This window comes from Ustilaginoidea virens, chromosome 7, assembly GCF_000687475.1.
Source record: "Ustilaginoidea virens chromosome 7, complete sequence".
NCBI classification, from domain to species: Eukaryota; Fungi; Ascomycota; class Sordariomycetes; order Hypocreales; family Clavicipitaceae; genus Ustilaginoidea; species Ustilaginoidea virens.
The window spans coordinates 221,888-343,783 of record NC_057322.1 but is presented as its reverse complement, the minus strand read 5'-3'; the positions used below and the strand labels follow the sequence as shown (position 1 = coordinate 343,783).

The window sequence follows — 121,896 nt, the reverse complement described above, 5'->3', positions numbered from 1 at the left end:
CAAACCAGTTGACCAGACCTGGAGCCCACCAGGGAGCCCACCTGACAAGCCCCAGCCAGGCCAAGACCTCCCGGCGGGCCCCTCTAGCTCCAGGCTGGGGCCAGTGCCAGCCAGGCGCCAGCCAGGTGCTAGCCAAGCGCCAGCCAAGCGCCAGGCCAGGCGACAACAGCTCCAGGCCAACTCCAGGCCAACCCCGCGCCAGCCCTCCAAGCTCCAAAGATGGATCGTCTGTCGACCATGTCCCCTCTCTTCACCGTCTCGCCTACGCCTACGCCTACGCCTAGCCTCGCCTCTCATCCTCCAACCGGTTTTGGCTTCCCTCCGCCTCCTCTTCTCTCTCCAGGCCAGAGGCGACCACCGTACACGAGACATTCAATTCCCTCGGCCGCAATGCCTGAGCATCGTCACGTCCGAAGCGGCAGCCTCAACATTCCCAGCAATGCTGCATCCAACAACTCCGCCAGCATGATGCCACGGAGCCCTCCAAGTAAGTTTGTTTGATTCCCCTTCCTCAAGTGACATGCCGGAATGCTGCGTGCGCCTGCTTTTTCCTTTTTTTTCCAATTTTTTTTTTTTTGGCCCATCTTCCCCTCGTTGTGCTGCGCTGCGACGACGAGTCCCGCCCCCACCAACCATCATCATCACCATCCGACAACCGGCACAACCAACAAATGCTACAATATACATCATCATGGCCCCTTTTGCCCGGCTTCGGTCGCCGAGATTTCCGAGCCGCCAAGCTCCCCGGATCCAACGACGGATTGGCTAACCCTGCTTCTTTCGGTGTCCGTTTTGAAATATAGATACCTCTCACGTCCCGTGCAAGTTCTTCCGTCAAGGCGCCTGTCAAGCAGGCAATGCCTGCCCGTTCAGCCATGACCTCGGAGCCGCTTCTGAAACCATTTGCAAGTATTTTGCCAAGGTGCGTTTGCACGAGTCGCGACCATGCCTCTTTGCTTTGATTTATCTGCCGACTCCAGAGCAGACGTTGCCTAGCGGTTTGCGATGAACGCGATCCTGCAATGACAAATCACACACACACACACACACACACACACACACACACACACAAGACTCTGGCCTGACACGTATTTTTCTACCTAGGGCAATTGCAAGTTCGGACCCAAATGCGCCAATATCCACATTCTGCCCGACGGTCGCCGAATAAACTACGGCAAAAACGGCGTCACGATAGGCACGACTTCCATCAATCTCTCCGGTCGGCCCTCTCCCAGTCCTGCCTCGCCGCCTTTACCAGCCCTCAGCATCTACCAGCAGTCATCTGCCAGCGCTCTCACAAAATCATTCTACGGCGTGGATCAGCCCGGCTACTCCGCTGCCTTCTCAGGCGACGATCGCCAACTTCCAAGTCCCTCCCACCACCTCGGCCACCAGCCAAGCCTCGATAACGGTCTCATCACCATCGAATCACCTTATACACACTCCAATTACGGCTCGCCACGAGACAATAATGACGCCAACCGCCTCGGGTTTGGCCTTTCACCCGTAAACGGCAAGGGCCTGTCTATTCTCGATGCTCCCTTACCCGCGTCTTTCGACTCCAACGGCATCTCCAACGCTGCTCGCTTTCCCGCTGCGCCATGGCCGTCGTCGGTGCCCTCAAAATTCGGCCTCGAGTCTCCCACCCCGTCCCTGAACAACGCCAAGGATTCTAGGACGTCGGAGACGCTCAAGCTGCTGCACACCTCCGCATTCGGCCCCTCGGAGCACCTGGCTACACCGACGGCCAGTAGCCCTCCCAATTCTCAGCCTGCGATTTGGGACGAATATTTCGGGAAGCGAACTATGCATTCGTCCCGGGGCTACGCAAAACCCCGCATGCTGAGCTCGAGCATGCCCAAGACCTCGTCGGTGGACAGAGACTGGGAGGCCGAGTTTGCCTTTGACGACGACAACCTGCCCGAGAACTACGTCCCCCAAAACCTGCAGGAACTGCTGACCCCGGCAGAAAAGGCTAGACGAGGTTCCATGCGAGCAGAAGACCCTGTTGTGGACGGCTTCCCGAAATATGGCAGCCCCATCGGGACCAGTCCAAGCCGCTGGGGATCGCTTTTCCAACGCCAAAAGGAAGAAGAGGACGCGGCCAAGGCGGCTCGCAATGCTGGATCGGCCTTTGGGCACGTAGGGAGTCCCCTGCGCAAGTCCACGCTCGCCCAGGAAATGGGCGATGACTGCAAGAGCTCGGGCTCCAGCAGCCGCCCTTCGGCAGGGCGCTCGACCAGCGATTCCATGTCGGTTCTTTCGCAACAGCTGCAGCGCAGCAGACTCGACGAGGGTTTCAGTGGATCTGGGTCCGGCGCCGGCTCCAGCCCCCATCTTCATCCCACGCCAGCGCGACTCCCTTCAAGCAGCCTCGCCCCGATTGGCAGAGACCGAGGGATGGACCGGCACGTTTCCGGTGGCAGCATCAGCTCGTCTCTCACGGGTCGGTTCACCACTCCCATTGACGAGGAGGACCCGGCCTTTGTGTTCAGCATGGAAGAGGAAGACGATGCGCCGAGCGCAAGGATGCGCAAAAGAATTTCGGCCGGCCTCAACATTGGGGGCTTGAGCAACTACGCCAATGCCGTCGGCAACAAAGGCGCCCCAAACAGCGCGGTCAAAGAGTCGAGGGACTCGGTGCCCGTCAACCGACGATGAACGAGGATGAGAATGATGTGCTCCACAGCAGCACGCTGCTAGGCTCCTCTCGTTGACGCTACATGCTACCATTGCCAAGAAACAAAAAAAAGAAAAAGAAGGAAAGAACAAAAAAAAGAATAAAAAAAAGAATAATAGAGGTAGATAAGACATGTGTGTGGGTGTGGGTGTGGGTGTGTGTGGGTGGAAGAAGAGGCTCGAGAGACCCGGCATATCATGGCATAGATTGCTTCGCTTTACTTTCTGATTTATTTGCGCTCGTTTTCCTTTGTCTCTTGCTTCTCATTTCTGACTCGATATCGACATGGCACAAGCTGGGCGGCAAGGGGCTTTTATCTCGAACAAAAACAAAACATGTTGCACGGACGGGCGCGTTGCTGGACCGCCAGAGGAAAAGCAGGGACGGACACAAAAAATCACGGCAAGGCTTATACCACGGTGCTCAAAACTATATCCGATTATTTTTTCTAGTTTTGGAAACGGGGCGTGGCAGGCTGCTTCAGCACTTTTATCTTGGTTCTTTTTGTTTTCTAGTTTTATTCTTCTTCTTTCCATCTTTTTTCCCTTTCTATTTGCGCTCTTTTCTTTTTTCTCTTTTCTCTTGTCTCTTTTCATCTCTCTTCTTTTTCTCTTTTCTCTTTTCTCTTTTCTCTTTTCATCTCTCTTCTTTTCTTTCTTTTCCTTGTCTTTTTCCCTCTTCGGTCCTTGTTTTGCGTCCTTTTGCCAGCTCTTCGGCGCCGCCTTGCGCAAGTTGCGTGCTTGGATCTTGATGGAGCATTTCTGTGTATAATCGGGACATGGGGAGACGGGGCTGGGTTTCAAACGGTTCAGATGGGTGCAGCCAGCGACGGTTGCGTGGGCCGATGGGCCGACGGGCCGGCCGGAGCCGCGGTAATTGAACGTGAACGTCTGGTCTTTCTTTTTTTTTTTGCTTGCGTTGCGGCCCGGATGGGGTGGTGCGACGGCCTCGTGAGCTGCTGTAGACTGTGGAGTTTCTGTCCTGCACGGCTTTACTATTCCACGTGTGATGGCCCAGAGGTGATGTGACGCGATGAATCTGAGCTGCTAGATGGCGAGTTTCTGCCCTGCATGGCTTGGGCTTTTTCCATTCATGATGCCCAAGAGGGTGATGTAATGAACCAGAGCTGCAGATACCGAGTTCCTGTCTAGCACGACTTTACTTTCCATGTGTGACGGCCACGAGGCGACGCCGCGGCCCCGCCACCGGAATCACGTCTCGTCTCGCGCAAGCCACGTATTCGCAATCTCTTCTTCTCCGCCCCGTCCTGCACACACCCGAACTCTCCAGCAACCCATCTTGCCCCAGCCAGCCTTGAATCGTACACGTGTGCCGTCCCCGCGCCGTCCCGTCAATGAGCATCCGGCTGGGAAAGGATATACTCGACCGCCTTGTCCACTACGCAGCGTCAGCAACAAGACCCCTCGCCGGCCTGCAGCAGCCGCAGCAGCCGCAGCAGCAGCTAGGGGAGAAATCAACCCACCAGAGTGGATAGCGTCGGCGTCCTTGTCGGGGATCTCGATGCTAAACTCCTCCTCAATCGCCATGACGACCTCGACCGTGTCGAGGGAATCCAGGCCGAGGTCGTTGGCGAAATGCGCAGCCGGCTTGATCTGCCCAAACCCCCCGCGCGTCAGCCCCAGCACCAGCACCAGCAGCCCGGGGGGGAGAAAAATCATCCGTCCGGGGGAGAGAAAAAAAAAAGGGGGGGATGGGGGAGAACCTACGTTGGCGGTGTCGTTGACCTGCGGCCCGGCGAGGTTAGCCACGCCGCCTTGTTTCTCGGGCGGCGGCACTAGGCAGCAGCAGCAGCAGGGGACTCACCTTGTCGAAGCCCTGGAGCAGGCTCATGATGCGGCCTTGCACCTCGTCCTTGCTGAGGGCGGCGGCGGCGCTGTACATTCTCGCAGGGGGGAGGAGCGGGTGCATCTTGGACGGGGGGGCGAGGGCGATGGCGAGGCGCGCAGCCGACGGGCGGAGGAGGGTAGGCCGCGAGGCAGCGCGGGCGGAGCGGAGGAGCGCCGTGCGGAACATGTTTGCGGGGGGAGAGCGCGTCGGGATGCAGGGTTCGGCTGGTGTGAAGGAAGGTTCTCGCGTCGTTTGGGGGGGTTTTTTTTTTTTTTTTTGCATCGTCTGCTGCTTGGCCATGGGAGGAGGGAGGTTGGGGGTTGGATCGGAGAACGGGGTCACGTGATGCGGCGGGTGGGTTGGCGGGTTCCGCGTTGCGGAGGTGTGATTGGTGGGGGGGATCTGGTCGGCGAGATTACGGTTTGGATGGAGGTCAACATGGACTGACGGGTGAGGTGGCATTGTTTAGCTGCTGCTGCTGCTGCTCACGCCTCTGCTGAAACGACGGGCGCAAAGGCTTGGGGTTGGCAAACTCGGGTCGCCGGCACGGCTTTGGCGCAGAGTGCAGGGCGACACGGCAACCGGGTCAGATGGCAACAAAAAACAGCCTGGTCTTTTAGCCACGCCATGTACAGCGAAGAGCCTCTCATTTTCCCCCGATGTTTCCCACCCATGTTCCCACCGCACGCACTATACATTGAATACAAAGGGCCCATCGGCAAGAGCCGTGCGAGCCACGGGACGCCAGCATGGGGATACGGTGCCTATCGGTACGGAGCATCGGCGCGAATGGCAGCCGCCAGCTCCGGCTCCCACTTGTCTCCGTTGGCCAGCAGCTTCTCTGCAGCCCGGCACGCTCATTAGCCTCTGGAAAGAAGGGGGGGAAGCCAAAAACGGAAGGAAGAATAAGAAAAGGAGAGTTTCGAAAGAAAGGGCAGTTCGCGACCCACCCTTGTTGTACAGCAGCTCCTCTCGCGTCTCGGTGGCATACTCGGCGTTGGGGCTCTCCACAATCGCGTCGACAGGGCAGGATTCCTGGCAGAATCCGCAGTAGATGCACTTGGTCATGTCGATGTCGTAGCGGGTCGTCCGCCGGGAGCCGTCGGCACGCTCCTCGGCTTCGATAGTAATAGCCTGGGCCGGGCAGATCTGCAAGCAGAGCCACCAAGGTCAGAAACTTGCCTCACAACGACGCGCGCAAATGGCATCTCGACGGGGGGGGGCTTCCGCACGTACCGCTTCGCACAGCTTGCAGGCAATACATCGCTCTTCGCCCGAGGGATACCGTCTCAGGGCGTGCTCCCCGCGGAACCGGGGCGAGATGGGACCCTGCAGCGATTTTTCCCCCGTCAGCTACCGCCGCAGCCCCAGCAAGCAGCTACTTCACCCCCCACCCTTCCCCGCGGGAGGCAATGTGTGCAGACGTTACCTTTTCAAACGGATAGTAGATGGTATATCTGCCTTTGCGGTCAGCTCTCGGCCTTCTGCCCTCCCCCGTTCCCCGCTTCGCACGCGCGAGCGGCAGCAACCAGATGTGGGATGATGATGAACGTACGGCGGCCTGAAGAACTGCTCCATCAGGACGTACATCCCGCGCGCCATCTCCGTCAGGAGAAAGTACCTGCCCAGCCGGTCCGACGTGCGCTCCTTGTCCCAGGGCCACTCGACGCGCCTGCTCGTTCGGAAGTTCGCGGGCGGCGGTCCGTTGGGCGTGGCGTAGCCTCGCGTCCGGGCGACCAGGCTGCTGGCCACGGGGGCGGCTCTCGGAGCCGAGGACAGCTGTCGTCGTGCGAGCCCGCCCGCAAAAGTCGGCAGAGCTGGCGACCGCATATTTTTATACCTGGCTCTGTGTGGATTTTTTTTTTTTTTTTTGGCTCGTTTTTCGACGTCCTAGACTGGCGGCGGGTACGACAAGTTCGAGGGGGTGGCCTTGCGGGCTTTGGAAGGGGGGAGCCGGCGGCAGTTGGGGGGGGGCTGCTGAGATGAGGTTATGAGATTTAATCCTCGAGACTTCTTTGGCTGGGGGCGAGCTCGCGGGATATTACATTGTCTGGGACGTGATTGGGCCAGCTGGGTGCACGTGCAGCGGCACGTGTCGGGCTCGGACTCGGCGTGGAATCTTTGCCTTTGGTATCCGATAGTATGAAGCCAGTACAAAGACTAATGATCTTTTTTTTCTATTGGCTTACTATTAACATAGAAAACTGGCTTTTATTAATCTCCTGCCTCAGGTCTTGATGCAGTTTTCAAAGTCTTGTTGGCCGACGCGGCCACCCGTCTGCGTTGCATCGCCATGTTGTATCGAGTTCCCATACGACTTGAACCGCCGGCCGGCCCAACATGGCAAAAGGCGCAAATACAGGGTGGTAGTGGATTGCTCGGATACGGAAGAAGCACTGATAGCATCTGAAATTCAGTAATACGGCTCGTGATATTAGTCTGCCGTGTATTATGTAGGCACTCCGCTCTTTATATCCGCTACGTTCACAATTTACGACCAAGATTCATGCAGCCTTGGAAGTAAAACGTAATTCATGCTTGCTAAGCTTTGATTTAAAAAGAAAAAAAAGATCCTTCTTCTAGATGAAACATTAAACCATGACCACCACGCGCGCGGCGTCTTCTCGGATATTATTCCGATTTAATAGGAGAATCGCCATCTCCTGGATTCGGGTCAGGCGCCTCCGCCGAATCGCCTTCATCAATAGTCACCTCCGCATACTCCTTTACCAGTTTATCCATGCACTTTCTACCTCTAAAAGACATGATATGCGTCGTTTCAATAGGATACTGGCTCTGTATGTAAAGAGCCCTCATTTGGCGTGACAGGTCATCTTCCTGCTTCACTCCCGCAGATGTGCGCACAAGGCTTGCATCCTCCGGCTGCAAACGGCTTATAAGAATATAAGACATTGTCTGGGCAAGATAATAGCTTCGACCCTGGTCACTAAGACCCTTTCCAGCCAGGGCGATTGCGGACCTAAGCGAATTGAGATCCCGAGCTGGTGGCATCGCTGAAGACGTGTCGTTAGAGTGAGAATCATCTGCCGCGTTCGCGTTCCGAATTGCGTCTAGATGATGGACTGCAGTCATTGCGAATATAGTCAGAAACTGCGCCAACATGATGTCTGGAATTGCGAAGCTGTGCCGTAAAAAGTAAAGCCGTAGAAGGGTTTCATAGCATGCTTCTGCATATGTCAGTCCTATTGGCTTAGGACGCCGGCCCTGGGGAGGAGTGTGGTCCGCTTCCGCTTCGGCGGACAGAACTAGGTACAGTTCTGAGAGAATATTGAAATAATGTAGACTAAATTTGCCCAAGTAAGCTTGCCAGAGAACGCACTTCCACCTTTGAATAGGTTCTGTAAAACTTAACAGCAAACTCACTGGACTCTAAATTGCGATGGAAATACAATGTTTTGCGGACCAAGAGCTTCTGGGAGCGCAGAGTGCCATGATTCAAAGCCAGTAATCAGATCCAGCACCACGGCCCGGCGGTTGTAGGGTGGAGTGTTGCCTTCTGAATCATCTGGGAAGAGTTTGAGGCATGCCCGGTTGATTAGGATGCCGAGTTGCAATCGAGCCTTTTGCGTTTGTGGGTTTTGCAGCGGCACGAGAAGTGGGCTTAGCGGATACCTGACCAGTATCTCGCCGTACCAAGCTGGTTTTTCAAACGGATCTGGCAGAAGCGATTTTGGAGGGTTTCTGAAAAGTGGGAACTGTCTGTACGCGTAACACACCACACTAGATGGAAAATGTCGTCAGATCTTGTGTCAGATCCTTCTAGCATGCTGTTTCTCACCTCTGCCACCAAAAGAAACACCATGCTGTAAAATCGCGAGCGTGCTGTAGTTTGAGATCCGGCACACAATCAGGAGACTCAAATAGTTCAAGATGAAAGGCAATTGTAACAGCCTGGAGAAGGTACTCGCTGCCAATTTTGTCGAGGCCGGAAGAGATATGCAGCGCATGAATCAACACAGATGCTTGCAACTTTGTCAGTAGGGTTTCTTCTGAGACATCTTGTTCCCACAGCCTCTTGGCTTCCTTGGTAAACCTGGAGGTAAGGTTCCGTGGGTTCCAGCTTTCCGACCGGTCCGGAATCGACTCAAGACAGTGCTGCAGAAAGAGGTAAAAAAAAAAAAAGTCTCGTCAGTGCACGATACCACGCCCAAAAAAAAAAAAAAATCAAATAAATAGATGGATAGATAAAAGAAAAAAAAAAAGGCAGTACTTGTGGGATAAGAAGCAGGGAGGGCCAAGATGGTTATGGTGATCGGCATGGCCTACATGCAGCACAAAATTGTTGAACGGTTCGAGGTTAGAGAAAGAAGGGGGGGGGGGGGGGGGGGGTGGGTTGTGGTAGGGAACAACGTACGCAACCTGATGCGAGAACGGCGTTCACCAGCAAAGGAGAGCAGCTCGGTCCCTGTCCGGACAACATGTCGTCCAGAAAGACGTCCTTGTGGAAAATAGAAAAGTATGGATATTCAAACAGGAAGTAAGCTCTAAGGATGTCTCTCAAGAGGGAATCGTCCTTGGACACGGTAGTCCATTGTGAAAGATGAAGCTGGTCGATGGTGGGCTCAATCAAGGTCGCCGCTCTGTATGGTATTAGATACTGAACCTGGCTGCTGTTGCGGTCGTCCGAGCTGCTTTGTGATGATGTTGCCACGGTGCCTGGGGCAGAGTCGGTCCACGTCCATTCGAAAAGCTGTGACTTGAGGTATGGGTTGTCAAAACTCTGCAGATGGTCGGGCAGCTGGGTGAGATGGGGAAATTCGTAGCGCAACCGAGTCTCGGGGACAACATGGAGCTGTAGGAGCAAGTCCCCGGCACGTAGCTGGCGAAGAATGGTATCAGGGTCTACGCCTTCGCGGATCCGCCTGAATATCTCCATGGCATCCCCGTCATTCCGCGACTGCATGGCGCGAACAATGTCCAGGGCGGCAGAGGATCTCTGCAGCTCGGTCAGCATCTTCTTGAGTTGCACCTTGGGCGCCTCGCGATAGACGCAGGCGAGTCTTCGCTTCTGGCAGAAATAGCAACTGGGCAGCCCTCCATCGCACTGCGAGCGTTAGCGTGGAACCCAGGCGAAATGTCTGGCTTTTGGGGGAAGAAGCCGTTTGAGCGAATGATGGCCGGTCAGCAGGGCTCGAGCATATGGTATGTCACCGCACCTTGGCCTTGCGTTTACGACACGCTTCGCAAGCGATGGATACCTGGCCAGCGACGCTGGACGACGAGCTCTCAGGGGGGCTAGCAGCATCTCGCCTCTTGGGCGCCGGTGCCAGTTGGCGCAGTCGTGACTGGATCTGCCCTTCAGAATCACGAGTGCCGGGCGGCGGCGACGCAGATGTCATGGTGAGGGAAATCTACGTTTTGTCAAGCGGAGGGGATTGCGGCGCTACATGAGAAGCGAGGGGGACAGGAGGGGGAAGGTGTCGCGAGGAGTGGCGAACGTTTAGCCATGTGTTTTGCTGTACGTCGATGGGCAGCGCGATGCAAATTGCGCACGATGGGGCATTCTGCGAGAGAGGTCATTACATGTTTTATTAGTCTCGAGGGGGTCTCCAGAATCGGAAGGAACCCGTACAGACTAATCGGAAGGAACCGTGGAAAGTCGAGACCTCCATCATGTCTGGCATCGACTCCATAACAAAACGAGCCAATGGCCAAGGGCCACACTTGGCACTCGGAGGACCAGGCATTTAATAAGAGGCTGGACCAAGGCAGAGAGAGCACCACGCGGGGCACCACGCGGGGCACCACGCGGGACACCACGCTGGGCACCACGCAGAGCCTGGCATCACGCAGAGGACAGGCGCTTCCGACGCGGCTGGCACCAGACTTCCCCAAGCGCCCCAGGCCGCTTATAAGCCCACTATAGAGGTCTTCTGTGCTTTCCCACGATTCATGATTCATGATTCACCTGGAGCTCGGCACTGTCAACCACGTACTTTACTCTCCCCGTCAATGCCCAAAAATTCACTACATGTACCAAGCGGTCCTAGACAGCACCCAGGATAAGGCATCTTGCTTGGCGTGGCTATATTATAGAGAGGCAGGCTTTCCCACGCGCTTGAGTTGACGTCTGCCCACGTCATTATGGCTACCCAACCTAAAATATCAAGGTAAGGTAAATGACCCCCCCCCCCCCCCCCCCCCCGCCTCTCCCCCATTGGAGGGAAAATAGTAAAATAGTGCAACTTGCGACTGAAGAAAAAGCCAAATGGTGAACAAAAAACACCCGAGTATAAACTAGCCCAGTTGTATTTCCTTTTTCAGGATGGGCTGTGGCCAGGTTTCATCGTCTCATGCAAGGCCTGCCTGCCTACCTAAATATTTATCCGAGCTTTCTCGGCGTCACGTCCGGTACTTGCTGGAATCAGCCGACGATTCAACATTCACGCCCGGGTGGGATCCACGGAGTATCCGGAAGAGGAAAGGATCAGCTAGGTACCAGGCGGCATCCTACCTCAACGAGACTAATGCATGTCGGATGGTCGGGTTATTATTTTTTCTTGCTACGGGCAAGCGCAATCCATCCACTCTCACCTAATGCACTTTTTGTTTTTTCGCATGTCCTCTCCCCGCAAAGCGAAAGTCGCGTTGCACGGGACCTGACCAGGCTGGCCCCACCCTCACCAATAACCAGGAGACGGGAGTCTCATGTTTCATTGGTGTTTTCCTCGACTGGCTTTATATTCAACGCATCATTCTATATCGGGTCGAATTCCATCATCGGATTCCATCATCGAATTCCATCATCGAGTTCCCATCATCGAATTCCCATCATCGAATTCCATCGCCGGTTTCGTTCCCCCCAGCCGTCTGCAAATGGTGGCGTCCCATTTCTCGCTGCTCTTCTCCGAGTCCAGACCGACAGTTGAGTGCAGCGCCCCATTACGGATGCAGTCAAAAGCACGCCCCTGTGCTTGACGGGCCCCAAGAGCCAACGATTCTCGCGCGCAACAAGGTTTCTGTCGGGAATAAGGCCAACCTCTGGAGCGCCTGACTCGAGAATGAAACACGGATGGCTTGACACTGGCTTTTTTGCAAGCTGTTGGTAAACGTCGGCCTGCCTCGGAATGGATAGGATCGGGACGAGTCTCGTGGGCCAAACACGATGCACCTTTACTGTGAACTCTTTGGCAGCAATGAGTTTTGAATCCTGGGTGAGCCACAGAGCAGAGTAGTACCCTGTCCCATGACTTGCGACTGGCACTCGGGGGCTGGACACAATTCTCGACATTTGAGGGGGGGAAAAAGGACCCGTTCGGCCATCTCGAGACGCTGCAAACCTGCTACCCACGCGGCCTCTCAAGGGTTATTTGTCTCAAATAACCTGACGTCGCTGTGGAGCCCTCGTCAGTTGAAACCAGAGATGGAATACAAGGCTACCTAGAGTTTGCAGGCATAACCCACGACCATGCAGAGTCTTGTGCTCGTTATCGAACCGTTCATTCCAAGTATCGAAGACGCTGAAGGCTGACAGCGCCCCTAGTGCCCCCACCCCCCCTGCCTCCCCTGGTACAGATGGTCAAAGTTGTGCGAGATGTAAGCAACCAAGGGAGGGATAAAAGGAGTGAATTTGCATCATTTTGGCTTCGTTGGTGATTTTCATTGTGCAGAATCTGCGATTTTATTTTCTCATCATCTTCGGGGAGAGGGAGCGCTGGTAAAGTTTTTTGTAGTGTTATCAGTCGATACATAGCTTTCAAAGTCGAGCGTGTCATGCTCACGCACTGCGGCGTCGACTTTTCTCAGACAAAGAGCCAGGGTCGAACGTGTCTCAAACGGCAGACCCGTCGTCAAGCAGGTCGATCAAGATTTCAAACTCTCAAGCTGGAAGCTGCCAAGGGCACATTGTAATCGCGACGCAAGCCGTATTAGGTCGTAAGTCCCCGCGACGTCTTGGTCACAATGGCTTAGCTCCTATCCTATTCTGTATACTAGAGAAGGGGGACCCTTGTTGGATTCATAATTCCCCAGTTTACATGGCAACCCAACTCCCCAATGCCGTCAACGGCCCTACCGTTCGACGGAGGTAGCCGAGTGATGCTTCATCACACTATTCACACTGTGGCACGCATGACGACACCATGGCGATCTTGCTGGAACTGCTCTACAAAGTGCCAGGCAAATCTCCTCCAATAAAGATTACGGGAAACACACCAAGATTGTTCGAGAGCCCGATCCAGCACGAGATGCTCCGGACCCGGGCAATAAGAATTTGTCATGTCCTTGTGGGATTCGTCGCATCCAGCGCCACAGCGCTTGGACTACCTGAATTGAATAAAAGCGAGCCCAAAGCAAGTCCTCCATGTCGTCGTTTGCCGCAACCATGCATATTCGTCTCAGTCACTTCAAAAGGACTGGTAGGTTGGCGGTTGTCGTTGACGAAGCTACGCTCTGCAGGCCGACCGGGTCAAGCGAAGGAGTTGGAGTGATGGAACGTCATTGGGATGTCAGGCCGGTCTACGTTGCCGGAGGACTGTCTTGAGTAGATGGTAGATGGTACTGTGTTTTCTGTCTCGTCATCGTAGCCGTCACGCGTAGCTCATGGTGAGCTCATCGTGGGGGTGGTGCTGGGGCTGGCTGCAACAAGTCGGATGGTGCCCTTTGAAATTGTCAACGTCGGCTTCGGTTTTGCGCAAGTCGTTGTCGGAGCAGGGCGGTTTGCGGAACGGCACGCTGTTTGGAAAGGCCCTTGCTTCGGAAGCTCGATCTGACGATGGCGTGATGATCAGCAGGTGCGTGGAGGCGGTCCGTCGTGCTCGATTCGTACGTAGGCTACGCACGTCCGTACGCCATGAAGGATTCTGGTGTCGTCATGACTCTGGTGCCAGGACGGACCTCGCTGGTAGACTTGGGCAATGTGAATACTGTGGTGGCATCGTACCTGCAACGGCTGGTCAGGGCTATGCCGTCTGGATTTTTCATCCAGCGGTTCTTGCCCTTGATGCCCCAGAGAGAAGAGCGAGCCGGCAATCGTTGCCGAGACTACGTATCCAGCTTCCAGGGCTCGATCACGGACATGCTGTGCCGCGGCTTTCCACGATCCAAGGTACGAAGGCGCCAATGGCAAGCCAAACCAAGCAAGGGGGGTCTTGACCCTGGCCACATGTAGGCCCTTGACTGAACAAGCAGCCGTAACCGTAATTGTAATCGAGGAGAAAGTGCTCCGCGAGCGGAGTATTCCGTAGATGCTTATAGCTTCCCCCAGACAAGGTAGGCCTAGTGAAACGAGAAAAAAAAAGAAGAAAAAAAAAGAAGAAAAAAAAAGGCCCGCGACTCTCAAGTGCCCAGGGGCTTGCTTACATGTGCGGCGTAGTTTCCTCAACGCAGGCCGCAGGTTGTCTCGCCAGGACCAAGGGAGGAAGGAGGAGGCCCGACATCGAAAAAGGAAAAAAAGAAACAGAAAAAGTGGCTTGTCGGCTGCGCCTTCCCCCTGGCTTGTGCTTGTGGGTGGTGGTGATGGCCGACGACGACTACGCTACGAGACGACTGGTCCGTGTCCAAGCAAACGATGACTCGCCCTCCCGTGCCACGGCGCTAGGATAGGACGTCTGGAGGACGTCTGGGCTTGCAGCAGCGCGTGCCCCCTTGCAGCCCGGCTGGCTCAGCAGATCTGGCTCAGCAGATCTGGCTCAGCAGATGGGCTCTGACGGGGATGGCGCTCGCTACCCCCGAGAGTCCTGCGGCCTAAAGTCCTGGCGCGGTGAGCAGAAACCTACTAATGTTCAATGTTAATGCCCACATGGGGCCGGGCATCATGTGGCTTTGCACTGGAGCGTCCGGGCAGGAAGTGTGTTGTTACATGTAGGCAGGCGCCGCCGCTGTGCGTCCGTGATTCCGCCAAGCGCGCCACCTACACCTTGCAACTGAGGGCAAAGACGCGCGGACCCGAGGCCCTTGTCGATGCCGATGTCCGTTTCTGCGCTGCCTGTCGCCATCGCGAACATTTCCAGTCGCCCCCCTTCCCCTTTCCCCCCCCTTTCCCCCCCTTTCCCCCCAGCACGGAAATCAAAAACCGGATGCTCGGCCGCACGACAAGCATCCTGCCAGCGATTCGAATACGAAGCGACGCTGTCCCGCAGCTCTGCACCCTCCAGACTCGCCTGGTCTGATTCCCTGTCGGGCAGTGCCTGCTTGGGCAGAATCTTCCGGCAAGGCAGCAAGCACGGGTTTCGGGTTTCCGCATCCAACGACCGAAATACAGGCCAGTCAGTGGGGAGCATCGAGCGCGTCTCGGGCGAGTGTCACCCTTGGAACGGCTGAGCTGCAAGATGGAAGATCCGTAGAGGTGTTGGGCTGATCGGTATGCACTGGACGCGACGCCGGTTGGGGTTCTCCATGGATAAGAGCGCGGGATGTGAACACGTGCGCTTTTTTGTCTTTGTATTTGTCTCTTTTCCCCTTTCCTTCTCCTATCCCCGTCCAACCCCCCCCTCCTCCCCCCTTTCTTTTTTCTTATATATTTTTTTTTTAATTTTTTTAAGCCAAGACACACGTATTGATACGTGAATCATAGTTAGGAACCTCTTTATTCGGTGCTTAACTCGTCTTCATGTTGCTGCTCATTGCCAAATTCAACGTCTCAAGTTACTACGAACTCTCCGCTCTCCTCAGTTTTCCTTGATCAACTCAAAAGCCTCGCTGTTCCCCAAATTGCACTCTTTGCCACAAGCCGGCAGTCAAGCCTGGACGACATCCCCGTTCAAAGTACATAGTAAAAACTCTTCTTCTTAGGCAGCGTGATCAACGACCCAAACATCTTTCATTTGCTAGTTTTCTACCCGCATCGCTCGCTCGCTGTAACCCCGCCGTGGACCAAAATACTATACGTCGGTCGTATCTGTTCCATTGCCAAGACGACTCATCTAAGCCAATGTCCCTTGTCCTTACCGCCATGCCACCAACGTACCAGAAAAGGAAAAATAAGAGAGAAAAGACAGCCGCAGGCCATGTTCGCTCTAAAACGTCTTCTCCCATGCCCCCCACCACATGCCGATATTCGCCGCCACCACCAGGTCCAGCATCTGCAAACCGTCGTCGTAAATAATCAGCTTGGCCAGCTTGGCTCTTTTGCCGCGATTGCCGCCGCCGGCCTTCTCACTCCCTAAATTCATCTTGAAAGGCGAGACGCCGCCATTGTCCTCGTCCTCGTCCCTGTCGTCGCAGTCGCCGTAGTGCACGCTGTTGAACAGCTTGCCAAAGTTGCCCTTCCACTGCTCCTTGGAATTCTTTGCGTGCTCCGAGAACAAGTCCGCGCCCGGCAGGTTGAACCGCAGCTCGCTGACGAGCTGGGAATCCCCCCTTAAACCGGGCAACCCCCCCTGGTCCGATGCCAAGGGATTCTGGGCGCTGCTGCCTGCTTCGTGCCGGACGCGCCTGCAAATCACGCTTCGACCAGCCATGCCCGTTCGAAACTCGCACTTGTCGTTCCATGGGCTCTCAAACGTGTATCCGCGGGCTTTCATGCCTTCGGGGGGCGGGCCGCTCGTCACGATGCTCTCGGCCGTCTCGGGCACGTCACTCGTGTTCGATAGCGTGGACCCAACGCTGTCGCTGCGATAGCGATCGATCCGCGTGCGGCTCGCATGTCCGATGCGGTGCATGGTCTCTCGCACATTCGTAGCGAAGCTTTTGGAATATTCCATGGCCACTTGTCGTGAGAAGACGCCAACAGCTTGCTTCGCACCATCACGCGCCAAAGACTGGAGAGCTTTTTCCACGCTGCCTTCGGTTCGGGAGCTCTTGTTGACCGTTGTGAATCGGAATTTGGCATAGCCCGAATTCTCCAGCTCAATGTCTATCGGAGGGTGGCGGCGTGGGAAAGGCATCGCCGTCGGCGGGGATGTCGAATCCGTTTGAGCTGCTTGGTCGGATCCGTCCTCAGCTGGGTCGACTTGCCGTGAAGAAACCCTGCCGACGTTCCACTGCAGTCCGGAGCTGGGGTCTCGCCGGATGAGGACCAGGGTAAATGGCGTGCCAGTTCCATTGATGGAAACTATGCTGTGTTTCCGGGGAGACGGAGATCGGCTAAGCGTTTGGTATACAGGCTTTCGTCGGATTGGAATACTTTGCGTACGGCTGCCTTCAAGTCTTGTTGGCGAAGCGAGTGGCATTTGTTTGATCTGATCGTTTGACCCGACGGCCTCTCCTATTGGCATGCCAAGATTGCCTGGGAAGGAGACCTGGTCGACATCTGTCGGCGAGCCAGCACCGGGTACATGCGCAGCGGCAGACGCCGCCATCGCTCGGGGGCCGAGGGGCTTCCTGGCGGGCATTTTTGTTTGCAACCCAGCAGAAATTCGTTCAGGGGCTTCGTTTGCGTCCAAGGGGCTGTCTAGCACGACAGGGCTTGTTCGCAGCGCAAGAGCTTCAGGTGTTTGAGGGCGAGGACGATTTCCTACGGGAGCCCCATCGTGGCCAACGGGCAAGTTGCTCCGAGATGGAGTGGGGTCCGAAGGGGCGGCTGGAGTTTGATGTTGAATCTGGGGACACGGACTCGGTAAGCTTTCGGGCGTCGAGGGACGGGCAGCGTCGGGGACAGGTTTTCGTGGTATTGACAGGGGTAAAGTGGCGCTTTCTGGGCTCGAGAGCCATGTGTTTTCATCCCCTGGGGCGGCCAAGTCTTCTGGCAGCATCAGGTGAGCATAGTACAAGGACGAGTTGACGTCTTGGCCCGTGACGTTTTTCTCCTGAGGCCTGAAGGGCGAAAGAATAACATCTGGCGTGCGATTAGAGGGCGGCGGCTTGCGAAGCTTCGGGGTCCAACGAGACTGCCTACCTCTCGTTCCGGGCACTCTGGAAAAATAAAGCGTGAGGGGGTCCTTTCTGTCATTCAGTGGCTTCTCCGGATACTGTGGCGGGTTCGCCGCGAGTCTGTTGAGGGCACTCAATGACCTCGCCTCCATCGTCGCCGGCTGACGACGACTGCATCGATGCGAAGAGGGGCGAGCTGAAAAGAGCGCAAGAACAAGGCGACAGGGTGGTGGTTGACGATGCGCAGCGGGTAGGAGTGTGAAAAGCGTGAGACGCCGGCCGCGAAAGCGAGGGAAACAAGCCACTATTATGATTATGGCTGGGGGGATGAAGATGTCAAGTCCTGGACAGACGGAGTTGGCCACGACACGTCGGCAGTGTTCAGTCAGCGCGGTCAATGAATGTTCAGAGGAAATGTCGGTTTGCTGTGTTGGGCCGGGCCGGGCTGGGCTGGGCTGGGCTGCTCAGTCAGGGTCCAAAGTGCCTGGCTCAGATTACGTCACTAGAGGGGCGCTGTTCTGCCAGCCGCCGTGGCCCGTGTCTCACTGGAGGCCACAGGCCGCAGGCTCACGAGGGCCTGGCCCAATGGCGCTGCGCTCTCCCAGTGCGGCTTTCAGCTGGTGCAACACTTGGAAGCTTCGCGCCCCAGAGCGGCGTCAGGCTGGGCATTAGTGGGCTCCTTGCACGTGGTGTCTTGGATTCATTTTGGGCGACCCAATTGTCCTGCTTCTGTCTCAAACATGGCATGTCATCTTCCGCGTTGCAGACCGCGCGACTCACGACTTCACCAGACTGCATCACCAACGGACAAGCAGACCGGGCGCTGCGGATAGAAAGGCGCCTCGCGATCGGGCCATTAACGTTTGTCAACCGGCACAGCCCCGACCGCGCGGGTTGCATCTCGGACATTCGCCCAATCATGGGCATTTCAGGCCCCGACACCGACGCGTAAATAGATGAACAAGCTCAGGAGTCTAGGGTACCCGTCAGGTGCACATGCCGCCGGCCCCTCAAGACTTTTCGCGCTTGGAGCCTGCTCAAGCATCCTGGCAAGTTCAGATGCAATCCAAATCGTGGGCAGACGCGGCGGATTGAATACCGCAAGCTTTGGTTGGCGATTGTCCGAGGGCCTGCTGGCGCAAGTCATGGGCATGAATGTGGTGTGGTGACTTTGGCGGCTTGCAACACGGCACGCGGAGCAGGAAAGCCACATGCAACAAACAATCTGACCTCTTCTGAACTGTCGTCACGCCGTAGGTGCTTTGATTGGACAAGCGCAAGTCTACTCCCGTACACGAGCCGTCGTTTCCTCCTCCTCAAACAGCCGAGAAGAGAAAGTCAGGCCTGCCGTCTCGCCTTGTGCTCTGCCACGACCCTGGCAACCACCTCGTCCAGATTCTCATCCTCCAACCCCAGCAGCTCCATTGCAAACCCTTCCTTCCGGGTCCAGTCGGCGTCGACAGTCCCCAGAACAAACACAACCTCTTCGACGGCCCTGCGATCGCCCGAGGCCACCTTTCTGCTCTCGCGCTCCAGGTAGGCGTTGGAGTCCAATTGCTCGGTGTGCCACTTCGTCGCCGTGGCGCGCTCCAGCGACGCCAGCACCTCTAGCTGCGTCGCGCAAAAGCTCTGCACGTAGACGGCCCGGTTGGCCGTCACCCGCGGGCGCTGCAGAACGCGAACCACGGCCTCTGCCACGCGGCCCAGCGTGCTCGCCGACGCCCTGATGCCGCCGCCGTCCAGCATCTGCGCCCTCTGCTTGTCGAGGTCGAAATGCAGCAGGCCGCTGCGCAGGCCAAAGTCGAAAAAGTGGCCGCAGACGATGGACGTCCATGTGAAGGGCTTGCCGGCCGGGCCGGCCGCGTCGGCAAGCGCCTCGCACCTGGCCCGCACGGCTGTCTTGTCCCGGTAGAGCTGCAGGTGGTGCTGGGGCTGGGGGGCGGCGGCGTCGCAGGAGCCAAAGTCGGCGGGAATGTAGCGGGCAACGTCGGCCGCGTAGGCGGCCTCCGCGAGTCGCATGTGCTGGGAGACGTCGTGAAGAGGGAACGACGCTATGACCGCATCCTGGCCGGCGAGAGCTTGGGTGAGCTCGTCGAGGTTCAGGGCGGGGGACACGGCCACCTCGCTGACGCCGGCGGGGACTGGGGATGAGGAGTTGGCCCGGCGGAGGACAGAGACGCGGAAGGTGCCGGCGTCGACGAGGGCCTTGACGATGACGGAGCCGACGGTGCCGTTTGCGCCGACGAGACACACGTTCTTGATGGGGGTCATGGTTGGCCCACGATGTTTGGCGGAAGAAAAGGAAAACGCGTGGATGCAAGGCCGATCGGTGGCGCGGCTTTTCTTGGCGCAGCTTTTCTCGGCGCAGCACAAGTTTTCATTGGGTGTCTGGTGGGCGGGCCGCAGCTTCGGAAGGGCAGCAGCTCCGAACTCGGCCTAGGATGAAACGAAAATCAAATTCCAAAGCCCGTCGTGCCCAGATACGCATTTCCAACCACCTAGAATACTTCAATGAGCCGTTCTCCGTCTTTGCTCGATCGAATCATTGCCAGGCCAGTCGGGGACCAACAGCAACAGCGTCGTCTTCCTCAGAGCAGCCGGGCGCCTTACCCGGGCCAGCACGATGAGCAAAATCAAATCAGCACCAAGCAACCAGCCAGCCCTCGCAACCTGACCTGCAGATTTTATACACCGCAAATTCCCGAGCTGCCGTCCAGGAATCTCGCCCGAGGGGATCCTCGGAACCGCGTCCGCAAAAACCACCCCTTCCCTCAACTGCTTGCATGAGTCGACCTGCTTCCCGACATGGTCCATCATATCACGCCCGAATACCTCGCCCCTGGCAGGTGGCGCCAGCACCACATATGCCCTGGGCAACTCGTGTCCATTCCGAGATGGCCCCATCACTGCCATGTCCATGGCTGCAGGGTGGGCAATCAAGAAGCCTTCCAGTTTGGCGGGCGCAACCTGCGTTCCTTTGTACTTGACGAGTTCATAGCCGTACAACCCTCCCGTTTCTGACCATGACGACACGGACGGAGGGGGGCACCTTTTCCCGATCGACGATGAATAGCTAGTCGTCCCTTTACGTGTGACTTCAGGGTTGTTGTGGTGTCCCTTGGTGATGACGGGACCTGGCCTTTGACCCATGCGTCGCCTGGTTGGCCTGGCTGGACGTCGTTTCCGTCATCGGCTACTAGGCTTTTGTATCTTTTCCTTCAGCATCAGTCACCGCATCCGTTGAGAATAATGGCATAAAAAAAAGAACCGAGCCTCATGGTCACATTCAGCATGTTTTCCAGCTCTCTGCAGTGCTTGAGGAAGTCGTCAAAGTCGAACCTGGGCTTCCAGTAGACGCAGGCGCCATCGCCCATGGCGTTGACGAAGTTGCCCTGGGCGCCGGCGGTGTGGGCCGTGGGGGAATGGCCCAGGGTTCGGCGCTGGAAGGGCCGGCCGGGCGCGGGGCCATTTTTCATACACGAGGCCGGTTTCCCATCGCCGGCAGAGCCGCTTCTGCCACCATGTTCATCTGGGAGACTCAAACGCCTGCGAGGCAGTTCCGTTTGCTGAAAATCAACCAAGTTGGCGGGGTGCGGTTGCGCTGAGGAGGAGTAGTCGTTACCCTTGGGACGGCTGGTGGTTCCAGACGAATGGAGCATGCAGACGGAGCGATTCCCCAGCTCGTGGCCATCCGTTATGCGCGGCCACTCGGGCGCGTGCCAAAAGTCGCATCGCGGCGAGCCGTCTGCGCTGCACAGCTCGACGTGGGGGGCACGTACTCAGCAGCACAACCTGTCGCGCGGACAAGCAGGCCGGGGCCATTCCCGTTCCGCCGCGCCATATCCGCAGGCGTGCTGGGCTCCGAAGCAGCAAAGTATAAGCCCTCGTCGGCAACGGCGCCCCAGAAGAGACTCGGCAAGGCGCACTAGCCGGTTACGAGGCGGACGACCGCGTCGAGGCCGGGCCCGGAGCTGCCGACGCCGACGCCGACGCCGTAGCTGCCGCGGAGGAAGTAGGCGAACTGCTTGGCGAGGGCGCGCGCCCGGCCCTTTGCGACGATGCGGGTTGGCTCATGGGCTTCTGCGTGGACGGGGATTTTCATCGTCGCCTTACGAGTCGGTGCTGTCTTGGGGGCGGGTTTGATGGGGGTTCCTGATTTTCGATCTTGCACAAGCTCGATGAGAAGCCTGTCTCTGGTGGAACTTTCGAGCTGCCGTGGGAGTCGTGGAGTATGGTGGCTGCTTCTGTGTATTGATTGATACCTCGGGCAATGTGAGGTACTACGGCACTATGGTGGTTCAGGACAAGGTACAAGATCACATGAACAGAGACAGGCATGGGCGCCGTCTGGGTAAATGGTGCGGCGTGCACCAATGGGACGACCAGGATGGACAAGGAGCAGGGCTTCCAGAGACTACACTTTTGCGCTACTTGATCCCCGGTTACCAGAGGCGAGTAGTACCGTGCCATGGAGTCATGGACCAGCATTGGAACCGGCGTGGGAGCGACCAAAGTCTAATAGCAGAACAACCCCGGCGATTCCGCCCAACGGACCAAGTCACAGCTCAAGCCGCCGCCTCGGCTCCCAGTCGCCCTCGAGAGGATACTCCCCAGGGTCAAAGTGGAATCGGGCCCTCGCAAGCCCTGGTTGACAACGGGGCCAACTCCGGACACGTTTTGTCCCGGTTCAGCAACACTTGGCGCGCGCCGCCATCCAGCAGCCATCGTCCCCATGAGCAAGGAGCCATGTTTTTCCCAGCGTGCCGGCCAGCGCAAGGCCGGTAGTTGCAGAGGAATTGGCCGTCGTCTCGGAGCGAAACAGCCGCAGCGGTGGCAAACGGCGCCCCCGTTGCGGTTGGCGGCGTCGAAACGAGCCATCTGAACGCGCCGGGATTTGAAATTCAAACACCGACATCTGTTGCTGCCGCTTGGGCGTGTGGGCGACAAGCACCGCCCCAGGTGCATGTACACTGGGCCACGCACGCATGGGAACCGGAGCCGACACGATGCAAGAACGCTTCCGCTGCGGGCTGTCGCTCGACATGGCCGCGGCCACGACTCGACGCTTGCTTCGCTTGCTTGCCTGCTGTCTCTGCGGCGGGCATTGGGATAGCCTGCCATGGGGCCGTGGCGACCTGTCGCGGTCCGTGGTGCAACCGTCGTCTGGCCTTCGGAACCTCCGACGAGGGGGAGGGTGTCGTCAACGTCGCCGTCTCCGTGATGCCGAGATTATTTATACCTACCGGATGGTGCGTCAGTCGCACAATGTCGGTGACCGAGGCGGTATCAGCTGGTCGTGTGGGCAAAAAAAAAAAAAAAGAAAAAAATGCGAGCTGCATGCCAACAATGTCGACCAAGGTATGTCGCTGTCCGGCATTTAACATGTGGTTGAGCGTTGGGAGGGAACGAGGGCGCAGTGTTGGCCTTGCAGTCGGCAGCCACCGGACGGCTAACGTGAAAAGATTATCGCAGCATGTCTTCTGGGCGCAGCATGGGCCGTGCCTTGTGCCCCCTCCGCGGCTCCCTCCAGCTCACTCGGCAGCACTGCCCCTGCCCTCTCGGCTAGGAAAGCAGCCAACAGCGGCCACTTGACGCCGCTCAGGGCGGCAAAACGCACCTCTGCCGTCGCGGCAAAGGGGACGCGACGGCACCAGCGAGGAGGCCGCGTCCAAAACCCCCGTCTGGCGTCACACGACGCAGCCAACGTCCGGGACGGCGTCGGCAGCGGCGTCGACTCCTACACCACGTACCTGGGGACGGGATCCGTCTCGGAGGGCTGGCCCGACCGGTCCCGCTGGGTCTCGTTTGAAAACATGTTCGACAACTACAAGAGCCAGATGCTCCAGTCGTGCGGCTGGCAGAACCCCCCCCAGCCCAACAACAGCGGCGCCGAGCTCGTCGACATCTGGGACGGGATCCAGAGGGCCGCGGCGGCGACAGGCGTCGACCATCGCTTCATCCTCGCGGTCGTGATGCAGGAGTCGCACGGGTGCGTCCGCGCGCCGACGACAAACAACGGCGTCCGGAATCCCGGGCTGATGCAGTGCCACAACGGCCGCGGCACCTGCAACGACAACGGGCACACGCTGAATCCGTGTCCGTCGGGGACGATCCAAGAGATGATTAGCGAGGGGACGGCGGGGACCGACGCGGGCGACGGCTTGGCCGGCTGCATCAACCGTTCCGGCAGGGATGACGTTTCCGCCTTTTACCGGGCCTCCAGGATCTACAACTCGGGGTCTATTGCGAGCTCTGGGCTCTTGCAGGACGGGATTGCGACGCACTGCTACGCCAGCGACATTGCCAAGTGAGTCTGCCCCCCCCCCCCCCCCCCCTCGATCCGGCTGTTTTGGGTTCCAAGGGGACTAAATCGTCCTTAGTCGTCTTACCGGGTGGGTTAACGCGCCGTCGAGGTGCACTTGCGACAGTAGCCCAGGGAGCTGTGGCAGAGTCACTTGATGAGGGCTGGGGACTACGATCATGCCGCCTCCTTTCCGGCTTGGTGATGATTGGTGAAATTGTACATGTTGGACTGCCCTTTGATAACGGGCGTTTAATACATTTTTTTCTGCTTTTCCCAGATGCGTTTCCGATCCCGTGTCCGCCCAACTGTCCACCTTGGCAAATAAGATGTAAGAAGAGAAGAAAAAAAAAAAGAGCAAATAGTCCAGCACAAGACACCCCCCCGACGCCTGCAGCTTCTGCTGACAAGCATCAAGCAGGCCCTCGCCTCTCCCGGCGGACTACCTCATCAACCGTGTTCTCGCTTTGCCCGTGTATCCCTGCATCGTGCGTATCAAATGGCCCTTGGGCGCTCTGGTCGACGAGCTTTTTCTGCTCGTGGGCCTGGCCGGTGAGACGCCGCTTGGCAGATCCATCTGGTCGGCCAGCGTCTCCCGAAGACGCTTCTTGTCGTCGTCGATCTGGGTCCGAGCCGCGGTTTTCCCCCGGGAGGGTGTAGGAACCCAGCGCAGTCATGCAGTCATGGCGGCGGCTTGGGCGAGTTTGGTTTGCATTGGCGACGCAAAGCCGGGAGCAGGCAGATGGACATGTGGACATTTGTGTACAGGGCCGACCCCAAAGGTAAGCTTTTCTGCGCTATGATGAAATGGGGCTCGCTATGACGGGAAGGGAAATCTGACGACAACCGGGGCAGGCACGGCTTCCCAGAAGCAGCGGTTTGCGAAAACCAACCACCGTCTGAAGCCGGATCGGTGTGACTTGCCACCGGGGGAAGAGCAGACATAGGGTTCTGGCTACACTCTCATGGCTGCGAGCACGCTCGACGTTCGACGCGAACACACGACGTCTAATTCCTCCCTCCAGGGGTTGCCGGCGACGCACAAGGCCCGGCCGGGCCCCTACGTCCCCCCCCCCCCCCTTTTTTTTTTTTTTTATTTCACTCGCGGAAGAGAAAGCTTGCCGGCCCGGGTGCCACACGGCAGCCAGCCGTCGATTTAAAAATACACTGAATAAGAGCAGAAAACCGGAAAAAAAGAAAAAAACCAAAGAACGCACGCGGTAAAGCAGCAGCAGCAAAACCTTCACGGCTTTTTGGGCGCCATCGACGACAAGGCGCAGCTGATGGCGTTCTTGTGGATCGGCATCATGCTCCCCGGGCCGGCGAGGCCCTCGACATCCTCGAGCGACTCGCCCGCCCTCGCGGCGCTGTTGCCGGCAACGCGCTCCCCCTTCCGGCAGGGGCTGCTCCTCGACGCCGCGCCCGGCAGCAGGCTCAGGTTCGCAGCCGCGGCGGCCTCCTCGTTGGAGTCCTCCCACAGCACGGGCGGCGAGTGGCGGCGCGCCCTCGACCGCAGCACGCGCAGCATCGACTCGTGCGGCGGGTGCAGCGGCTCGTCGTCGCGCAAGGGGCGGTCAAGGCGGTCGTCGGCGGTGGCACGGCCCCCCGAGAGACACTCGTGGGCGAAGAGGGGCGTGTTGAGTTCCACCTCGGTGGGCATGCTGGTGTTGATGATGATGCTTCGAGACATGTTTTTGGGGCAGCGTGAGCGGCGGGCAATGCAGGCCGGCATCGCACGCATGCAGGGAAGAAGTGTATCGTTTGGTTTTAGAAGACCGGCGTTGTTTGGGGGGGTTTTGCAGCAAAAGGGCGCTTTGCGTCTGGCATGAGTCTTGCGGATAAAACAGAGCCAGGGGGGGGGGGGGAGGGGTGTGTTTGCGCCAAAATTCGCTGGGGCTGCCTTTATATGCGGAACCCTGGGCTTTTTTTGTTTTTCCCTGTTTTTTATTTTATGCCCCCCCCCCGAACTTGACCGGCGAGCCGCCCGCACAAGCGGCGCATGGCGGAAGGGTTGGCAGCCAGTAGACTGCCCTGGGGCCCCGGACTGCGCTAAGTTAGGACCCGGCAAGCAACATTGAAGGCAAGGCGCAAGCATCTGGCAAAGGCGGAGCAGAGGCTCCGCCGATCGCGATCCCACCCACTTGCGCCGTGCCGGACGCATTGCAGACACGCACGGCTGCACTGTGCGCCGGCCTAAACCAAGCACCTAGGTGCGAGGTATGTAGCTTGGCGTGACCAACAAAGTGACGGATGGCATGGGATGTCTGGCTTCTTAGCACTCAAAGGTCCCGCCGCCGCTGGAACGAAGCCCCGTTCATCCCGTATCCACCGACCACCGAGTGCCCCAGATGTGGTGGCATCATTATGATTCTTACGCCGCAGCCAAGGGGCAAGCGACGAGTTACGCGCAAACGCAACTGCGCTTGACTGACGCGTGCAAGTGACGGGTCACGGTCAATCTCTCCACTACGTCCGTCCTTATTAATGGCGTTTTGGATCGGTGACAACGCCGCGCTTCCCACCCCCGCTTCCCCCGCATGCTGCGCCGATGACGTCACTCCAGACTTTGGACAAGTGCCCGATGGGAGATTTCCTCGCGCGGGCTGGCTTGCATTCTGTCCTGTCCCTAGGCTGGTGTTGGTATGGGCGGCGGGGAGCAAGCCACAGCTGAACGTGATCCGGGGCTGTAGAGGGGTCAGCTTGCTACATGGTGTTGAGGGCCATGTCCATAAAGGCTCTGTTTGAGCAGCCTTTGTGCCCTGTTTGACTAGGTAGCCGAGCGGTTTGCTAGCCGGCGCTGCCAGTCGTGTAGCATGCTAGCCTCGCATATCAGACAAAGCGCCTGATATATACAGAGATGGGCATTTCTCCCTTCTTCTAGACAGACAGCTTAGAGAGTCATCATCGTCTTCATTTTCCTAGCATTCATCGTGCTGCTGCTTTTCACACATGGCAAGTGTGACTATGCTGGAGAAATGGAACCGGCCGCCTTGCTCCAGATGCAAGCCGTGCAACGCGAGAGGGCAGCATGACGTCCGCACATCGGCCCCCCAATAAGGCCTAGGTTCAGATTAAACAGGGAAAGTAGGGTAGGGTAGGGGTTATATATACCTAGTTGTCTAACAGAGAGAATGGAAATATGTTCATAAAAAAATGGGCATAACACTCCCGTTGATAATCTATGGGGCAAAAGTAAAAGTGGCTCTCCCGCCGGGAATTGAACCCGGGTCTCAAGCGTGACAAGCTTGCATACTGACCACTATACTACGGAAGATAGAAGGTGTTTAACCGTCGTAGTGATTGTTGAAAGCTGACTCCCTATTGGCTACTATGAACCTACATGTCTTGCACTTTCATGTCCAGCTCTGGCTTGCCATCTAGACGCATCTCATTTGGTCATGCTCCTACACACAACGTTCCTTCCAATGCGCAGAATATTGTAATGACTTATTCATTACCTTTGCAAAAGCACCCTTCCGTTGCAGAAGCACCCTGCCCTTGCTCACCGTGCATCACCCCACGCAGATCTTGTCATGTGTCTCTTGAAATCAGCCGCCCATTCCCGACCAAGAGTTCTGCTGACCAGCCTCATTGCCCCAAAACACTCGGCACCTTGAGCAACACTTCAAATACGCACCCTCGCCCTGCACGCCTCCATCTCTAGCCGCCCCGTCAACCAGCATCAAAATCGCATCACAATGCCCAGCACCGTCTCCCCCCCAGCATGGAGCACGCTCGGCCTCGGCGTCGCCTCCACCTGGCTCCTTCTTAGCGGGCCTCGCCACCGTTTTGCCCCGGACGAACCGCCCAGCGCGCCGGCATCAGGGCCCTAGGCGACCCGGCGGCGGCGTCTGATCCCGAGAGCCTCCTGGGCTTGTCTGGCGCGGTGGGCTCGCGGGACCTGGCCGTCGCCACGAGCTGGGCACGCTGGTCCTCAGCACGCTGTGCGGTTGTGCGGCCGACCTCGGGTTGGCCGATCTCGGGTTGGCCTGGAGGAGGAAGTCGTCCCGAGGGTCAGTATCGCGTGGTGGTGTTGGTAAAAGGACGGCGCTGTCGCAGAATTTTCTTTTTTTTTTTGGGCGCAGATTTTCAGTCTTGGCTGCCGGGAACGGCGGTGTAGGCCGTGGTTGGGTTGGGATTGCGCGGAATGTGGAAATGAGGGAGTGCAGATGCTCCGTGTCAGGCCTGGTTATATGGTTATGGTGAGTAGTGAGAACTCTATGTGTGAACGGCTACTTCTGATGAAGGTGTATCAATACCAGAAGCTGACGGGCTCCATCAATTACCCTTCTACTATGACCAGGCCTGACGCAGCTGTCGCTATATCCCATATGTCAGAGCATCTACACGACCCTCCGGCATGCCATTACTTGCTAGCTGTAGGGGTTATAATGTATATCTCTATGCCACCCCGCTACCTTGCTGTGCCTTTGCGCAGGACAGTTGCTGTCCTTGTCATCACTCGAAGGGGGGCCTGGCATTTGGTTGCATCTTGAGGAATGAGAGCATTGGCTCGCCTTGAACGTCGATCCAGACGTGTTCTTTCCGATCTTGGACAGCCGCCAGCGAGTCCGTACGGATGTGGTGGCCTTGAATTGCCAAGAACTCTTTCAAGCAGAGGAAAAACACGGCTCGGCAGGCTGGGCTGGCAGGCCCCCTTTTCCGGACCTGGACATGATCGATTCCCCCAACCCTATTCCGTGTACAAAACGTCAACCGCGTTTCACCCGCGATACTGCCAACAAGAACACCGGCAAGCCCTCGGCAAACGGCCTGTGGCCACGGCAGATATCAGTTTCAACCGTTTCTAGCAGTAATATATGATCTGGAATACTCTGCGTTTCGACTGATAGCCATTCCATTCTCCCGACGGTACTGTCCCTGGGCCTTCTTTGGAAAAGGCTTGGCCGTTGTCAAACACCAACTTGGCGGCCTCCAACTGCCCCTCTCGGTTTGTGAATCCTATGCCCGCGACTGCCGCTGCCTCCTGGAGCGGGCGAACCCGGGATGCGCCACGGATATCTCGCAAAAAGCACATGCATCCTTCGTCGGTGGTTGGTAGCGTTGAGCGCCGTTTCCACCTTCGCCAGTCCTCCCATTTGTGCCATGACTCCCCGCCCTTTACCCAGAAAGTTGGGGATGACCTTGCGACGGCAGCACTCCAGTCTCTTGCGCAGAACCGTGCTGTCCACATCCTCGTATCTATCCAGATTTGATGCTTCATTGGGAAACCCTCCGCCATACGCACGCAGATTTGACCCAGCAAAGCAGAAAGCACCACGGTCGACTTCGACCTCGACTTTATCGCACCAAAAGTGCCCAGCATCCTAAAGCCCATCCTCAACAAGGCCGGGCAATCAGGGGGTAGTAGGACACGACCCCGGCAGACAGTCTTCTACCGGGAATTTTCAACAGACTTGATAGACAAGCACAACGTGCGCTCCTGGTGTTTTGAGCTGCCTCTCCAATTTTTTTTTTTTTTTTTTTTTTTTGTTTCCCGCATAACCTCCGCTGCCAGCTGACATTCTACCTTCGGAGCCTTGCCCCAGAGGCCATCCTATACCAGTCCCTCCCAATACTTGATCCGTCCGCAAAGTGACACACGTCTCAGCACAAGCTCTCGAGTGTCCTGTCCCGGGGTGCAGCACAATTCGACCGGAATATAGGTGCCGGTCAGTTCTAGTGTTGGAGCCCGCCGCCAGGAGTTAACCCGTCATTGTCAGTTGAGGCTTCCGTACATTCAGCCAGCATTGCCGTTCCCTTGAGCTTTGGGGCCATTGTTCTCGCCGTTGGCGCGTCTTGTAGCAGTGTTCGGAGACGGGAGATATTATCATCGATCAACGATTCAAGCCGCACGGCCTGGGGCGGACCGACCTCTTTCTGTGTTGCATTTTCTCTCTTTGTTTTTTTCCCTACGCCTGCCTCTCTTTCGTTTTTTTATTTTTTATTTTATTGCTTTTTTTTTCTTCAGTTTCCACGTTCGACATAATTCCCCACGATTGGCGATATCATGCGTTTTCGACGGCGCGCGAATTTGTGACATGCGCCTAAGCAGGCTTGAAGTAATACGTCCTGCGGATTCGCGGCTTCCTCGGCTCGGACACTTTTGGAGCTTGCGCCATTTGGAACCCCCAGTTCAAAATCAGTGCCTCGGCGAACTCCCGGCAATTTGAGCGTGCTGTAAACGCCCGTCAAGCCGGCGGATCAGTCAGCTTGACATAGCGAACACCGCAAAGGTTCTTCTTAACCACCCTGCCATCCTTGTCCTTGGATATACGCCAAATGGACTGCGAAATACCGCGTTCATCATCATCGATGGGTATAAACATGCTGTCCTGCACGTCAGCCACCTCAAACTGCAACAGGCATCATCCAACACTTACCACCCTGGGGCTTTAAGCTGCTCCGTCAGGCTAGGATGCAGCTCTTTAGCACTAGCCCCCACGTGAATTACGTCCCAAGCCGTGCCAAGCTTCTCCTCTCCCCGCCGCGGCGGCTCCTCCCACCCCAATCTGCCGTCTCCCAGTCGAAACTTGACCTTTCCGGAATCGAGCAAACGGCTTCCCTCTACACTCTTCCGCATGTTGGACTCTCCCAGATTCTGCAGCGCGGGGATGTGTTCTAATCCCACTACCAAACCCCTCTCGCCCACCAACTCGGCAAACAGGTGCGTCAGATACCCCGATCCAGAGCCAACATCCAACACGCGAGGAGCCGGGTTCGTCTCCGAGGGCAAGAGATACGGCATGACGTTTTCTATGGCCATGGCGTGCATGTGTGGCGCCGAGATGGTGGCTTGATGGCCGATCGGTTGGGGAGAGTCTTCATATGGACTTGCGGGGGAGTAATTCGCTCTGTCGACCTGCTTCATCATAAGCTGCTGCCAAGAGCGGACTCACGCTGCGCATCATCGTGCCAGTGCTCTGATGAGGGGATTTATCACGGTACCTTGAGGAAAGCCTCCTTTGCACGGGCGTCCGTTATCAGCCCTCTGCGCCACAAGTTCTCGATGAGCTGGCTATTCGTTCTGCCGGAACAAAACCACGCCATGCTGGAAATGGTATAAAGCGCCACCAAGTTCAATAAGAAAGATCGTCGCATGTAACAATTTCAGAAAGATGCGTCAATCAAGAAGCGAGCAGCTAGCATGGTTGGTATTGAGTTGCGGTTCTTGATTCGCACCGGTTTTTGAGCAAATCGCTCTATGACGTGGGGTCGCGCGAGCAAGATGATGAAATTAAGCAAGCTGGAGCAGCGATACAAATTGAGCGAGTATTGCTTGATGTATACTTATCAATAGTAACAAAGAGCCATCGGTACCGGGAATTGTGGGTGGTTGGATTGCATCAAGGTGATGTTAGCATGATGTCTTGGGGAATTGTGGTTGTGGGTGGCAACTTGGGTATGTGAGAGAGCATGGCTCTACTGTGTGTATACCATTGTATGCCGTCTTAACACGTGACCCATGGGATGATTCTTGTTGCTTATGCGATTAGCTTCGTCCATTGTTGATCGACATATAGGCTAAGCCGTAAGCCTGTACGGCATCGTACATGAGCAGGGCGACAGCTGTGCAGAGACAATACGGCTCAAAAGACTCATCTAGTATTGAAGAAACGCCCTGCTAGGCTAGTTACCGGTGAACCCAAAGAAACATATGCGTGCTCCGCGTCCTGCCGAGATCCCTCCCAGTCGCATCCTGTGCCATTCCAAAACGTCGTCGATAAGAAAGCAAAGGATTGAAAAAACGCCCATTACCATGTTTCCAAAAAGAGCCTCCTTACCCCTAGAGCAGGTTCCGCTTCCACTGCATACTACGTCAGAGGCGAGAGCTCGTGCGAACGTACCCGCAAAGAGGGGAGCGATTCGCAACTAGACCACGTGCTCGGGGCGCTCTCCGTCTGCAACCACTGGAACACCCAGCCCTCGATCGGGGCTTTGCAGAACCAGTTGTTCATGCCGTCGTGCCTTGAGAAATTCTGCCACGCTCTTAATCAGAATGAACCAGCCAACCACCATCAACACGTATGCCATCCACTCGCTACCAGTTATCGTCACAGGCCCGCCATCGGTGACTTCGCCCGAGTTGAAGTCGTGCGAGTTTGGATCGGGAGGAGCGGCATAGCCATCAGGGCCGTTCATGACGGGAGGACTACTACTCCCAGAGTCCTTCATGTAGAACCCATACTGGATAAGAGTGATGCCAAGACCAGCACGAGAGCCGTTTTTGGCGGCATGGGTCGAATGCAACAGATAAGTAAGTAAGAACCCAACCAGCTGGAAGGACGTGGATATCATGCCATTCCACACGAAGGAAAACACTGATCCAACGGGCATTCCCTCAATGTAGACCTCGTCAAGTCCACCCATGCCAGGCGCAAGAATGGTGGTTTCCCAGTACGGAGGTGCGGCATCGGCGGCCGCTTGCTCATATGACTACACGCAATCATCAGCAAGCGATTCCAGCGCAAACATAAAGTCGACCTGCTTACAGGAGGCATCTCATCCTTTTCCGAATCTGTTCTTTCGGGTTTCGCAGACAGGTTCGCAAAAACTCCATCCGACCCCCCACCGCCACCAACCACCCGGCCTCTTATTGCCGACGAAGCGACATTTGATTGCGTTGTCGGCGCAGACTGGGCAAGTGAAGTTCCGTCATCGACGCGCAAGCTGATGGATGATGAATCCGAGGGCGGAGCGTTTCGCCGCACTAGGCGTTGTCTGTCATCGGCTTCTTCATCACTGGCATCATCGTCAAATGCATCAGCCAAGTCGGGATCGACCGCATCTCGTCGCGTGGGTGATGAGGCTCGAGAGCGAAAGGACGGGGGAGGGGAGTTGGGGATCGGTTGCATCGATTTTGGTTCGATGGATAAATGACTGTCGTCGTCGTCGTCGCGGTCGTGGACCTGCGGCGTGTCAGTTCATGCATCAGGATCGGAACGTAAAGTACACATGCCCTCTCGTATCTTCCAGGCGCAGGCATCGCAGGAGTTAGATGCCGCTTTGATGGCGGCGACTAACTACAGATGGCTGAAGGAAGGCAAAACTCCAATGATGGATTCCAAGCAGGTGGCAAAGTCACTGCACTGGTACTTGCTCCCCACACAAAAGGGACTGCCTCTAGGATTAATCGAAAGGAAGGAAAACAAGAAAAATCGATCTCGAGAAGCAGAGGACTAGGTGCTAGGTGATATGATGCGTAAAGTCAGACAAATGAGGGAAGGGAAAGGTCGCTGGGGGGATGAGGAGCGAAGGTGAGAGGTAGGTTGGTCGGGAGGAATGATGGGAAGGGGGAAAACAAGTCACTGGCCTAGTTGGATGGCGATGGACGATACAGGGACGCCCGCGTGGAACCACCAGACGCTTGGCAGTCGAACTACTGACTACTGCCAAGTTTGGCCCAGGGCTAGAAGCCCCTGGAACTTCGTCGCTGTACGGAGTACTCAATGTACTCGGCAACCCGCTGGTCAGCTGGTCAGTGACACTGGCCCTTTCCCTTCACACAGCTTGAGCCTTGAGGTGCGCTGGTGCAGCCATGAACAGGGCGGGTATCTACTATCGGGCACTCCGTAACACAGCCTCCTTCACATCTCCTTCAACTATTGCAAACTAAAAGTCGCGATATTTTCCCTTGTCTCGTCTGGAGATGGTCCCTAGAGAACAGTTATCAGCTATGCTTCAAGAGTTAATTCTCTAGGCGGAGGGATTCCACTGCTTCTGGAGTGGTTAGGCGGACGGTTTGCAATTTCAGAAGCGATGCTGCAGCAGGTCTGTATTGCCTCCCCAGACATCAACACAGACTTATTCCCTTATTAGCAGCAGGCGCGAAGGCTTGCTTAACATCTTGTTCCCCCCGCTCCCCACTCGCCCCTCCTATTCGCCCACTCCACAACCCTGCATGAAAGATGACATAATGACAAGGTCCGGCTCAGCGAACCCGAACCCAACCAAGCGGATCCACTCGGTCCAACAACAATTTCCATCCTCCTCCATCGCCGCGTCCCCAGCCAGCATGGCAAGCAGAATAGCAGTAAGCCCAAACCGTCCCAGCTCCCCTCGGGTCCTCACCCCAAGCTAAGTTCCTCTCCAGCGCCGCATCTACGCCGACGCCTTTGCCAGGTGGCCCAAGCAAGACCTCCGACCAGACTACCAGCTCCAAGATGTCCTGCGCGCCGCCGTGGAAGAGCGCTACAGGAATCCCACGCCCGCGATGGAAGCCGAGGAGACGCTGAAGGCGAGAGCGCTGCAGTTTCTGGTGCAGAACAAGTACAAAGACAGGGTGGGTGCTCACAACTGAACGGCCGGCATCCGGTGCTCGAGCAAGGTGGCCCGAAGCTGATGTGTGTGCAGTTTAAGCTAAAGGGGCCGATGCTGGAGCCCAAGAGTCAGCCGACGTATTTCAAGGATCTGGTTCGGGAGATTGAGGAAGCGCCGAAGCGGACATGGCTGGAACGGCTGGGCAAGCGGCTGTCGGGGATGATTCGGTTGCAGTAGGGGGGTTTGCGTTTCTGTGCAAGAGCGGTAATTGGAAATTGGGGAGGTTGGCGGCGGAAAACGACCTTATTAGAACGATGGGGGGACGCAGGCCAGGGACGAAATGATTGTATATTGGAACGATACCCCCGTCTTTACGCCCGTCACATACGCACAATGGTACAGTGTGCGTGAGAGAAGCGAAACCATGGAAGCAGAGCTATATAATCTGTATCATATTGTGATATGCAAACCTGAAAAAAGAGAAGGAAAAAAAACCCGGAAAATTTCATCCGCTAATGACTCCTCCGTAGCCACGATAACATGAAACTCTCAAGGGATGCCAAAAGTAGAAAGGAACCGCCCCGCCGATGCCATGTCTTTTCAACCGAAATCGCCTAAATGTACTTCATCTCCGGATCCAACCTGCTAAACAACTCCATGCTCTTCTCATACATTGTAAACACGATGCCGCCGCTTAGCACCAGCCTCGCCAACCTGGGCAGCGCACCGCTCCAGAAAGTCAAGACACCCTCCTGCTTGAAAATCATGGACGCGCATCGAATCGTGCTTCCATACTGCTGCCTTGCCTCGATGCTCTGCATCCGGGTCTTGATGGTATCGAGAGGCTGCGTGACAATAACAGTCACCAGCCCGGCCAGACCGCCCATGGCAAACGTGCCGATCGCGCCGAGCTTTTCCCCCGGAGCAGTATACGACTCGGCCATTTGCTTGAAGAAATTGTACGAGCCGAAGCGCACGGCGCTGTTGGCGGCTTGCCGAGCGGTGGTGGGCGCGAACCCCTGGAAGAAGCCGCGGATGCCGCGTTCTCGGGCGATGATGGGGACGGAGTGGAGGAAGCCGCGCATGCGAGGGTTTGCAGACTTGCGGTCATCGATTCTACGCAACTGTTAGAGATGTGTGCAAAAAGAAGAAGAAGAAAAGCTTGGTTGCTGCTAAACGTACAGCGTGGTTTTGATGCTCTCGGTTGGCGTCACAGCCAGGAGCGACTCTGTAACGCCGGCACCAAAGCCGGCGAGAACTGTCCTTGGGCCGGAAAGCTGGCCGTTTTCATCGGCAAGCAGCTTTTTGTAGTGGTCAAAGGCGACGAACCCTGCAACAGTGGCACCATCAGCTTACCACATCGTAGAGGGCTTGGTCGGGATATGGCAGGACATACGTATCCCCGCCTTGGCCGAGTTGCCAATGATCAGCGTTGTGCAGCCAGCATACCATTGCTTGCCAAACGGCGGCCACGGCAGCTTCTGGCCCTCTGCTAAGCGTCTGTTGAGCTGTGATCTAGTCTTGGCGACTATTCACGTATCAGCACCAAACTCGTATTTCAAGCGCAACGGTCGGCTGGGTCGGCGAACCTACATTCGGCAGGATACGTGATAGCTAAGGAAAATAGTTGTCAACGTTGGTCTCCGTAATCGTCGGCGTCATGGTAGAGGAGTTGACGACGCACCAATCTCGATGGCACCAGCCGTTGAGCCTGCCAGGATGGAGCGCAGAGCACTGGGGCTCTTCTTCTTGTCCGAATTAGCTGGATCCTGGGGTAAGGGCGACATGATGGCGGAAAGTCGGCAAGGTCGCTGCCAGGAAAGAAAGGGAAATTGTCGAGGGCTCGGGAATCGCGGCGGGTGGTTTGGCTTGGCCGCAACTGTATGGACAGAATTAGTCCGATGCCGATGATTTGGAGAGGTTTAAAGTTCAATGTTGGCTTTGACGTGGGGCTGCAGGTACCCATTGGGGACTATGGACGCACCAGACGTCATTGGATCAGAGGACGGACGATAAGCCGCAGCCAGGTCTCCATTTTCGCATCAATCCTGGATATGAACCACGCAACTTTTGTAAATATGAAATAGAAAATATCCAAACTTCCAAGCGAGATTAAAACAACTATGACTCCAAAGTACAGGCTTTGTAATATAGGCAAGGTATCCGGTATCGCAGTCGGCTTGGTCGTCGGGCATCCTGGATAACAATGGCAGGGTTCAAGTGCCGGCGATTGGTGGCGAATCTTGCGGTTATTAGGGCAAACTAAAGCTTCCATGTGTATATGTGTATATCACGTTAAATTATAAGATTTAACGCAGAGTATATTTATTCTCAAGTGTCTTCAATTCTTACTTTGCAAAGTAGCAATGCAACGCCAAGGTTCAAAATCAAAGGCAAATACAGTTGCGTCTGGTCTATCACCCGGTATTAAAAAGCTATCGTCCACTGATCCAGCCGTCATAAGGAACTTGCGTCAATAGCGCTGCGACTTTTCTGAAATGACCAGCAGTGCGACAAAGTACCAGGTCCAGGGGTGTTTTGCAGAAACCGAGGTGTTCTGATTGACCTCGTGTGCTGGGCTCATATTGCTGTTCAGCCCTAGCTGATGGAGACGCGCATCACGAGAAAAGGCGACTGTGTATTCCAACTCTAGGTAGTGAATGCCAGATTCATGCCCCATTGCTCCGTATAGAAATCTAGTTCATGACAAAAAAAATCACGACCAAACAGCCATGCAAACGGATAGTGCATCCTCTCCCAGAACGGATGCACTAGAATTAAAGACGTCGAGTCCTCCTCATATAAAGTGCAATATAAAAACGGAACGGAGTCATGCTTCCACGAGGAATACCGCGCTAACCCACCATTTTCTATCGCGCATGCACCTCATCCGCTTCCTGTGCCTCCTCCTGAACCTGCTGCTCAGAGAGCTTGGGATTCCTTAGCGCCAGCGAGAATGCAATCATCGGGACGCACAAGACGAGACCCGCCCAGCACAACAGCTTCTGAACAGACGTATAGCTCTCCACAATTGCGCTTCGAATCTCGGTTCCGACAGGGTATCCGGCCACTGTGGAAAACGGCGAGTTGTACATATCCCTTGCCAGCGTCTCATTCGATTGGAAAGACAGGTTCTCTTTCAGTGCGGGGGGTAGTGCCTGACTCCAGATGGCGCCAGCCAGACACGTGCCAAAGGCGCTGCCAACATTGTAGAAGGACAAGTAGAGTCCCGTTAGGATCGCTACGTGGTCTCGGGATGCCGAGGCTTGGATAGATGCCTGTGTTGGGTAGGCGAACAAGCCACTGGCCAGGCCCATGAGGATTTGGCCAGCGATGACGCCTACTTGCGAAGGAGCTGTTGTGCCGCCGGGGAAAGAATGCAGCACGACAAAGGCCGACGTGAACAGCAGCGTTCCCGCGACAATGATGGCCTTCAGCCTGCGGAGCTTGTAAACCACCAGCCCGACAATGACGCCGCTGATGACGCCGAAAAATGAAAAGAAGGACAAGATTCGCGTGGCGGTTCCAATGGAAAAGTCAAACGCTACAATGAGGACCGTGTACAGATAGTTGCCTTGGACATACCAAGCAAAGTTCAGCATGCTTCTCACGGCCAAAGCAGCCCAGACACCGCGATCGGTCAGCAAGTGAAACGGAATGAGAGGCGTCCGGGCTCTGCGTTGCTCCCAGACAACGAATATCGGCACGAGGGCGAAGCCGACAACCAGCGAACTGATAGCGTATGGATTCCTCCAATGCGAGGTCGTACCGCCAATGACGGATAAAGGCGCAAGTATAAAGCTGAATGCGGCAACCATGGTGACAAGACCAACAAGGTCCAGCTGGTTCGACAACTGGCACGCCGACTTGCCGAATGCTCGAATGCTCCACGTGTAGTTGCCAACGCCTCTTGACGCATGGTCCTTTGGCAGCACGACCCGGCGATCGATGGAATGCAAGGTGATTAGCAGCGGCAGCGAGCAAACGGGGTATATAAAGCACCACATGCCGATACCCCAGCGCCAACTTGTGACAGCAAGCACGGCAGAGGTGACGTTGCCACTGATCCACGTGTTGACGAGAAAGGGCAGCGCAGGAATATAGCTGAAGAAGACGCGAGCGCGCATGGACGAGAAATCGGCGATCAAAACCTCGAGGAGCAAGACGATGCAAGTGTACCCAACCTGGTATACGACTGCGCCGGCGCAAAAGGCGTACACCGAAGAGGCGGTGGACTCGATAGCCATGCCGAGGACGTAGCATATCGTGGACGCCAGGACGATCTCGAAACGGCCAAACACATCGGCGATCTTGGCCGCCGTCGGCTGTGCAGCGACGGCTATGACGCTACGGAGGACGTTGATGGTAGAGAGGTATGAGTGCAGCGAGAAGCTCGAGGTGGCGTAAGGTTGGTAGGTCGAGCGGACCTGGCTTTCCAGGCCGTAAGCGTATCCGACGAGGAATATGCCAAAGAAGAGAAACGCCCTCTCGGCGCTACCCAGTTGCGAGGCTACGAGCTCCATGCGAGCGACGCCCGGAGCTCTGGTGCGGGAAACGTCCCGCGAGGATGCCGAGAGGAGCGATGACTGCTCGTGGGAATTGTGGCGGTCGCAACATGACCACGGTCCATCAGAGCAGGAACGCCTAGAGTGACGACCAAATGAGTGTGCTTGTGAAGTCGAGGGTGCCATCTAGGCGGATGAGAGGTGTACCCAGGTATCGCTTGGTAGCCATGTAGGCCGGAGTCGACGTCGAATAGTGTGCAAGACGAAGAAGGAATACATCTGCCGACGGATTAGCAACCCAAGATGTTGGAAGACTGCAGATGGAAGGACAGGGTGCACATGGTGATGAGTAAGAAGAGGCAGCCCAGGCAATGAACAAGGCCGACGGTAGTACTCACTCTAGGCAGACCCCATTTGTTACTGCTTACAATTATTGGCGGGTAGCCTTGGTCCGGTGGGCATTATTCAAAGCCCATTCCGAAACAGAGCTGATGGCGCCCTGGTTCCCTGGTTCCCTGGTTCCCCCAAAGAAGATGAAAAGCTGGCGCGGCTGGCGCGGACAAGGGCCAGATCAGATAAGATTAGGATAGGAGACAGGGTAGGAGGGTAAGGGTGTGTGTGCCCTTTCGGTCTGTGCGACGGTGGTGGATGATGAATGAATGTCTGGTCGCAGCCACATCCCAGCAACGAAGGATTTTACGGGCCGTTCCAGGGCCCAGACTCGGACTTAACAACCAACGAGTCAACTGGTCACTGGTTCTGATAGGCGCAGTGTCCGCAGGGCCCACAGAGCTGCGTCGTATGACAGACAGGCTTCAGGGAGTCACTTGGTCATCAGCAAGGTCAAACATTATTACATGCATTGAAAACATGCGCCAAAAGCCCTGGGCGACAAGGGTTTTTGGCACGAGAGATGTTCATGGTATCAGTCTATTTACTTTATTGATTTAGCCGTGTCCTTTTTGTGTCGCAGATCCTCCATCTGCAGAAAAGGCTGGCTTCCTTGGGTTTGGGGGAGGTACCTGGTGATCCGTCGCACACTTTACCTCCCTAGCCAGTGCAAGGGCTGAAAGGGGCTCGCCTGACCGCCTCACCACACATGGACTTTTTGCAAGCTTGCACTTGGAACCGTCATCTTTGGGCGGAGGTGGGTGGCGGGGGCGGGTTGGAAGTTGGAACTAGGATCTCTCTACATCCAGCTTTGTTTGCTTCAACGAGCTGGTTGCAAAAGGCCGCCGTCACCCGTTTCCAGAGCAGAGATCTGTGCAGCCAAACAAGAAATAGAAAAGGAGGAAAGATGGAGGAGGAAAAAGGGGCGACTGTGGAGAGCTTTCGTAGCAAAGCGGTACGGAGTACTGTACAGTACCTCTACTTCTTGGTGGGGTCACAAGTTTCACTGGTAGACTGCCTTCTGATCTGCAAGACTGGTTTCGATTCTACCAGTTTTCCTTTTCCCTCTTTTTACAATAACACCCGTGTGCAACAGCCCATTCACACCAAATGCGCAAACGGGTCATCGCTAGGGTCCGCGTTGCGAATATATTCCGACTCGGCTGCGATATACCTTGCCATGCCCTCCCCGTACGTCTCCGTCACAAAAGCATACATCATGTCGATGCCCGCCGAGATGCCTGACGAGGTCCACACATTGCCATCTGCGATCCATCTTGCCTTCGGAACCCACTCCGTCTTGTCCCCGAATTTCGTCACCTAGACCAGTCAGCTCGGCTCAGCGTGTTACTGTTACTCCAACCTGGAGTGTTTCGGTTGACTTGGCAGGTTCGTGCCGCGCGAATGAAACAAAATCTCACCCATCCAAAACATATCTTGTTGGTCGTAGCCCTCTTCCCATCCAACACGCCCGCCCTCGCAGCAAAGGCACTCCCAGTGCACACCGTCAGCAGGTACCGCAGCCTCGGGTATGTGTGCCGCAGGTAGTCGACCAGTCTCGCCGTAGACTCTACATCGCGGGAGCCTCTGCCCCCGGGGACAATAAGCACCTCCAGGTCCCGAGGCGCGTCATCAAAGGTGTGCGTCGGGAGGACAGACTGGCCTATGGTTGTTTTGAGCATGGGGTCCTTGGTCGATACGGGATCCAGGCTAGCGGATATGACGGACAGCTCCACGGGGGCGTCTCGCGATATGAGGTTGAGAATGTCCAAAGGTCCGAAGATATCGAGGGCTTGAAATCCCGGGAAGAGGATGGCGCCGTATTTCGTTGGAGGGCTATTGGCTACGGGTGACATTGTGCCTCGACGACTGAACAATTTCCCGGCGAGTTTTTGCTGTGGCAGAAATGAACGTCGCGAACAGGTTGGGAGTGACCTTCATTATCTCTGAAGACCTCGAGACCAGCAAGCGGTATGTAATTGCCCCGCAACACGCCCGGTTCATGCCATGGTTTCGAGAATGGAAAGTGCCCATGTTTCATGCGCCACTCCAGAAGAGGGTGGGTTAGACCAAATGCCCAAGTAATTGGCAGCTCGCTTACAGGTAGCTAGGCGGTGCGAATAAAGCCAAGACCAAGTGCTCCTGCGTCGTTGATCGTGACTCATGAATAGCAAGAGGAAATACCGCACGTCCATGGGCATTACTATATTAAACGTTTCAATCAACTACCCTGGGTACGAGGTTAATGCATCATCTCTTTTGATATGCGTGGCTACCGCGTAACTAAGTTTTAGTAAGTTTGCCGCCTAGACTTTACGTTGTCATGCGGATTATTTTCGTCTGGGGGACATCCCAGCCTCGTTTGCTACAGGCGTATATCCCTCACCATTCCAACACACTCCGCATTCTGCATCGTTCGATAATCCACTAAACGGAGTAAAACCTGCGCCAAGATTGGGAGATTTTTCTACCTCGTGCCAAGCTGGAAGACTTGATACTAGTGCAATGATATCAGATAACGCTTGGGTTGCAGCTTATGGGGCTGGAAATCCGTGCCGTGCTTTGCCGCTCACTACCACCTGCCTTATTGTCTCTAGCGATGAGTGTTGATGGAGGAGACTCGATCGTCGCGAAAGCCGGTGTAAAGCTATAATATTTGACTTAGAAGGCCTCCAACGCATCCAAAGACGGAAAGCGGCCATGGTGTAACGGTTAGCATGGCTGATTTCCATTCAGCCGACTCGGGTTCGACTCCCGATGGCCGCAATTTTTGGGGAGATTTTCCTATCCTGCATAGGTAATACATCTTCTCTGTTATTTTTTTTTTAACACAAGAAATTGCTCGAGGTAGGCAGCTTGTTCCTGAGACGGACGCCGCTGGTGCGATAAGCTTCAAACGAAACCATCCTCTTTGATGTCATGGCGGAACTACAGCGGACCAAGACAGGAGAAAAGTTACGATCCGAACCAACAGCCTGCGTTCCTCGATTTCGCGTCTCCTGCAAGGCAATGCCCTCCGCGCTGCAAGCTTGCAGGCTTGATTCTCACCACGTCATCGTGAGCCACTCACTCATTCTGATTACCATGGCACATCGAATAACCCTATAGAATATATTATCGAGAGCCCCTCTGCTAGAAGCGCTATAGTATTTTAACGGGCAAGGACGCCTCGAAGCAGCAATATATCCGCGTGCGCATCGCCGCAATTCCCTCTTGCTAAATCTCACTTTACACAGCAGAGCCGCACAATAAGATTATCGCCATTACAGTCGCAAATCTTCCACCTTGTGAAGTCCCGTGTTCCTTTTAAATTGGACTAGAGGCTCGGGTGGTTTTAATGCCTTTAAATGGGAAGACTGAAGCCCACTAAGCGACGATCCTAAGCTAGGTCGATAGGCAGTGCCCTGGCTATCTGCACCAAAAATGCATTTTGAGGGCAGGCCGGGACCTTGCAGGTGAATGCTGCATAGGGAAATATCGCATGGGGCAAGAATGCGAGATAATGGTGATGACTGCTGGGCCTTTATGAGCGATCCAGGAGACAGCGATGTGCGTCCACAAACGGAAACTGTAATTCTGTGCTTACGTCTGGGGCAGCATTACATAGCCGTGCGGGGTGGTTGCATTTGACGCCCTTGCTATGGCTTCACAACAAGATTCAGCTTGGTGACGCAAGACACCGGTTGCCTAGGTCTCTGTTGAATACGCATCTCCAGGCTCCCAGACACAATTCTGCCAAGGCAACTGAATCTATGTACCATGCTGGGGGCGGCCTCGCAAAACAAGGCCTTTGATTCAAGGGGCTGCATTGCAAGTCGCTTTGAGTTGCGGCAAGACGAGCAAAACCATCCTCGAACGAGCCCATTTTCTCATTGGAAGCATCCTTTTACGCAGGGCCGCTGCCTTTTCTTCCACCTCGCTTTGTTCCTGGACCCTGTTGATCAAGCCCCCCAATCGTTCATTCAGGTGTTGTGGGTGGCATTTAGGTTCGTGCAGCTGCTTCGTAGCCGAGGGCCAACAGCGAGCCACATGACAAGCTTCATTAACCGGCATTGGTACCAAGAGTGTCGGGAAAAAGAGTTCACAATTGACGGCCTCGGACAGGACCTGATGAAATTCCAGGGCTGGACACGCGGTTGGAATCGCAGTTGAAAGCAGGTATGTTTCTGACGATGCCCGATACTGCCATGCACATCTGCCTTGCGGTGGACATGGACCCATTCTCCGTGGCCGTGGCCGTTTCCGTATCTCTGTATTTGTTTGCTGGTGGGTATGCAATCTCCAACGGGAGTAACATATCGCCTTCGCTGGGTCGTCATGAGCCTGCGGTGGAAACTCTGTTCGCCCATTTCCGACATGATCGTAATCCAGTCCACAGACGGGCACTTTCCGCATGGGGCTATCTTGCGGAAATTACTGGCAAAACCCAAGTGGCAGCCGAGATCAAGCCCGATCTACGGAGTACAACAATGCAGGATGCGAAATTGACCCAGCCTTACAGTCGCATCTATCGTTGCCATTTAGTTGATGCATTGCTTTGGGGGGGGGGGGGGGGGGGGGGGGGGTGCAGACCAAACCATGAACGACATGGTCCATCCAGGCGGATTTTGTTGGACACAAAGCTGGACTCAGCGCTGTCAGGGGACATGTATTTCCGAAACCCAACTGCGACACGGACGATGGGGAAAATTCCCCTTTGCCTTTGGGCTAAAGATGTGGCCCACCTGCGAGGCGTTTCCCCGAAACCCAACATCTTGTAAGGGACGGAGGCGGATCAAACGTCGACAACCCAGAGACTTGATTCACTTCAGATGCTGCTGCTCAGTCAGAAAAAGAACACCCCCCGCACACCGGGAATATCCAGCTTGGCATCCCAAGTATTGCTCCCATCTCCCTGCGCATCCCAAACCGCGTGCAGCGCAGAAACAGCATCCAACGGACTTAACGACCCAAGGTGATAGCAAAGTTTCTGCAGGCAGGTGCAGATAAAGGCGCGCTCGTGCGCCGCGTCCTCCCCTGCATCGAGCTCCATGCCCCCAACCCACAACGGCCAAAACGTCAACCTGCCCATCCAGGTCGTTCCACAACTCATTTCCACATCCCACAGTCGGTGCAAAGCTTTTAAAAGGGCATTCAGTGCTGACTGGTGCAGCGGTTGCACGTGGATGGTCCGTTCTCGGTAGGATAGGTCCGCAGCGAGCTGGGACGTGAGCAACTCGGCGGCTGTGGCCTTGCCGCGGTCCATGTATAGTGTTCGGATGCAGTACAGCATGCTGGCGTATTGGAACGCCTTGGCGAGATGCACGCACATGGCGTGGATGACGCCCCTGTTTATAACGGCTGCCGGGGGGGGTTTTTCCCGCTTTGCTGCCGTTCCGGGGTGAGAGGTCGGCGGACGAGACGAGAAAAATTCTTCAAGCTGGGCCGACGCCCAGAGCGGAGCGTCGAACAAGGCGACGCGGCCCAAGATTTGTGCGCAGGTCATGTCGAGGTCTGGGGCGTCGTTCATGGGACCTTGGCTGAGCAGGCGAGCGTGGTTTGTTCTAATGATGGATTCGAGAAGCTGATTGGAGCAAGGGAAGTCGTAATACTTGCCGTCTTGAAAGTCTATTTCTAGCAGGGGAATGTATTCAAGCTGGCTGAGGGTGTTTTGCTCATCCAGCAAGTGGCTCGGGATGCAGATGGCGCTGAGAATGTCCATGCTAGGCAAGTCAGCTTTGCGAAAGAAGGGGGTCTGATTGATCTAGGACAGGCACCTACAGCATAAAGGTTGTCAGAGTATCGCCCATCATGGAGCCTTGATCCATGATAAGAGGCTTGAAGCCGCCGCGCTCTGTGATGATGGTTCTCGCGGCGTGGAGATGTGTCGGCCAGGCCCCAAATGCCGACTGTTGTATCTGCCCACGTGTTCATCAGCAGCATGGAGCCTGGATTTACCCAAGAAGAGCAGTGGCTCAGTTTGATGACACTCGCACATGCGCGTATGCATGCGTCAAGACTGCCGCGTCTTAACAAGTCTTACCTCTACTCTCATCAGCGTGACGACCGCCGCCAGTATAGCATCGCTAAACCGAAGCTCCTTCTCGTCCAGGCTTTCGCTCAGTTCCTTCAACGTCCGCTGTTGATGCTTGTAGATTGTCTTGACGGATGGATCGGGAAACGAAATCATGCGGTGTCTCACTACGGCTATGGGATGGCTGCCCGCGTCGTGAACGGTCAACGGGAAGCTGTCTTGCCTGGCCTGACTCCGTATCACCTGGTGCGTGAGAGCGCATGAGATGATCATGTCGGTGAGAACGTCGGGCAGCAATCGCCAGTACTTGAGGTCGAATCTGTGGGGGTTGGCGCCAGTGTCTAGGAGCACGAGGTCCGGGACGATGAAGTCATTCACTTGGTGTGGGGAGGTTGTCAGTCGCCGCGCATCTAGCGTGGAGACAATGTGGCCCGTTGACATACTGTACTCCAACATGGACAAAGCCAACGCCTCGTCGTGGTATCCAGCCGGTGCCAACTCAGGCGTGATGGTCCCGCCCGGCCGTCTTGCCGGAAGATGCCCCCTGGCGACTCTTGCGTCGGCATGGCTCACCATCACCCACCTGTGGCGAGGCTGCGAGGCCCCCCGAGGCGAACCGGCCTGGAAGGGCTCCGCCAGTGCGTCCGCCCGGGGCTTCTGCATCAAAACCAGCTTTGGCCTTCCCCTTTTCTTGCTGCCTGCCGACGCGGCCCTGGGCCGGTGCTCGCTCCCGCAGCTGGCGAGCGCAAGCGGCCTCGCCGCCTCGGGTGGTGAATGGGGCTGCACCCAGAAGATGGGCCGCGCGCCGTATCCTAGGCACTCGACGCCGCGGGTGGAGCACTTCCGGCAGGCGGGCTTTGAGGCGTCGCAGCGGAGCCGTTGACGGCGACACGTGTGGCACGGCGAGACTGTCGTCTCGGGAGCGGCGTTCTTTGTCGCGGTTGGGGTCTCGGGCGCCCATGCGGCGTTGGGCGAGGGTTTGTATTGCTTCGCAGCGGATGAGGATGCCATCTCGAGAGCCGTCACGATGCCACTTACCACCTGGGAGTTCGGATCAGAGTCGGGATAGACCAGAGGGTTGTTGTCAGGCCGAGGAGCCTGCAACAAGCGTGATGGTTGTTGGCGGCGGGACAAAGATGCCCTCCCTCAGAACCTGTGTGAGGCTGAGATGCCAGCGTCGCAGCTCATGTAGCCGCCCATTACGTCTCGGACCTGCCGGCTCCGCCACAGCAGCAGCCAGACAGCGCCGTCAAGGAGGCGAGTCAGACGCGGGCGCTTCTCGAGCTTGCTCAGTAGGCAAACCTGGACGCTTCGCAATGCAATGCAACGCAGCTGCACGTTCCGAGTAAGCAACGAGCATGGAGTCGCGCAATCGGACCATCGGGTAAGCCAAGACCACATTGAAGTCTACGAAGTCTCATCCCGATGCCAAAACGGCCTTGAGATTGCTTTATCAGAATGTCGGGGCCAGGCACAGACAGTCTTTGTGTCTCTGGACCGTTTCTTGTCAACCCCCCCTTCCCCCTTCACTCCCGGGCAGCAGCATCCATCCTCGGATTTGTCACATTTGTAGGGAAGGCCGCCTGTCTATTCAGCAAAGCAGTCCCCACAGATTGGCGCAAGAGCTGATGAGAAACTGCGTGACGTTGAAAGCCAGTCTGACAGCTCTAAGGCGTGACGACGCATTATTACTTCGTTGCCCTGTGCAAGAACTCGGAAAGAAAAGTAAAGCCTAATGCCAATGTAGAAGACCAAAGGGCAAGTATCTAGAGACAGACATCTCTCATTCCAAATATTGGAACATCTTCTTTTGCCATTGTAGACTTGTGGAGGAGGATGAGGTATATACCATGCCTGCCTATTCTGCTTGGGCCATTCACCCTCGTTGGTATTGACAATGATGACCGCCGTAAAGGACTGAATTGTCATGAGTGCTCGTCCTAGTGTATTCGGGGCACCTCTCTTCAAGAACCGATCCATTTGCAGGGAGAAAAAGCTTTGCTCTTTGTGTGAGCTGTGGGTTTATCGTTGGAGCGACTTCGAACAGCTGTAGTCCGCCAGACTATACTGCGTCACTCGACCAGAACCGCTAACTTGCAGTCAATGAAGTTGGAGAAACGGCCCGAGAAACACAGGAAATAAAGAAAATAAAGGAAAAAGGTCCAGCTACCCCCAGCTCGTTCTGTGATTCGTCAGCTAGGTGGCCATAATACGTATGCTGCTTTAAAAGACAGCGTTGTGAATTGATCCCCCGTCTTACAGGATAGAAAGAAAAGTAATACGGCGTGTGTTGCAGGAGAGTCGAGTTGATTCTCCACGAGAAAACAAAGTCTTGATAGTACATGGCCAGTTGCGCGCGTACTTTGTGCCAGGATGCCCGTCGGCACGGCGCAAGACACTTGCAATTAACATTCAAGCCAATACTAACAGATGCGCCGAATTAGGACGTACATATCTGCCATCATAGCGTCCGATCCAACATTATGCGACAGAGCTGCGAAGTGCATTGTGCGCAGCAAGTTATGTTTGCGTCAAACTCGATTCTCGGCTTCAATGAAGAAATCTCGGGGCAAAGCTGTGAGCGGGCGGAAGGCAAGACAATGGAAATCCCCTGTCTTGCAGCACGTCGGGCGGCAATTTTTGTTCATATGTAGAACGTCTTAGTAGGGTTTCAAACGATTTTACTCTACAGCGTACTTGTGGTAGAGGCCAAGCAGAGCGATGAGATGATGACATGACCTTGGTGACAACTTTGACCGGTGGTAGAGCACATTTTTCGACAGCCGGCTTTGAATGCACAGGTTACGTCGATGGCGGGTGCCGAGCCCGTCTTGGGTTTCGACTTCGCGTGCTCATTGCACCAGAGGCGGCTTCTCCATTTTCTTGGCCCTGCAACTGTTTGCCTGTTGTATGCTGGATAAATACGAAGCAGCAAAGGACGGCCTCTGCAAGAGGCCCTCGGGGATGGTCATGTAACCTCGTCTTGACGGCGAAACCGGCCCGCGCTTTGCTTCACCTGCTGCAACGCTGGCTGCCATGAAGATGGCCATTTGAGGTGATGAAACATGGCGGGCGAGGATGCAACCCCAAATAATGTCGTGTGATGGTGTTGAGGAGTTGTCCAAGGATCGATGGATAGATGCTGATTATCCTCGATTCCTACCTACCAAGGCAGCCAAGCCGCGTAATTTGGCTCATTGATTTCTACAGTAATTCCAGTGGCCTCACCATCACAGAAGGCATGGCGAATTACCACTGGGTAAGATTGACGTTCCAGAGGAAGAAGATGTGCGTCGGGGGGATAAACTAAAGCGAAACTAAAGCGCCAGCCGCCGGTTGCCTTTGCCGAAGTGGCGCCAGGGGATGTCGTGCCACAGTGGGTGGGTGTATATACAGGTGTTAGGTACGCTGCCCAGTTGCTCGCAGTTGCAGTTGCCACCAGACATAAACTACATAAAACTGCGGGGCCAATCTAACTAGGTTGGGCCCTGAAACTTGGCAACAAAGTCCCGCAGCTGGCTGGGAGACGCTATCCCGTCAACCATGGGTCTGGTCCATTTCATCAAAAGTACGGGTTCCAATGCCGCTCCATTTGTCGCTTGCAACTTTTTACGAGGAGCTCTCTGCTCAAAACTTGGGCACGCGCTGCCCCTGTTTTCCATCCCCTTTTTCTCCATTCATGCCATCAGCAAAGAGCGTGCTAGACATGGATTGAAGCAGCAGAAAAGCAGCAGCACCTGCCGGTCCGGTTATATCGATAGGCGAGGGAAGCACGTGGCTATCGTTCCTTCTCTCTTTTCTCCTAGCCATCCTGGTCAGTCCTGAATCCTCACCCGTGCTCAGTGGTCAAAGGGCTGCACGATTTCTGGCAAATGACTCATGTTTACGCACAAGGCTCAGATCGCACCGCCTCCCCCTTTGCAAAAACATGTCTAGCAGCCTAGCTGCCGGTCCCAATTCGTTGGGTACCAACGACCGGCCCGCTACCCCAGAATTCCCTCCCGCCGAGGAGGCTGTGCTGCCAGCCCTGCCGCGCCATCATGTCGCAGCGACGACACGGCTATCGACCCCGAAATCTTTATCCAAGCCCACCGACACCGACACCGATATCGACACCAGAGATGCATGCACAGTCTCTGTCTTAGCGGCTCAGCAACGCGTCAAGCTCGTTAAAGGCAAGGATGGAAATTGGCTTCCCGCTCCAGACGCACGGCTCGTCAACAACCTCTCCTGGGTCGTGGGGTTTATGGAACTTGCCAACGCATGTGATTTTGCTGCCAATGTCTGGAACAGCATCCCAGTCCCCCTTTATGCCGTAGTCCTGATGGCCATTGGCGGCTCGGTCGCAGGTTTCTTGTCCATCTTTGCCTTTCGAGACGCCAAGCGAGCTTGTTACAATTGCCGGTACTTGCGGAAGCAGAGAACGCTGCTTCTCCAAGAGAAGAGCCAGCGCCAACGCGAGGCCAAGTTTGATTCAACCATGGAGCTGGATGTCGTCCTTGATATAAACACTCGCGAGCTAGGCACGGAACTGTTGGCTAGGTGGATCATGGACCTGCTCATGGGCTGCGGCGCCATTCTCATCTCCATAGGTACATTCATGGCTATAGGTGGTGCGGATCCCAAAGTCTTCCTTGCCTCCAACCTGCTCTCCGGATACGTCGGTAACACGCCCATTGCATTGTTTGGCCTCGTCAACTCCAGCTGGGCTGGATTCGTCTTCTTCAAAGCCCAAGGACACGTGACTGCGTCACGGAGGCTCTTGGGGTCTTGTACCGCAGCGGCCCTCGTCAAGAGACGAGCTCGCAGAGTACAAGCCTTTTCCGTTATCAACGGAACTGCTACAATTCTCGGCGGCGCAGGCTCCATGGTAACCGCTACACGGTGGTGGGGATACCTGATCCTCCTTCCCGTCATTATATCTTCCATCCTTTGTAACATGTGGTGGAGAAGGGTGATCGGTTATACCAGATCAGAAGGCCATCCCAACATGGTTTCTGAGGAGCTGTCCAAAGCACTCGAGCTTGCCGCCGCAGCCAAGGTCAGGAGCCGGCATGACGCTGAGGCACTAAAATGGTGCTCCGAGATGCCGACGCGGCTGGGGGACATGCTCAGCTTCCTGTCTCTGCACTCGCTATTCCACCAGTATTGCCTTGAGGCCTTGGCAAATACGGAACTTCGTCAAGCTCTGGGTGGAAACGATTGCGATGCTACTGCGTTGGAGATTAGTCCTTACGACATTTTTGCTCTCCCTTGCGAGCTGCACCCCATGCTGATGGATGCTGCCAAGAAAGTTGTTGACAGTGTTACGCAGGACCATTTCACGAATAGAGAACGGTATCTTTCCGAGTTACTAGGTACATACTGCAGCATAGTTTGGAAGCAGGGGCGTCTCGATAAACAGGATTTGGAAAAAGCATAGAGTAAATTGAAATTTTCGAGGCCATGCGTCCGGTACGTGTTGCTTTTTGCTTGGTGGTGGAGTCGTATCGGTACAGATCACATGCCTTTTAAGCCAGCCATCTTTTGCTGCATTGATCATTGATAGTCTTTTTGAATACAGTTTAGCTCTGGACGCCGCATGAGTTGCGTTTGCATTTCCTCAAGGCGTCCTCAAGCGTGGTGCGCCTTGCTGATGACGCGTCCAAATTAACCAAGGGACTATATAATCCAGTATAGCACCACCAGAAGCCATGCAATATCGACTTGTCGAACCTACCAATGGACCTTGATCCCAGTAATGGGTTTCGAAAACTCACGGGACATGCGACATGGCCATCGGGACAACCAAGTAACGCAATCCTTTCGAAGCCACATATTCACAAACCTTGAAGCGCCATTGCATCAGCTGCTGCGTTGTGGTTTACTCAAGAGAATACACGACAGCGCACTTTTGCAACCAATTCGTGGCCCTCGACATGACAGGATGCGCTCTGGATCCCGACCAGAGAAATAATTGGGGTCTCGGTGACGAATGCTGGCCTGCTGTGGGAGAGGCGACTTGTATGCCGCGTGGGGTAAAAACTTGGTCGATCAATGGTGTCTCGCATGAATAATCGCTGTGGCTCTAAATCTGGCCTCGATTGCCTGGACTTGCAAGATGTCATGGTGTGAGAAGCCCAACCGCGGCGCACTTGATGTGACGTCACAATTTTGTGGTGCAACACGAGATCAGAAAAGAACACACAGTTTGGCGATGATGGATCGAAAGAAAGCACAGAGAAGTATCAGGCTATATACCATGAACTCTAGGGGACCAGGTATTGCAGGCATGGTGCACATACATCATTCAGTAAAGCCCTCTGTGCCTTGTCACCATCTACTCGCAAAGCCCGCCTCGTCATGTCTCGCCTCGCCAAAAAGAGACGTTGCTACGAACCGAGCAGACCACGAATTGCACGACGGCATCATGCGGAAAGATCTTAGGAATCAAGCACCTTTTGGTGCTTCCGCTTATGGCATGCTGCGGACAGAGGAATCCCTCGGAAAGGCGTCTGTCAAATGGTGGGAGAACATGGAAATGACGACTGGTGGTAATATGTCTGCTCAGACAAATACGACACAGTTGGGGGATCCTAACCTGGCGGACTTGTTCTGCGGTGCCTCCGCATGAGACGGACATGTTTACGGTGCGCTATGCGATCTCCCGCTGCGCAGGCTTTGTTTCTGTTTGCGACTCAAGCTGCCTCGGCATCAGTGGTGTCCAAGATGTCAGGTGGGATCGCGGAACCGTGGGCTCCGAAACCGACGGAAGCACAGGGCTGCGGTCTTGTACAGGGAGCAAGTGAGTGGAACATGGCTCGGGTGTATTGCCAAGACGTGTTGTGGCTTTCGTGTTCTGTCTACAATTGCTCACCGTGCACTACAGGAAAGAAGCTTTGATTCATATTTAGGCTGCCACGCGTCCTCTGCGCAGAGGTCTAGGACAAATCTCAATGGCCGGCTACGCTGCTAGTACAACGGTTGTGAGTACCGCCAGTGCAGACCATGCTCTTCCGCTTGCCACCTGGAAAATAAAAGTACTGCAGCGCTTCGTGATATGTAACTATTGGCGGCTGCCCCATGCTTTTGCACGAGTGGTAAATGTGGACAAATAGGCTGGTGAATCCAGATGAGGAATTTGGTGTCCGACTTGGTTACTTTTTGCTTAGGCTGAAATGCCTTTGCCAGGGTTCTCCAGCCTTCCGGATGTACTTTTGCGACCTTTTCCTCGTGTGAAGACAGACCCCTTTGGAGAAACAGAGATTGCTTAAGAAGGGCTGAAGTTGCTTACTCTACTGACAGCTGTGCCAACAGCAGAAGCTGAAGCCGTATTCAGTAGAGCGCAGATATTACGATGAACAGCGACGCAAAAGCCCCTCGTCTCGGTACATATAACCCGGTCGTGAAGCAATGCGCGGATTTGCATTCTACGGCTTACTGTCCTCGTAGATCAGCAAGCAGGCAGACGAGGACAGAAAGCAGGATGGAAGTAGAGCCTATTTGCCAAACAGTTGTTCTGTTCGAAGTCAGAACGTAAGCAGAGCAAGCAGCGCGGTAATTCGCAATGCCCACTTGGATGATGACTCGGGTCGAGAGGCTGCATCTGGTTTAGGGGCTCGCGACTACGTGGTTTACATGCGACCCTGATCTGAAGGGGATGGATGTGCAGTGCTGCCACTTTACACCTAAAGAGGAGGTGAGCTTGTGTATAAGTCATGCGGCGCGTAAAAGATGGATTCGGCAGTTGATGATGACGATGACGATGATGACGGTGGTGATAACGAGGATGAGGATGACAGCATAGTCTACCCTCGACCATCTAACACCGCATAATGCGAGCGCATATGATACAGCTGCATCCGTTCGAAAACGCGCTTAATAGCAGCCGAGTCAATGTTCAAAAGTGGCGCCTTGTAAGCTGCCTATTACTTTCTTTTGCACCTGCCTAGGCGAGAAGCGCCTCTAGCATTTGAGTAGACTGACGCGGCATAACAGGCTACTATTTCGAGCCTAGCTCTGTCGCTGCCTCAACCTCCGCGAGTAAGGCCCTCGTCGCCCTGTAGCGCTTCATCTGGCTGGATGGCTATATTATGGTATCAGATGCGAGGCAATCAGCTCCTAAGGGGAATGCATAAATGCCAGGTGGTGGTTCTTGGAGACCAGAATGCGCGACTGACCATACTCCATACTGCGTAGGTCGGCCTAAAATGCCAAACTTGAATGCACAATGGCAATTGAATACTTATAATTCTCGTTGAACGACAGGGCTGGTGCGCCACATTCAAGAGGAAAGCGTTCCAGAGGCATGTCCTGGCAGTGCCGCATTGCAGCAACTATGCTCTGCACATTTACCGTCCACTCGTCAAGACAGTCAAAGGTGTCCAACTTTGACAACAAAGTTTGTCATTCAAATCATCACGGTCAGCATCGGTCACATGGTCATTTGCTTCTATTGCTCCCGGTCGAACAGTGACAGTCGTCCAACGAAGGTCGAAGCAACGGCTCGAACAAAGAAGATACATCGAAAGAGTACAGAAGACGGGATACATGCTTTCTGTCATATGCCACTACTCCCTCGTGCCATTTTCAAAGCGAGCACCATGACGCGCGTTCTAGCCCAGTTCCCAACAACTCGTCGCTCTGACGTGGAGTTGACGACGGCACGTCCGTACGTACACTCAGCAGCTGCAGCCGCAGCTCTTGCAGTTACCGATCCCGCAGGCCTGGTTCGTGTTGCACTGCCCGTCGTTCTTGCACCCGATCCAGTTGCCGTAGCCGTCGTTGAAGGCAGTCCAGCACCACTGCCCGGTACCGCCGCAAGACTTCCAGCAATAGCCCTTGGAGCACCCGGACGGCTTGCCGTACCAGCAGTCTCGCTTGGACACGGGGTTGGGAGACGCCGCCAGAGGGTGCTCGGCGCACTTGCGGATCGCGGCTGCGTCGACTCCCGGCGGGAGGGAGGCAGAGTCGACTTTCATGACGCCCAGGGAGCCGCATTCGGCGGCGGCGCTTTCCAGCGGGGAGGAGAAGGCGAGGTGGCACTGGGCGGCGAGAAAGGCGAGGGCGCTTACGGGCTTCATGGTGAGTTGCGAGTTGTGAGTTGCGAGTTGCGAGTTGCGAGTTGCGAGTTGCGAGTTGCGAGTTGCGAGTTTCGAGTTGTGAGTTGTGGCGGTCGCAGATTCGTGCTAAAGAGATTGACTGCGCTGCGGATTGTCTCGAAAAAGAACGAGAGGAGTTGTCGGCGACCAGCGCGGTTTTATAATGAAAACCCGCGCCTCGTGAAACAGTCTTTGCTTTGCTAGCAGACACGAGACGCCGAGGGATCTGCATATCGTTCTTGGGTCGGGGCAATTTTGGGTCAGCCTTGGCTCTTGGGGGCGTCACTCATCCCGCCGGATCCTTCCAACTCCTTCGAGATGCTTTTGCACCGGAAATTGGGCCATCGCTCGGCGTTTCATGCACGCTTTACATCGTGGCTACAAATGCCCATCCTGTCATGGTCTTGGCAAGCCGCGCAAGGCGTCAGCTTCGGGACTGGAAGCAACGTTGACCAGGGAATCTTTGAAGTCGTATACGGCCCAGCCACCCCTGCTGCTTAACGCCTCGTTGCGTTGGGCTTACGGTCTGGCAAGAGAGGCAGGAAACAGGAAGGTGACGAGGCCGCAGGTTTGAATATCTTGCAAATACCTGCTAATACCCGATAGGCCCCTTGTGAAAGTATGATTTTGTGGTAGAGGTCCCTTCTCCGGATGAATTTTCGGCTCCGACAAGTCCGTGGCTTGCTCTTTTGTGGCTGTTTGGCATGCAATATTCTTGGATTTGGCAAGCACATGCCGACCATCCGAAGTTGGTGATGGATCGGGCGCGCCAGCTAGGACGCGGCGAATGCAGCAGGATCCTGGGCGCAAGCAAGGATCCACTCGGCTGATGATTGCAGCTCATCGGCCTGCAAAGCCGGGCGCTCTGTGGCACGCAGAATTCAATAGCCCTGCCTTGTCAGCAGGGGCGCTAGGTGTGACCGAGTGGCTAGAGCTGAACTCGGCCGAGTTTCAAGATTTGCGTAACACGTACGCCGCACAGCTGCAAGCCTCGTGTTCGTGATAACTCAGCTGACCGAGCTGACTGCAGCAATGAGCGAACGTATAAATGTACCTCCGGCGTAACGCAAAAGACTGCCGACGTCATCGCCTTTGCCTGACAACGCAAGTCCTTCAAGACGCACAAGGCAGTCCTTGTCATCTTGTTCTCTGAAAGCATCTTACCGAAGCGCTGGAGATGCGCATGGATGGGGAGACCGGGCAACTGAATGGAGCAGCGGCATTTCTCGTGCGTATGCCCGCGAGACCTTGTTGCTATTTGAGCGGAAGGACAACCGGCTTGGGTCTGGCATGGCTACAAAGGTGAAGATCCACCGTGGGAATCCAATTCTGACGGGTTGTTCGAAAATTTTCCACTGTTTAAGGGGCGGGTATCATAATATCAGGCTAGATGCGAGGTTAGTACATCTATCGGGGCGTAGCAGACACCGCGGCAGCTCAAGGGCCAGAGTTTCTTTTGTTGCTAGAGTACTTGCCTACTCATTGGAGCATACCACGCCTTAATTGAAGAGGTTAAATTAATAGCGGAAAGGCACTATGTAAAGGGAACCTGGGAACTACTTGAAAAGCTACGTAGAACAGCCGACGTTCAAGGGGGCATCGTGCTAGGCAAGCGATAAGTGAGCCATCGGGGGAAATTTAGCAGGTTCAAAAAAGGGGCTCCCTTGAACTAGATGTCAACAAGTGAAGCAGCTACAGCCGTGCGCTCCAAACGAGCTGGGACAAATCAGCTGGAGAGAGCGTGTTAGTTTTCAGCCATCTTCTCACACATCAACGCTCATTAACTGGCCGCGTCCTCGAGGGACGACATTTTCCTTCCTCCTTTTTTTTTGCCCCTCGGCTTTATGATGCTCATACATACCCTTCTTTGTGGAGCCCTTCGTGGTTGAATTGAAACAGAAAATTTCGACACCGCACATGCTGCTTGTAAGCACATCGGCGGATGCGGTCTCAAAGCTGACAGTACAAGATGACGGTTTGTGGACGCCAGGTGCCGCTTTCATTGCGAATTATCTCTAGGCTTTTGAATACAAATCGCTGAGAGACTGCTGGTAAGGAGAGGATTAATGAACTCCGGACAGTCCTCTACTGGCATTACAGTCCGAGACTGAAGGAATAACAAAGTCTGAGGATACATGCAGCCAGAGTTCTAAACATACTTGGAGTTTGAGACGCCGATCAGATAGATATCAGTCATGGTGTGTTGATATGGCCTTATTCCGCTGTACCATGTATGGTATGCAGGTAATCCTTTCTATCGTTTGCGGCATGAATTGGAAAATCCTGCTGCCAGCCTTTTGAGGCCTCGTCACACATGGCTTTTATATAGGCTCGGGTACTGCGCACTACAACTTGCCTACCAACCAGCAGGCTTTAGCAACCGGATTGAGGGACGCGCGCCTCGGAAGAGAGGAGCTGTCGACGTGGAAAATGAAGCAACAGGTTTCCCCTCCGGCACTTTGGTTTTTCTGCACAAACAAAGTCTAGAATGGTACGTAAGAGTACTCGTGCTAGTAGTTGTAATCTTGTAGAAAGCTCGAAAGCTATAATTACACACCACAGGTTGTTACCTTACGACGCGCAGGCCAACGTTGGTGCACTGGTGGTTTAGCCCTATGCTGATATGAAAATCTCTGGTCATTGCCCATGCTTCAGCTGAAGCTCTCTCCAGCACCACCGTGTCAAGTCACAGTCGAAAACAACTCTTCCTTGATGTTCTATTTGGAGGATTATTGCCAGCGTTATTCGCAAGGGGTGATGGCGAATCGGCGCCCGCGCGCCGTCCAGTTCCGTGGGCGGCGCACAGCAACCACAACTACCTGCTCTAGCTAAAGACTGCAAGACCGACAATTCATTCGACAAAGGGTCAAGAAAGACGGGATATTTGCTTCCGGGAAAAGCGGAGCGACGAGCGACATGCCAGGCTGAAAGAGGTCTGTTTGTAAGCTCCTCGCAGTACTCAAAACTTTCTGTTTATATCGACTTGCTTGATGCGGATGCTTTGGCCCACCATTGCCGTCACCTGGAGACGTATACGATGGTACCTGCCGCGAGGGCGAAACCTTGAAAGTTTTGCACCAGGGTGATCTGCTCCAGGGAACCGTGCGTAGGCTTTGATCAATAAGGTTTTATGTGCAGGGGTGCAGCATGGCTCATCTCGGAAATGGCGGAGTTGAAGGTGTCTTACCTTGGTATTGACGAGCGTGGGTAGGACTTTTGCGATTCGGAGCTGAACGTTTGCAGCGCGACTTTGATTCGCTAATCATAGCAAGAATCGGATTATACTAGCAGGGAAAAAATAAACCAAGACAAAGAAAACTTTCGAACGGCTACAAATACTCCGTACAGATAAGTGAATTGAATATTCCGAGTAAAACAATAAAAGGCGCGGGATCAATAACTAGTCCGTAATAGAACAAAAGGGGGGGTGTGGGGGAGCTACGGGAAATGATCGGCTAGCTGCTTTTTAAACCAATAGGAAAGCTAGCCAATAAAACTAATGCCAGCTCGGGTAATCAGGTAGGTCCAAGTCTCAACTCAAATGACTCTTCGAGTCCGTACGTTCTCCTCAACTCTACTCTGCGCTGTTGCACCAGAACCGTCGACTAATAATGAGTTCGGATGCCCTACATCCCGTGCGACAGGTACCAACCTAAAGCTCTCGGGGGAGCCTCGGTTGAGCCACAATATCGCGCCCGAACAGTTGAATAAGTGTGTCGCAGCAAGCCAGCCATCATGCCATGCCTGGCAAGTTCCCGCGCATCGTGCGTCGCCGGATCTGCGAGGACGACCAGAAGGCAGAAGTGCTGGATGCGGTGGGTCTTCTTGCAGGCCAGTAACGGCCGTTTGCCCCTGAATATGCGCATGCCCTTGTCTCACAACGCCCGTCTTGACGACAACGCTGGGGCTATCCATGATGAAAGACAGGCTGTCTCAGACAACCGTGCCCAATGCCCATGGTCGCAGGGGGGTGGCCATTGAGCAGAAGACCGATAGGAAGAGACGGATGCGAAAGAGAGGAAAATACAACGCACCGTCATGCGCGCCATCATTCACTGACACCGAGGATAGCAACCAGCCGAGCCGATGGTCACCTGCCACCCCCCCCCCCCCCCCCCCTCGACATAATAGCACATGATAACGCCCAAAAAGGTCTGTTAGCAGTGGCACAGCATGGCCATGACAACCGGCCACTCGCAAAATGCACAAAATAAATAACACGAGTGCTGGGACTTGCAGGCTACCCGAATTGCTCCAAGACAAGGGCACAATGCAACCCCAAAGTATGTTTGACTACGTACCAGCGGACTCACTTCCGGCCATGCTGCGTGGACTGTATAAATCAAGCCTGTTGGCCCGCGACGCTCGACTTTTCATCGGCCATGGTCACGGTCGTGCCATTGCAGGTCTCTTGACGCCATCATGGTTCAAGCCTATACTGCCGGCTGGCGTTCAGCCTGGTTGCTTACCCTTCTCTCTGTCGGCACCACAGCCAAAGACGCCCAGCTCGATCCTCTGCAATACGTTGACCTTCTCATTGGGTCCACCAACGGCGGCAATGTTTTCCCTGGCGCATCCCTCCCCTACGGCATGGCCAAGGCCGTCGCCGACACCAACAGCGGCAGCAACCAAGGCGGCTTCACCCTCGACAACTCCCCCGTCACCGGCTTCAGCGTGCTTCACGATTCAGGAACCGGCGGATCGCCCTCCCTGGGCAACTTTCCGCTTTTCCCCTACAACGGCTGCCCCGGCGACGACGTCGACAACTGTGCCTTTCCCAAGAAGACCCGTGCCAATTTTGGAAAGTTTTCCAACGAATCTGTAAAGGCCGAACCGGGCTATTTCGGCATCACGCTCCAGTCCGGGCCCCAGGTGGAAATGACAACCACCCAGCACACGGCCTTGTTCCGGTTCCAGTTCAAGGGCGCCGGCGCCGGCGCTAAGCCCCTCATTCTGCAGGACCTTAGCGACTTGTCTGATTCGCGCCAGGACAACGGCACCGTCAAAGTTGATCCCCAGACTGGCCGCATCACCGGCAACGCAGTCTTTGTCTCGAGCTTCAGCCAGGGCTCTTACAAGCCCTATTTCTGCACAGACTTTCACGGCGCTGATATCGCCGACAGCGGCATCTTTGTGGATAGCCGCGCCAGCACTCAGGTTCACGACCTGACCATCTCGCGCTCCATCAATGGCTACCCCTTGCCCGGAGGAGCCTTTGTGCGCTTCGCCAATGCTGACAAGCCTGTGTACGCGCGCGTCGGTGTCAGCTTCATCAGCGTCGAGCAGGCCTGTGCAAGTGCCGAGCGTGAGATGCCCAACTTTGACTTTTCCAAGCACCAGCGCGATGCGGAAGCGGCATGGAGGCAGAAATTGAGCCCCATTACCGTCAACACCGAGGGAGTCGATGTAGGCTTCGTCAAGAGCTTCTACTCGGGCATCTACCGCACAATGATCAACCCGCAAAACTACACCGGTGAGAACCCGTTGTGGAGCGACGGAGAGCCGTATTTCGACTCGTTTTACTGCATCTGGGACTTGTTTCGCTCGCAGCTCCCCTTCTTGACCATATTGGATCCCGAAGCTGTCGCGCAAATGGTTCGCTCACTCATCTCCACCTACGAGCATGATGGGTGGCTGCCCGACTGTCGAATGAGCTTGAACAGGGGCTACACCCAGGGAGGTTCCAATGCCGACGTCGTCCTGGCAGACGTCTTCCAGAAGGGTATCAAGGGCGGCATAGACTGGACCAAGGGCTACCAAGCAGTCAAGAAGGATGCCGAGGTGGAACCCTATGACTGGTGCTGCCGCGGTCGCGGAGGCATCGACTCGTGGAACCGACTAGGTTACGTGCCTGTGCAGGATTTCGACTACAAGGGCTTCGGGACTATGACGCGATCCGTCAGTCGGACTGTCGAGTACGCCTACAACGATTTCTGCATCGCGCAAATGGCAAAGGGGCTCGGCAGTAAGGCCGAGGAGGAAAAGTACATTGCCAGCAGCGGCAACTGGCGTAATCTGTACAAAGCCGACCAGGTTTCCAAACGACCCAATGGCGTGGATACGGGATTCAAGGGTTTCTTGCAGCCGCGATACTTGAACAAGACGTGGGGATATCAGGATCCCTGGAAGTGCACTAGAGATGACAATTCCGTGTGCTCGCTCCAGAACAGTGGCCTGGAAACGTTTGAAACTAGTATCTGGGAGACCAGCTTGTGAGTTTATTCTTGTTTTTTTTTTCTTTTTTCTTTGCATCACATGGAAAAGTTCCCAGACTAACAGAATGTTAAGCTTCGTGCCCCACGATCAGGCCCAACTCATCTCCCTCAACGGCGGCCCTTCCTCCTTTGTCTCCCGCCTCAACTACTTGCACGACCAGTCCATGACCAACATTGGCAATGAGCCCTGCTTCCTCACTGTTTTCCAATATCACTACGCCGGCCGTCCCGCCGAGTCGGCCCGCCGCTCTCACTTTTACATTCCTCAGTACTTCTCCCCCACGCCAGCGGGTCTGCCCGGAAACGACGACAGCGGCACCATGGGAGCCTTTGTGGCATTCTCCATGATGGGCCTTTTCCCCAACGCCGGCCAAAACGTCTATCTCATCACCCCGCCGTACTTTGAGAGCGTCAAGATCAAGCATCCTCTTACCGGCAAGACGGCCACCATTCGAAACGTCAACTTTGATCCCACGTACAAGAACATTTATATCCAAGAGGCGACATTGAATGGACAGCCGTATACGAAAAACTGGATTGATCATTCGTTCTTTACCGAGGGCAAGGAGCTTGTTCTCACGCTGGGAGGCAAGGAGAGCGCCTGGGGAACAGCGGCGAAGGACCTTCCGCCGAGCTTGAGTCGAAACGAGGGACTTTGACGGGATGCGCCATAACTCATGCAGGTATTTAGTCATAGGCCGACGTGCTGAACGCGTCGAGAAGCAATAAAACTACATTGAGGGGCACGGTCGATGTTGGTGTTGCTCGTGCTCGAACGAACCACGGTGTATGTTGGCCGATACTGCCCAGCTGTTTTGGAGCAGGCCTCGTTCTCTTTTCAACACCGGGTGCGGTCTCGGAATTCACACGACACCTTTTCCCAGACGGGTGTCGCCACTACTGCCGCAGCATACAGGTTATTTGAGCAGCAAGCTAAGCGGCGGCTCGTCAAACTTGCAAACCTCGTTGATCCCTGCCGCAGGGCAAGGCAGGAAGTTCACGGCCTTGCGAGCGACTGTCCGGCGACCACTTGTGCCCAAAATCAGCACCAACCAATCGTTTTGGCAAGCGAGTGGCCGTCCAGATGAGCCCCTGGCCGAAGCTATGCTGCAGCTTCTCGTCAGAAGATTCTGCGGCCGACGGTCCCGAGCGAGTCGGTGCTTCATGGCGATTTGTGGGAACTATGTTGCGCGCATGAAAGCGCCATGCCGTTATCTGTGTTGGCCAAGGGTCTGGCTTTTCAGTGTCTTGCCTCGATTGTCCTAGTGGTGGGTTGTATTTGTTTGCAGCGGGGATTCCAGGAAACATTATCGGAGGTCCGACCAGAGACCCAGAGGCCCGGGAAAATATTTTTAAATCCATTCTAGCCCGCAATCGTCATATATATTGGCTGTTCAAGTCCATGTATGGTAGTTCTAAAGAGCCTTTTTGGCGAAGTAGGCCGTTTGATGATGATAGTTGAGTTGAGTGGTAATCTCGCTATGGCAGCCGGAATCTCTGGGCGTTTGAAGCGTTTTCTTCTTGCAGATAATGGGAATGGAGGACACGGCCTAGCAAACTTGGCTTTCTGTGATACTCTTAGGTCTCATTCTGAGTAGGTGATATTCCAAGAGGTTTACTAGCGTAGCATATAATACTATCAGAACACCAATTAAAACTCGTTCCCTCATCAGCACGATCCTGCACGATAGCCGTCTTCTCTTGTTGAGAACTCGATTCCCCCGATTTGTTGGTCGTCAAGATGGACCAGACGACATGGTTGATAGTGGAGATCATACCGGAAGGCAGCTAGCCATCCACAATTCGGGCGTTTTACGCACCCTTCCACGCGTGCCCCCGCGCGGGTATCGCTGACGAAGACCCTCGCGGGCTTTGTTGGCGTTGCTCAAGTCATACATAGCATCGGCGGACCTCGTATATCCCCAAACGCGCGTATATTGTCTCAACGCCGTGATGTCAATCATAAGCCTCTCTTCCTCATTGGTGCCGAGCTGTTCGCGAGGCACTCGTAAACGGAAAAGGAGTCAGTGCAGACCAGTAGTCGAACTGACGCAAGTCGTGACCGTGCCATTCATTAATCTCGCGGCAAACGCGTACGTCCGGCAACACGGAAGGGTCATGAGGCTGAGCCCAAGCGCCTTTTGCTATTCATAAACGAAGCGTTTATATTCCCTTGTAATTCGGCTTTCGACATGTCTGCCACCGAAACTAGTGGGCCCATAGAGACTGCAGTGGCACGGCACCAGTTCATGCCAAAGCCCGGCGCCAACAACGAAGCTGGGGCTTTTTCGAAACCCACCAACCTAATGATCTGTGGGGTGGCGAAAAGACATGCGCGAGAAGTAGGTAGGTCCTGGCTCCCAAACGCCAGACATGTCAAGCCGTATGGTTCATCGTTGGTTGATGGATGAAGACCTGACGTTCAAGGGCCCGGGTAGCCGGGATATATGGACTCCCACGGGCTGGAGCGGATAAACATTTTCCGGGTCGTCGGCCGGGTCTCCAGCCGCACCTTCGATGTCAAGAGACGCGTGTCGTACTCTGTTGACAATCAACCGCTTGCTTTTGTCAGGCTTGCTCTCCTTGGCAGACCTGAACCGCCTGGCACGGGAGCGCGCCAAAAAGCCCGGCGGAGTAATGGCTATGCTGCTTGCCAAGGCACATGTTCTTTGCGACGCTGACCTGTCGTTGCCGGCGCATCCTGGCATTGTCAAGCAGGGAGATGATAGTTGAATTGTTCTTGATTCATTGAGAAATCTCCAGCTTGCTAAAACAGCTGGAGATGTTCGAAGCCGTGTTTCAGCAGCTTCGAGCATCGAGGCCCAGACAAAAGGACAACAGCTATTAGGAGCTGCAACAAAAGGCCTGTATGCTTCCGCAGCTCCCGTGGCGGCATTTGCCCAACGTCGTCAAGAAGCACTGCTTTCTACGTGTCATCATGTGGCCTATATATCAACTACTTGTCCTCTCGGCCCTCACCGCGAAACAGGCTCTCCCGTCTTCATGCCATGATGCTCTTCTTGTCACTGCTTCCCCCCCTTCAAACTCGAGCGGCCTCACCACCTTGCTACAAAGCAGTGTAATTCTTGCCCTGCTCAAAAGTACCATCATAGTCTATCGCCGCCGTGGAATTGACAATGGTATAGTTGCCGAAGCAGACATAGTCATAATTGCTCAACCTGTAGGCATCTTGCTGGCTCTCTATGAAGTTGCCTAGCTCGCAAAGCCCGTCGAGACGACCGCTCGTCGCGTTGCCGCATTTCCCGCCGCGGATCGTGGCAAGCGGCAAGATTCCGTTATTCAGACGCATCCGCACAAATTTGTGGCTCGAGTTGGAAGCGTCGTACCCGTACTGAGAGGGCGAATACGCGACGCGACTCTGCTCCACTGGCTTTGGGTCGGATTCTGCACAGCCAATTATTTCGGTGATGAGATTCGCGCCAAAGGGTGTGAGGTGCGAAAGGGTGAAGTGGTTGTTGGAGCTGGGAGGAAATTTGTGCAGTGTGGGCGGGTCCTTGAAGTAGTCGAGCGACATTGCTGTGAGAACTGAGATGATAATGTCGTCGTGGGAGAAGTCGGCGTACAACTGCTGGCCCAGCGGAAAGTCGCTCGGGTTGCTGTCGAGGGTGGAGTTGACGGACGAGTTGGATGAGGTGATGTACTCGTGGTTGATGCGCGCCAGCATTTCTTGGAGATATCCTATGCCTTGCGCGCGTCCGGTTGGATTGCCGTAGCTGTACAGGTAGTAGTCTGGGGGCAAGGTTAGGAGGATGACGCCGTCTTCACAGTCGCGGCTGGCGCAGAGACGTACACTGAATATCGAGGACATTCTCGAAACCCGCCCATTCCTCGGCCGTAAACAGGCTGCAAAACTCCGACATGCCGATAAAAGCATACTCGTACGCGCAGGTCATCTGCATGGCATACACGTCATTGTATTCTATCTGGAAGCCAGAGGGCACATAGGCCTGCAATCGGTGAACAGCAGCCCTCAGATAGATCTTCTTGTACGCGTCCTGGTGCGAAGCAGCAATGTTGCCATTGTCGGCGTTGTTGTCGTTGAAACAGCTATCGTACGAGGCGAGGGTGTTGTTCTCGGTTCCCCCTTCCGGGATGATGGTTACGTTGAAGGGGGCTTGCCACAGCGTCAATGACGGATCCGGCGTTGAGTTGAATGAGGGACCGAAGAAGCCCAGCGCCCAGTTGATTTGGCTGTTTTCGATACGAGACTGACCTGTCGTCCGCAACGTCATTCTGGGTCTCGAGCTGCCGTTGCTGGCGAACACGGGGCTGTACTGGAGCTGCGCGGCCGAGGCATTAAACAGGGTGCGGCCGTAGCGGTTCCAGAAGGAGACGCCGGCGGCGAACTCTGTGCCCGCGCCAATGCCGGTGAGAAGGCCTGTGTCGTTCAGGATGTACGTGTACGAGTTGAGAAACTCTAGAGGGCCGCGGAATACCTGGCCCTGGTTGGATTGGGTGGTGAGGTTGGCCACCTTCCGGGCAAACGCCCTTGTTACGGCGCCGTCGATGCTATCTGGGAATCTTTGTGCATGGCGTTGGAGGGTGCTCACGGTTTCCTGCGGAGCAAAAAGCGTCGGTTCGTTAATCTGACGGGCGGGCCGCATCTCCCAAAGCATATGCAGTGCGACGGCCGGCAGCTTACCACTTGACATCCATCTGGCAGTCCAACGTACTGCACGCCAAACGCATTATCCGCATTGTCCGCATAGATGGAAAGTTCCCCCCACAGCCGGTAAATGCTGGGGATATCGGTGACCACTGTTGCGGCCGACTGGGCGACAGCGGCGGCCAAGAGGGCAAGTCTATAGCAAGACGAATGCATCGTGCCAAGGGGGGGCCTGTTGATTGGAACATGGCGGCGAAAGGCGAAAGGTAATCGACGGCAGTGACTGGATTTATCAAGAAAGCAAACGATGCGATTTTTTCCCTACGACCCATAAGACACCTCGATTGCATGCAAAAAGCAATCTGGGTCTCGTGTCGGAAACTCGGCAAGGGCTGGGTTGTGGGCTTCTGCATTGCATCGGCACCTCATTCCCATTTCCCTGGCAACGTGCCGTCGTTGTGGCTGATCGGTGGCTGTAGATTGACCTGGGCGGGGAACAGGATCGCGAACGGAATGAAGACGGGCTGGGTCAATGTGCTTTGGGTTGCCAGCAAGAGGCTGCCGATGGTGCCACGACTCCCAGGAGGATTTTTCTCCATCAAATCAGTCGCCTCGAGCGTTCCGTTCCGTTGCATCACGCCCGTTCACTTGTAGTGGCATCTCGGCAGACTTGTCGAGCACAGGACATGCACTGCTCCGAGACAAGACCATCTTTAGCAGTTGCAGATTCGCAACACATGGCGGCAGATACGTACCAGACCAACGCCATCCTTGTTGACGCTGTGCTTATGCCTCGCTTGGCAGGTAGGCTTGAGGATTTCGACATTCGGACCCGTTTCGAGCGTTTCGAGGTCTGTGGCGACCCACCGTAAGCATAAGCGGGGGGGCGGGATGGGATGAGGAAGGTGCGATACGCAAACCCGCGCCGGAATTGAAACTTGCAGCGGACTAGACCTTAAATAGGCTTCAAGCATAGTCGGCCTTGGCACGTCTTTTTTTTTTTTCCTCTCTGCCAAGATTGAGAATACTCAACAGTGGGGAGAAGAGAAGCGAAAAGGCGCGGTTAATTGCATAGAAAATTCTTCTACTACTCCATACTATGTAAGTAGATGGATTAAAAGCACATCATTGTCCCTCCTGCTGCAGCATCTTGATGCGCAGTTGGCTCTGTGGCCAGGGTCATGAATCATGACGTATCCGTACATCTGCTGTGTTGCTTTTGCACGAGCCGCGGTTTGGAAATAAATGACTCCTTTTCTGATCTCGGCGTTTTCGATCGAGCAAAGCAGGCCAAACGGGTGGGCATTTCATTCAACTCGGCTCACATGGATATCAATTATCTACAATGCCCCTTGGAATAGGCAGAATCAACCCTCTCCATCCACCCGAGCTTTTCTCGCATGACTATGCCTTGCCAGACCGGCCCGATTGCAGAATCCGGCGAATTCTGTCGCATCGGCCCCCACTTTTCATCGGCATGGCTCGCGATGGACTGTTGTCGCGAGTTGTTGTCGCGAGTGTCAAAGGAATTCAGACCCATCGCACGGGGGCAAATGTGGAGATTACTCAGTTTCACGGTAGGCTTCCGGGGTGTTCTGATGGTTACTCAAGGGGAGTCAAGATTCGCGCCTAGGTATGTATATACATCGGCTGTCCGTCTATACTCGAGATGTTACCCGACGTTGATCATGATCTGCAGCACCAACCTACCCGTACTAGTCCCTATGCCGGCGGATTTCATCGCCCTCCTAGGCGCAGGGAGAGCGACGGGTGTTTTACATCCAGGTCGAGCTACATACCATAAGACATAAGACTCGGTATTCATCGCACGCATTACTAATGCGAGGGAAGCAAAAACCGATTCTGCAGCTGCGTTCCTAGGTTAGAACTTTTTAAATTTCCTCGACCACCTGGGCCTCACAGGACGCCGTGTTTGGGCCGGGAGGAGTCTTGGTTTACACTCTTGAAAGTGCTAGAAAAGACTGGTCCGCCACCCAGACGCTACAATACACTGGGTCAGGAATGACCGGATAATCATACGAAGCTTGACGAGTTTACCCCCCACCCTGTGATACTAACGTACAGTTGGAAACATGGCCAAGATGCTTTTGTTTAATAACTCCCGATGATGGGCCCAGTGCCCTATTTCCAAATCGCAGCCGAGGGAACGCTGGAAATCCCGAAACTCTAGAAGTTGTATAATTAGCTACGCGTAAATTTCGCGGTTTTCCAGCATTCCAGGCAGATGGAGAGGCTTGGCCAAAGCTGTGCCACCGCTATCACCGATGATGCTGCCAATGCCGCGGTGGTGATTTACCGAAAGGTGACACCGCTCTTGATGAATGACGCGGGGTATTTGGAATATCCAACCACTGTTGAAGCTGCCGCGATTGATGCCTCTACTTTTATCAACTGCATGTCGCTGACGTATGGCTTCTATTCATTCACCGTTCACCACAACGGCTTTTTGGAAATTTTTTTCGGGCCACCATTTATTAGGAAGATACCCCTCCTCTCCCCAAATATCGAACCGGGTCTGAAGAGTCATCTCAAGACGCAATACGGGAAGCCATCCCCCTTACTCTCCCACATGTTTCCAATCTGGGCTTTGCTTGCTCTCCCTCTGCCCGAGATCTGACAAGATTAAGCGCAATCTCATGAGCGCCGCCACCACTTACGCTTTGCGTAACTAAACCTGACAAGGGATCGTCCCAAGCAAGGTCAACGGTAAAATTAGGTTCACCGTACCCATGGGTGCTCAGCGGTACCCAATAATCTAACAATTGCCTTCTCAGCTGATTCAACTAAATGAGACGCTTCTCTTTTAGCGCAATGGGCAATTGCCAGGGAGCCTAATTAGCACACGGAGTCCCCGGAATTCCTTGTGTGTTCTTGCCTGCTAGCGGGCACCCACGGGCCTTGGGACAGTAGGCCGAACGATGTTGCACACCTTGCTTCCGAGTCTGGAGTCCCACACGATCAGATTGATCAAGACAGAACCTGTAAGAGGCGTTCAAATTTGACATTTGGTCCTTCATGTAAGATGCTAGCTGGTTGTGCGACGCTGCAACCGGCCCAAAACGGCTGCTAGTACAAGCTACCACTGCACTGGGCCCTATACCCGCACCTCCGGCATTGTCCAACTCAGGGCCATGACTTGGTACACCGTACTGTATGTAGCCGACCTAGCCGCGGCACCTTGCAAAACCAGCATCCCCTCCCGAGAGCCAGGCCAGGAAGCCAACACAAACCAATTGCTAGCACTTGTTCATGTCCAAACGTGGTCGTCCCTGCTAGCAAATGGGTGAATACGCGTTTCTGCTTAACGAGCAGGGAAAACTGCTATGGCTGGGTGTGGAATGGAACTCAGCTCCACGGATCAAGATGGAGCCAACGAACGGGGATAGGATGCATCGTCCTTTTGTTGGTTATAAAGCTCAAAGGGGCGAGGCCTGTGTAAAGCCCGAAGTGGGTCATTGGCATTTGCTTTGCCGGCAGCTTCTTCTAGGCTTCCAGCTCAGCTAGCCCCTGCACGAATCATCGGGTCAATCTGGTGCGCTGGGAACGCGGGAGTCGAGGAGTTGCTCTGGGCTTGGAAAGGACGGGCGGGACGGGGACGGGACAATGCACGACCCCAACTCTGCGTGTAAATAAAAAAAATCGTCCCTCTCCCGACTTTCCGACTAGAAACCAACAACAAGTAAGGCTGGCAAAAGTGATGAGATAGGTCAGCTTCCCGAACCGCATACTTGATATGACAATGCCAGTCACAGTGTAATGCCGGTTGATAAGAAGCGGTGGGGAGGGGGGGACGGTGAGATAAAGGCCTTGAATTTCAGGGACGGAAGATTCTTTGGCGGGCATTATCAAAAGCATGCGACGTAGTACCTCTCCGGAAATAGGGGCCGCAGGCGTGAGGAAGCCAGCCGATCGAACCCGGCATCAAGTTTTCACAGCCGCGGCATCGAGACACGGGCACTTGAAAATGAACGGCGAACCCCCAAACCAACCTCGAACAGCGCCGACGTACGGGGAAGCTGAGCCTACATCTACATTAGGTGGTCGGGCCACGGCCGGGATGATAAACGGGGTTTGCCGGTATTTCATCTCGGTCCCAATTCAACTACCGAATCTAGCTCGTTGCGCTGCCCAGTCGTCTGCCACGGTAATGCGGCGACCCTCGCGCTTGTCGTTTTGCAAAAAGGAAAAAAAACAAGAAAAAAAACAGGACCATCGGAGATGAAGCGGAATCCGGCTCCAATCCTGCTTTGTAAAAACTTTGACCGTGTGTGTTGGCCAACTCGTCGTCGTTTTGCCATCATGGCCCGAGCCGTCTTGTAACAAGTCACATGGCTGCTGTGGGCGTCATCGCACCACCGCCGTCGGGCAGCCCGATTTGCCTCGGAAATTCCTTGCGAGGGCGAGCCAGCTGGCTCTGAGGTCCTGGTCCCTGCCAGGGTCTGGAGCGATTGGATGACGGACCTCGCTCGACCCCCGGGTACATAGTACTGTATTCCGTAGCAGCGCGGTCATATTTAGCAAACATTCCACCAACAACGGTCCGAGGTCCCCCGGCCCAAAGATCAGGTCTGCAAGGACGCCATCGGATTGATCTGATTGATGTCTGTCTGTTGGTCTTAACCGTCTGTCCTCCCCGCGCCCGCCGCTCCGGAACGCCGATAGTGGCGCGCGGGCACAATCTCGCGTACGGAGCCGATCAACCATGTCGAAAACCCCCATGACACCGGGGTTTCAGTTGGGTCTGGTGGCCAACTCACGGCGATCTGATGCCGACCGTAGCCCTTTCTGTTGTCTGGTCGCAACGCGCCGACAAGAGTTCACCGCGTGCACGAACACGGTCAAGAAAAAAAAAAAAAAAAGAGAGAGAAGGAAGGGGGGAAAAGGGGGTCCCTTATGGTTTCCGTCCTTGTACTGGCCAGTTGGACGGAGCCATGACACAACCTTGAACCACGTGGGCGTCCATCACAGTGCTCGCTCTACCCGCTCTGCCCGCCTGTTATAGGTGGCGCGAGCGATAATCGACAATGCAAAAGGCGGTAGTGCGGGAGGGTACAGGTCAACCGACCTATGCCCCCCCCTTGTCATCCGACCCCCCCATAATAACTTAACTGACCTGACCATTGCTGTGGGCTATATTCTTAATATAATTGGTTTACTAGAGAATAGTGGGTCAAGTCACTTTATATAGAAAAACATATAAAAAGTACTTTCTCTGCTATTTTACTAGGTTCTTAGGTAGGGGTACCTACCTGTAAAAGAAATTAAAGAAGTCACTTTATATATAAAAATATATGGAAAAGTACTTTCTCTTATGTTTTACTAGGCTCTTAGGTAGGGGTACTACTTAGAAAAAAGAGAGGAAGTCACTTTCTATAGAATAGTCTATATAAAGGTACTTTATTTATTTTTAATACTAGGTTCTTAGGTACCTAAGGTAGGGATACCAAATAAAAATATAATAGAAGTCACTTTCTATGGGAAAATATATGTAAAGATACCTATAGTCTAGTGGCTACTGTAGATTAAAGGATCTACTACTCTTTATTAGCGTATCTCTATATTAGGAAAGAGCATTGGTCAGGTCAGTTAAGTTATTATGGGGGGGTCGGATGACAAGGGGGGGGCACAGGTCGGTTGATATGTAGTCTCGTAGTGCGGTGCCAGCGGCTGAGCCAGGGACAACTCCAACAGCGACGATACGAGGGCACGGTCCCCCGCAACCAGCGGGCAGGGCCGTCCGGCGGCACACACCGCTCAACGCCCCCAGACCCTCGCTCGCTGGGTGGCGGCCCCTTGCCTACCTATGTACATACTACCTTACCCCAGCGTGCAGTCGTACCGTACTGTACTGAGGCTATTGCTGACTGACAATGTAACATTGATTATGTCTGGTCACTTCAATGTTAGTATGCCAGTCTGGGTTGGCATCCCGAGACAAAGGCCAATCCTACATGTATCATGTATGCTGGTTTTTGTTTCCCATCCCCCGCTTGTTAGGTGTAACCCTCAAAGTCTGAGAGAACGAACAACAAGTCACTGTGCATCGCTGTCGGCTGCGATGCAACCATTTGAAACGGTCCTGGTTCTATCAACCATCGTCACCACCGCCATCCCCGCCTTCTTCCCTTGTACTTTTCTCATCCCTCTTACCTACGTAAATGGCGTCCAGGTCGAGGATCCCCATATAATAGAGTAACTCGAGTTTCTGTGCGCACCACCGGCTGCTAGAACATAATCCTCAGCCTTACGACGCAAGCACGACATGATGACCAGGGCTGGTTGGCATGTCTCTCCCCTCCCCCTTCTACCAGCAACAAGATGCGCAAGTCAACAGGGCCTTGCAGCATTGTAGATAGCAACCTAGTCCGGGGTCCAAGCTCTGCCGTCTGAGCGGCGACAGCACATGACGATAAGTCAACAGTCCTTTTATTAAAGATGGGTCGCCGGCGCGCTAGGATTACCCAGCGCTGTGCGTTCGGCTTCGCCTGTGGCCGTTGGCCGGCAAACAACCCTCCCCCCCCCGTAAATAGTTCAAAGCGTCAAGAGTCAAGAACCATGCCATGCCCAGTCGGGTGCAAAAACATCAACCGACCGGGGGCTGGTCCGTCCAGTAAATGCTCGATATATGACTGCCGCCGCAGGCCCTTAGCCACCGAGCCTTTGCTAGCTTTGCCTTCCCCCTCGTCGTCGTCGTCCAGCATCACACCCTTCGCGCAAAATCGCCAAGATGATAGACCTCGCGGCGGTGTACCTCGGTGTCTTCATCGGCGTGTTTCCCATCACAATGTCCAAAATCATTCGCCAGACCCGGAAAATCGTCTTGCAATCACGGACCTACCAAAACGCCTACCTCTACATGATATGGATAGAGGCCATTGTCAACCTCGTCTTCACCATCATCACCTATCTCTATCTGATCAAGATCATTCCCGGATCCCTGGGCTTCTACTTGGGCACTGGTAAACATCGCCACACACCCAGCCCGTTCTTGGCCGAAGGTCCCCCAACCGGCCGGCGATGCTAACAGGTAGATGTAGCGGGACTATGGGCCATCCAGACGCAGCTCCTCTCGCAAATCATCGCAAACAGAGTCGGCCTCATCATGGTCAACAAGAAAAAGGTCAAGATGATGAAGCTGGGTCTCGCCGGAGCCATCCTCTGCGTCAACATTGCCGTCGCCGTCATCTGGCCCGCCGCCTACGATGACCACGCCACGCCCGCGCAAATCGAGCTCAACAACATTTTCGAAAAGGCGGAAAAGTCCTTCTTCTTGGTGGTCGACCTCGGGCTGAACATGACCTTCTTGTACATGGTCCGCTTCAGGCTGATTGCTCAGGGATTGCACAAGTACTGGAAGCTGTTCAATTACAACATCGCCATTGTTGGCGTGTCTACTGCCATGGACGCAGCTCTGCTGGGCATGCTGAGCTTGCCCAATCCATACCTGTATGCAAACGCCGTCGCCGTCGCGTCCGTCGTCCCCCCCTCCCCCCCAATCCCCGCTGACTAGTCTGGGCAACACTTAGTTATGTTCAGTTCGCGCCGGTTGTGTACATTGTCAAGCTCAACATCGAACTCACCATGGCGTCTCTCATTGCCAAGATTGTCAAGCGATCCGTCAACCACCGACAGTTCAACAATCACCAGTCCAGCAGAAACAAGGGAAGGATGTACGCCAAGGTTCAAGACCCCAGCGGTTGCGTCGTCACCTCTTCCAGTAACGGGAATCCGAGCGACACCTATGGTAATGACGTCGAGATCCAAAAGGAGGGTAACGAAAGTAACATACCGCTTGCCTATTTCCCCGGAGAAGCTGGCATCATGAGAACCGTCACGACGACCGTAATCACGGAGGCAAACCGCGAAGATAGGTTGAACACTTGACTTGCAAAGAAACAAGGATTACTTGGGTTAGCGTATTTGACTGCACGAAATTTCCTCCCATATGTCATTGGCCCGAGCGGCGTATTTTAATTATATAGGTTCAATGTTGTAATTCCGACTAACCACTCGCTGGCATCCTGGATCGTGGCAAAATTCAAATAGCTACATGGCCGTGAAATTGAAGTGACAAGTACAAGCCCTCCCTCCCGTGGAAGTGCACAACAGACACCGCTCCATGACTTTTATTATGTCTACATGAATAACGAGAGTTCGACAGCGGTCTTAACGGCTATGAACCGAGCAATCTCTTCATCTGAAGATTCTCTAAATTCAAAAAAAAATTTCAGCTTCATTATCATCATGACTATTACTATCTTCATTGTTATAGCTAATCATCTAAAAGGTGATAGGAAAACTATCAGTCAATACTTAAAAGGTAAGAACCCTTTGTTATATAGAGAAGATAAACACGTTTATGTTAATGATAATAACCCTAAATTTGAGAAAATAAGTTGATATAAAAATTCTTGTTCGTTTAGTATAGTGTTCTCCTAGTGCTGATCCCCCTTATCTTTGAATTTTAAATTTTTTTTTGGTTATTTATGTAAGGATAAACAAGCTAAAGCTGGACCGATTCTATAAAAATTAAGAAATAAAAAGGGTAATGCTATTCGAGGTGGGCCTCAGCACAATGGCACCAGCGCTCTGCTTCCGCCCCCTCAACCAACGAACTCCTTCCCGTAAAGCGGTGGATAGTATCCTTTGGCGGGTTCACGCTCATCAATCGTACCATTCCAGCAGTAGCGACTGAAGCACTCCTTGCATTTGCTCGGTAGCGCAGTTTTTGTCCGCTCAAGACTGCGCTGAATCATGGCGCAGCTGACGCAGACGGGCCAGTCCTGGTCGCGAGCGCCGTTGAGCTGGGTAGCGACAGCCCAGCCGTTGGCAATCAGTGCGTCTCGCATGGTGTTGCTAACCGTCAGGGAAAACGTCGAGATGTTTGACCGAAACAGATACGGGTAGTTTGGCAGGTAGACGACCAGAGGGGCTGGGGTGCTGGTGTTGGCTGAATTGCAACCGAAAAAGGTTGGCCGGGTATTGAGTCCCAGGTTGACAAACGTGTTGCGGCCGGGGATGACGGGAAAGCTGCCCGTGCCGCCGGACACGGGCCTTAGCGAGCGCTGGTACGTGGTCATGGGCGACGAGCCATCCGGCCACGAGTTTCTGTCCGCAGTCGAGTCCACAGCAAACACGACGTCTACTTTGCGGCTCGGCTGCAAATGCGGAAGGAAAGGGACGTTTTGCTCGTCTACTCCGCCATCAACAAGCGTGAGACTATCCGCGCGCGCGGCCTTGTTTGCCGCCCTGTTCCAGCCTCGGAATGGGTTTGGCCCCCAGTCGGCAATGTCGTAGTTGGCAAAGCTAAGCCCCCTTAGGACCGACACGACCATCTTGACCGTGGACTTTGGCACATCGGGCGGGACGTACTGGGCGGGGTTATCCCGGAGGCGCAAAACAATCTGGTTGAAGAGACTGCTCGAAGTTCCCATGACGTACCCTACATTATCAAAGCCAGTTACGCAAGGCTCCTGACTGGGGATTTTGCCATTGTCAAAGTTGGACCCTACGTATTTGAGAGGCACGAATCCGTTGAGCACAGAATCCGACGATCCCAGCTCCCAGGGGTTGATTTCAAACATCGCATCGTCTAGAGTGGTGCGCTTTTGACCGGGTGCGCGACTGTCGGCGACGAGGATAGGGAGGGGAGCTCCTCCGGCCGCAAAATCGGGCATTTCGGCGATGGACGAGAAGCTAACGCCCGATCCGCCGTCCTTTGCATCCACCAGTTGGTATGACAGCATCCGGCCCCAGTAGTCGGTGATTGTCCGTCGATATCCCTCCTTGTGCTTCTTGCGTACTTGCTCAAGGAAAATGAGGGCGTAGTACTCCGATGTTGTCATACCCGCGGGACCTACGTCTCGTTAGCATACGCCTTTGCAGAAGTACGCTCCGTCCAAGCATCCAGTAGGAATAGTCTCGGACCTTTCAGTATAGACCGTCCAAACTGCCAGATGCGTCCTGAGTTGACAGCAGCCTGTATGGTCGTAAAATTGTTGGCGTAGATGCTGCCGACAAGCCAGCCTCCGCCCGACAAGCCCGACAGGTACGTTGCGCTCTGTAAAAGACCTCCGATGTTGCCTTTGGAAGTACTTCCTGGAGATCTGCTGTCGAAAGCAGCGACGGCTCCAGCTCCAGTGAGCATGGCCCGGTAGCCGCCACCAGAAACCGCGATACCGATGTTGGGTAGAGCCGGGGAGTCGGGCCCGACTCCGCCGAGGTATTTGTCACTGTCGAAGCCGGGAATGGCGTTTCTTTTGAGAAAGTCTCTGATGTGGGAGATTGTCTGTTGTCGGCGTTTTGGAAGCCATGCCTTTTCCCGCGGACTCAGCGAGGGGCCGCTTCGTACCTCGGGTCGGCTGCTCGGACACTTGTCAGATGCGGGAGCATATCCACGCTCCTGAATGGTGGCTATCTTTATGGCGTCTAATCATTTATTAGAAGTGGCTTGAACAAGTAGACGGCGGGTTTTTCTGAAAGCCATACCGCTGTCATGTGGTTCGATGGCAATGTTGACGGCAGCCGCGGCGCCAAGCGAGGGAAATGCACCTAGGCCGACGACAGAGGCGGCGAATAGAAGACGCATGAGCCGGCTCATGTTGTCTCATCAGGATTTCCAACTGATTGGTCCGACAATTGGATGCTGGACCCGAAGGAAAAACAAGTCCGCAGTTGCCAACAAAAGAATGAGGGGAGGAGATGGCCCTGACTGTCAAGACGAGAGCAGGACTCTGCCATATGAAGGGCTGGGGTCGCCGAGCGTTTCAGCCCTGGAGAGGAATGACAATTGTCTTTTTCGTTTCTTTCCTCTCATGATGGCCGGGCGCTTCTGGCAGTAGCCGATTGCGGTGTTTGGGAATCGGGGGCGCCGTCCGCATGGCATAGCATGGTGGAGCTTTTGCAGCACGTTGTGCGGGCGGGTAAGTGGGTGGGTGTTAGTACTGGCGCGCTAGGTTTATCGCCGAGACGATCGACTCCACCAGACAGTTGACCATTTGAATTGACCCCAGGTGCCCTTTGCTACGATTGTCTTGTAATCATATGTTTAACTGGTGATATGTAACGCGGCCTGAGATGAAGTGGCAGAAATAGCGACACAATCCGCCATTTTTTAATACAGAATTCAAGACTTTGGTTACGCCCTTGGCATGCTTCCCGCTACATCTCAACTGCTTTCCAGCCGGCCGAGAGTGATTGGTCAGCTGCCAGCCCTACTTTGCGGATCCCCCGCATATCAATTGGCACAGATGATTGAGTCCACTGATCAAGCCACCTGAGCTTAAACGACACGTGTCTGGCGCTCGTGGAAAGGACACTAGGAGGGACTATTACTAAGGTCCATAGGTAGTAAGCAGGCTGTACTATAGACGATATATAAGGTAGGGACCTACCAGATAGGCAATATCACCATCCACAACTGTAACTAAATACCTCCAACGCTACTGATGACACTAGGAGGTATGTAGCTGATGAATTGCAATGTCACGGGAGAAGGCGCAGCGGACTAGGCACTCATTTGTATGTTGGGCCGCTTACTCCGTACTGGCTTCTCCGATGAATCCTTTCTTAGATCTCGTCTCCGCCGAGACGCGTCATCATAACTTGCTATCAGGTCGGGAAGCATCCAAGCCACAAAAGGTGCTGGTGCCTGTTATGCTCTAGGTCCGGGGATGTAGGTGGAGGCGATTCTATGGGCGATGCCCAGCACATCTCAGAAGGCCCAGCCAAGTTGCAGGATGTCGGTCCCCTTAGCCGCGGTAACTATTGGTATTGACATAGGATTTGGGGATAATTAGGCACTTCCAGGTCCAAGTCCCCTCATCACGCAGTAAGACAATCATTTGTTTGTGATGGTGGCGTAATACGAAGCATCACACTCAACATAAGGTGTAAAATATTTTTCGCCATCAAAATCAGTTTTCGCGCGTCTATTAATGACTTGCCGTGAATATCTTGTTGACCGAGTTGCCGAGCCGTAATAAGGTCAACTGGTAGGATGTGCGACTGACGAGCAGTGAGGTGCTGCGGTTATTAAGGAATAGGGCACACTATCTTAATATCTTGCCGCCATGTTAATAATTCCGCTACATGATTCATCCACTGCTTCGATGGTGACTCTGCGTTGATAATGTTACTATGTAAAAAACCACTCCTGTATTGATAATGTACTAGCGCTGATGCTACTCCGTGGATATAGCGGTGGTGCCCCTTCGCTGGAGACGGTCTGATCTGATGTAACACAGACGGCTGAAGTTGTGGGTCTGTACGCTGTAACAGGTACTGTTGGTACATGGCCCCAGCCAGCAGATGCTAGGCGAACCTTGTAAACGGCTGGTGGGCACACATTCTCCTTGACCTACAATCAAGGCCCAATATCAAGGGGTTCATGCTGCGACAGTACACTACGCAAGTTATTCGATTGTCGATAGAGGTGCCGAGTCGGATTTGTCATTGTCAGAACTAGAGTTGTGCCAAAACGCCAGACGCAACAAGACCCAATTGACCGTCAGTGCAACCAGTCGCCGCATTCCGACTCCGCCGCATCGCACTGCAACTATCCAGTCAATCCACCAACTTCCTGAGCCACACTTGGTGTGGCGTTGCCATTTTGGGGTGTTTTGACCCGAGGTATGTACCTGCCAGGTACGTACAGAGTCGTAAAGGGGATGACAACCGATGACAACCCCGCAGTTCCTCAAGTTGGCCCCAGAATTGTGATGGTTCTGAGCTTTGATACGATGCTACTCACCACAACAAACAGTGGCCAGGACTGGCAACCTCTCTCCACCGGTCTCGGCCTTCATCACTACATGGTTTGGCAATTCTAAAGTGATGCTAGGCAAGGTAATACTGCCAAGGTCTCGGCATACCTTACAAGACTTGCCTGTTTCGCCCGCCAGAATCGCCGTGCCAAATCAACGGAAATGATTTCGAGCCACGTACAAGGCACGGGAGTTGGCACTCCATCAGCAACGCGAAAATATATGCGGTCCCGCAGTGGATGTCTAACATGCAAGTGTGTTGCCCGAGCGAGCAAAAGCGTCACTCATGACCCTGCCTGCCTGTACGCTAACCAGCGGCGACCAGGCAACGCAAGGTGAAATGCAACGAGCAGCATCCAAAGTGCTCCCATTGCGAGAGGCTCAACATGGAATGTATATGGGCATTCCCACGTCGTGCGCCTGTTCCATCAACATCACCTTCGGCCGACCAGCTCCTGCGGTTGCAGCAATTTGCAACACCGGACGATTCTCTACCCTTGGCATGGAGCGAAACCTTGGATCCCTCGTTTCTGCCCGCCGATGGATTCGATTCTATGCCCTTGATGCGAAATCTGCCATGGTCAGAGTACAACGACGACCTCAGCAGAGGACCATTGGGTGATTCGCTCGACTATGTAACATACACATTGGCGTGAATACACCGAATATTTACATGTGCTGACCCGACGCGCAGGCAATATCTGAGCGGCCAAACCGACCAACAGAAGAAGTTGCCGGAGGCGGCGACTCGAGCGTCTGTAGCCCCCAACCTCACTGGACGAGTCGACCCAAAAACAAGTCTAGCGAACTGGATGACGGTGAATTCATCAGGTTTTTTGTCGATTCACTAACACTGCCACTTCTGGAGGATGTCGAGGCGCGGCAGAAGTGGTCAACGGTACGGCATGACGTAGTGGGCATGGCGCGAATGTCCTCCATGGTCAGAAACGCGATATGCGCCTTTTCAGCCTTGCTAATGGCTCGAAAGGGCAACGTGCATGTCGAAGACGGAATCTTCTACTACCAGAAGGCATCATCTGCCCTGACCAGTTTGGCCGAACCAGCCTCGTTGAGCTACAGTCACCACCGTGAACATGCTCTGGTGGTGCTCTTCTTTCTTTGCTACATTGACATTTTGGAGACAAGGATGGAGGCGGCTCACGCCCATCTGAAAAGGGCCTTCAATGTCTTCCAAGGCGCAGATAAAACGACCTTTTCATGCACTGAGAAGCAGTTTCTCCTTTGGATCCGCCTGTTGGACGCACGGGCTGTGTCAGCTGGAGGAGAGGGTTTATTTCTCATCGACGATAATGAGGCAATCCTGACGGAAAACTCTCCAGCCTGCCATGGCTGCAACACGGACAGTCCCGAAACGCACCTTGATGTGGTCGAGGATGCGGTCGAGGACGTTCTGTTCCAAACTCTCTACCACCCAGGACTTGTCTTCTTCCAAAAAGTGCAGAGTTTCAGCGGTCGGATATCCAAGATCGACCCATGGCACCGATCTCGGGGCACCGTGGAGGACGAGATTGAAGTAGTGAATATCGGCGCATCAATCGCCGCAGGACTTCGTTCGCTGTACGACCACCGCCCTCTGCTGATGGACCTAGCGATAGCAGGAAAAGTAACGGAACCACACCTCTCGCGTGCTCTTTCCGGCTCCATCACAAGAACGTATCGAACATACCTGTCCAACTTCTATGCCTGCAGGGTCCACCTCCATCGAGTGGCATACAAATCTCTCCCACTAACCAAGGAGGCAGAGGATGCCTTGGCTCACATCCGCACGATGGCGCACTGGATTGTAGACGAGCTGGACCCTTCAGAAAACCTGCCCGTTACCATGCTCTGGCCGCTACTCATGCTCGGAGCTGAGGAAGGAGACGAGGGAGAAAGACTATGGATCAAAGAGCAGATCTTGCGCATGGAGAAGGTAGCAGGCAATGCGCGGTTGACGACCAAAGTGCTAGAAGAGGTCCAGGCAAGACAGGATGCCGCAAAGCAGAGGATAGATATTCGGTCGGTGATGCATTCGGTACATAATTCATGCTTCGCTATCGTATGAGCATGGGCGAAAATGCTTTGGTGGATCGTGCTTTTCAGCATGATAAACCAGCCGTCATTTTTACTGGTACTCTGATGTCGCGTTTGTCGGCAATCGGCAACAACAAACCAATCGCTACGGTCGCTACGGTCGCTACGGTCGCTACGGTCGGTCGCGGACGACGCCATAAAGCTTGCGGCCGTGTTCACTATATCTCTTCTCCCAGAGACACTGATCTTAAGCCAGCAAGTTGCTTGCAACTCACTTTGCATTCTCTCGTATATTCTGCGCACATATTTTTCACCAGAAGCTTCCAAAGAGCAGCTTCAAAATGGAGGCAGCCGCGCCAAACAAGTCCCAGCCTCTGCTTTCGGGGATCCACGTCCCTTGCCTAACGTGGTTCCAAAACACCAAGACGCAAGACATCGACTGGACTCTCCAAAAACAACACATCCGATATCTCATTGAATCCGGTGTAGATGGAGGTACGCCTTGATCCCCCTCCTTCGTGCATTCGCCAGCAAACGCTTACCCACACAACCCCCAGTGGTCATTGCCGGAACCAATGGCGAAGCCGTCACCCTCTCGCCGCGAGAAAAATCGAGACTAGTCTCAGATACCCGCGAGATAGCCACGTCTCTAGGTAGCCCAGATGTCGTGATAACGGTCGGCACAACCAGTCAGTGCACAAAGGATGTGATCGCAGAAACTGTACTCGCCAAGGAAGCCGGCGGCGACTACGCCCTTGTACTAACACCCAGTTACTTCCACTTTGCCATGACCCCCGCCGCAATTGCCGCCTTTTTTGAAGACGTGGCGGCGTCGAGTCCGCTGCCAATTATAATCTACAACTTCCCCGGCGTGGCAGCTGGAATTGACCTCGATTCGGAAATCCTGGGCCGTCTCGGAAAGCATAAGAATATAGCTGGTGTGAAACTGACTTGCGGGGGAATCGCAAAAGTCGCGCGGATTTCTGCCAATTTCTTGGCCGATGAATTCGTGGCGTTGGCAGGACAGAGCGATTGGCTTGTTCCTGCGCTGTCGGTTGGGGGCGTCGGTGCGATTACGGGCGTTGCCAACCTGTATCCCCAGGTAAGCTGTCAACCCACTGATTCTGTACGAATGTGACGAGAGAAACCCGAAATTCACCACCTCATAGGTCTGCCGGCGAATTATCAAGCTTTACCACGGAGGGGAGGTCGATAAGGCTCGGCTTTTGCAACTCAAGCTCGCGCAAATGGAAGTAGGGTTCGGCAAAGGAGGGATTAACGGCACAAAATGGGCTGTGGCCAAGTTGAGAGGGTATCCCGAAGGAAGTTGGCATTGCAGAAGACCTTATCCCGAGTTTTGCGACACGGAGAAGCAGGCCTGGATATTAAGCACGGTTGAGTCGTTGCGAGAAGTTGAAGAAGCGCTGTTAAAGCGAGACGCAGCTTGATCCAACGAAAGCCCTGGGACTAAATTGGAGTGCTTGCTTTTTTCATTGACTAGTAGTGATGAATACGACGCTTGCGTTTCGCTTCTTGGACTGAATACATTCCCCCTTGCGTTGTCTATCTGAATACATTCCCCCTTGCGTTGTCTATCTGAAATGTTGATGCCTGCGTGCCTATCAAATGTTTACGGCCTTGTTTACAAGACGCTTCATTCCTGCTGGCAGATTCGTGTGCGCTCTTGGCCAGGCATCTCATCGCATCGATCGGGTCGGGTCGGTTGTCGGCAAAGGGAGTCGTAAAAACGCCAGGTCAGGATTCATCCGACTACCGACAAGCCAAGCCACCTATTCCACCAAGCATTTCTTTTCCTACCAATCCCCAAGCGCCCAAAGATGAGCGGATTGGGACAGAACCCGGCCCCAATTGGGGAGGGACACGGACACGGAAGCGGCCAATGCTATGCCTCGTAGTCTCCCCGTTCCAAGCTATGTAACGCTAGACGGCAAGCCACCACGCTTCCCCAGCTTCGGCCTGCCGACGGCCCCTCGTTTACCAAATCAGCTAAATAGAGGCATGTTTCCCCAGAATATACCAGAGCCAATCCTTGCCTCAAGCATCGTGTTTGGCCGCTACGAGGTTGTTTTGGAACAAGCATTCACCATGGGAGGCTTCCACGCGAAAGAAGACCGGCCGACGCCGAAGGAGGTGTACAACTGGCGGCTGTACGGGGAGGCTGCCATCATTGCCACCGGCTCGGTGCTGTGCGTCGCGCTCAGGATTCCCCCAGCTATAAATCTGATGCGAGACGTGATGCTGACTGGCTGCATCTGCGCAGATTCGGATACGATTCTGCTTTTGTTGGCACAACCATTGCAAGACAGAGCTTCAAGACAGCGTTTGATATTCAAAAGAGTTCTGCGGCGGAAATCTCGAGCAACATTACGTCTGCGTTCCAGGCGGGTGCTTTTTTCGGCGCGATTCTCTGCTTTCTCTGTACGTTGGGTCGTGCTTCCCGCCCCTCCTCCCCCTTCTGGCGTCTGCGCTTGATCTCGGCAATGGTACGGGTTTCCGCGTTGCTATCCCTGGTTCTTGTTCTCTGTTAACCGGCAAAAAGTAACGGAGCGCGTCGGCCGCAAATGGGCTTTGCAGGCAAACGTGGCCTTGTTCCTGGTCGGCGCAAGTCTCATGACGGCTGCCACTCATCAACTATCTTACATTTGTAAGTCGCCGTAAAAGGTTGCCACGAGGGACCGCACGCTGAACACTGCAGATGCCGGCCGTGTTCTCACGGGAATCGCGTGCGGCGCCATCACCGCCACTGTCCCCAGCTACATCGCAGAGCTGTCGATAGTGTCCATCCGGGGAATCCTGACGGGCCTCTTCGAGGTCGCGTACCAGCTGGGCACATTGGTAGGCTTCTGGATCAACTACGGCATCAACCAGCACATGGATGTCACGTCCACCGCAAGCTGGCGGGTGCCCATGGCGGTGCAGCTCGTCCCGGCGGGCGTCCTCTTTGTCGGGGGCTTCTTCCTGCACGAAAGCCCGCTGTGGCTAATGCGCAAGGGTCGCGAGGAGGAGGCGACGCGAGTTCTTGAAGCGGTCAGAAAGCTGCCGCGGGAGCATGTCTGTAAGTCTATGCCGAGGCAGCTGTAAGTGTGTCCATGATGGACGATGTGCTGAGACTATCTGCCCCAGACCTGCAAGAGGACCTGGACATGATCCGACTCCGCTTGGCCGACGAGCTCGACATCGCAAACAGGTACGGCGCAAAATCGTGGGCGCTATTCAGAGGCATGCTGTATGAACTGTCGCGAAAAGGCATGAGGAATCGTGTCGCGCTGGTGTTCTGCGCATTTGCCCTGCAGAACATGTCCGGCGCGGCCGCCATCAACTACTACTCCCCGACGCTGTTTGCCTCGATCGGAATAAGCGATGTTGCGCTCTATACCGGCATCTACGGCTTGGTCAAAGGTGAGCCCCTTTCCCGACATGGCCGGCCTCGTTATGCGCTGCCTGCTTACAAGCGGCATCCTAGCTATTGCGTCGATCGCGTTCTACGGGTTCCTCATTGACGTCTGGGGAAGACGGAATCCTACCATCGTTTCGTCCGTCATGTGCTCGGTCTGCTTGTGGATTGTCGGCTCATACGTCAAGATTGGCCACCCGGCAGACGTTATTGCCGCCGGACAGAGCCTTTCCCCGTCAAACGCGGCTGGAGGAAGAGCTTCCACTGCAATGATTATGATATATTCCGTGTTGTGAGTTGCAAATGCCAAGAAACAGCGTCTCTGCTCGATGTCGGCGAAAGCCTGGCCTGATCTGACTGTGACGTAGCTGGTCGTTTGGGCTGAACGGCATCCCGTGGATTGTCTCTGCGGAAATCTTCCCTGGAGCACTGCGTAACTTGACGGGCACTTACGCTGCTCTTATTCAATGGTGAATCCCGCTGCGTCCATTTTCCGCAAGCTGGAGAAGATGCTTACGTGGTTTAGGCTCACGCAATTTGCAATCACGAAAGCCCTGCCGTACATCTTTAAGTCGTTTGGATACGGCACGTGGTTCTTCTTTGCTTCTTGGATGATTATAGCTGCGGTATGGTCGTTTGTCTTTCTTCCAGAGACCAAGGGCCGGACACTGGATGAGATGGATGAGATTTTGTGAGTTTTCCTTTTTCGTCAGCCACGCACCACCCCCCCTTCTCCCCCTTCCCCCCCGTTTTTCCCCTCCATTGTTTTCCTTCTTTTTTTTTTTTTTTTTTTTATTTTTTTTTTATCTTGTGACGCCTTTTTCTGCAGCTAATGATCCCTTAGTGGATATAAATCTCACTCGCGGGGTGACGCCGTCCCTAGTGGGGGGAAAGGTGCCCCGGCGAGTTATCGTCATGAGGAGGTGTAAGATACAAGTTGGACTCAAACTGGGGATGAGGATTGACGATTTCGCCATGATACTATATTTGCTTCTTTTCTGTTTTTTTTTGCCATGGAATATATGGAGCCTAGAGAGTCTGATGTTTTTCAATGTCAACCAGTCGCTGCCACGGTGCTTGTGGGTCTAGCGCCCAGGTCTCTTCAGTGACTGTGTGGTCTGGTTGAAATCAGGCGAGGGCAATAGCCTAGATTGTCAAGATTACATCACGTTGTAGGCCCAACATGTGCTGGTCACTTGGTCACAAAAGGGTATCTCTTGCCCACGTGTGCGAACCTGCATGGAGTTTCCCTTTGAATTTTTTTTTTACCATGATTATTAAATGTAGTGCAAAGCGCGAGATTGGCGGCCGGGCTGGTTGTCAAGGAGGTACCGCTGGTTTGGCCGATGAATCACGTGCTTTGCACAGAGTTCCATCTTTTGCTTTTGCTGACAGGCGAAAAAGTCTCTGATATTGGTCGTTGACACTCTAGATAAATCGTCAAGATGCTGTCGAGGGCAAGCAAATCAGATCACGCTGCGCCGCTCGCTCGATCCCTCTTCCTTTTCCCGCTTTGCATCGTGCCGACAGCCTTTGTTGTGCTCGCCACGCCAAAGGCATCAGGGCTGCGGTTCGCATGGCTTGCCTGCCTCGTCTTTCTCGCGCACAACCTGTTGCGTAATATCGCAGCTGCCACGACGAGCGTCGTTCTCGGTAATGTTCTCGTCGGGGAAGCCCTCTTTGTATTGATCCAGTGCGTCAACCTCCTGGTAATTGCGCCGTCGGACGGACAAACTCTTCTCCAGGCTGAAGTTTTCGCATCGCAAGACGGCTCTGCTTTGCAGATCCTCCGAACAGCGAGTGTGCTCGTCAATCTGAGGGGAATAGGTACGCCCTGGGAAGCCAAGCATGTGGCTGATGGGCGCGGCGTTCTCGGAGGGGAGAAAGGCGTCGAAGTCGAAGCCAAGGCAAGGCAGACGCGACGCCGGCAATACTTACTGCGGCAGATGCTCATAACGAGCTGGCAGTACCTATTCCTCGACGTCTTTCACCAATTAGCTGTCGAGAGCTCACGGAACCATGGTTCCAGTCTAGTCGCAGCCGGTTCCGAATTCGTTTACCTGGGGTCCACGCTCGAACAGTGGGCAGTGCGAGTCATCTTTACCATCTTCGTGGGCTTGGGTCCCGGACGTGTCCAGATCGACTTTCTTTACCGACTGTGCAGCGTTGTCGCTGTTGCAAGTGGTCTTTGCGAACCAGAGCATTATCCGCCGCTGTTTGGTAGCGTGACGCGTGCTTATTCCCTGCGGAGATTCTGGACGTAAGTGCGCGAGACAAGGCTGCCTAAACTATGCCTATGCTAAGTGGCCCTAGAAAATACTGGCACCAGCTGGGTCAGCGGCCGTTGACTATGCTGAGCCGTAGCGTTTTGCGAAATATCCTTCGCATCCCGCGTCACTCGCGGTGGGAGCGCCACGGCAACGTGCTCCTGGTATTTTTTGCATCTGGGGCCTTGCACCTCGTGGCAGAGCGCTATGTCTACAGCTCGCCAGGACAGATGCAGCTCGCGTTTTTCGTGTCGTCGGCGCAGGGGATCGCAATCGAGGACTGGGTGTCGCTGCTTTGGTTCGGGCCGCGCGAGCAAGAAGATTTGGCCGACGAGAAAACGAAGAGTGGGGTAGCCGAGGCTCGGCCCTTGGTCAGATTGGCGGGCTTTGTGTGGGTCGTGGCTTGGATGTCACTGACGGCTCCGTGGATATTATATCCCCCTTCCAGGCTTCCAGTGGATGAATGCTGGCTTGTTCCATTTAGCCTGGCGCGGCGCGTGGGCCTGCCGCTCGCCCAGACGGGACTTGGGCTGGCCGGGTTGGTCCTGAGGTACTGCGTTTCCGGACAAGTGTAAGTGAAGCTGGGCATGACGAAGCCCTGATAATGACGGCCCGTTTATAGCCGTGTTTCTCGGACTTTTGCCAGAATGACGTTTATTATTGCCAGAAAGGGCGACTGGCCTGCAGCATTTATCTACATCTTGGGGAGGTACCCATCCTCATTTTTATGCAGAACCTACCAAACAGCGAGCGTGTTCATTCAGTAGCTTGTATTACGTGAATGTCAGACGTATTGGGTCCTTTTCCCTGGTTTAAATAAGTACATAGCATGCCCGCCGTGGCAGCCAAGGGTGGACTATGGCCAGATGTCACCGAGTAGAGAAACATACCTATTTCTTGTTAGACTTCTTAAACCCACTTGTTAGGCCACTGATGCAATTGGCGCAATCGTCGGCCAGGTCCTGCAACTGGGATGCGGCACACAAGTGCCATGTACGACGACCCTTCACAAAGATTCTTTGCGACCTTCTTCGGTTATATCGGCAGAACCCATCTGACGTAGCAGTTCGTCCCATCCGCCCTGGCACTTGACCCATGTCCAAACAAGGCTCAACAGGGGTCAGAATGGACAGGAAAAACGCGATATTATACAGCGAGGTCAGCAAGCCCTGCCCCACCAGACGCTATACGAGCTATCTGGGCCACGTTATACGAGCTATTGTTACATAGTGGCAATAGGGATAGCCCTAAAGGGCTACCTGTTATCGAGGTTACAGAGGCACAACCAAGCCGAAATTTGGCGATTACCGTGTCTTATCCAACCAGCGATATCCCTTGCAACATTATGCGCCACCGCCAAAGACTCATGCCATCATCGCGCAGATCTAGTCAAGTCACTTTTCCCCAACCGAAAATGCTATGGCGACAACGTTGCAGCGGTTCTCAGCCGCACCCGCTACTCGTATTTGCTACCTCGTCGCTATAAGCAGGCGAGTTGGTGTAGCAGCACGACGTCAGACCGGCCATCGCCCGTTGAGGGATGCAAGTCCTCACCCAAGATATAAATGGCCATCTTCGTTCTGTGTTGGACGGGCAGGAGCATTCATCCGCATCGCACGACACTACAGCTCCGGCTCATCACTTTAGTAACTCTCTTCCCTAATACAAATAGACGTCTGTTGGCAGCGGAAAACAACATGAAGACTTCAGCATTGTCCAGCGCCCTTGCGTTTATCGGCCTCGCCACCGCTCAAGAGGTGCAATCTCAGCCGTTCAACCTGGTGATCAAGTCCCAAAACAAGGAACTCGATGGACGCGCCCTCAGCACATGCCATTCCGGTGCGGCCATTGAATCGCTTTGCCTTTTGCCAGGCAGCAAAGCCACGTTCCACCTCAACACCACCACGGGCGAAGAACCAGGCCCCGGGGGGGTTTCCGGTGCCCTGACGTGGGATTTACCTGCTGGCAAGCCTTTTTCTCTTCGGTCGCAATTTTTTCTTCAAACATGGGACTGACCAACTCGCGAATAGAGCCACCTATTCCTTCGACCATGACCTTCTCCATCGACCCTTCCACCAACGTCGCCCTACCCCTGTTTTATCCCGGTCGCCAAAACGTCCAATACGTCAGCTTTGACTCGAATGATATCCTCAATATCGTGAGTTACCTCGATGACACAAAAAACCCTCCCAACGGCAGGACTCCTCGCGTCCTGGATAACTGGTACATCTGTAAGACGTACTTCGGTTACACTTATACTACCCTCGCGTGGGTCTTGGGCAATGCAAACCCGCAGAATCCGAGCTGTGTCAAGGTGGACGTGAAGAGAAGGTTTGTTTAATACACTATGCAAGCAGGTTTGACGATTTGACGATTGCTCATTTGGCGGAAAGTTTGGAGGCGAGAGGGTACGTCCGAGAACCATCACCCGCAGATCATAAATCTATAGAATAGCATGTTATGTCGAGTAGCACGTCGTTGAAAGAAATGCAATCTAGACCTCGGAGTTCCGGGGTCCCTTAGTTTTCCCGTAGTAGACTCTGACATTAGCATAGCATTCACCTCGGGTGGGAGAAGTTATAAAGAGTATTCTTTTAGTTCATTTCTCACTGCCTATCTACTTGATTGGTATACTGTCGCCGCTGACCCCCCGAGAAAAATAATTCGTTTTGCGACTTGCGGCGTACGTACGCTGAGATAAAAGATGCAATAACTTCTTAGCGCCCAAGGGTAAATCAGCTCTCTCCACTAGTCGTCATGGCATGAGAGCAATAATTCAAAATATTGAACAATTCTCTTTTCCGAAATTATTCAAGGTATCATCGCCCAATATAATTACAAGTACAATAGCCATCTGGTACTAGACGTCCTTTGCATGCCCTAAGAGTAATACCATATGCCTTTGTATTGCACTTTGATTAAATCGCAGCCCCGTTGATATGATGACTTATAAAAGTCTGGTATAGCATTCCCTTTTTTCTAGTGGCAAGATTTAGTGCGCTCGGTACATGGTGGTGTAGAGTTACCATATAAGAAATCGTTCATGAAGCCGGATAAATAAAGTAGTGACTTTAAAATACCAAAAGAATTTCCGTCGATGCATTAAGAAATAGAGGTGTTGTCAGTAAAAACATTATTAAGCAGCGGCGTTGATTTTTTGCCCGGCATGCTAAGCAATCGTACAGCATTAAGGTTTCGTCGCCACTCACGCGCCCCTTGATACTGCATTCCGTTTAATAATAAGCCAGATAGCTTGAAAGTGCACAGCTTAAGTTTCTATTGTGAATAATCATAGCCAAGTCAGCAGGTCCTCAAGCAACGCCATATGAGACTACATAGTGGGAATAGGGGTAGCCTCAGACACAACCGTCCCAGAATTCGGCGGCAACCGGGTCGAATCCTACAATATCTCCTGAAACAGATAGTCTCTAGCATATTTACATCGCTTTTATATAGAGAACACAGACATGAGAATTCATGCGTCACATTACCTTGCTTCCAAGAGAGCAACAGGAACACCCTGCCTAGGACGCCCAACAAACTCGCGTATATGGTTGTTGATTTGCATATATATAGAGAAAAGTACGAGATTAGACGAAAACGTACAGTCTATCCATAATGAATCCATTTTCTGGTCAGAAAATCACGGCGCGCAAGCGGCAGACGCGGAAAATCTACCTCTGAAAGAATCGCTCGTACCAAGACACCTAGGATTTTGCGCACGTGAAGCGGAATATATATTAACTAGACTATTCAGAGAGCCCAAAACAAGGTTTATTCTTGGGGGAATCCCGTTTCTGTAGCATTCTAGCCGGTACTGCCTCAAATCGTTTTTTGGACTTGATGCAGATGGGCAAACCGCGCTGCATGGACTCCGCCCCTGTATAAGAGATGTAAGAGAAATCGGGATGTGGATATCTTCAGGAGTGTCACTTAGTAATAGCAGGTAATAGTGTGATTATTAGTGATTTTAATCTAGCGCTTGCGGCGACACTCCTTCAAGAGGAACTATCCATGCCCAGGAGTCAGGAATTAGAACCCAGCTCCGTCCGTACTCTACGTGAACAAACCTATGTACTCAGCATCGTGACTTGTCACCCAAGTACATGATTATGTTAGTCAAAGTCTCTACCGTAGTATGCAGTGTTTGAATTTTACCCTTCTAAATTCTAGAGGTGCAAATGCAAGCGTTATACTTCGGCTATTATGACTTTAAGACATGCTAGTTGAGCATAGGACTGTAGAAACAAGACCAAGATTGCCCAAGACCCAATTAAAAGCTTGTCAAGTCCCAAGGCCGATAACGCTCTTGCTAACCATACTACTAGCGACCATTGATCGAGATAAGGACTTTTTAGAGTCTATAATACGTTAAATGTTTATATGACTTCGTGAAGCGAATGGGTTTCCTATCGCTAAGACCATCTATCAGAGAGCAGGATACGAGGCGTAGAGCGCAGAGGAAGAAAGTATCGCACTAGAAAGGTGATTAAACATCGACCACAAGCCGACGCGTCAGTGGGACTATATATATGCTGGGGAATAACGATGAGATGCTATATAATTCAAACATAATATATCCAGCAAAATTCACAATATCTAGGCTAGCTTCTTTTCGGTCTTTTGCCTAGGAACCGACTTATACTTGCTTATATAAGAAGTTGATAGAGTGGCGAGTACTAACTGGCTATTCGCTAATTTAAAAGACCAGCCACTATACACTGGCCAGAATGCAATTTGTTGCGTCTTAATGCATGACGCAGACAGGGGCGTATTCTTGGAGCTCTTCGATATTTATGCAAAGAGACTTTGCTGCTCTTAGTGTGACGTCCTTCGATTCTAAGGACGATAAGCTTGCAGACGAACTTAACGGCTACTTTAAGGTAGGCCGGTCACGGCCGGTTGCACTCGAAGGTTCGCTGCTATAGGTTGGTAATTCTGGGCCACCGATCCAGCTACTATGAAGCAAATTTTTCGAAACTCTACCGTGATATTGCGGCGCCATCCATGAAACGCCCCCCATCGATGTTCTGAACCCTTCGTCTGGACTCTGGACTTTGGAGTCTTGTTTCATTCCTCAAGTTCTCCCATACCATGAACTCATTGCGTGTGAATCGGCACCTTCCGTTTCAGGCAGGTGTCAACGCTTGCGGGCGGGCCTCCTAGCGCGAGAGCTAAGCCGTTTAGCCTCTTTCGACGCGTCGTAGTAAATGTGTAGGGCAAGCAATCTCCGACAAAGAGGGGGACAGATTGGCTAAGAATCTATCCAGTTACATAGAGCCTTCCGTCACCTTCACATCGCCGCCTCCTGATAGCAGTAACCGGAATAGTTGGTTGTAAAAGTCTACACGAAATAAATAAATTCTTCTGGAAATAGGAGCTCGCAAACCTTCGCAATCAGAGTCTAGGGGAGCTGTGGATGCTTGTTGTATTATTATTAATCTCGCCGGGGCTATTTAAGCCCAAATAACCTATTTAGTACCTCTGCAGAAAATTCGGAGAGGATAAACCCGAATACGGGGGAAAACCTTTCCTGCGAAAATGAAAACTGCCCGAATCGTCCCCCGCAGAGGTTCGATGTGTTCCCTTCCCTTGAGAGATGTGGATGCGTGTAACCAGCCGAGGAAAGGGAGCTACAGAGTCTGCTCAACATTAACCCCTCGGGTCTCGACGATTGGTCTGGATATCAGTTTCTTCCCATTAGGCGGCGGCGATTCAAAAAAGGTCTGCTGGGCATCGCCAAACTTAGCCCCGAAGTCAAAAGACCATGCGATATCCACGCTCTATTAGTCGTCCAGGCTCTGGATGGACTGCCTATTGATTACCTTGTTTAGAGAATGGCACGTAGAGTCGGAGGAGTGGAACACAAGTACCTACTCCATCTCTCTATGATGCTGTCTTGTAAAGGACAGTATCATGGTCTAGGCCATCTACGATGCACGAACCGCGGAACATTGGTAGATTGTTGCATTAGGTGGCGCTGCTACTAACGACTACCTTCCGCATTCGCATAATTGCGTTTCCTGCTAGTGTATGCAAGTCAGAGTTAAGCTGTGCAAAACTTTCCACGGGCAAAAGCTCTGTACAGACAAGTATTATCGAGTATCGTGTATTATAAAGCGGCGCAGTTGGTCACTTCCTCCGTTGAATCAAGGAATTCATGCACACTTCGCAAGCTCTCTGCCCCGAGCGACACAATCGAACAATACTAGCCGGATCTGCTAAAAAATGCGAAGGTTCGCTATTCCAAGCCGGTTGGATACCATCCGCCCTCTCGAGGGCGTCACCGCGGAGGACGAAAATCAGATCTGGACCTGGAATAAGACGGTACCAAAGCCAACGAATCGCTGTATACATGAATGGGTTCATGAACAAGTAGAAAGTCACCCAGATCATGTGGCAGTATCTGCTTGGGACGGTGAGCTGACTTATCGTCAGCTCGATGACATCTCTACCTGCCTCTCACTCCACCTGATTCAGACTGGTACCAACCCCGGAAGCTTTATGCCCCTCTGTTTTGAAAAGTCAGTTTGGGTTTCTGTCAGCATGCTGGCCTCTCTAAAGGCCGGGGCCGCCTTTGTTTTTTTGGATCCCACACACCCAGAATCAAGGCTCCGGTACATCATAAAGAAGACAGACGCTACGGTACTCTTGTCATCGATTTCAAATGCTTCCCTCAGCTCGAAGCTAATCGATCGAGTCATTGCAGTGGGCCCTGGACTGATCCCAGACCCCCTGGACAGCACATTACGACTGCCTTCAGTCAGCCCATCTTCGCCCATGTACGTGATTTTCACGTCTGGAAGCACCGGTGTTCCCAAAGGAGCAATTATTTCACATACCGCTTTCGCAACTAATGTTACATTCCAAGCAGACCAGTTTGGCTTTACTCCTTTATCACGCATATACGACTTTACTAATCATATATTTGACGACTTTATACATTATACGATGATTGGTCTTATTACAGGATGCACTCTTTGTGTACCTGAAGAGAAGGAGCGGAACGGAAATTTAATGCAGTCGATTACTTCCGCCAAGGCAACCATTTTGTATTTGACGCCTTCCGTGTCTCGTGTCCTAGACCCTGCTCGGTTGACGACCCTGGAGACAATACAGCTGGGTGGTGAAGTCGTCACAGTCTATGACGCCCAACGCTGGTGGCGTCGTGGTGCATGTAGATTTGTCAATGGATACGGACCAGCTGAGTGCACGACGAATACAGTCGTCAATGCAGACGCTAAAAGTCCCGAAGAGGCCACTAGAATTGGCAAAGGCTCTGGGTCTGTCACTTGGATTGTCCACCCAGACGATCACAACAAGTTATTGCCTATTGGCATGACAGGCGAATTGGTTATAGAGGGCCCTCTTGTGGGAATCGGCTACCTTAAGGACGCAGAAAGAACAGCCGCAGCATTCATCCAAGATCCGGCGTGGTTGTTACAAGGTTCCCGGAAGCAGGACGGCCGGCGCGGCGTCGTATATAAGACTGGGGATTTGGTTCGATACAATCAAGATGGCAGCCTTTCTTATGTAGGTCGCAAGGATACGCAAGTCAAAATCCATGGACAACGCATCGAGCTGGGCGAAGTGGAATACCAGGTCCGAGCATGTGTTCCGCAAGCACGGCGCGCTGCGCAAGTGGTGGCAGAAGTTATTTCCACAAGTGGCGGCGGGGCTAATGTACTGGCTGTATTCATTTCTACGGACCAACACGAATCGATGAGTCGATCCCTCACAGTGTTGGGACTTTCTAGCCAGGCTGAGGACAAGCTGGCCGAGAGTCTTCCTGGATACATGATCCCCCGCGTATTTTTCGCTTTACTGGAAATGCCCCTGACAGCGACCGGCAAAACTGATCGTAGGAAACTGCGTGCTATGGCAGCCGACTTTTCGACGCAGCATCTTGCCGATCTTGGTATTCACAGGCAGAGTGGGAAGAAGCGAATGCCATTCAGTGAGGCGGAAAAGGCAGTGAGTGCCCTATGGGCTAGGGTACTCAAAATCGACGAAACTACTATTGGCATTGACGACAGCTTCTTCAACTTAGGCGGCGACTCGATGACTGCCATGCAGATATCCTCTAGTGCTCGTTCTTTAGGTCTTGACATTCCAACTGGGGAGATTCTACACCGGAAGACGATCGGTCGACTTTGCCAACACTTAATCATGTAACCATATAGATATTGCCCACAGCTGACCCTTTGAATAAAATCCCCGATCACTCTCTATTTCTAGGATTGAAACTGGGGCCTTAAACCTGGGAATTTGGTGCTATTATGCTTTAAGAAGTATGTCCGTGTGGCTGTTAGATAAAGTACATCATGATGGCGAGCAACAATGACGGATGAGTAGTAGAGGGCCGAAGAAAGCATCAGAACCCATTCTTTCGCGCCTTGATACTCAAAAGAAGACGACAGAGTCGAGGAGCAGTGCGAGTTTAGCAGCAACGATGAAGGTCGTCTTCCAGCACTGCCCGCACGTTCGGGTCTGGACCATAATAGTCACGACGGCTTGTTTAGAATTGATGGTGCTGAGTCTGCGTCTCTACTGTTGGTGGATACTACCTACGCAAGGAGTTTTGCCTGCCAAGATTTGGTGTCGTTTATCAATCCAGTTCCTGCATTCGAGCAGGATGTAACTTTATATTTTTCCGCCTGCGTCCACACGACCACTCCTAGATGCCTGCTTCATTGATGATAAAGAGATTAGCCCGCTGGTTTATCTCGCCTGTGCGTGTCTGTCTGATGATGGAGCTGATAGCTCTCTTTGTGTTGCTGTGTATGGTGAGGGTATTCTTTCCCGTTTAGACTCAGAGTTGGAAGATTTCCTTGTCTTAGTCGTGAGAGCCTGGAGTTCTTTTAGCTCCAACCGTATGCCTGGTTAAAGATGGATTCGTGTTGGACTGAAGTACATGGTGTCTCTAAGCGTTAGGCAAGACGCACAAACGGGGATAGGCAGGCAATTGAGAGAGTAAAGAACGTTTATCATTTAGAAAATATTGACGAAGGAAATATGTAAGGCCTAGCTATTCTGTATAATTTGCCTCCTTCGTACCCCATCAGGCTCAGGATGTTGGTCTGTTTCCAGAGCTTACCTGAAGCAGGGGATAGTCTATGTCTCAGTATTTGTATCTCAGATATAATACCCTGTACAGGCGGGCGATCTTGTACCACACTCTAGTCAGTAAGAGGACTTTCCGACACCTACATACATGAATACAGCCCTCGACAACCATATAATTGAAGACGACGACTGGTACAGGGTTGACTATAACGTGGCACCCGTCCTCTGTACCCATCTCTCGCCTGACTTTTCTTTACGAGATGCCTGGCGCAGTAATTTCGAGATTCTAAGACAAACGGAATTGGTCTATCGCCTTTTAGATTCGACTTTGCATTATATTTTTCGGCACATTGTACAAACTGTGCTAGTTTAGTGCAACCGCATCTATACACGTAATATACCTGTCGATACATTATGGTTTTTATGCAAAGCGACTTGTCGATCTGTAAGGGGAATGAATCTTAGCGGATCAAACTGGTTCTCAAGGCAATTGGTGACTTATTGCGTTATAAGAGACGTTGCTTACAAAGTCGTCTGAAAACCAGTCTTTAGGTTGCTAGAGTAGCTATGAGCCGGGAGAGTTGCAGATTGTCGCCTTAAGTAATTTGGGACCTGAGGTAATCAGAAAGTGCTTTCACTTAATACGCAGTCTAGCATCAACTTGTATAAACTTACGGCCGGCGACTAGATAGTGTGACGGGCTTAATGCCCTCTATAGCCTGGTGCAGGCGCGTTAGTAGGCAGAATCTATTGAAGGATCTCTTTGCTGCTCTGTTTACTGCTCTTTTATTGCAGCCGCCGGAGGCGGTAGGGACCTTATTACGCGGTTTACGGGCTTAGCCTTACCTATATAGGTAGTAGCAAACTCCGAATGTTGCACTAGACACTAGTTATGAGAAAAATGCAATCACTATCGTTCTTTGACTGTGGAAAGTCGCCGAGCTTTTTTTTTTTCTTTTTCCCTTAAATGAGAATAGAAAACAGGAAGCAAGATAAGGCTCGAGCTTTACAATGAACCTAGTGTAAGATTAGCTTCTATCGTATGGCCAACACAATGCCTGACCAGTCAAACATTATACCTAAGTCAGATATTGAAGTTCTGAGTCAGGAGATAGACGATGTAAAGGACTCTATTGTATTCGGGCTAGTAGAAGGGTACACTATCTCACAATACTCTGCTATACGGGCCGCGAATGCATCTTTGACGAGCTTACTAGGTGCCGTCTGTACCTTCTTATACCTAAACTTCCACCATTTCTGGATATAGACTGGACGACCGTGCGGTTATTTCGTGATTTAGACGGCCGTGAGGATTCGACTATCTCCTTTGAGCCGCTTGCTTAGATAGAGTCAACCTGGCACCCATGATATATCGATATTCTCTCAGTGAAACTCATTAAGTATTATAAGAACCGCATTCGAGAGATCGAGTTCTAAGGCAAAACTGCAATATCGAAAGTTGTAGTTCTGGAATGGCTCATTCCGAGCACGAGATAAGGATATATGAAGCCTTGACCTGGTTGCAAAACTCCGATGAGACCCTAATAACACATAGAGTCCTCGGATATCTCTTCTAAGGGGGCCAAAATGTTGGGCTCCTCTTGGAGAAAATAGAGGGTAGATATTCTACATTGGCTGATCTTCCTAGTGCGAAGCGGCTTTGCGTAAGCTGCATAGTATGGGCTTTATCCACAGAGACCCCAATCGCTACAATTTTATCATCGAAAATTCCACTGGTAATGTCAAATTAATCGACTTTAAGCACGCTGAGATATATAACGAGAAGAAAGCAGTGGCTGAATTTGAAGAGCTTGGATCTAAACTGATGGACGAGTCAGGGCGAGGCGCGCCTTACATTTATATATATGTTGAAGCTATATAGATTCTCCTTCTCTTAAAACTCGCTATATTCCGTAGCAGTCTTTAATATGGTCTAGTTACCTATCATAAGAATAAAATTTCGTTGCTAATGCAAATAGGGGAGGGATCCGGGTGTATATCAGGCGGGCATAATTTCAAAAGAATAGCTAAAGGTAGAGACCAAGATCTAAAATGCTGGTATGTAATTTGATATCCTCGGCAAAGATAACCCCCAATCCGCGCCAGAGTCTGTTATATATGGCACTCGGAGGCTTGCCATGCCGGCGAATCCATCGTTTTTAATGCTAGCCCTGTCTGGCAGTTTTGACATGTCGCGACCTGGGAGCTCCAGGGGGGTCTCATAATACCACTTGGATTCATAGAACTCCCTCGAATATACACCTCTGGCTGGGGTGCAGGGCATAAACTTGGCCAACTTTTCATGCATAAGGAGGCCCAGCTGCTTAGCGTGCCCCACGCTGACAAGGTTCTCTGACAGAGTAAGTCCCAGGTACGCTGCGCATGATTGGAACAGCTCGAAGCTGACGTTGGGTTAAGCCGAAGCACTTTCTCGCAGTTGCTGTGGTTATCATCCGCAATCGACCGTTTTAGAAAAGGCATTTAAAGCAGACTCTTTCGCATATAGGTAGATACAGAAAAGCAGCGAAGTCGAAATAGGACATATAACGACACATTTCAAGGGCGTGCTGAATAAAGGCAGCCGAATAACAATTAATGAGATTGGTCTTCGCTAATGCTGTTGGAACCTTTAGCGCGTGCTGTATTACTTGTCGATATTTTGAAAGACTTTCGGCGATCATCTTGCCTCTAAAGCAGGCACGTGAGACGCGGGAGAGTGACTGAAAGTCGAGAAGTTTGAGAATGATAAGGAGAAGCTCCGCTGGCATTATATCGAGCAGACCTAGAGATGATGTCGGGCGTTGCTAGCGAAGTGTTGATACATAGCTTTGCTGTAATGACGTCCTGGGCCATTCGACTAGTATTAAGCCCTAAATCGCAGTCAAAATTTGCAGCCTATGAATATTCATCCGGGACAGGAGGAACGATTCCGTGTATAGATCAAGCGCAGCGAAAAGTTACGCCGCGACGTAGAAGTATTAAGACACGGAGGCAAAAGTCCACATTTATCAGTATCTTACTAGAGTGCCGCCGAATTCTTCGGTGCTAAAGGCACAGTAAAAGCAGAGGTAGGTAGGCGGGTAAATATTAGTCCGACGTAGCGACAGCCTTATTTAACTGCCTTCTTTATCCGCATTATTTACTTACTTAAATATTTTTATAAGGAATAATGCATTTTTTACTGTTTCCCTCCGGGGGCCCTGTCGGGGACCGCTTGCGGCGGGCCTTGGCGGGCCTTTGCTTAGAAAGGATGGCAAAATCCATCCCTTCACCGCCTTTTATATAGCAGAATCTTGCCGCCTTTTATGTGTAGTGTTCTTCAACACTCAGGTTAAGAGAAGTAAAAACACCGGGATACTTTACCCACATTTATTGTATAATCCCTGGTTAATATGAAAAGATGTCTCTATAGGAAGGCCTCACTATTTTTTAAAGAGGGAAAGGGGGAAGAGCTATGCTCTTTCTGCTTGCCTTCCATTTCTTTGTAAATTTCCAGGCAAAGCTCCTCTTTCCCTGACTAACTGAAGTTTGAACACCGAACTGCGATTAAAAGCCCGATGCATGTATGCGCCGATGCGGGTATTTTAAACCGGGTTAGTGGGCAAGCAGTATTATGTCTTCAATGTGGAAAGGAGGCGTGGCGATAGGCTATTTGCCACGTGAGCGTGACGAGCAGTAGGCGAGGAACTAAGTCACAAAAAAGCAATGTGAAACAAGCATGCGTGAAGTAGTTAGTAATATGTCGGATATATTAGATCATTTGATCAAGTTCTGCGCGGATTTAGCAAAAGCTGTACGTAAAGCACCAAACGGCTGACTAAATCGCACCCAAGATAAACCCACCTGAAACCTAGTGCGGTGACAACCAACTGGCGATTTCCAGTCAATCAGCGTCACCCGGGCCGGAGGACAGGCTAGTACCAGCAGTCCGGAGGGCCGTTGCAGATACCGGACTTCCTCTTGACAGCGGCTAAGACAGTAAGGCAAACGCTACAAAGCATTTCCGGGCTTAGAAAAGAATAGATAACGCCGGTCTAGCTAAATCTACCTTTATACTTCTTGATCATCCTCAGCTCGGCTTTATCAAGTCTCGTTTCAAGGTCTTGCTTTCCTTACAAATTTGGATACCCCTTGTCCCCTTCTTCACGCCCACTTCCCTTATAACCTGTCTTTTGAACCTAAAAAAATGCTCTTCTCTAAATTTATCGCCGGCATCGCCCTCCTAGCCACCTCCCAAGTTCAGGCACTGCCTAACCCTGCAGCTGCAGTCCAAAGTTCAGGCGATAATATCTTCGATGCGCGCCAGCCCCTCCCTGCTAAATTTGCTTTGCATGTCTTTCAAGCCATTTCATCTTTGCCTCGAACCAAGCTACTATTCCACTCTCGGATTGGGCCTATACCGGCCGTCCGGTTCGCCAAGCAAAATGGCTTAGTGACGGTGGAGATGGGTATAGCAACAGCTATTCAGAAGGATAAGGAGTCTGGCAGGAACGAGTATGTCGGGTCCCTTTCCGTACTATATACCCGCCTTCCTGACTTTACCTTGCTTATACTGCCGCCTCTCTTAGATATCAACAAACGCTCGCAAAATACTGCGTCCCGAGGGAGTCCTTTCGCGGCACCTTAGATGAGTGGGTTCAAGCCTGGAGTATTATTAGCAGGATATTTGCGGAGCATGCTTTCTTCCGCACCTCTTTGCTTCTTCCGCGGGGCTTTACTGCAGCGCCGAGCTCTTTCTACGTAAGAGAGGAGGAGCCTGTCTTACGGAAGAATGGCGTTCACATTGATATTAAGCACGTATAGTGTGTCAAATTGTTCGACATCGGATATTTTAGTTGTTCCGAAATATCGGACTTATGTTATTCTGACTTATGAAAGTCTACTACCCTTCATGCCTCTGGCCTACATGTTAGCATAAAGCAAGATAATCCTAATTTTGGATATATAGATTGCGAAGTGCATACCAGCGATGTCGGCTGCGAAATCAGAAATGCCCTTAGACTGTGGCTTCTCCTATGGGATTTACAGTAGCCGCTGCATGTAATGCTATTTGCATGCTCAGCATTCCCGAGTTGTCTTATGTATATTTTTCCGTCGTCATCTTGGCTATCAGGCAGGGGCGTCAAATTGTCGAGAAAGCGTTGAAATAAGACCAATGCAGTGTGGTTAATAGTGAAAAGAGTAGGTCGAAAATCCAGTTGCTACACAGCCGATAATGTCTACAGAAACGTCCAAAATCCGCTGTAGCTCTCTAGATTGGATGTAATAGGTAGAAGTAGTAGGATCAGTCTCCCGACAGGTTTCACTATTCCTTCGGGTGAATTGTGCAACTCAAATAAAACATGATGAAATTCCATCTGTGAAGGGCGCTACAAACCAATATCTTGTGTCCAATCGCAGGTTTTTCTCGTCGTTATTTCAAAGCGAAGGAAAAAGAAAGAAAACTTGAATCATATTATATAGAAGAAGATCTTTAAGACCGACGTATAGACCAAAGTGGTTGAAGATCGTATTTATAAATCTTAACCTAACCCACTGGTAACTCTCTTAGGGAAGAATTTTGCACTTGGAAATAGATTAATTCTTAATGAATAATTAGGGCGGTGATATCCGTTTCGCCAAAAAGAAACTTTATAATTCATTGCACAACTTCAACTTCGACGAGCGCCAAAAGAATATGATCCACCTGAGAAAATCCCCCATTCCCCTTTATACCCAGGTTTCTGTCTATAGCTGTGAAGATCTGAGTCTTGATCCTAGTACATACTTTAACGAGGAGGGAAATAAAATATGGACCATTATATTATAGAGAGCAAGATCTTTTTAAGTTGTAATATGAGGATATTTATGGTCTCAAGGGAATGCAAGGCAAAGAGTCCATCCGCTAGGTTTGCACCCTAAAAGTCAAATTCAGAGATAGGACGCCAATTTATCGCACGATTATCAATAAGGCCCTATGGACCAAACTCGAACCTACCTATAAGATGTAACGAAGGCGGTATGCCTCAGATTAAGGCCTAGAGGAAAAAAGAAGGCCAGAAGGTAGACAAATCTTGTAATATATGGAGAAAAAGCTCCAGATGTAGACGTGCAGCTAATTAGGGCTTAGACTATTAATAAGATAAAACAAACAAAAGGAAATTATTTCCCTAACAGAGTATCAAATGGCCTTCTGTTCTGATTTAAAGACAGCCAGAAGTGATAACGTCATATAGAGGCCACATATAAGATACTAGATCAATTATGACATGACATGGTCGGGTGAGAGCGTTTCCAAGCATTACTGCTGCTTTATCTGTCCCAAAGGCACCAAGTTTAGATGAAGAAAGCATTGGCGACAAAGAAGTAGAAGGAAAGTGCCCCGAGGGCCTCTTCTGCCAGTGGCTGTTGAAGCATGCATCGACCCAGAGCTACAGGTACTATTCATGCTCATTAACAGTAAAATTTCCTCACTAGCTGGAGACGAAACTCAGCTGGCTTGATTGTAGTACCAGTCCTATAATTTGCAAGATTGTTATGGCATATGAGCATGGACAGGAGGATGTTAAACTGATCAGGATATAACGCAATATCCTACGAAAGTTTCTTTTCCTACTAGATATCCGTGGCTCTGGGTTCGGCTCGGGGTTCCTTTGAAGATAAAACTGCGAAATTACAGGGACTACCATCCTAAAGACCAGGCACTGCTCAGAGACTGTATAGAAAGCCATGCAATTAAACGACAGATATATGTCTGGTTATATGGCTTAGGTGCTATTTTTAGCCTTGAGATGGATAAGGAGGATGAGTGGGCAAAGACAATTTCTTCAACCGCATACTTTGCTATCGCTGAGCATTTTCTGCAGCATATTACAAGCTATTGGATGGCCGTATGCACTCCTGCGAATGTGGACGAGGAATTCGTATTGACTGACACAGGCTACAATGTCTGCAAAGGACCAACTATCGACTTTGAAGACAAAAATACTGGCGAATACGTTCGTCTGGGTCCTGCCTTTTACTATTTTTGCGCCTATCGCTCCTAGATTGATAATTATCCTCCGGAGTCAGCATCTTCCTAAGCCGCTCGATGACAGCGATCTGGATAATAAGGCATATCGGGAAGAACGGCGAAAGTTTTTAATCGACTTTGTCATTACTCCGGGCAATGTGTTTTGTAACTGTGAATCTCGTTGCTTGAGGTATATGCAGGCTATCACAGAGGTAAACTTCAGGGGAATTCAATAGATACCATTGCGACATCTAAGGGCGGACTGAACTATAAAGAATGAACGCTTGATAGAGTTTGCCTTGATATAATTGGAGGCCATTATAATTAGAGGTCCAATTGAGGATTGCTAATAAGCCGATGAGATTATAGATCCAGCCTAGAAGCCGGTAAATTATCATCGTAAGAGTGGCGATTACAGCTCGCAAAAGAGCCGCTCAATTGAAGCAATTAATTGAGAGCTAAATGAATCGCTGAGCTAAATCGCCCACTAAATATTCCCTCGGATAATCTCCCATATTGCTTCTTTACTTAGCTATTTGGCTTATTGTGCCCGATAAAGACCATTAGGCGGATAAGCTATCATCTATTACTGTAGTCAATCCCTTCATTATAGTGGGTCTTTCTGCGCTCTCATTCGGGTCATGCTATAAAGGCTTCCTCTACATAAAGTCTAAGCCGTATAGTTATTTTGTGATAATGTTTTAATGAGATGTTAAATAAGGTATACGATATCGAGTGATCTGAATGCGAAAATGCAGTGTAGGTTGCCTGCTAAAGTGATAACCATTCGACCCAATTGGGGATTGTATCTGATAAGAAGTCGAAATTTCGGTCAAGTCACCCCGCCAACCGAGCGATAAACAAATTACGCGAACGAAATAATAGCAGGGCATTCTTTTACTTTTAGAACTACTGTTCTATTCATTGTTAACTTGTCATCTACATCACCAATGCCAGCGCAGCAAAACTAGTTGCATTCCACGCATTGTGATAGCACATATGGAATTCAACTTACTCCCTCAAGTCACGCATTGGCTTGATCATCTCCCTTTTGCACAATCCAGGCCAGACATTTCGAAAGCCGACCAAGCTTGCGCCCTCAAACGACGACAATCCCTTAAACCCAGCGAGGCCCGAAAGCGTCGTTATCCCGCATCACCTCCAAGGTCAAGAGACAAGAACTTTGAAGACTTAACGTCATTAAAGATGTTACCGTCAACACCCGGAAAGAAACGGGCTCATAGTGACGACGTAAATCTCGAAAATGAACAAACCCCACGAGCTGAAACCATAAGCACAAGCAGGCATCCACCGGATAATCCTCCGGATCTTGGGTTGAGAAGCAATGCTTCGAGTTTTGCTTCGCGTAGTGATACATCCGTATCACGGGACAGCAAACGCTCAAAGCGGTCGCAGTCACCGACCAAACTATTTCCTATGTACGGGCCAGAGGGCCAAAGATTGATTAGAGACGCATTCAGCATGACAGCCCCGCGGCAGACTTTGCCTCCGTCCCTTTCTGAATTAATCCAAGATATTAATGACATATCCAGAGGTTTCAGCATTATTCCACAAAGCATGAAGGCAGCTTTAGATCAGCATTTCAAGAACACCGCACCACTTGATCGACTGCACGGCTTTATGTTCTTTGAGGATACCATTAATATCAAGGACCTCGACGAATCACTTGATTGGGCGTCAGATAGGGAAGTCCTTCGTCGTGCTTTGCGCATCGCTGACCGGTCTGGCCAATGCTCCCAGCTGCTTAGCGACGAGTCGGCGTGGAATAATATGGTGCATACTCCTCTGCTCGAACTGTTTGCTCGCGATATGTACAGCTGTACAAATCAAGAACTTCTTGACCTCATATCTTGGTATGTTCAAGCTGGGACTTTATCCATACCTCATCCACCACTGACCTTAGAACCCTGTAGCACGACGGCAAACGTCGACTCAGCATATCATAGATTCCCCGATACAGCAAGTCGGGTTGACTACGTCCTACGTTTTATACCAGAACGTGATTCTACCTTTCATGCCCCATCTGACGTTATGGCGCCCTGCTTCAATTGGACGTCCGACAGACTGCTGCAACAGTACCCACTCGCCTTTAGCATTGAAACTAAGCGTTACGGTGGTAACACGGCAAAAGGGGAGCAGCAGATGGGGATTTGGCACGCCGCTCAGTGGGAGTTCTTAATATCCAGGACTGGCTCAATGGCTACAAATAAGCTCGAATTCCTACCAGGCGTTGTAGTACAGGGTCATATTTGGTCACTTGTTATCACGACGAGGTCCCAAGCTATGACGGTATGTCAAGATGATTGCGTTGAAATGAATATTGTGCTAATTTGTTGGGATAGACTGTTCATTGTAGCGTTGAATTTGGAAATACCAGTTCTATAATTGGCGTGTTCCAAGTCATCGCTGGTCTGCGACGCCTGCGAAGATGGTCTCTTGAAATCTTATGGCCGTGGTATAAAGAGAATATACCTGGGCTTTGTCAGCCCTCTAGTAACTAATTATTGCCAGGTGTCGGCGGAGATACCGGTGGATTCGGATGTATCGGGAATGTTCGGCTACGAATATGGCACATATAACCGAGGGAACAGTAGCCCCTTAGGGTTACCCCCATGCCCACTATAAATAGCTGGTGACCTAAGTATTATTGAGCCAAGTTAGGTCAACCCTTTACAATATACCGCTTTCTCTCCCTGCTTCCTGATATAGTAGCAATTGTGTAAAATAACACAATAACCTCATTCTCATCCTTTTGTTAGGTGCTATAGCACTATATTGTTCGATATCTAAGATTATGCTATAGTTACCACTCTTCTTAGATATCTATTAAGGTATAATAATAGATTCCTACTAGATCTATTAAAACCTTATATTGCTATTATACTTATATAGCCTCCTATAATAAAAAAGGAAGCTATTTAGAAGATCGCGATATCTTTTATAGTTCATTTTTGCAATTTATCTTATAATTAACCTATTCAGTCAGATTATTAGCCTTTCATACCCAGAACGTTATAGATAGTAAAGATAGGTGCCGATACAGTTGATTACAATAAACCTATATATATCCTGATATCCTAATACGAGTAGGATATCTAGTATAATTATATTCAAAGCGAGGCTTAGGCAAAAAAGGTATAGGATCTCATTAATCCTAATTAAGCGATAATCCTTAATAAACCTAAGGACGTTACGCTCTAACTATATCGACCTATTCCGGTATTATTATTAGAAGAGATACTAATAGAAAGCAGCCCTTCTAATAATACTAGGGCAGCCTTAGCGTTAAGGGCAGTATCTATACTAACGCGAAGCTATTTGCAGCCAGACTAATAGCCAAAAGACCCGAATAATTATTTTAAATAGAGATAAATCCTAAACAGCCTAGGCCTTAATAAATAGGCTACTCTCATTAATATTTTATTAAGAAACGACTGGCATAATTATACTAAGCTAGAACGGGCCCTTTCTAAATATATAGAGTGGTTTAATATAATACTCGGCCTAGAATTCAAGCAAATAACAGCAATAAGGTCGATAATAAGGGATAAATTATATATTCTTATTGAGCGTATGCAGCCAGTAAAGACCGCAATTACTAAGCACATTATATAGTGCTTTATTTAGGTTATAGAATAGAATCTTAATAAATATAACGTTTTGGAATAGCTTAGTAAAGTATTAACTATTTACGACCGATTAGAATAAAGTGGCTTAATCTTTCTATCTAGGAATAAGCCTGCTAATATATTAGCGAAAGCCTTTTTTTAGAAGTATCTTAGCATTTAGGATAATATCAATCGGGAAATTATTAGAGCTAAAAAGCTAAGATAATATATTAACTTTTGTGAGATTATTAAAGATGCAAGGTAGTAGGTAGAGCTTTAAAAGAAAAAGAATATTACTACTAAAGAGAAGTATACCGTATTTACTATTAAAAGAAAGCTTTTATTAAAGGCTACCGCCGCCCTTAGGAATACTACCGGTATAACTTTAGCTTTAGCTTTAAAAGAACCATTATTAGAATTAATGCCTTATAAATACTATAAGTAACTATATATTAAGAAGAAGGGACTATATTATAAGAGCTATAAGGCTTTTATTCCTTCTCTAACGCCTAATAAATTCCACTTAAGGATTTAAAAGGAAACTAAAAAGGCCGTAATAGCAAAAATAAAGTAGGAAAGCAAAAAAGTGCAAGCTATATTTAAAGCCTTCTAAGATATATATAATAATGACGATAATAATAAGAATAATTTGATTAAATTAAAAAAAAAAGAAAAGGAGAAATAGGCTTTTACTATAGAGGGTATTTCTACTAAATCCTTTTCTAATAAGTCTCCTACTTTATAGGCTTATATTATCGTTAATACTAGTGCAACAATATATATATTTAACGACGAAAAGTAGTTTCTGTATATCAATAAGGCTATCAATTAGTATATTCGAGATATATTAGGCATTACTAGGGTCTAAGATATTAAAACCGTTTAAATCGTATTAGAAGATAGATAAATTATTACTTTTGCTAATATTCTATATATTCTAGGGATATTTATTAATATTCTTTTTAAATTATTAATAAAAAAGAAAGGATTATATTAGAATATCAAGATAGATAGAATTTACCTTAAGAAAGGAAGAATATAAAAAAATATCTTTTAGATCCGCCGAATTAAAAAAAAACCCTATATTTTATATTAAATAGGCGGAAATAATATGCCTATAAGCGAATTTCTTATAAGGGCTTAGAATTTTAAAAAACCTAATAAATATACCTTTTTAGCTTAAAGAGATAGTTGCTAGCTAAAGATTTCGATAAAAATACCTTATGCTATATAGTATGCCCGATTTAGGCACCTAGGAAGGGATCTAATAGATTATATCTTTAAGGATATATTAAATATACCTCCTAAGTAGGCAAAATCGGATTATAAGGTTTATAGTAGCGTAAAAATTATGTAGTAGATTTTAAAATACCCGCAAGAGGCATTAATACCTTAGGAACCCTTTAAAATTATATCTTTTAATCTTTTCGTATAATCGCCTGCTTTCAATAATAATAAATTATTGCAATTTTCAAGGTCACTATAAAAGCAGAGCCTTACTAGCTAGCTAGATGGCACGAGACTGTCTGCGACCTGTGAACTAATCTTAGTATAATACTAGATTTTTCACCAAGTCCTAAGACTATACAAATGCTATAAAGCAGGGCAAGTGTAAAGGCAAGGCAAATATAAGATAACCAGAAAACGCAGGGAAGGTAAGAAGTTAAGAGGCATATAGTGCATTAACAGACTTGATTATGCTACCCTTCTACTACCTAGAAAGAAGGGGGAAAGCTATCCTATATATACACGAAGAAGGGGTAGGCCCAGGCACCCAAGGTAGCCAGTAAGAAAGCTCCTCGTAATGCTCGCTTTGCCACATATATAATACATCAGCAGACCCACTATATCGGGCCTTTTCAACCACCCTAACTACCGCACTGGTGACTAATCACCGCACTAGTAACTAGCCACCACGCTAGTGACTACCCACCATACTAGTGGACTAGCCACCACGCTAGTAGACCCACTACGCTAATTTAGCAATGCCACACCTTTTTAACAAGGCCTACCTTAAGGCCTACCTTGCTTGATATACAGTAAATAATCCACTGAAAATCCTTAAGGTAAAAGGTAAAGGCCTGGGTTGGTAAGACTACCGTAAGTCTAAGAGACGGTATAAAGGCCAGAAGGTTAGTAGACCAGTAGGGCATTAGGCCAGCAGCCTAGTAGGCTACTATAGGATTTTAACATAAATATATCGCCCTATTTACCTATTGATTTACGGAAATAAGGTTAATATTTATAATACCTAGGAAATCAGACCTTCTGGGTTATTAGCTAACCTTTAAGTATTAAGTTCTACGCCTATATAATATAAAAATCGCGATAGTTATCTCTAATAACGAAATAGTGCTCTAGATATTATAAAGTCGGGAAAAAGTTAAGTAGAAAGGCATTATGCTTTAGTTATCGAGCCCTAATTACTAATATTAGAACGGTTATATTAAATATTCTAGGGGGGTATTAAAAACGAAGATATTGCTTTTAAGCACTTAAGTAGGATTTCCTAAGAAATTATAGCCTATTATAGCAGAAGTAGTGGTTTACCTATTAAATCGTATGCTTAAGAAGTCAGAAAGATCTTACAATAATTAGAAATTACTACTCTAAATCCTTTAACTTTAGCTTTAGTAGAATCGGCCTGCCTAGGGATATCTACCAGAAGATATACACCCTCAAATTCATTACCTTTATGCCTATAGATATAAGGCCTACATAATAATAAGGGATAGGATATTACGCGCCGGTCTAAAGTTTAATTAGAAGGCTCATATCGGCTTTTTAGCAGGATATATCTCTACAACTTAATACCTAATTTAGGTGCTTTTATTAAAAAGAAGCTATTAGTTTAACTTGAGCTATATTATATTTGATAAGACGATTTTCTATAAGGATGTAAAGGACTAGCCCTAAGGCTACTGCGAATAGGCATCGAATGAATATATTAAATAGACTAAAGAGGAAAGAGAGAGGACCCGAATAGGGGCCTCTTGATAGTCTATTTAACCCTACGTTAGCACGGGTCGGGGTCCTAGCGTAGTCCTATGACCCTATGCCGCTAACTCATATAACCCTACCTAGGCTAAACACAGGCATAGCCCAAGTCCTAGCCATATTATAGCGCGGGTATAGCCTAAGCCTATAATATACCCCCCTCTTCTGCCTCGTAATCGAATTAATTGCATTTAAAAACCCGCCCCTCCTCTATATAGGCCTAATCAGGTCGCCTAAGTTTTTATCGCGATAACCTTAAGTCTATTCGTTGGGTCTAGTTCGTATAAATAAAGGGTATTATAGAATAGCCAATTCGATAGTAATATAGTAGAAGCATATAGAAGGCTGGCGTTATATCGCTAGTTAGAAGCTATCTATAGCAGCTATTAGTATCATGAAAAATTTTTCGCTAGCTATCGGTAGGTAATCCCCCTAGGTAAAGGTGTATTTTCTCTTATGCCCTTTTTATCACCTTTTTTCTTCTTTTCCTTTTCCTTCCTATAGCCGATTTAATTATTATTAGCATCTTACTATAAGTATTATCCCCCTTGCTTAAGGTTGTAATAGATGCTAATATTAATAGACTAATTACCTATATATTCCCGAGCCTATATATATAGCCCCTATAAGCTTATCCTTCTTCTCTAAGAGTTAATATCTAAAAGGCTATACTCTATCTCTGCCTATATTTAATATATATATTAGTTCGAGCCTAATACGACTCTATATTCTCTTAATTAACCGTATTAGGACCCTAAATATATCTAAGCCGAACCCTAGTAGCAGCTAAGCTATAGGCAGTATAACAACCCTTATAGATCCTAATATTATAGAAATCCTACGATCTATAAGTAGTCTAACCGCCCTATCTACTAAGCGCTCTGGCCCTTTAGAGTGCAAATATAAACTATAATGCGCTATAGGCGACTACTTATTAGAGGGTGATTCCTTTAATAAGGAGTATAAATACGCCTACAATAAAGAGTTTTTATATAAGCGATATAACCAAAAAATATAGGCAATTAGTATTCTCCCTATCTATATACGAAAAGGCAAAAGTAAAGGCTACTCTTACTACTAAGATATATATAGCTTATATATATAGCTCGACTTTAAGCTTGCCGGCAATTTTAAACTCTAGTGGATCTACTAAGCGTAGATTAAGGCTTATAAGGATAGTACCGCTATTATTAAACCTATATATCCTGCAACTGAAATAACTAAAGCTTAGGCTATTATCCTCTCGCCCTCTTTTCGGGCCTTTAATAACTAGTAGCGGCATACTATAACTGCCGACTAAATGACTCCTTATATCCTATATCTTACTTTTAGTCCCTACAGTACCGCCAATAAGGTATTAACTAATATTTCTTAGGCTATAACTCCCTCCCGCCGCTAAGCTAGGTTAATCGTCGATCTAGCCCCTATATTAAGCGTAATGCGGGATATATAATGGGAGGCCTAGGAGCACTACGCCTAAATAAAGTAGTACCTAATGGCTTTTACCTAGCCCTATTTAGCCCCCCCTCTAGCCCGCCTCTTATTAACCTATTATGCCGGGGAACCGCCTGCCTATAAGTAGGGTATATAGGTTCCCCTAGAGGCCTAGCTATACTACCTGCCGTAGAACGCCCTAGCACTATAGTAGCCCTAGCCGGCACTACCGTATCCCCTGCCGCCGCCGCTATAGACCCTGCGGCATCCTTATTAGGCCTTATTATAGCCCCCCCTATATTCCCTATATAGTATGTCCCTTAGAATGCTATTATATTGGGGTCATATAGGCAACTATCCACGCCAGGCCTATTCGCTATATATATATCCGACCCCCTATAGATACTATTATAGGGGCTATATGTAGCCGCCCCTACTACTACCGCCCCCGCAGTAGTAGCCGCTATAGGGGTATACCGATCCTAATAATGCTAAAGAGGGCCTATATAACGATAAGTATAGTAGTTATAATATAGGAGAGGGGGGAGGATAATACTAACCTAAGAGAAGGGCGTATAAACTTAATAGTTTTTTTTTTTTGATATTTTAAGGGTTTTTTTTTTATAAGTAGGCGTTTAGGCATCGTTTATAGGTCTAATAGACCTTATTTCGATAGCCTGGAGGGCCTATTATATATATAAATATTACCTTATTTGGTTTTAAATGCCTTTTATACTACTAAATCTTTAAAGTTTTCTAGGGGTTCTTATATAGGTAAATTATACCTTTTCTATTTGACTAATATATTATAATTCTTACCCCAACCTTAAGCGTTTTTCGCCGCTAGTATCGCTTTAACTTTATATTCCTTATATAGCTAATTAGAGTCTTATAAGAGAATAAATAGGGGCCCTTATAAAGGACTAGCCCTAGGGCTATTGCGAATAGGCGTCGAATGAATATATTAAATAGACTAAGGAAGAAAGAGAGAGGACCCGAATAGGGGCCTTTAAGTAGTCTATTTATACCCGTACGTAGTATAGGCCGATTCCTTAGTAAGGCCTTATAACCCTATACTAATGCTCCCTAGGCTAATTATAGGCGTAGCCCGAGTCCTAGCTACATTATAGCGCGGGCGTAGCCCGAGCCCGTAATATACCCCCCTCCTCCGCCTTAGAGTCGGAAAATCGCCCTCTATCGTCAATTCGTCCCCTACTAGGACTAATTATATCGCCGGTTACTATATCGCAATATCTTTAAATCCGTATATAGGCTAATTATCGGGTATAAGAGGGATTCATCTAAAAGCATAGCGGATATAGTTATATAATTAGCAGGAGTCGTATAATCGCCAATTAGGAATAGTATAGTAGAAGCGCATAAAAGTTCATTATTGCACCGCTAGCTAGAGTTAACCGATATAGCTAGGAATGTTATAAAAATTTTTTTGCTAGCTACCGGCTGGAAATCTCTCTATAGTCTTTATTGTTTCTTATTAGAGGCTTTTTTCCTACTTCCTTTCTTCCTATTAAAGCTATTAATAAATATCGAAGGTCCCTATTGTTATAAGTTTTATCCTGCGTTGAGCTTGTATTATATGCTAATTGGTTGAAGCATTATATCTGCCCCGATTATATTAGTATTTTTTGCCGAATTTTATCTCTATTGCAATTAGCTACTAACTCCTTTCGTAGTCAGACCCGGTATAGCCTATTATTAAGCCTATTAGTATATTTTAAGTCTTTACCTATCTTATAAGCGTCTCGTACTAATCCTATTTAGAACCCGAATATATCTTTATCTGCTACTAGTAGTGCCCCTATTAGGGGGGAATCGGGTCCTATTTATCCCTAGAAGCTATACTGCGCTACTAGCGACTTTCTTTTAGAGGGGGACTTTTTAGATAAGGAGTATTAATATATAAAAGATAAAGAGTTCCTATATAATAGATATACTAAATATATGCAAGCGATTGGAGAACTACTTATTTATAAGCGCTATAGAAGAGTAAAGGGGTATAAAAGCTACACTAATTCCTATATATCCTGCGTATAGCTTAATTAACGTTTTACGGGGAACCCTATATTGCGATGCATTTTATATAGCTAGATTAAAGCAGTAAAGGAGGGGAGGGCTATTATAGAGCCTGCCTATCCTAAGATGGATATATAGAAAGCGTATGCCGCTATCCTAACCCTTGAGTTTTAGGCTTTAAATAATTAATAGCATTATACTTTCGCTGCCGAGTAGGTAGCCCCTTGCGCCCCGCGTTTAGCGTTTAGGCTAAAAGATGCCTCTAGTATAGTTTCTACTATATCTATAGCGTTAATGCCCTCCCGGCGTTAGGCTAGATCCGTTATAAATCTCGCCCCTATGCTAAATATTATAAGGGAAATATAAGTAGAAGCCTGGGAATATTATGCCAGGATAGAGCAGTACTAAGTTAGAGCTTAATATCCCTAGCTGCCCCCGCCTCTATTTTAGCCTGCCCTCCCTGCGTATTATGCAAAAAGGGAACTATCGTATAATTAGGGCGGTTGGTACTATATAGAGGCTCTGCCGCCGCTAGTATAAGGTTATCTAATATAACCCCTATAATAATAGGCAAAACCCGCTCTATAGCCCCTTATGCCTTTGCCATCTTTATCGCAGCTGCCGCCGTAGATGCTATATCGTCCGGCCCTATCTCGTTAAAAGGTCTTATTATCTCCTAATATGCTACCGCTATATTCGCCTTATAGTGGCCTATAGACTTTATTATATTGTAGACGCATAGGGAATTATCTTTATCTAATATATAGCCTATATGCGCGCCCTGCCCCGTAAAGACCCCCGCTGCTACTAGCCTATATGCCGCCGTAGGAATATAAGGAGGCTTAGGGAGATAAAGAGTAGCCCTAAGAGGGGGCGTATTAGGGGTAAGCCTATATTGGCCCTGGTTTAATTTATTTTTTTTTAAAGTATTTTTATTGTTTTTATTTAATTTATTTTATAATAGTAGGCATTCGGTATTATTTACCGGTCTAATAGACCCTATTTTAAGACCTAGCTAGGCCTATCGTAAGTCCTAATATCTCCCTATTTTTCTTTAAATATTTCTTATATAGTAGTATCTTTAAAGTTTTCTAAGGGTTCTTATATTAGTAAGTTATACCCTTTCTACTTTATAAGTATATTATATTTCTATCTTTAGCCTTATATATTTTTTGCTATAAGTATCTTTTTAATTTTATACTCTCTATATAGATTTATAGAGTCTTAAGGGAGGACAAATAAAGGCCTAAATTATATATTGGTTATTACCTAATTAGGTAATAGATTAAAAGCAGCTTATTCGATTAGGTTAATATAGAAAACTAGACGGATGCCTTATAGGATATTAAGCTAAATATTAAGCAGTAATAGGATAATAACGATAATATATTTAGTAGAGACCTAATCGAGCTTCTTATATAGGCGGTTCGTTTTAATATTCTAGAGGTTTAATTATACCTAATCGCTAATTTAAAAGCGCTCGGCCGGGCATTATAAACGGTTAGTAGTATTTTACTATTGTTATTATGCAAAAGCGATAGTAGTTTAGGCTAATTTCTATCCTTCTTTAAGGTTATTAAGAAAGAGAGCTATATGCCCCTTTAGGGTAGTTAAGCTTAGGGTTACTTCTAAAGGTAGGGCGATAATTAGAATATTAAACTTATTAAATAGCTAATTCGGGCTAAACCCGGTAATAAATAATATCCAATTATTTAATACGAGTTAATATACCGCGAGATAATATAGCTAATCGTATTAGTTAAAGAAAACTATAATACAGAGGACCGCCTATACTTCTTAGTTTATTCGCTTTATGCCGCTATTAGTTTAGGGGTGGTATACTATTAATAGAAATTACTTAGTCTTAATTGATTTATATAGCGTAGACTAAAATTAGCCTACCTAATCCGAACCTTAATTATTAATAATCTCCCTAAGGAAGCTATAAAAGCGCTATTAATACTATTAAAAGCGTTCTATATAGTCTTCTGCTTTTATTAAGTGTATAGCTTTAAGCTAGATATATTTCGATAAGCGGTCTAAAATTACTATTAGGAATTGCGGATTAAAGGTATTATAAGTAGGAAGATCGGTTATAAAATCGATTAATATCTACGATTAGAAATAGTCTGTAATTGGTAGTAGTTATAATAGGCCCTAGTGCAATTAGCGGCTCTTATATATTTTATAGTATCGGCAATTCCGAATATATCTTACTACTTTAGACAATATATTATTGAAGTGATAATCCTATTGTAATAGTTAGAAGGTAGTATTTTTCCTTAAGTAGCCTGCGATAGGCAAGTTATAGTAGTATTAGATTATTGTAGTAGTTAAGGGCTTAAATAATAGGAGCTATACCTATACCCAGTAAAGGAGCACGCTATATGCGTTTAGGGTATAATTAGTAATTTATTTTTATATCGCTACTTCTGCTAGAAATTATCGTTCTTTATTTATAACTACTATCTATTGGGCCCGATATATACTATTTTTAGATATCGCTTAGTCTTAAATAGCTTAGAGGTAAGAGTCGGCGAAGATATATAGGCTATAAGGTAGGGTGGTCTTTAGGGCTAAAGTTAGTATCTTTTTACCTTCTATTATATCTATATTAAGTACTAAAATAGATAGCGGTTTTAGGATCTAGCCGATTTATAGCTTTACCCTATCTACCTTTTATTCCTATTGAGAAAGCGTATTAAGGCATTAGGCTTATAACCCTAGCCGATACCGAAGGTAGAAGTTAAAAAGCACTAGAGTTTTGGCCTATTAGGCTTATTACTTAAATATTTCTTATAGTCGGGTAAAGTACTTTAGGTTCTTATAGTCGATAAAGATAATAAAAAGGGAGGTTATTAAATAGAGTTTTACTAATTATACCTTAAGGCAAAAGATAATAGTAAAAAGTTCCTTATCGTATATAGTATAGTTCTATTCTATATCTAATAAGCGAGTAGAATAATATATAATAGGGTAGAATATATTATCCTCCCCGATCTATAATAGATAGCCGCTAAAAGCTATACTAAAACTATCTGCCTTAAGGACTATTTCCTTATTAGGGTCGTATTAGGCGAGAACTAGAGATAATATAAAATACTATTTAAGCGCTTAGAATGCTACCTCTTCTTTATCTAATTATTAGAATAAGACCTCTTTTTTTATTAATCTAACTAAAGGGTCGATAAGGCGGAAGAAGTCTAGGATAAAATCGCAGTAAAAATTAGTAAAACTAAAGAAACTATAAATGCCTTTTAATTTTATAAGTGCTTTTTAGTTCTAGATAGCCTTAATCTTTTTAGGGTTTAAATAGATTTCCTTTTTAGCCGTTACGATATATCCTAGGTATTAGACCTCTTTTACTGCAAAATCGCATTTATTAAGATCTAAATTTAAGCTGGCCTTTTGTAATCGTCGAAGGACTTCCTTAATATACCCTATATAGTCCGCCTTTAATCCCCCGGTATAGATTAAAATATTATTGAGGTAGGCAATTATAAAGTCTCCTAATATATTCCCTAAGGCCTTATTAATATATCTTTAAAAGGTTATAAGGGCCTTAATTAAACTAAATAGCATAATAAGCTATTTAAATAGTCCGAATCGTATATAAAATACAATTAAGTATTTATCGCCCTCTATAATATATATCTTATAGAATCCTATATATATATTAACTTTAGTAAACTATTTTGCTTAGGATAGGGATTATAAGGTCTCCTTAATTAAAGGGAGGGGATATCAGTTTTAAACCGTAATCTTATTAAGGGCCTGATAGTTAATGCAAAAATGCTATCTGCTATTCCCCTTTCTAGCTAGTAGGACTAATACTACTACTAATAAAGAGCTCGCTTAGATCTATCCTTTATTTATTAGGTTAATTATTTATCTCTATACCTTAAGTAATTAGTCTTATGGTGTTGCAAAATGGTGACTCAGAACACTGTTGGAAAGTATACTAAGTACCGACAGTGGCGTACAAGGCGTTGCAGAATAAAACAAAGAGCTGTTTAAGGATTTAAAGCGCACGAGAGGTTGACCAGAGCAAAGATGTCAGGGAAATCTGATTCTAATTGTTGGTGACTATTCTAGCTAGAAAGAGGGAATTTTGGGCATATTTCTACCATCTTGAAAAAGTGGTTGAAAATAATGAAAAACCGCAAAAATAGCGAAAAACCCGACGAAAAGTCGGTCTGCCCAACCGTGCCCAGTCTGTGCCCAATATCCTACCCAGTGCATACCCAACCAAGCCCAGTGGCTTATAGCGGTGTGCCGGATGCCCTATAACAGCCTGCCATACGGGCCGGAAGCCCTATATCGGTCTGCCGTAAATGACCGGTGTGGCGGGTGACTGTATGTAGAAGGCCGAAAGTGCTGGTATTAGCAAGGTTTGCCCATTTGGTAATCCCGTAGAAATGCGCCGCCTGTTGTGGGCCCTGTGACCCGCTGTGACCGGCCGCTATGGCCGGATGTGGGTCGCTGTACCGGTGCCGTAACCGGCGCTGTGGCCCACTGTAATCGGCGTTGTGGGGCGCTGTGCCCCACCATAGCGCCTGGTATAGCCACCGTGATATCTCAACGTAAAGACGTCGTATGGTGGCGAGACCAATACCAAAATACAGCTAAAAAGGCGCTGATTTCAACACCCCCTCTGATTAGCAATATGGCTAATCCTAGCATTAGAATAAAAGAAAGAAACCCTGTAAAAAATCAGAAAAAAAAAAGATGATGATGCTATAGGGATTGCAGCCCTAATAGCTGCCGAAATATAGGGAATTTCGGGCTTGGAAGTGGTTTGGTAAGTCCATCCGCAGGTATATCTGTCGTGGGTAAATAAGATATTTTTACTAGGCCACTATAGGCCTTCTTATATATATACCGGAATTTAAGTAAGGTATGCTTAGTGCGGGTATGCTGATTTAGGTCATTTGCATTAGAAATAGACCCTTAGTTATCGCAGTATAGTGGTATTGGGCGTTAAATATCGACCTGGATTTCTTTAAATAAATTAGATATCTACTCTACTTCGCTAATCGCTTCAAGCATTACATTAGACTCGGCTTTAAGTATTAATAAAACCACAGTCGAAGACCGTTTTAACCTCCAGCTAATAGGCCCACCATTTAAGGTAGTAAGATAACCACCAGTAGACTTCGAAGTCAGCCGGCACCCAGCAAAATCGCTATCACAAAATACAGCTAATACTACGGTAGCTTTAGCGGCTCGGTAACGGTAACAAATGGCTGTATTTGCCGTACCAGCTAAGTAGCGAAAAGCGCCCTTAGCAGCATTAAGCTGTATAGTAGAAGCCTATTGCTTATATCGTAATAGGTATTGCGTTGGAAAGGCAAGGTTAGGTCTTGATATTATCATCAACCATATTAATATCCCTACCAGCTGCTGGAATAAGTATTAATTACTAGCATCCAGCGGCGTATCGTCAGCCTTAGTAAATATACCGGGCTATAGCGGGATTAGATATAGTCGTGCGTCCTTAAGGTTGAATTTCTTAAGGACTTCCGCAATAAATTGCGATTAGTGTAGCTATAACAGGCCCTTTTCTCTATCCCTAATAATTTGCACTCCTAAAAAGAAGGAGGCAGGTCCTCGGTCTTCTATAGCATATACCTTATGGAACTTAGCCTTAAGTTGGTTAATATAGCTAAGGTCTGGACCGATAATCAAGCAGTTATCCATATAGGTCATAATAAAGGTATGCGTTCCTTTATTATAGAAGACGGCAGCATTAGAAAGTAGTAGCGTAAAACCCTCTTGTACTAGAAGGTCTTTTAACCGTAACTACTACTCGCGAGGGCCTTATTTTAGCCTATATAAGGCTTTCTTCAACAGTATAACCTATGATGTAGAGGGGTTATATCTAACCTTAGTAAGTAAGGCTAGAAGTCGATAATACTACTGGTCAGACTATAAGGCTAGGTTAGGTAAGAGTAGGCTTTCTGTAAATTCTAGAAAACCAGCTAGAATCTCTATATAAATCGTTTCTAGTAGTTCACTATTTAGAAAGGCACTAATAAAGTCGATCTGCTCTATTTCCTAGTTATTTGCAGTAGCAAGAGTAAGGATGATCCTCTATATTGGTGGGATTGAGGTAGAGGCATAGGTCTTCATAAAGTCTTGCCTAGATACCTGCATAAAGCCTTTAATAACTAATCGTGCCTTATATTTAACCGGGTTATTATTCGCATCTTTCTTTATACGAAAAATAGGCCGGTTGCATAATATCTTCCTACTAGTAGGAATACTAGCCTTTAGTATAAATTAGAAGATATTTAAGTCGATTAATTGCTTAAATTCCGAAAATAAGGCCTTAACCTAGCTATCTTTTTGTGGGCTATATAAGACTTCCTTCCAGCTATTAGGCACACCTTTTGGGGCCCGTTTTGCAGCCTTAATCTTTACTGCATAGCAAATATCGTACATTTGCTGGTAAAAAGCATAGGAAGGGGGAAATCCTGTGTGGGAGCCTCTGGGGGGCTGCCTAGGTATCTAAAAATCTGGTCGTTTTTTAGCTGGGTGGGTGGGAAAGCACCCTATTGGTCAGTCTGTAGGTCAGACTATTGGTCAGTCTATAGGTTAGGCTGTTAGTCAGCCTGTAGGTCTAAAAGTAACCTATAGTATCTATAACCTAAGATACCTTATATATCTTGTATCTGTGGCTATATTCTTCCTCGAATTCTACCCCTAGTAGCCCTAACCTGGTATGGCTGAATAGGCACTTTTTCTAATACTCGAAATATTTTCTCCTATAGTCTCTCATTTGAGGCGATATTTAGACTCTCGAATTTTAGATATTCTAGTATAAGCAGTATTTTACTATAGCGAAATGCTGCATTTACTAGGAAGCCGGGCAAAAAGGCAGAATCTATTATATCGGAAAGTCGTAGAAAATTAGTATATATAGGGCTTTGAGATTCGGACTATTAAAAATTTTCTATATAGGGCGAGTCAGAATTTTCATATATGCGGGGTATGCCTACTTTTGTGATGGATTTAGAAAATCTCTATAGTTGAGATTCCTAATGACGAGAGCTTTCTGCATTTCCTAGCATTTACAGCCTTTTTATATAGGAAAAAAGCGTAAATTCTTTAGCCGGTGAAAAAGGACTATCTTGCCTAAGCTGAAAAGCTGAGTTAGGCTGAAGCGATTTAGAATCGAAAGATAGCGAATTGCTAGGAAATGTTGCAAAGTGCTATAGCAGGCCAATTGGTAGGCCTACTGGTTATAGTGGATCTATATGCTATATTAAGCCTATTTGTGGTAGGCCTATGGGCTGTATTGGATCCGTGGCCTGTGGTAGGCCTGTGCCTTTAGCTACGCTAGAAATAGGCATATTTTGCTGAAGCGATTTCTAAATAGGCTCTTCTAGAGTAATTTAGTCGATATTTACCCCTTTTAAATTAGAAGGCGGTTGGAAATCAAAAGTGCCCTTTAGGCCACTTAAAATAGGGCCTATACCTTTATTTTGGTAGGTGAAAGTAATAAAAGAGGTCTTAGTGACGACCCGGCGATATAGGATGTAGACGAGGTAGGTGCTATTACCTAGCGTAGCTAGTAACCTACCTAACTCGGTCCGGGGGGCTAGCTTATAGCTAATAACCCGTTTTTCTGGAGGGATTAGTACCTCTATAGCCGCACTAATAGCCCTGAAGCTAGTAAGGTCAGGTAGGTAGTAGTATATAATTTCCGGAAAATCCTTCTTTAATTCCTCAAAAGGTAACAAGGAATGGTTTATAACTGCTATTAGATTTACCAAGGTAGTAATACTAAGAATCACTATAGACTAAAGGTAAAAAGGTAACTAAGACTAAAGCATAATAGCTTTAAGTCGGTTAATAATGACCTGTATAAAGCGTTCTGCTAACCTATTTTGCTTATAAATATAAGGGGAAGAGATTAAAAAATCTATGCCCTTAAGAGCTAGCTAGGCTGTAATAATATCGTTAATTTCCTTGCTACTATTATAGTGGAATTCAATAGCTGATTTGCCGTAGCGATTCCTAAGACCTTAGAAGAACCCCTATAATACTAGGAATACTATAGGTCCCTCCTTATTAGGTAGTAAATATACTTAATGGAAGCGTGATTTCCGGTCAACTAAGATGAGGCAAATAGGGCGTTTATTATATAGAAGAGGATTAATTTGGAAAATATTACCCTCTATAATATCCAAATAGTGTATCGGATCTAGTATAGCCCCTAATGTAAAACGCCGAACTGACTTTGCCTTTTTACAGGCGATATAGTTAAAGTTAGAATCCTTTACCTTACTGAGATCAGGTAACCCTGTGGTTGATGCATAGGTTTTCTTTAGAAGTTGGATTCTAATGTGCCTAAGCCGGATATACTAAAGTCCGGCTAGTAATAGCAGCTTTTGATATTCTATATTAGCAGCTAGTATTGTGACTGGGGCTGGGTTGAGGGCAACCGGGGCCCTCTGTAGTAGTTAGGCTGTATTGGGAATAGCAGCCTCTATTAGTACCACCGAAAAACCAGGACTAGCTGGTCGGTTAGCTTGCGAGTCAGCTAATAGGTTAGCTAATATGGTAGGTAAATCCTCTAGCAGGGGATATTCCTCGTATTCTTCTAGGTTAGCTAGGGCAGGTATTTCGACCGAGATATTGTATATAGCCAGGTAATTTTGGCTGGTATGGTATAAAAACGGCGAATCTACTCCTTTTTATTATAAAAAGAAGCCATACTTCTTAAAATTAAGAAGCCTAATGCACTTGTTATTGCTGTTAATTAGGCTTTGGCCCTAAATACTACTACGATTTAGATAGTGTTTAATGCCGCTAAAGATGTTAATATTAAAAGCTGGTATGAAGAGGGCGTTGGTTAGCTCTAAGGTGCCCCACTAAGGTGGGTTGGTGGCCTATAGCACGGTAAAACGCGCTATGCCCTACCTACTGGGCTTGATTGGGCCACCACTTATGCTGATGATTGGTCTGTTTCCGGTATAGTATTAGAAGTAGGTGAAGTGCTTTTTATTATTAATGATATATACTATAGAACCAGTATCGTAGAGCAAAAATATTGTAATTCTTAAGGTCACTATAAAAGCAGAGCCTTACTAGCTAGCTAGATGGCATAAGACTGTCTGCGACCTGTGAACTAATCTTAGTATAAATACTAGATTTTTCACCAAGTCCTAAGACTATATAAGTGCTATAAAGTAGGGCAAGTGTAAAGGTAAGGCAAATATAAGATAACCAGAAACGCAGGGAAGGTGGAAGTTAAGAGGCATATAGTGCATTAATAGACTCGATTGTGCTGCCCTTCTACTATCTAGAAAGAAGGGGAAAAGCTATCCTATATATACACGAAGGAGGGGTAGGCCTAGGCATCCAAGGTAGCCAGTAAGAAAGCTCCCCATAATGCTCGCTATGCCACGTATATAATACGTCAGCAGCCCCACTATATCCAGCCTTTCCAACCACCCTAACCACCGCACTAGTAATTAGCCACTACGCTAGTAACTAACCACTACGCTAGTGACTACCCACCACACTAGTGGACTAGCCACCACACTAGTAGGCCCACCACGCTAATTTAGTAATGCCACACCTTTTTTAATAAGGCTTACCTTACTTGATATATAGTAAATAATCTACTGAAAATCCTAAGGTAAAAGGCAAAGGCCTAAGGTTGGTAAGACTACCGTAAGTCCAAGAGGCGGTATAATGGTCAGAAGGTTAGTAGGCCAGTAGGGCATTAGGCCAGCAGCCTAGTAGGCTACTATAGGATTTTAATAAAAAAATCTATTAGCATTTTCCCACCGGATTATGCACTATAGCTAGTAGCTAGAAATTGCATATATTTGTGGTCCTGGAAGGAAGAATAGGCTATCTTACTAGGTGTAAAACTTAGAGTATTATAATTTCCTAATATAAAGGAATTAATAGTCTTTTCCTTTTCGTCGGTCTTTTATAGGGTATCTGCTTTATTAGCTGAATCTTTCTTTTCTTTCTTCTTTTTATTTTCTGGCTTGCCTTATATAGCTGAAGAAGACCCTTATTATTAAGTAGGAGAAGACCCCTATTTCTTTTTATTAGCGTTAGTGGTAGTGTTTTTACCACCCTTGCTAGTATTATTACTAGCCGGCTTACTACTATTGTTAGCGGTAGTAGCGGCACCCTTGACCTTTGCGAGGTGGGTGGTAGCCCTTACTACTAATGATCCTTTAATGCGTTGTTCTTCCAGTAAATCAACCATATAAAATTGCAGGTTAATATTTGATGTATTTCCCTAAGTATAGGCGATTCTCATTATTGTGCGGTGCCATTCTGCCTACTGAAAAAAGACCCCTTCTACAGTATATAAATACTAGCTGATTTAGTCGAAAGGTTATATGTAGGAGCCTAAAATTTGCAGCCTGGATAGGTAGCTATTAAAGGAAGCGTTAAAAGATTCTAAGGTACCCTTATAGCCTATAAAATTTAGTTGATAGAAGGCAGGGTATAGGTAGGTCTACTATACGTCTAATAAGTGAGAATACTATTTGGTAAGTAATATAAAGGCTAACTCTAGGT

At 50.7% G+C, this 121,896-nt stretch overlaps 33 protein-coding genes across 33 annotated transcripts; 15 read left to right on the top strand and 18 right to left on the bottom strand.

Moving 5' to 3' along the window:
- Positions 1 to 390: 390 nt before the first annotated feature.
- UV8b_07718 (uncharacterized protein) lies at positions 391 to 2,661 on the top strand (the record flags this gene model as incomplete). The annotated part of the gene is made up of 3 exons (XM_043145215.1): positions 391 to 487; positions 804 to 922; positions 1,105 to 2,661. The coding sequence occupies 3 exons, from the start codon at positions 391 to 393 to the stop codon at positions 2,659 to 2,661; spliced, it is 1,773 nt and encodes a 590-aa protein (XP_043001150.1).
- A 1,370-nt stretch (positions 2,662 to 4,031) lies between these two features.
- Positions 4,032 to 4,714, bottom strand: UV8b_07717 (uncharacterized protein; the record flags this gene model as incomplete). The annotated part of the gene is made up of 4 exons (XM_043145214.1): positions 4,032 to 4,078; positions 4,164 to 4,293; positions 4,408 to 4,425; positions 4,505 to 4,714. The coding sequence occupies 4 exons, from the start codon at positions 4,712 to 4,714 to the stop codon at positions 4,032 to 4,034; spliced, it is 405 nt and encodes a 134-aa protein (XP_043001149.1).
- Positions 4,715 to 5,292: 578 nt separating this feature from the next.
- On the bottom strand, positions 5,293 to 6,358 carry UV8b_07716 (uncharacterized protein; the record flags this gene model as incomplete). Its single annotated transcript, XM_043145213.1, has 5 exons — positions 5,293 to 5,369; positions 5,479 to 5,677; positions 5,765 to 5,857; positions 5,958 to 5,985; positions 6,084 to 6,358. The coding sequence occupies 5 exons, from the start codon at positions 6,356 to 6,358 to the stop codon at positions 5,293 to 5,295; spliced, it is 672 nt and encodes a 223-aa protein (XP_043001148.1).
- An 801-nt stretch (positions 6,359 to 7,159) lies between these two features.
- UV8b_07715 (uncharacterized protein) lies at positions 7,160 to 9,888 on the bottom strand (the record flags this gene model as incomplete). Its single annotated transcript, XM_043145212.1, has 5 exons — positions 7,160 to 7,832; positions 7,913 to 8,269; positions 8,328 to 8,644; positions 8,904 to 9,593; positions 9,706 to 9,888. The coding sequence occupies 5 exons, from the start codon at positions 9,886 to 9,888 to the stop codon at positions 7,160 to 7,162; spliced, it is 2,220 nt and encodes a 739-aa protein (XP_043001147.1).
- Positions 9,889 to 15,504: 5,616 nt separating this feature from the next.
- On the bottom strand, positions 15,505 to 17,451 carry UV8b_07714 (uncharacterized protein; the record flags this gene model as incomplete). The annotated part of the gene is made up of 2 exons (XM_043145211.1): positions 15,505 to 17,264; positions 17,325 to 17,451. The coding sequence occupies 2 exons, from the start codon at positions 17,449 to 17,451 to the stop codon at positions 15,505 to 15,507; spliced, it is 1,887 nt and encodes a 628-aa protein (XP_043001146.1).
- A 1,186-nt stretch (positions 17,452 to 18,637) lies between these two features.
- On the bottom strand, positions 18,638 to 19,570 carry UV8b_07713 (uncharacterized protein; the record flags this gene model as incomplete). The annotated part of the gene is made up of 1 exon (XM_043145210.1): positions 18,638 to 19,570. The coding sequence occupies one exon, from the start codon at positions 19,568 to 19,570 to the stop codon at positions 18,638 to 18,640; it is 933 nt and encodes a 310-aa protein (XP_043001145.1).
- A 953-nt stretch (positions 19,571 to 20,523) lies between these two features.
- UV8b_07712 (uncharacterized protein) lies at positions 20,524 to 21,401 on the bottom strand (the record flags this gene model as incomplete). The annotated part of the gene is made up of 2 exons (XM_043145209.1): positions 20,524 to 21,049; positions 21,226 to 21,401. 2 exons carry the CDS (start codon positions 21,399 to 21,401, stop codon positions 20,524 to 20,526), a joined length of 702 nt encoding a protein of 233 aa, XP_043001144.1.
- A 1,244-nt stretch (positions 21,402 to 22,645) lies between these two features.
- UV8b_07711 (uncharacterized protein) lies at positions 22,646 to 24,547 on the top strand (the record flags this gene model as incomplete). Its single annotated transcript, XM_043145208.1, has 5 exons — positions 22,646 to 22,657; positions 22,762 to 23,606; positions 23,680 to 23,691; positions 24,369 to 24,382; positions 24,456 to 24,547. 5 exons carry the CDS (start codon positions 22,646 to 22,648, stop codon positions 24,545 to 24,547), a joined length of 975 nt encoding a protein of 324 aa, XP_043001143.1.
- A 296-nt stretch (positions 24,548 to 24,843) lies between these two features.
- Positions 24,844 to 25,290, bottom strand: UV8b_07710 (uncharacterized protein; the record flags this gene model as incomplete). Its single annotated transcript, XM_043145207.1, has 1 exon — positions 24,844 to 25,290. One exon carries the CDS (start codon positions 25,288 to 25,290, stop codon positions 24,844 to 24,846), a length of 447 nt encoding a protein of 148 aa, XP_043001142.1.
- A 4,501-nt stretch (positions 25,291 to 29,791) lies between these two features.
- On the bottom strand, positions 29,792 to 30,701 carry UV8b_07709 (uncharacterized protein; the record flags this gene model as incomplete). The annotated part of the gene is made up of 3 exons (XM_043145206.1): positions 29,792 to 29,930; positions 29,984 to 30,462; positions 30,549 to 30,701. The coding sequence occupies 3 exons, from the start codon at positions 30,699 to 30,701 to the stop codon at positions 29,792 to 29,794; spliced, it is 771 nt and encodes a 256-aa protein (XP_043001141.1).
- A 771-nt stretch (positions 30,702 to 31,472) lies between these two features.
- UV8b_07708 (uncharacterized protein) lies at positions 31,473 to 32,586 on the bottom strand (the record flags this gene model as incomplete). Its single annotated transcript, XM_043145205.1, has 3 exons — positions 31,473 to 32,036; positions 32,093 to 32,509; positions 32,560 to 32,586. 3 exons carry the CDS (start codon positions 32,584 to 32,586, stop codon positions 31,473 to 31,475), a joined length of 1,008 nt encoding a protein of 335 aa, XP_043001140.1.
- Positions 32,587 to 33,615: 1,029 nt separating this feature from the next.
- UV8b_07707 (uncharacterized protein) lies at positions 33,616 to 34,097 on the top strand (the record flags this gene model as incomplete). The annotated part of the gene is made up of 3 exons (XM_043145204.1): positions 33,616 to 33,633; positions 33,694 to 33,882; positions 33,954 to 34,097. The coding sequence occupies 3 exons, from the start codon at positions 33,616 to 33,618 to the stop codon at positions 34,095 to 34,097; spliced, it is 351 nt and encodes a 116-aa protein (XP_043001139.1).
- Positions 34,098 to 34,474: 377 nt separating this feature from the next.
- Positions 34,475 to 35,647, bottom strand: UV8b_07706 (uncharacterized protein; the record flags this gene model as incomplete). The annotated part of the gene is made up of 5 exons (XM_043145203.1): positions 34,475 to 34,976; positions 35,043 to 35,190; positions 35,257 to 35,388; positions 35,454 to 35,474; positions 35,545 to 35,647. 5 exons carry the CDS (start codon positions 35,645 to 35,647, stop codon positions 34,475 to 34,477), a joined length of 906 nt encoding a protein of 301 aa, XP_043001138.1.
- Positions 35,648 to 36,730: 1,083 nt separating this feature from the next.
- UV8b_07705 (uncharacterized protein) lies at positions 36,731 to 38,383 on the bottom strand (the record flags this gene model as incomplete). The annotated part of the gene is made up of 1 exon (XM_043145202.1): positions 36,731 to 38,383. One exon carries the CDS (start codon positions 38,381 to 38,383, stop codon positions 36,731 to 36,733), a length of 1,653 nt encoding a protein of 550 aa, XP_043001137.1.
- A 1,473-nt stretch (positions 38,384 to 39,856) lies between these two features.
- Positions 39,857 to 40,611, bottom strand: UV8b_07704 (uncharacterized protein; the record flags this gene model as incomplete). Its single annotated transcript, XM_043145201.1, has 2 exons — positions 39,857 to 40,075; positions 40,177 to 40,611. The coding sequence occupies 2 exons, from the start codon at positions 40,609 to 40,611 to the stop codon at positions 39,857 to 39,859; spliced, it is 654 nt and encodes a 217-aa protein (XP_043001136.1).
- A 2,969-nt stretch (positions 40,612 to 43,580) lies between these two features.
- UV8b_07703 (uncharacterized protein) lies at positions 43,581 to 45,344 on the bottom strand (the record flags this gene model as incomplete). Its single annotated transcript, XM_043145200.1, has 4 exons — positions 43,581 to 44,457; positions 44,516 to 44,652; positions 44,778 to 45,145; positions 45,212 to 45,344. 4 exons carry the CDS (start codon positions 45,342 to 45,344, stop codon positions 43,581 to 43,583), a joined length of 1,515 nt encoding a protein of 504 aa, XP_043001135.1.
- A 3,352-nt stretch (positions 45,345 to 48,696) lies between these two features.
- On the top strand, positions 48,697 to 50,190 carry UV8b_07702 (uncharacterized protein; the record flags this gene model as incomplete). Its single annotated transcript, XM_043145199.1, has 1 exon — positions 48,697 to 50,190. The coding sequence occupies one exon, from the start codon at positions 48,697 to 48,699 to the stop codon at positions 50,188 to 50,190; it is 1,494 nt and encodes a 497-aa protein (XP_043001134.1).
- A 678-nt stretch (positions 50,191 to 50,868) lies between these two features.
- On the top strand, positions 50,869 to 51,381 carry UV8b_07701 (uncharacterized protein; the record flags this gene model as incomplete). Its single annotated transcript, XM_043145198.1, has 1 exon — positions 50,869 to 51,381. One exon carries the CDS (start codon positions 50,869 to 50,871, stop codon positions 51,379 to 51,381), a length of 513 nt encoding a protein of 170 aa, XP_043001133.1.
- A 2,047-nt stretch (positions 51,382 to 53,428) lies between these two features.
- UV8b_07700 (uncharacterized protein) lies at positions 53,429 to 53,830 on the bottom strand (the record flags this gene model as incomplete). The annotated part of the gene is made up of 1 exon (XM_043145197.1): positions 53,429 to 53,830. One exon carries the CDS (start codon positions 53,828 to 53,830, stop codon positions 53,429 to 53,431), a length of 402 nt encoding a protein of 133 aa, XP_043001132.1.
- Positions 53,831 to 54,635: 805 nt separating this feature from the next.
- On the top strand, positions 54,636 to 54,948 carry UV8b_07699 (uncharacterized protein; the record flags this gene model as incomplete). Its single annotated transcript, XM_043145196.1, has 2 exons — positions 54,636 to 54,817; positions 54,879 to 54,948. 2 exons carry the CDS (start codon positions 54,636 to 54,638, stop codon positions 54,946 to 54,948), a joined length of 252 nt encoding a protein of 83 aa, XP_043001131.1.
- A 3,322-nt stretch (positions 54,949 to 58,270) lies between these two features.
- On the top strand, positions 58,271 to 60,722 carry UV8b_07698 (uncharacterized protein; the record flags this gene model as incomplete). Its single annotated transcript, XM_043145195.1, has 2 exons — positions 58,271 to 60,060; positions 60,137 to 60,722. The coding sequence occupies 2 exons, from the start codon at positions 58,271 to 58,273 to the stop codon at positions 60,720 to 60,722; spliced, it is 2,376 nt and encodes a 791-aa protein (XP_043001130.1).
- Positions 60,723 to 62,453: 1,731 nt separating this feature from the next.
- Positions 62,454 to 62,771, bottom strand: UV8b_07697 (uncharacterized protein; the record flags this gene model as incomplete). Its single annotated transcript, XM_043145194.1, has 1 exon — positions 62,454 to 62,771. The coding sequence occupies one exon, from the start codon at positions 62,769 to 62,771 to the stop codon at positions 62,454 to 62,456; it is 318 nt and encodes a 105-aa protein (XP_043001129.1).
- Positions 62,772 to 63,130: 359 nt separating this feature from the next.
- Positions 63,131 to 64,906, bottom strand: UV8b_07696 (uncharacterized protein; the record flags this gene model as incomplete). The annotated part of the gene is made up of 3 exons (XM_043145193.1): positions 63,131 to 63,813; positions 63,875 to 64,640; positions 64,727 to 64,906. 3 exons carry the CDS (start codon positions 64,904 to 64,906, stop codon positions 63,131 to 63,133), a joined length of 1,629 nt encoding a protein of 542 aa, XP_043001128.1.
- Positions 64,907 to 71,438: 6,532 nt separating this feature from the next.
- Positions 71,439 to 72,595, top strand: UV8b_07695 (uncharacterized protein; the record flags this gene model as incomplete). Its single annotated transcript, XM_043145192.1, has 3 exons — positions 71,439 to 71,670; positions 71,749 to 72,157; positions 72,238 to 72,595. 3 exons carry the CDS (start codon positions 71,439 to 71,441, stop codon positions 72,593 to 72,595), a joined length of 999 nt encoding a protein of 332 aa, XP_043001127.1.
- A 719-nt stretch (positions 72,596 to 73,314) lies between these two features.
- Positions 73,315 to 75,311, bottom strand: UV8b_07694 (uncharacterized protein; the record flags this gene model as incomplete). Its single annotated transcript, XM_043145191.1, has 3 exons — positions 73,315 to 74,567; positions 74,639 to 75,139; positions 75,200 to 75,311. The coding sequence occupies 3 exons, from the start codon at positions 75,309 to 75,311 to the stop codon at positions 73,315 to 73,317; spliced, it is 1,866 nt and encodes a 621-aa protein (XP_043001126.1).
- A 2,326-nt stretch (positions 75,312 to 77,637) lies between these two features.
- Positions 77,638 to 79,540, top strand: UV8b_07693 (uncharacterized protein; the record flags this gene model as incomplete). Its single annotated transcript, XM_043145190.1, has 3 exons — positions 77,638 to 77,729; positions 77,801 to 78,110; positions 78,170 to 79,540. The coding sequence occupies 3 exons, from the start codon at positions 77,638 to 77,640 to the stop codon at positions 79,538 to 79,540; spliced, it is 1,773 nt and encodes a 590-aa protein (XP_043001125.1).
- Positions 79,541 to 79,850: 310 nt separating this feature from the next.
- UV8b_07692 (uncharacterized protein) lies at positions 79,851 to 80,957 on the top strand (the record flags this gene model as incomplete). The annotated part of the gene is made up of 3 exons (XM_043145189.1): positions 79,851 to 80,004; positions 80,067 to 80,611; positions 80,679 to 80,957. The coding sequence occupies 3 exons, from the start codon at positions 79,851 to 79,853 to the stop codon at positions 80,955 to 80,957; spliced, it is 978 nt and encodes a 325-aa protein (XP_043001124.1).
- A 658-nt stretch (positions 80,958 to 81,615) lies between these two features.
- UV8b_07691 (uncharacterized protein) lies at positions 81,616 to 83,619 on the top strand (the record flags this gene model as incomplete). The annotated part of the gene is made up of 8 exons (XM_043145188.1): positions 81,616 to 81,716; positions 81,791 to 81,948; positions 82,070 to 82,174; positions 82,226 to 82,585; positions 82,654 to 82,929; positions 82,994 to 83,216; positions 83,293 to 83,394; positions 83,451 to 83,619. The coding sequence occupies 8 exons, from the start codon at positions 81,616 to 81,618 to the stop codon at positions 83,617 to 83,619; spliced, it is 1,494 nt and encodes a 497-aa protein (XP_043001123.1).
- An 864-nt stretch (positions 83,620 to 84,483) lies between these two features.
- On the bottom strand, positions 84,484 to 85,128 carry UV8b_07690 (uncharacterized protein; the record flags this gene model as incomplete). Its single annotated transcript, XM_043145187.1, has 3 exons — positions 84,484 to 84,758; positions 84,863 to 84,908; positions 84,985 to 85,128. The coding sequence occupies 3 exons, from the start codon at positions 85,126 to 85,128 to the stop codon at positions 84,484 to 84,486; spliced, it is 465 nt and encodes a 154-aa protein (XP_043001122.1).
- Positions 85,129 to 86,888: 1,760 nt separating this feature from the next.
- Positions 86,889 to 87,532, top strand: UV8b_07689 (uncharacterized protein; the record flags this gene model as incomplete). The annotated part of the gene is made up of 2 exons (XM_043145186.1): positions 86,889 to 87,156; positions 87,222 to 87,532. The coding sequence occupies 2 exons, from the start codon at positions 86,889 to 86,891 to the stop codon at positions 87,530 to 87,532; spliced, it is 579 nt and encodes a 192-aa protein (XP_043001121.1).
- Positions 87,533 to 91,419: 3,887 nt separating this feature from the next.
- UV8b_07688 (uncharacterized protein) lies at positions 91,420 to 93,366 on the top strand (the record flags this gene model as incomplete). The annotated part of the gene is made up of 1 exon (XM_043145185.1): positions 91,420 to 93,366. One exon carries the CDS (start codon positions 91,420 to 91,422, stop codon positions 93,364 to 93,366), a length of 1,947 nt encoding a protein of 648 aa, XP_043001120.1.
- Positions 93,367 to 98,443: 5,077 nt separating this feature from the next.
- UV8b_07687 (uncharacterized protein) lies at positions 98,444 to 99,060 on the top strand (the record flags this gene model as incomplete). The annotated part of the gene is made up of 2 exons (XM_043145184.1): positions 98,444 to 98,751; positions 98,919 to 99,060. The coding sequence occupies 2 exons, from the start codon at positions 98,444 to 98,446 to the stop codon at positions 99,058 to 99,060; spliced, it is 450 nt and encodes a 149-aa protein (XP_043001119.1).
- Positions 99,061 to 102,826: 3,766 nt separating this feature from the next.
- Positions 102,827 to 103,770, top strand: UV8b_07686 (uncharacterized protein; the record flags this gene model as incomplete). Its single annotated transcript, XM_043145183.1, has 3 exons — positions 102,827 to 103,122; positions 103,183 to 103,558; positions 103,612 to 103,770. 3 exons carry the CDS (start codon positions 102,827 to 102,829, stop codon positions 103,768 to 103,770), a joined length of 831 nt encoding a protein of 276 aa, XP_043001118.1.
- Positions 103,771 to 121,896: the final 18,126 nt, after the last annotated feature.